The sequence below is a fragment of the Pocillopora verrucosa genome, chromosome 13 (assembly GCF_036669915.1).
Source record: "Pocillopora verrucosa isolate sample1 chromosome 13, ASM3666991v2, whole genome shotgun sequence".
NCBI classification, from domain to species: Eukaryota; Metazoa; Cnidaria; class Anthozoa; order Scleractinia; family Pocilloporidae; genus Pocillopora; species Pocillopora verrucosa.
Window position 1 is genome coordinate 4,088,951 of NC_089324.1, and position 140,443 is coordinate 4,229,393.

At 38.4% G+C, this 140,443-nt stretch overlaps 8 protein-coding genes across 13 annotated transcripts in view; 5 read left to right on the top strand and 3 right to left on the bottom strand.

Annotated features, from left to right (window-relative positions):
- Positions 1-808: 808 nt before the first annotated feature.
- On the top strand, positions 809-5,877 carry LOC131776557 (ATP-sensitive inward rectifier potassium channel 11). Its single transcript, XM_059092765.2, has 3 exons — positions 809-944; positions 1,810-2,283; positions 4,377-5,877. The coding sequence occupies exons 1-3, from the start codon at positions 915-917 to the stop codon at positions 5,196-5,198; spliced, it is 1,326 nt and encodes a 441-aa protein (XP_058948748.2). The 5' UTR covers positions 809-914; the 3' UTR covers positions 5,199-5,877.
- An 896-nt stretch (positions 5,878-6,773) lies between these two features.
- LOC131776919 (probable RNA polymerase II nuclear localization protein SLC7A6OS) lies at positions 6,774-13,630 on the bottom strand. Its single transcript, XM_059093125.2, has 11 exons — positions 13,541-13,630; positions 13,281-13,382; positions 12,296-12,363; positions 12,001-12,096; positions 11,482-11,549; positions 10,839-10,967; positions 9,773-9,885; positions 9,281-9,380; positions 8,075-8,166; positions 7,586-7,684; positions 6,774-7,354 (listed from the first exon to the last, which is right to left on the bottom strand). The coding sequence occupies exons 1-11, from the start codon at positions 13,611-13,613 to the stop codon at positions 7,281-7,283; spliced, it is 1,014 nt and encodes a 337-aa protein (XP_058949108.2). The 5' UTR covers positions 13,614-13,630; the 3' UTR covers positions 6,774-7,280.
- Positions 13,631-16,774: 3,144 nt separating this feature from the next.
- Positions 16,775-23,859, bottom strand: LOC131776771 (zinc finger protein 678-like). Its single transcript, XM_059092986.2, has 8 exons — positions 23,746-23,859; positions 23,334-23,430; positions 22,650-22,844; positions 22,049-22,107; positions 20,805-21,033; positions 19,409-19,689; positions 18,179-18,434; positions 16,775-17,955 (listed from the first exon to the last, which is right to left on the bottom strand). The coding sequence occupies exons 2-8, from the start codon at positions 23,410-23,412 to the stop codon at positions 16,775-16,777; spliced, it is 2,280 nt and encodes a 759-aa protein (XP_058948969.2). The 5' UTR covers positions 23,413-23,430; positions 23,746-23,859.
- Positions 23,860-24,279: 420 nt separating this feature from the next.
- Positions 24,280-36,051, top strand: LOC131776524 (uncharacterized). Its single transcript, XM_066160212.1, has 18 exons — positions 24,280-24,619; positions 25,242-25,420; positions 25,803-25,873; positions 26,526-26,689; positions 27,566-27,684; positions 28,285-28,394; positions 28,633-28,735; positions 29,324-29,410; positions 29,557-29,647; positions 30,033-30,084; positions 30,998-31,107; positions 31,517-31,598; positions 32,060-32,147; positions 32,332-32,432; positions 32,844-32,985; positions 33,126-33,209; positions 34,110-34,219; positions 35,118-36,051. Exons 1-18 carry the CDS (start codon positions 24,292-24,294, stop codon positions 35,158-35,160), a joined length of 2,064 nt encoding a protein of 687 aa, XP_066016309.1. The 5' UTR covers positions 24,280-24,291; the 3' UTR covers positions 35,161-36,051.
- Positions 36,052-36,479: 428 nt separating this feature from the next.
- On the top strand, positions 36,480-44,448 carry LOC131776535 (leishmanolysin-like peptidase). Its single transcript, XM_059092733.2, has 3 exons — positions 36,480-38,613; positions 39,651-39,815; positions 41,644-44,448. Exons 1-3 carry the CDS (start codon positions 37,915-37,917, stop codon positions 42,790-42,792), a joined length of 2,013 nt encoding a protein of 670 aa, XP_058948716.2. The 5' UTR covers positions 36,480-37,914; the 3' UTR covers positions 42,793-44,448.
- A 4,193-nt stretch (positions 44,449-48,641) lies between these two features.
- Positions 48,642-84,762, top strand: LOC131776844 (serine/threonine-protein kinase MRCK alpha). 5 transcript variants are annotated; one of them, XM_059093052.2, is made up of 56 exons: positions 48,642-49,136; positions 49,264-49,355; positions 49,459-49,542; positions 52,505-52,600; positions 53,370-53,518; positions 53,875-53,968; positions 54,726-54,782; positions 55,563-55,706; positions 56,144-56,205; positions 56,315-56,415; positions 56,769-56,851; positions 57,159-57,238; positions 57,406-57,479; positions 57,876-57,962; positions 58,151-58,273; positions 58,958-59,041; positions 59,574-59,647; positions 59,767-59,941; positions 60,449-60,516; positions 60,783-60,854; positions 61,576-61,614; positions 61,921-61,994; positions 62,974-63,058; positions 63,203-63,259; positions 63,378-63,421; positions 64,019-64,124; positions 64,536-64,660; positions 65,158-65,263; positions 65,709-65,863; positions 66,518-66,618; positions 67,056-67,120; positions 67,835-67,906; positions 68,232-68,285; positions 68,807-68,912; positions 69,230-69,301; positions 69,397-69,464; positions 69,856-69,995; positions 71,000-71,081; positions 71,183-71,326; positions 71,846-71,981; positions 72,226-72,306; positions 72,470-72,678; positions 73,170-73,284; positions 73,663-73,773; positions 74,217-74,297; positions 74,828-74,925; positions 75,489-75,579; positions 75,889-75,970; positions 76,349-76,505; positions 76,735-76,768; positions 76,859-77,021; positions 77,128-77,260; positions 77,736-77,855; positions 79,133-79,251; positions 82,287-82,344; positions 83,116-84,762. In XM_059093052.2, exons 1-55 carry the CDS (start codon positions 48,947-48,949, stop codon positions 82,321-82,323), a joined length of 5,451 nt encoding a protein of 1,816 aa, XP_058949035.2. In that variant the 5' UTR covers positions 48,642-48,946; the 3' UTR covers positions 82,324-82,344; positions 83,116-84,762. The 5 variants fall into 5 exon arrangements, with proteins under 5 accessions (XP_058949035.2, XP_058949056.2, XP_058949049.2 ...); XM_059093073.2 differs by lacking the exon at positions 77,736-77,855; XM_059093066.2 differs by lacking the exon at positions 68,232-68,285.
- Positions 84,763-85,813: 1,051 nt separating this feature from the next.
- On the bottom strand, positions 85,814-95,340 carry LOC131776600 (WW domain-containing adapter protein with coiled-coil-like). Of its 2 annotated transcripts, none has more exons than XM_059092825.2 (13): positions 95,150-95,340; positions 94,949-94,982; positions 94,584-94,770; positions 92,984-93,090; positions 92,395-92,498; positions 91,433-91,539; positions 90,723-90,924; positions 90,208-90,248; positions 89,594-90,075; positions 88,163-88,214; positions 87,474-87,850; positions 87,027-87,151; positions 85,814-86,481 (listed from the first exon to the last, which is right to left on the bottom strand). In XM_059092825.2, exons 1-13 carry the CDS (start codon positions 95,182-95,184, stop codon positions 86,406-86,408), a joined length of 1,929 nt encoding a protein of 642 aa, XP_058948808.2. In that variant the 5' UTR covers positions 95,185-95,340; the 3' UTR covers positions 85,814-86,405. The 2 variants fall into 2 exon arrangements, with proteins under 2 accessions (XP_058948808.2, XP_058948802.2); XM_059092819.2 differs by having other exon boundaries at positions 87,474-87,853.
- A 2,839-nt stretch (positions 95,341-98,179) lies between these two features.
- LOC131776429 (dynein axonemal heavy chain 6) overlaps positions 98,180-140,443 on the top strand; it is a 48,844-nt gene continuing 6,580 nt past the window's right edge. Inside the window, exons 1-54 of the mRNA XM_059092599.2 lie at positions 98,180-98,571; positions 99,834-100,148; positions 100,559-101,047; positions 101,720-101,823; positions 102,763-102,825; positions 103,330-103,597; positions 104,361-104,466; positions 104,803-104,976; positions 106,140-106,298; positions 107,004-107,209; positions 107,761-108,045; positions 108,610-108,732; positions 109,168-109,341; positions 109,457-109,675; positions 110,070-110,359; positions 110,940-111,172; positions 111,823-112,013; positions 112,424-112,504; positions 113,215-113,373; positions 113,992-114,113; positions 114,334-114,443; positions 114,996-115,057; positions 115,812-115,916; positions 116,478-116,596; positions 116,909-116,983; positions 117,333-117,420; positions 117,885-118,135; positions 118,890-119,121; positions 119,559-119,612; positions 120,375-120,520; positions 121,003-121,071; positions 121,456-121,642; positions 121,997-122,070; positions 122,324-122,498; positions 123,165-123,434; positions 123,686-123,977; positions 124,665-124,804; positions 124,915-125,037; positions 125,249-125,317; positions 126,083-127,195; positions 127,513-127,730; positions 128,209-128,428; positions 129,091-129,393; positions 130,030-130,353; positions 130,712-131,365; positions 131,841-132,221; positions 133,033-133,245; positions 133,801-133,956; positions 134,628-135,077; positions 135,970-137,011; positions 137,651-137,905; positions 138,223-138,450; positions 139,367-139,577; positions 140,429-140,443. The exon at positions 140,429-140,443 is cut by the window's right edge and continues 88 nt beyond it. Coding sequence (XP_058948582.2) covers positions 98,290-98,571; positions 99,834-100,148; positions 100,559-101,047; positions 101,720-101,823; positions 102,763-102,825; positions 103,330-103,597; positions 104,361-104,466; positions 104,803-104,976; positions 106,140-106,298; positions 107,004-107,209; positions 107,761-108,045; positions 108,610-108,732; positions 109,168-109,341; positions 109,457-109,675; positions 110,070-110,359; positions 110,940-111,172; positions 111,823-112,013; positions 112,424-112,504; positions 113,215-113,373; positions 113,992-114,113; positions 114,334-114,443; positions 114,996-115,057; positions 115,812-115,916; positions 116,478-116,596; positions 116,909-116,983; positions 117,333-117,420; positions 117,885-118,135; positions 118,890-119,121; positions 119,559-119,612; positions 120,375-120,520; positions 121,003-121,071; positions 121,456-121,642; positions 121,997-122,070; positions 122,324-122,498; positions 123,165-123,434; positions 123,686-123,977; positions 124,665-124,804; positions 124,915-125,037; positions 125,249-125,317; positions 126,083-127,195; positions 127,513-127,730; positions 128,209-128,428; positions 129,091-129,393; positions 130,030-130,353; positions 130,712-131,365; positions 131,841-132,221; positions 133,033-133,245; positions 133,801-133,956; positions 134,628-135,077; positions 135,970-137,011; positions 137,651-137,905; positions 138,223-138,450; positions 139,367-139,577; positions 140,429-140,443 — 12,467 coding nt within the window. The 5' untranslated portion in view covers positions 98,180-98,289. The remainder of the gene's footprint in view (positions 98,572-99,833; positions 100,149-100,558; positions 101,048-101,719; positions 101,824-102,762; positions 102,826-103,329; positions 103,598-104,360; positions 104,467-104,802; positions 104,977-106,139; positions 106,299-107,003; positions 107,210-107,760; positions 108,046-108,609; positions 108,733-109,167; positions 109,342-109,456; positions 109,676-110,069; positions 110,360-110,939; positions 111,173-111,822; positions 112,014-112,423; positions 112,505-113,214; positions 113,374-113,991; positions 114,114-114,333; positions 114,444-114,995; positions 115,058-115,811; positions 115,917-116,477; positions 116,597-116,908; positions 116,984-117,332; positions 117,421-117,884; positions 118,136-118,889; positions 119,122-119,558; positions 119,613-120,374; positions 120,521-121,002; positions 121,072-121,455; positions 121,643-121,996; positions 122,071-122,323; positions 122,499-123,164; positions 123,435-123,685; positions 123,978-124,664; positions 124,805-124,914; positions 125,038-125,248; positions 125,318-126,082; positions 127,196-127,512; positions 127,731-128,208; positions 128,429-129,090; positions 129,394-130,029; positions 130,354-130,711; positions 131,366-131,840; positions 132,222-133,032; positions 133,246-133,800; positions 133,957-134,627; positions 135,078-135,969; positions 137,012-137,650; positions 137,906-138,222; positions 138,451-139,366; positions 139,578-140,428) is intronic.

Below are 140,443 nucleotides of genomic sequence, written 5' to 3' on the forward strand. Positions count from 1 at the left end.
CTTTTATCATTGAATATATCTGTGCGGTTGAGTAGTGGAAAGTTAAATTGTACACAGGAGACTCGCAAAGATAAAAATAATCTTTTAATCAAGGACGAAAAAGGCAGTGTCAAAAACGATCACAATGAGCAATATGCAATACGCTCTTTTATTATGAAGGTCAAAGTACATAGCCACTTTATCTTATGGTGCTTGCAGAGAAAAGTGAAATGGAGTCCTGGAACGCAGTCCAGCTTTGCTCTTGGAAGCTCTCGAAGCGTGAAAAAAGATTACTTTCGAATGGTATGTTCCAGAATTTCTACTTTCAATGAAAAGTAAACTTCTTGATAACATGCACGTACCGTCACTTGAAATCCTCTTTAAAAAAACCGATATAGCCCTCTGTAGCTGTGCACTGATTTTCCAAGGTATTCTGCAATACTGCATTTTTGTATAGCAATTAATGAACTAGAGTGTTAATTATTTGGCATGGTAGGTTTTAATATTTCCTTACGAGTGGACTTCAAGTCTCTCCAAGGAATAATCCCAGGATTTCCAAATGGTATTCCGTCTTCCAATCTCAAGATAAATTCTGTGCATGCTCTTCGAGGATCCCTTTTATTTATCAGAACCTGCAATTTGTTTTTAGAAGTGTTTGCTGCAAAGCTGACTCGCGTGGTTATAACTTCACTGAAATCACCAGAAAAAAAAACAAAACGCATGAGCACCATCACCTCACTAATATTGGCCTACAATGTTGGCCCAGTATTTTTTGGAGGCCTGTTGTGGGCTTAAAATCGGCGAATTTTGCAATTAGCCATAAGGACGATGCTTATGGTGACTGAGTAGGTTAAACATTTCGTCTTTAGATCTGTGATGTTCAGTTCTAACTTGTCTCAACATGGAGAGACGACCTCTAGAGAACTTGAATCACAATGAATTCAGCTCTTTTTCTTTTTGAACCGGTAAGACTGAGAACCCTGAACTTAGTTGTCTGATTTGTCGTATTGCTCTATCATTCATTAATGGCCACTGATGAAGGTGCTCATTACAGTTTTTTGTCTGCCAGCTTACTCCATAACTTGTCGCGGAGGTTTTTCAAGGTGTTTAGTATCGGCTGACATTTCTGACTCATTTAGCCTCCTTATAAGAATTGAACAGAGGATTACACAACAGCTTATATGGAGTAAAGAAACCTCATCTAGATGAATACCAAGCTTCTTTTTTCTAATTTATAAAGAAATTTAGAATGGCTATCTGGAAAATTGAAAGTCGGATCCTGAGAGTTAAAGGTTTTAACAAAGAATAAATGTGATTGTTGTCGTGAATCAAACAAACATGTCGTGTAAATAATTCAATTGAATTTTGCTGGAATCTGCATCATGCAGACTGTGCTTTGTGTTATCTTCAAATTAACGTCAGAGAAAACTATCATTTCCCGTGTAAAATTCCTTATTACGCAAAAGGGGTAAAAAATGCAAAAACTCCGAAGGACGGTCCAATTTCATCATAAATTTATGCTAAACCTTTGTAAGAAAGTTGGGAACTTATTTGAACATAACAACCTACTTTCCGTTAAATTAATAATCGACACTGATGATTTGAAAACAAATACAATTAAATTTTTTCATAAAATGTTGTCCTAACTAAAGCAAGTTGTTTGTTAACCAAATTTAACATGTTCCTGCCTCATGACAGACCACTTAGCCTTTACTCGTCAGAAATCCACTATTTTTAAAAATGTACAATATCGGTTAAATATTGGCTAAACCTCAGGGTTTCATGACATTTATATCCAATGTGATGCACATAAACTCTGATCTGTTTCAGCTGTTCGCAGAGCGAGCGCATCACAGCATTGAGCATCCACAAGACAGTTCTACCTTTGAAAATATGTCAGGCAAAACCAAAGATACTCGAATTAACATAACTTCCAATCCTATCTCGTCAGATTTATCTTCATCAGAGAGGAGTAGTTCTCGTTCAAGACCACATCGCCATCGCTTGTTACACAAAAATGGCAAAGTAAATTTGCGGCCCTACAGAGTTCCGCTGAAGAAAGAACGCTTTTTGGCAGATTTCTTCACATCTATAATTGACGCTAAGTGGCGATGGGTCATAGCGATTTATTCAGCTGGTTTCATCTTCAGCTGGTCGTTTTTCGGCACAGCCTGGTTTGCGATTTTCTGGCTCCGTTTGCACTACGATAATGGGACCGTTTGTGTGGACAATGTAGATTCTTGGACATCGGCTTTCTTGTTCTCAGTGGAAACTCAAACTACCATTGGTTATGGTGGACGACAGGTATTATTTTCTTCTTTTGTGCACTTTTTTTCAGTTTCGCTGTCCTCTAAAGGCACATCAAAATTCTGAGGCTGCAACACTTATGTCAATTTCAATGATTAATCAGTACTGCAAAGGTGAGCGAAGGGTAAGCGTCGGAATTGAAAAATACTATCTGTTGCGGTAATAGAAAACGGAAGAAGAAATGACTGACTCATCATTCAAAAAGTTTAGAACACCTTGCCTAGGTTCTTTTAAATCTAAAAAACCCCTAAAATGCTCTTAATTAGACAAATGTTAAATTCATCACGCGACTCTCGAAATTGTTTTTTAGGTCGTAAAACTAAGCAAACAGGTTTTATTACAGGACTCCAACTAATCATAGTCAAAAACTGACTGATAAAAGAGTACAGCAGGTTTGAGATCCTCTTATATAATACGCGACGTGACTCCTGACTAATGATGATCAGCTTTTGTTGACTTCATACAAGCTTGGGAGCTCTATGGAATATTGGATAAGCAATCAAAATGACGTTTCTAATGAGTGGTATAACTTGATACTGGTTGTCGAGAGAAACATTCCGAGACAAAACCACGTCTCTCGTTGATGAAGGACAAGATAATTATTCGGTAAACTCTAAATTAGTGGAAATTAGGACAAATAAAGGAAGACTTGATATTTAAAGAGTTTTTACTTTTTCATGTCGCCTGTGATTGATTAGAATTTTGAAAGCTAAAGACTGTTCAGAGCTAACTTTAAAAAAAAATTACCGGTTTACTTGTTGTGGCTAGGACATAGAAATATTGGAAGAAGTGTGAAAGCTTTTAGATAAGAAATGCGTATATTGTGATTCTATGCACAAATCAATACTGACCGGCTTGAGGTACTTTTAGCAATCAAAAAGGGTGGATGGTATCCTCTGACGAAGACATTTAACTTTATTTGGTGTTAAGAGACAAATCTAACTGATTAACTTTCTAGAGAACAAAAGTCATATCAATTACGAATATACTGAGTAAAATAAAAGAGGCTAGTGTCCCTATATTGAAATACAAAGATGCGTGATGACGTCAATAAGTTCTTATCGTGACGATTCTCAGCAATGTAAAATATTGCTTTGACAAAAAAGCCTCTTTCAACCAATAAATTTGCCTCACTATTGGAGCACAGTTTAATGAAGACTTTGTTTCCTTGCTAAGGAGCATATAAGTTACCTAGTTATTGTGAGAACTTAGGTAATTGCGTTAAATTAGCCTTCTGAGGCTCTTGGTAAGTTACTTGACGCGTTTACTAGTATTGCACACAATCGAGGGCTAATATAAAGCGGCAGGAGAAACTGTTTTTTTTTAAGGGTAAGACGTGCTGCGGTTTTTTTTTTTTGTTGTTGTTACTCTCGCTGTTGTGAGCCGGGAAATTTCGCGAGGTAAATTGATTTCCAGCTTCAAAAGTTAAACGCTCTCAGCCGTCAGACTTTTGCTGAAATTTCACTCTTTAACTAACTTGTATACTTACTGCCTAAGTAGACTCTGTTAAACACAAGCCTAGCTAGCCTATTGACAATTTAGGTGGAGCAGTTTTTCCAGTACTGTAATGAGGTAATTTCGTCTTCTTAGACCGTTCCGTTCACGGACGTCTCTGAAAAGTCAGAGAAGCTTAGTTTTGCGCGTCTAACCTTTTCCTATAAGAAATCGGCAGAGGATGCTGATCACAACACTTTTTGTCGACATGCTGGTCACAACACTCTCCGAACACATCAATGGGGTCGGATCGACTGACACCAAGAAATGGAAATTTGGCTAACTTGAATGCTTCATACGTAGCGAAATACGACGGAACATGTGTGAACTCAATTTTCTATTGCTAACCAACTGACTGGCAATAAATAAAGATTTTTAACTCCAGTCCTATTTCGCCGAATTTTAAACTGTATTGACATAATGATTAGCTGGGAGCAATAAACTAAACACTGGTTTTATTTTTCCATCGAAGTCAAGCTTGTAGTTGTGGCTCTTACTAACCGAGATTAGACAAGCTGACCCTCTTCTATCTTATTTGAATTTTTCAGCGGATGCAAAAAAAAGTGTTCATCATTAATTTTTTTCTTTTACCGCAGATAACCCCACAATGCCCTGAGGCCGTGGTTTGTCTTCTGCTCCAGTCTCTCACCGGCTTTCTTTTGTCTACGTCACTGCTTGGCCTCGTTTTCGCCAAACTTTCCCGACCTCGTCCGAGGGGCCAAACGGTCATTTTCTCGAAGCACGCAGTCGTGGCGCCATACGATGGACTCTTGTCGTTGATGTTTCGGGTCGGCGACGCGCGCAAGAGCCAATTGTTAGATGTGGCAATATCTCTTCACTGCTTTTGCTTTCGGACCACAAAGACTGGGGAGGAAATTTTATTCTCCCAAACAGAACTTCCCATCACAACTGAGCATGGGAGCGAGGTCGGCGAACTCATCAAACCGTTTCTGTTACTTCCCTTGACAGTAGTGCATGTCATTGACGAGCGCAGTCCGCTGTACGAGCTTGGGCCGCAAGAGCTTGCGAATTCCCGTATGGAATTCATTGCTGTCTTAGAGGGCGTTGTGGAATCAACGAGCATGGTTACCCAGGCAAAGACTTCATTCTTAGCAGATGAAATTCGTTGGGGTCGGCGGTTTCTCCCAATCTCTCTGCATCGTGATAACAGAACAGACTTATCGTCTTTTGATGCAACATACAAAGTGAAAACACCTCAAACGTCACCCAGGGAATATGAGAGATCAAACCGAAAGATGAAACATCGAGAATATGAGAATACGGCGACAGAAAAGACAGAGGTGGAAACTGAAAATGGCGACTGTCATGTGAGTGTTGAGCCAATTAACGGTTCATCAACCGTGAGTTCAACCACCTATTGTCAGAAAAACTGTAACTGCGATGTCGCTCAGACATAAGATGTACAGATGCCCGTAAAGCAGGACATTTGCGGAGAACGCTGGTCCAGTCTAAGAAAAGACTTGATCGAAGCCGCATTGGAGGTCTTAAGAGTTAATAGCGTTAACTCTTTTTCAATCACTATTCCGTCAGGAATATCCAAAGGAGGCTCAGCAAAGGAGAGAGAGGCAACCCAGGAGTGAACGAAAAATTGCAGAAGGTCAATTGTCGCTCCTGGAAAAAGATGTTTCCCGCTTCAATGACTGCTTAAAAAATCCCTCTCGTCAAAACGTTGTTAAACGAAGGATATAGAAAAACTGATAAAAATTTAAAAAAAAAGAAAGAATGAAAAGAAAAAAAGGAAAAGCTTGGAAAATCTTATGTGATAGTAGTGATTAACACGGAGAAATTGGCTTACTGTTTAACCCTTTGACTCCCACGTCAAACTTGTAATTCTCCTTACTGTCAACAATACAATTCTTATATTGTTAGTTCAGAGAATTTAGTATTGGATCAACTAATTATCCTCATATTGACATTTTTCTTTATTCTCATCACTTATCTGATTGATATTGTATTGATATTGTACGGAGAAATTCTGTCTTGGTCACCCATGGGAGTTAAAGGATTAGAGAACAAGCAACGTACTCAAGTATTTAATCTGAAATTTTGTAAATAAAATTGCCTTGTATTATTGAAGTGATCTGCTTTCATTTCTAAACCATTCTTATTTAGTGAAAGACATTTTTCACTCTTTATATTGCAATTATATGAACAAATTTTGTTGCTTATTTCTGGAGCGAATGTTTTGTAATACGAGTGAATAATTTTTGTTTCGAGACAATTTAAGCAATCCTCAATTCTGATGTAAACTCTTGTTGTTAGCCGTATATATATTTTAACTGGAATGTTTGAAAAACGATAATAAACATCAATAAAAGATTTCAGTTGACCAGAAAATGGTTTGTATCAATGTTTATCGCGAAGTCCGATTGTCCTAGTGAGAACCGGTCTTAAAACGACTGTTGTTGAGTTTGACAACCTGTGCGGAATTCGTCATCTGAGTCAAGTGAGAAGTGATGGGTCAGTTTTGTGCTGATGGGAAACTTTGGTTGTGATGCAAAATGTATCGCGTGATTTGAGCTCGATCGGGATCGATACGGGTGCAAAGTAAGTTCGTTCTATCTGGTTATTTGGTAATGTTCAATCTACTTTACGAGGATGCTTTCATGAGTGTTACGGAATAAATGACGAAGCCTCTTCGGCTCACCTTGATTTGCGCAATCTCTTTTCTCTTTTTTTCTCGCTCCGAGAGGCATGGGGGAGGGGTAAAGTCGGTAAGAGCCAATTCGATTGCCTCTACGTCGCCAAAAAGTCTTTTTTGCGTTGCTAGAAGTCGTATACAGAGTGCGTCGGTTACGAAAACTTTGTAGTAAGTTTTTGAACCATCATTCCAAAGGCAGTCTCTGATACGGCTACATTTTCGAACAAACACACTATTTACAATGGACAAAGTTAGTAGGAACCTGCACTGTTTGCAACTTTTGTCTGATTGGCAGGACGACTTTAACCCGCGGCACAATTCTAAGAAAAAATTGACTCAAAGCCTCTGACATTTATTTCAAGTTCGGACAATACAACTTGGAAATTCTGTCACAAATGTTAAACCAAAATAACTTCTCTTCAATGGCGAATATATCATTGCATTTACATTTTGTTTGGCGTGCAATTGGTATTGAAACAAAAGCTGGCTCTGAAGCAATTCAACCGGGATGCAACCGAACAACTACTTTTCATTAACTCAGTTCATATTTCCTTGTCGGCCGATCTTTTTTTCCTTAGGCTATCCATTCTACTTACCTATCGTAACTCTACCCCTGATTGAGATGGAAATAACTTTGCTAAGCCCTCTTTGCATAAATCTGTTCCGATATTTTTACCTCTCATCACTTTATCAAAGAACGCTTTCCACAGCATTCATACTAGGATGCAAATAGTTCGCTTCCCTTTGCGCGAGCAGGCAAAAATCCACAGCATGTCGCGCACGGTCTTTCCGTTGGGTGTAACAGCGATGTGAGTTGCTAATGTGAGCTACACCGGGTTTAGTCGTCCTCTTCGTTAGACCGATCTTCGTCCGACCGATCTTCGTCGAAAGCATACCTTCGATATTCTTCATCTACGAGGAAAAAAATGCATTTTTAAAATCTCTTGACATAAGTTATAAGTTTCTTGAGCAGTATTCATAACGTCCTTTCCCATGTTACACAAAAAGCTTCTTGTTTCTCTGCAATCATTACTTACTGTTTTTTGAACAAATTTCAATTACTGGTGGCTTGCAACAATTCCTGCCCCAAAAATTATTTTGTTATCAAGATACTTTACAGGAGATTCTTGTAAATGAACTTACCAGAATTAAATCCGTAATCTTCGTAATATCTTTTGTCCTGGGATGAATCTGACCATTGATCATCTTCGTCAGGATAATCATTTCGCCAGTTTCCTTCGTCTGAAAAATTGATTTAAAGCATCAGTGAAATGGATCCTGGTAGTTTGGTGTGAACACAAGAACTTAATAAGTGTGGCAAAATTAGGGGAACAAGATGGAAGGCGAAAGGGAGGTTGAAGAGGTAATCAAACAAGATGAATTGTTCTTTAAAAACGAAGAAATTTTTTTCCAAAAAAAAATAATTTATTGCTCGTCGAAAAGCAGGGAAGTTATTCCAGGATATGATCTGATCCTTCCTAAGCAACAGAATTGTTACCACCCTTGCATGTAAGAGCATCAACAGTTTCTTTACTTCTTTTCTCTTTTTTTTCCCTTCTCCACAAACTCAGAAAGTCTTCTCGTTTAACGTGAAAAAGAACCCAGGTAAAACTTAAAATACTATCTACCAACCATTAGAATCATCTTCATCATCATATATTTCACCAAAATCTTCATCAAGACTTTCATGAACAAGGTCAGCATCAAAAGGCAAAACTTCAACTCTAAGAAAAAAAGATTTGTTTGAAAATTGTCAGTCAGATACAAAAGGAAAGCCATTCTGTCGTCTGTCTGGAAAATTTTACAAAATTATATACATAATGAGATGATAAACATGTGAATGAAACTCACTAACTAAACTATAAGTGACGAATACTCAGATGAGGAGTTTTTGAAATACTTTCATGTCATACACTCTCCTAAAACGAAAGCTAGCGAGCAGAACTTTTACACGTTGCGAAAATCTGTTGCATTTGGTGGTTCCCTCTTCTTCATCTGTCTGTTGATGAAACCAAAGTGTGTGACCATTCCTCTGAAAGCTACGAACTAGTTCTTGCCTATGGCATTGTTGTTTATGACAAACCAAGTGGTTATAATTTCAATGGATGGGAGCTATATATGTAACCATTCTAATGAAAGCTACTGAGCATGACTTAACCCTTTAACTCTCAGATCAAATTTGTAATTCTCCTTACTGTTAGTAATACAATTCTTATAATGTTAGTTCAGAGAATTTAGTATTGAATCAACTAATTATCCCCAAATTGATATTATTTCTTTATTCTCATCACTTATCTGGTTGATATTGTATTGATATTGTAAGGAGATTCCAATAAACTGTCTTGGTCACTCATGGGAGTGAAAGGGTTAATTTCTTGAAGTAAGCAGTTCAAGTTTTCATGTGTTTGGATGAGAACCTAGTATCCATTCATTTACATCCCAAGGTCAGTATGCATTTTCTCCTTACTGTTCTCTGTAAATTTCCATGGTACTGACAAGGAGAATTTGTTTAACAATCAAGAGCCCCTTCAGATATTGATCATTTCTTTTATTCCTAGGACCCTAATGTTTGATCCACCAGTAATAATGTAAGGAGAATTTTGACACTCTCGGTGGTTAAAGAGTTAAGCCTGAGAAAGAGCTTCCTTGTGCCTGTCCAAAAAAAATTGCAGTCCTGAAGACCTATAATAATATTATAATTTAACAGTCCTTTCCAAAGACTATTGAGTTTTAATGAGAAACTAAAGCATACTCCATCCTTTGTGTATGCAAATCTAGTTGTAGGTATATATGTTATGAAGTATACAGATTTTGGAAAATGATTAACAAAACACTCACATATCACCAAGCTGTCCAAGATTATCATTGGCATAATAAAAATCATACACATATCCATTTGCTTCTGATTTCTTCTGCTCGGTTCTTTCTTTTGAAGAATCTGTGAAATAATGATAAAAAAAATTTGTTTTTAAATATCCCATAGAGTTGCTCAGCTAAATAGCAAAATCATTACAGAGCTGGTAATTTCTATCAACTAAATTGACATAAAAATATCAAGAAACAAGAAAAAAGTTTTTATGATTCAGTTGATAATAAGGGAAGTCAGAACTAAACTTCACCATCACTTAGTGGCGCATGTCACACCCAACAGCTAATAGCTCATTCATCATGAACAAGAATTACACAGTAGTGCCACAGTAGTACATTGTAAATACTTAAGAAAGAAAGAGCAGCAATTGTAGTGTAAATCTTGTCTGAGGCAATCAAAACCATGCAGAGAATGACAAAAAACCAATTCTGCCATCATTAAGCAATGTGTGCATTATATACCATCAGTCACTGCCAACTTTTCTCGAATCATCTTAACTGAGTTGCAAAGTATTGCATTAACATCAGCAGCTTGCTGTGCCTTCCTTGATTTTCTTTCTTCTCGTCTCTTTTCACTGCATTAAGGAGGGTAAAGACAAAAGTATCTATTACATTGGTGAAATATAAACAAGGTGTTTATTGCCATCTCATTAGAAAAGCATTCTTAAACACTACTCCCATGTGGAAAATACAAGGCTCCAAACTCACAAATTAGTAACCTTACAAAATGAAATTGTTGGCAAAGATAAAATTTTGGTCACAAGACTCTTGGTGCAATATTACATGACATATACTAAACTGCCACACACACATCACATGACCTGCATTTATTTTGAAGATTTCTGAAGGCTTCATACTCAGGCAACTTAACACTTTACCTCCCAAGATCTCATTAGTTATTCTCCTTACTGTCTCCTGTACAGTTCTTGTGATGTTCATTTGGAGAATTTTGTTTTGGATCAACTTATAATTCCTTGAATGGTATTTTTCTTTATTCTCATCACCTGTCTGCTTGATATTGTATTGATATTATAAGGAGAAATTCTCTCTTGGTCACTCATGGGAGTTAAAGGAGGATAACTGGATGAGAAACATTTAATGGAAATGTTTTCCTCAATTTGATTTAGGCTTGAAAAGCTGTTTAACAAATGCTATAACTTGCCACAAAAGCCAAACCTTGCATACTCAGGTGGCAACAATGATGACTTGAGCAAGCTAAATTATTTAGCTGCCAAAATTTTTTCTAGTTGCTTTTATAATGGAAAACAAAATGGTTAGAGCACTAAGCACTAAAATATATGTTAACCTGCTGTAGAATTTTTTTCAATCATTCTCTTCATGACTGATGCAATATGGCATGTAAAATCAAGTTCAAAATCAATTGTCCATGATCTATGTTTCATATAATCAGAAAGAAAGGTTAAAAGATAATCCAGGTCTACTATGTCATGAAGAAATTTCTTCCCATAAAACAAAATATTTAACAAATCACATTGAAATGAACTCCAGAGAGAATCTCACCACATACCTCATTGATTCCTGATCTTTAACAAGGTCATATACACTTAGAAGCCTCTGCACCTCAAGATCAACATCATCAGCAGCTCCACCTGATGCAGCATCCACCTTGGTTAGGTCCCCTTTACTTTCTGGTTGGCTGTGTAGAAATACATTTTCTTAATAATAATGTGAACAAGATAACCAGTTCACACACTAGATTTTTTTTTGTATAAAATCATTATCAAAAGTGTAGAACAAACAAAGAAATGCAAGGCATGGATTCTTAAAATATCTTCTACTGTGGTCTTTTAAATACCTGTGAAATCTTACATTATATTCAATAAGAACTTAAGGAATCTTAATCCTTTAATTTCCAGATCAAAATTTTCATTCTCCTTACTGTCAACCATACAATTCTTATGATGTTAGTTCAGAGAATTTAGTATTGGATCAACTAATTATCCCCAAATTGATATTTTTCTCTATTCTTATCACTTATCTGCTTGGTATTGTATTGATATTGTGAGGAGAAACTCCGTTCTGGTCACTCATGGGAGTTAAAGGGTTAACAATGGATCAAGAGGATTATAATCATAATAAATGCAAAACAACATCTTGATTTCTACAACTGAATAGAAATGTGACGTAATACAACAGTAGAGGTACTATACCTGGTAGATCCATGATCATTTTCCCTGTTTGAGGAAATTACTTTAAACCTGGCCTCCTGATTCAGAAGCTGGGGAAACATATCTTGTTGTTATGCTAATTACAGACTGATGTTCATTTAATATTTGTTTCACAATGACACAAATACATGGAAACACAACTTTGATTCAACTGGGAACAAATGCACCACTTTTGTTGAGAAACGATGTGGATGAGAGTAGTGTTAAGCAGTTGAATAACATTCCCATCCTCTGAATAGATTGACTCAGACTAGTTAGACCCACCCCCAATAGGAAATCGACATCCAGTTAACATAACTATATTTTGCTAGCTTTGCAAATTAGACTCTTTAGGGTTGCAACATGAATAAAAAAAAAGCACATCTTGTCATGGTGAAAAAAGTGAGGAATTGATGATAAGGATACTGTTATTATTCAATTGGTGGTCCATAAGAAAGAATCAAGAAAAACTTTACCAATTTATACCAAAAAAGAAACTTATGATAAAAAGAGAAATTCTACCTTCTTCTGTTTCCGCAACCTGTCTTGTAAAGCTTGTTGAGTTTGGATATGGGATTTAGCCAAGTCTTCATGGTTGATAGACTGCTTAATCTTAGTCTTTCATGAAAAATAAATTTCAAAACATTGATTGATTTTCAAATAATTTGTTCTACAAAACTGAATAACACACAAAATTAACTCAGTGAAGTTTTCAAGGTAAACTCTTTCAACAATTTTCAGGAAAGAGATTTTTAAAAGCAACCTAAATTCTGCATGATTCCAACCCCCTGATTTCTTGAGTCAGTATAATACTAACCAGCAAATCATTTCTTTTAGTTTCATCTCCCTGAGGTACACTCCCGACAAACTTGAAAACTCGCTCAACTGAAATAAAAAAATTGTTCATTGTCAGAAACTGGCACATTCTTGTAATCTTAAGGTTAACAGCAATGTATAAAAAATCATATGCTGTATTTGCTGTCTGAGAGGTCCTGTTAATTCCTTGAAAGCATCATTTACTTTGGAAATTTCATGAAAATTTCAGTTCTTCAGTGATGTTCTTCTTTATTTGCTGTCAATATTGATGCTGTGTTGACAATTTTCCTAATGATTAAATGCTTTCCATTAATTTGAATTTTTACATTGTAAACATAACTGATAATTTTGAAAAAAAATCAAATTTAGAGGAAAACTCACACCACATATGAAAATAAAATTAATGCTTGCAAAGACTTGGATTAACCCATGTCCTACTGCAACCAAATTAGGTCACTAGTATAATACTTATTCCTGGTAAAATCTCTGCACAGCCCCAAATCCAGTTCTTGGATAGAGAAAACAATGACAAAAACAATAGATTGCCTTTGGGAAAACAGATTTGTTTTACAATAGTACGGAGCTGTGCGGAAATTTTACCTTATTCCCTCCTAACCTCTGTCTCAGTCTTACAGGTCAGTTTATGAGATAAGATGAGAAGACACAAGAAGAGATAAGATATTTTCTTAAGATAGTACATTTTCCAAAATCTTCTCTAGAGGCAAAATATCTCTTGAATTTAACTTTAATTTTCAGCTCAGAGCTAAGACTCTCTGATACATTTTCCTCAGAAATATTACACATTCACGAATTAAAATCTTAAGCTCGTGTTCCAGTAAAATTTTGGATGGAAGGTGATTTGTTGCCAGTGTACCAGCAATGCACAACGTGGGGTCAATTCATGAGGACTCAAAAAAAAGCTTGGTTTAATGATCGCTTTTTATTTACGAAGAAATTACAGCATATGTAAGTCGAATTCCACATACCGGTATCAGTAGATGTCGACTCATTGTTCTTAAAATACGTAGCATCTTTTTCACAGTCTTCGTTCCTTGCAATATAGGGTTTCTTTAAGACCTGAGCGACAACTGTCAAAAATACCTCGGGTTAGATTTAATAAGGTTGAAGAAATGTGTGCCCACTTTTATAAGGAATACAGCATCCGTTGAAAATTTCATTACCACTTGAGGTGGTCAAAGATTTGACAAGAGAGAGCTTAATTAGAACGTGTAGGAGATGAACTCACGCAGTGCATCCAGAGGATCTTCTGTTCTTTTACGTTTTATTCTCAAGACCACCGAACGATCATCCGCCGCCATCTTGACATCTTGTCTTAGAGTGCATGACGGGAAGGCGAGCATCACGCCTATCTCGTACAACATTACTTATAGTGGAGTTTCGCAGACGCATCAGAGACCATCTCTCTAATCGCGCAAGTATTTCACTTGTCAACAAATCTAACTCAAGTTTTTTGGTGTTAGGTGAAGGCTTACAGAAGGGAAAAAAACCAACCTTAGAAATTGCTGTTTTCACACTTCTTTTAGCTGGGCCCTTTTTAAAAGCTCTTTTGGTTTTCTCGCGTTCGGCCCTACTTGTTCGTGTGGCAAGCTGTTTGGGTGTTTCGGCCTGATCGCCGCATTAGGGTATATATCTCGCATCAATCAGATTGCCGCATAAGGGTATGTATCTCGCATTAATCATATCACAGTATTTGGATATCTTGCACCAATCACAGTGTACGGGTGTTTTTTTCTTGTAAATGATGTCATGGAATCAGGGGGGTGTGCGCAAAAATTACATTAACCTGAAATTCTGGGCTCATTTAATAAGTGTACTGGTTTGTGGCCTTCGCGAGAGCCTCATCGATTAAGGATTAAGGTCGAGATTTATCAGGATATGAAAGGTTCGCATTTAACTTTTTGTATCATTTTAAGTTTAAAACGTGTTTTCTGCTCCTTTACTCACAACACACACTTCAAACAACTTACATTCCATCACGCACCATGAAAACAACGTCCAAAGTCCAATCAGAACGTACCAAATTATAGCCCTACACAACTGTTAGGCAATTTTTCACGTGCTTGAATTGTATTTCACTAATTAAATTCCATTTTTCCACAATATACTTCGCTCCACCACTTGTTATTTCCGTGTAAACAACCTGCATCTTATCACGTCTTCTTACCGCATCGTTCAACCACACTGAAAAAATTCACATGGGACCAAATGCCTCTGATAGTGAAGTTTTCACGCAATTCTCCCGCGTTTTACTTATTCTACAAGTCAAATTTGCTTTTAACTACCTTAGACTCAACCCAATCGCGTGTTAATTCCTTGTAAACCTGCATTTTATCACATAACTCACACTCATAAGGCAAAGCCCATGTAGGCAACTACCAATCAAGGAGCCCTCTTTGAAATATTATCCTTTTCCCTTGTTCAATGTATCTTCACTTATCGAGATCGCAATATATATTTGGTTAGGGTCTATTAGAAATACAACAGAGTTTCAGTTTGCTTTTCGTATTAAAATTTGGTGAAAATACATTTTTGAGGGAACAAACTGTAGACGAATAATTTTTTATTTTCTCTCTGTAAGAAGAGCGGCAGGAAGCGTAGTCCCTTTCGCAACTGTTCTTTGGTCTCGTCATGCAACGTGCTCTATCTCCAACTGGGATATACACAAATGGCGTTGAGTGACGAGACCAAACAACGGCTACGAAGGAGCAACAGCATGCGTGGTACCGATGCATTTTATTTTCGCCCAAAAGTATTTAGACAATAGATCATAAAATACCCGTGTGAGTTCAAATGAATTAGTCTTTTTTTTCCTTCTCCTAAGGTGAAAAAATACGACATTTTAGTTCTTTTGAAAGTCCTGCTCTTTTATACGAAGTGTCCAAACGCTACCCACCCAGTCGAAAAAAAATAACTATTGTCTGCTACGCATGCCTATGTTTTACAATGGGGTGATTCTTTCTTCATTCCAATAAGGTTCAAGATAAAAGGCTCATAACATTAACACCTTCATTAAAGTTTGTTTGTCCGAAACTTGTTAAAGTTAACAAATAACAAATCGTATGTCGACGTATGGGAAAATTATAAAATAAAAATTATGCAGTGTCCCCGTTACATATCTGTTTTTAATTTTTTCTTGAAGAAAATCATCTTTTAAAACCAGAGCTATTTATTCAGTCTGGTCATTTCTTAACATGTATGAATATGAATGGTATGTCTTTGCATACATTGATACGACTTTCAGTTGTGTTAGCACGGTGGTGTATTGCAAAATCAAACAAGTTCAACGCAATGACACATTGCACACACTCTGTCTTTCCACCAAACTGACTAAAGGTCTAATGAATAAAGGGGGTAAGTTTCTAAAGAAACTGCGGTGCTGCGTCGGTGGGAGAGTATAACAGGGCAATCAAGTATCATCAACTTAGTTGATAACGTAACTTCGTCACCGTAAAGAGTTTTAAAGCTGACGTTTCGAGCGTTAGCCCTTCGTCATCGCTCTAACGAAGGGCAAACGCTCGAAACGCCAGCTTTAACACTCTTTACCGTGGCTAGTTTACGTTATCGACTCATTAGACAATAATTAATTACCCTGACTAAAGGTCTGGTTCGGCTGAGTACACTGATACAGCTATCACTCAAATAAGTACCGAGGTTCCTAGTCGGATTGCAAGATCGGTAAAACAACCTACATTTGGTCTTCTGGGTTTGGTTTTCACCTGTTTGAGTGCGGAGGTGACTGCTGAGATCACCAGACTGGCGAAACAAATTGCCACATTGTGTTCACTGATATGGAATTTTACCTGTGTAAGTACGGAGGTGGGAAATGAGGTGACAAGAGTTTTAAAACGACTTGCCACTTTGTGTACAATGATATGGATTTTCATCTGTATGAATACGGAGGTGCTTGGTCGGGTGGCCAGAGTTGTCAAACGACTTGCCACGTTTTGTCTACTAATGTGGCTTTTCACCTGTGTAAGAACGGAGGTGCATGATCAGGTTACCAGGCAAGTTAAACGACCTGCCACATTGTATAATGTGATATGGCTTTTCACATCTATGAGAGCAGAAGTGCATGGTCAGACTACCAGGCTGGTGAAGCGACTTGCCATATTGTATACACTGATATGGTTTTTCGACTACGTGAGTATGGAGGTGCATGGTCAGGTTACCAGGCTAGTTAAACGACTTTTTGCACATTGTGTGTAAACTGATATGGCTTTTCACCCGTGTGAGTACGGAGGTGCATGGTCAGGCTACCAGGGCGGTTAAACGACTTTCCAAATTGTGTACACTGATATGGCTTTTCACCCGTGTGAGTACGGAGGTGCATGGTAAGGCTACCAGAGTGGTTAAACGACTTTCCACATTGTGTACACTGATATGGCTTTTCACCCGTGTGAGTACGGAGGTACATGGTCAGGCTACCAGGGTGGTTAAACGACTTTCCACATTCTGTACACTAATATGGCTTTTCACCCGTGTGAGTACGGAGGTGCATGTCCAGGTTACCAGGCTGGGTAAACGACTTTCCACATTGTGTACACTGATATGGCTTTTCACCCGTGTGAGTACGGAGGTGCCTGGTCAGGCTACCAGGGCGGTTAAACGACTTTCCACATTGTGTACACTGATATGGCTTTTCACCCGTGTGAGTACGGAGGTGCATGGTCAGGCTACCAGAGTGGTTAAACGACTTTCCACATTGTGTACACTGATATGGCTTTTCACCCGTGTGAGTACGGAGGTGCATGGTCAGGCTACCAGGGTGGTTAAACGACTTTCCACATTGTGTACACTGATATGGCTTTTCACCCGTGTGAGTACGGAGGTGCATGGTAAGGCTACCAGAGTGGTTAAACGACTTTCCACATTGTGTACACTGATATGGCTTTTCACCCGTGTGAGTACGGAGGTGCATGGTCAGGTTACCAGGCTGGGTAAACGACTTTCCACATTGTGTACACTGATATGGCTTTTCACCCGTGTGAGTACGGAGGTGCATGGTCAGGCTACCAGGGCGGTTAAACGACTTTCCACATTGTGTACACTGATATGGCTTTTCACCCGTGTGAGTACGGAGGTGCATGGTCAGGTTACCAGGCTGGGTAAACGACTTTTCACATCGTGTACACTGATATGGCTTTTCACCCGTGTGAGTACGGAGATGCATGGTCAGGTGACCAGGCTGGGTAAACGACTTTCCACATTGTGTACACTGATATGGCTTTTCACCCGTGTGAGTACGGAGGTGCCTGGTCAGGTTACCAGGCTGGGTAAACGACTTTCCACATTGTGTACACTGATATGGCTTTTCACCCGTGTGAGTACGGAGGTGCCTGGTCAGGCTACCAGGCTGGGTAAACGATTTTCCACTTTGTGTACACTTGTGTGAACTTTTACCTTCGTCGGTCCAAAGGTACTTGTTTTTAGGAAATGACGTATTAGACGAATTTTGCTGCTCATTAGCGTGAAAACTTATATGGCTGTTAAAATGATCCAATGACGTAAATTTCTTCTTACAAATAGAACATTGCCAGATTTTTATCTCTGTTCTTGTTGAACAATAATATTTCTTGTGTCTGAGAAGAAAGTTTATGGAGGTAAACATCTTTCCACAACCATCACATGGGTCGATTACACCTAGAAAAAAATATCAAAATAAATCTAGGTATATAATTTGTGTGCATGCCGCCCAGCCTGGCCATCGTAGCTTTTCCTTTCTTTCCATTTTGTTATCGAGGCTAAAGTTTTCCGATGTGCATGTGCGAAAACGTAAATTTTGGAACTCCCTATAAATTTACTCTTGGAATCGCACTGGTAGTAATTATTTTTTTCTAATCAAATACTCATTTTTTTAACATACTTTTTTTACTGCCTCGATCCGGATCATCAACAAGCGATATCCCCAGATCTCTGGCGTAGCTCTCTCCATACCACACTAACAGTTCTTCACCTGGATTGATTGATTTGTAAGTACGGTAGTAAATCTCGCCTCTAAACTGAAAAGCCACCATATTCTGCTCATCCTCGCAGCGAGAGCAATTTACAAACCGCATCCAGTTGCTTTGACTTTCTTCGTGTCCATCCACGAAATGACTAAACTTACCACTTTTCACAATCTGCAAAAATACAATAGAATCCGTTTCCTTACTCACGGATATTTGTCCACGGACGTTATCTGTTCCGATATGCGAACAGTTTTCCGAGAGCGAAGCTCCAGGAAAACCGTGGGCTTCGAGGGACAGATTATGTCCAAGGACAACTATACGAGCTCATTTTAGTGCCAAATGGAGGCTATTATGTTTACTATGCTTCAAATATTTTGAAATTCGCGGGAAAAATGTTAACGAACAGCTTACCGTCTACGGCATGGGATGTTCACTTTTTAGTGTTCTCTGGTACGATTTTGTGCGCTAAAAATCACCTTTCTTCTTCTTCTTCAACAACCACACAACGCTGTCTTATCTGGAAGTCTATTTTAAACGCAGAATTTTCTGCAATGGACTAAAATATTGAAAATTGGAAAAACAACACTTGGGGTATATCCTCGAACATCCCTCAGTGTTAGCTGGAATATTCGGCCATGTGATGCGTTAAGACCAATCGCACACGAGAAAAACTCATTGATGGATTGTAAGTCAGTTTAGTGTATACTAACACAATGGATAGCGTTGAGGGCTTACTCTCATAGCTATTCAGACTCCGAATATCCCCTGCTTATCACCTTTGAGTAACTTGCGCAGAATTTGCACCCAAAACGTTCTAATCGTCCCAGGAATAAATGAGCTAAATCATCTTTCCGTGTTGTAATATCACTCTGTTTTAGTCTGCACTGAAACAACTATTTATTTCAGTGACAGTAGCTATTGGTGGATATTTACCCAGCGGCGAAGCGGCGAGATGAATATCCACCACTAGCTACCTCAACTTTGGTGAATATTTGTCAAATATTTCCGTCTATCCATTCTTGGCTTTTGGTTTAGAGTGCTTTATAACTCTGCATGTTTTCCGCTTTTGAACAGATATCTAACATCTAATCATCAATCGAAAGATGAAAAAATTTGCCAAACTATTCAGAAGAATATCACTTTACCTCCCACATGTAACACGTGTTCGTCTCATCAGTAATGTTCTCCCATCCTATCTTCTTCCCTTTGTATGGACCGAATCGTACTCCTTTCGAAATATCAGTAGTACTGAAAACACCTAAACCGGCTTCAGGAATTGACGAACTCTTTATTTTAAGAACAGCTGGTAGTGAGGAGACTGCAGGCGATAAATTTGAATTTTCTGTTGTACTCCTGTCAGCTATGATTTGCAAAGGCCCATGTACTGGACAATCACCATAACGAAGGTCTTGACATTCTTCGCAAACTAAATAGAGTGAAAAATCGAGTTAACAGATAGGAAAGTTCTTTTTGAGAATAAATATCGAATATGTTACGAAAAGGAGACCCAAATCTTACAGGGGTCAACATCACACGCTCACAATGTGCATCACCTTTAACTTTTAACTTCCGTTAACCAAACATCATTTTGCTCAAATCCTTTGTCTTCTCAGAAAGACACAAAGACTAATTTGTCTCAATGGCGACGGAGAGGGAAAAATCTTTTCGGAAACATATATTTAAGTTTAATTCAAAGCCGGTCGTGTTAGATGCATTTTGTACCTAAGCCCTCGGTTAATCGAAAGTTGAATAATGCTATTCAATGGATAAATCGCTATGCGGTGGACAACGCTATACGTTTAATAATCACCTATCCGCCGGATAGCGATTATCTGTTGGATAGCGTTATCCGGCCTCTTTACAACTGGGCCAAGGTGATTACTCAGTATTGCATTGTGAATCATGTACTGCGCATAAAAATTATGTAATCATGCAAATAAGCACGCGCGCATTCCGAGAACACGGTATTGTTTTTCAATCGATTGACGAGGTAAAGAGGAACGTTGGTCTTCATCTCTTGAACGAGCGCGGTGACCTATATTTTTCATTTCATGTATAACTTTAGATTTCGAATCATCCCCTTTGAATTGGAGAAATAAAAAAAATTTTAAAAAAAGCGACGAAAAGAAATAGCTGAAGGCGTGCGCGAAGTCCGTTACTCGATGATGCAAATCATAACCTTGAACTGGAGTACCGACTCGATTAACGTTTTGAGTCGATGTCGTTCAAATAAAGTGATTTTTGCACAATTACACATCAAATTTTTTCGTGTGCCCGGGACTTTCTACCTATTAAGTTTTTTCCAAATGTCATTTTAAAACCCCTTGCTTTTAGCTACCGCAAAGGTAGGCATTAATAGGGTACGTTTTGGTCATCATATCTTTTAAACAAGGACGGTGACCTATCTTTTTTGAAACAGACCATGGTAGGGGACATTTAAGGAAAGATAAGAAAAATTGTTCGATAACGTTTTTTTTCTGAGGAATCACTTCAAGTTATAAACCATCAGCAAAACTGACCAAATACTGTAGTTCAACTTACAGATGTAATGGTCATCGTCTGGAACTTCAGCCTCGCAGTACGAGTGCCTCATCCCTCGTGTTGCATACTGTATTCGCTTCTTAGGAGGCTGGGCTCTTTTGATTTTCTTTGGCATTTCCTTAACTTTCTTTAAAGAAATCACTGTTCTTTCGTCAGGGATTGAATCTACCTCTTCCCCTAACCTAGCTAATTCCTCAAATTCATTGGGGCAACTCTGTTCGTCTTCCACCTGTAGTTATGTTGAAAGAAACAAACAATCAATCAAACAAGTAGACAAAACTAGAGAACGGTACTTGAGTTGTGCGTAAATTTACTCTCTGTTGAACAGGATTTTGCCCGCGACATATACCATATCTTTTGTTGTATAACGTAATCGAATTCATGTGACTTTATATAGGGATCTCGCTATTCGCAAGTATTTCTTGTATTCGTCGTTTGGAATTGAGCCTAAATTTCTCGGAGAAGTGTAAAATTTCAAATCGTACAGTAGAATTAAGTCTTGAAAGTTCTAGGAATATTTTCGTTAACATTCTCTGCACTTTTTCGGAATGATGACCTATCTAATGTGCAAAATGTGGCGTCGCGAGGTTCACGATTTCAAAGGCATCGTGCATTACGCCCGATGTCATTCTCTCTGAAATATTGTCAGTTGATTAATTATAAACAGCCTAGGCTTAACGTTTTTACGAGTTATAGTTGACACAGTCTCTTCATGGTCTACAGAAAAGTTGTCAAAAATTAGTTCCTTTTAATCCCAAATTGGGGGGATAAGCAAGCTCTAAAATCAAGAGAAAAAAATAGAATGATAACTAAAAAAATAAGCACAAAAACACGATGCGTAGTTCACAAATAGTTGTCTCTCGGGTTATGGCCAAAAAATCATTATCTTCACGCCGAATGCCTTTTGTGCACCTCCTTTTTGTGCAAATAGATCACCAAGAGATTGAAGAAAGAGGAGCAAGATTATTTTTTAAAATCATGCATAGTGGCCACGTTGATAAACAAGAATAAAAATGACGGCGTCCTCGGTCGAATTTTTTGCACATTGAAGACAATTTCTAAAAATTTATTTTAATCTTTTAGATCTCAAATGCGGCCAGTGCGGTGATGTGCTGGACTTTATCTACTCTGATGGATGTAAAAACCACACGGTTTTTAGAGCAAATGTGTCCTCTTAAGTAAGCGACGGAAGTGCCTTTTTTTGAGCAAATCTTTAACAGTCTAAGCAACAACTCTATCATTACCACTTTTATTTCCATCTGTCCTTGTTGAACAGGCACTGTTTGAGGTTTTGGTCGAAAATCTGCAGTGATTAAAAAAGTATAAGTCCTTACGAAATAATTCAGTTGAAGTAAAAGAATGTGCTGATAAATGAAGTGAATTATAGTAACCTGTACTTATTATGTTGCTACAGTTGCCAGGGTTCTCATTAAGAAATGAAGAAGTGGAAATTACTGTTAAAAATGAGTGAAAATTCTCCACGTGTGAACAAAATTGCCAGGCCACTAAAATTTAGCTGCAAAATTCTGCGGGGTGGCTGTAGAATTCTCCGATCACTGATACAGATGTATGAAATCCCAGGGTTGCTTAGACCGGTGACACACCTGGCGAGTTAAGATTCGCCTAAGGTGGCGAATTTTATCGCCAGCAAAAATCGTCAATATCTGACATGTCAGATATCGGCGATCGGCAGAAATTGGCAGAAATCGCCAGAAATCACTATTGCTGCAACAGACACACCTAGCGATTTTCGCCGACACAAGCAACAGCCAGTCGTCAAAAACGCTACATTTTACAGTTATAATCAACCGGTTAATTTACATATTTACATAGGAAAAAATTTACCTGGGATAAACCTTTTTATCATTTTATTTCTTCGTCTGACTTCTTCTGACCCTGGAACCCAATCTTCATCACTGTCATCACTACTCTCATTTGAACTATCCCCATCTTGGCCGAAATATAGTGTTTTACTCTTTTTTACCGGCGTTCTACGAGGACGACCTTGGAGCCCAGCTGGAACTACAGGAACAGGAAGTCCTGAGAACGAAGAGCGACTCGTAAATATGCAAAATGAATAGTTATATTCTTAGGTTGAGAGGTAGTTAAATCAGTAAAAAAGCTGCATCAAGGCAGAAATTTACATCTTCAAAATTGAGGAAAGGGGTGACTTTCTAAGGGGAAGTAGATACTGATGTTTAAGGCTGATTAACTGCTCAATCAAATCAATTTTCCAAGAGAGTATGATATTCAGGGAGAGATATTTTGTTCAAGAGAGTAGTATAGTCACTCGAGGTATTCTGTTCGTAAAGGTTTTGACAGGAAGTTCCAAATTGCATAAATTGGGCCAAATGTTTTTTTCAAGCAAGCAATCATAGCAGTTGCCAAAATCATGATAATTCATAAATGCTCCATTTACATCAAAGATGATGCACGTTTCAAACTGAACAGTTTATCGGTGTAAACGGGGCTTAAGAAACATCAACACTAATGTCTTTGGCAAGGAAATACTAGTTATAAAATACTCACCTAGACTTTTCATGTACTCGTGGTTCTTTTTTATGTTGTGAAATCGCTGAATTTCATACTCAGACAATTGATTCGTCATGGCCAGCTTTTTTTTCTCCTATGGTTCAATAAAACAAGTATACAAGGCGAAAGTGAGCTTAGCATCTAAAATACACGAAAGTACTTAAGCTTACCTGCTCACTATAGAAACGAAGAGTTCGGTTCACTCTGAATAATCAACTTTTGAAGTTGTCCTCCAACTTTTTATAAATTCCTTGGCTGCAACAAAGAATCTTCTACGCATGAAAATTGATGGTCGAGGTTTGACCTAAGTTTTGTCAGAGATACAACAGGTTCGTTTCACAAATCCTCACAGCTCTTTAAAGCAAAATCTTAGCTCATGCACGCCTGATATCTAGGGCAACCAACTTACCTCTTTTGATTTGAGGAAGTCTGTCTGTCTTCCAAGTTTTTCCTGATAGTATGTTGAGTCCTTGATACCATGAACGCGAGCAACTGGAAATTTAAACTGTATTATCGACGGGAAAAATCGTCGAGATGTAAACTCCAAAAAAGTCTCTGAACTCAGCTGAAATCTTTTTTCCTCTCGCTGAACGTCATCTTCGACCAAGCATCTGATTGGCTAATGACTGGAAGAGAGAAAGAAGAGGCGGGAAGAGAAAACGCGGGCCGCCGCATGCCGGCGCGGCTACACGGCAGTCACCTCTCTTTCATTTCATATCCTCCTTAAGTCCAGGTATGCTGTTATATATATAATGAAGAAAAGCACCTTGAATTCAGGATCATATAGACTTACTTGGGGAGGAATTTGTTTTCGCAAGCCCACCTGCACACTTGCATTTGCTTGCAGTTGCTCGCACTGACCATGCACCTTTCCATACGATCCTTACCCTCTCCTCCCAGCAGTCAAAAGTGACACATCCGTCCCACAATCCTTTGTTGGATACTTCAAACAAAGATGGCGGACAAATCTGTCAGTGATATCTTAGATCTTCTTTGTAGCCATGTGAAGTTAGAAAGAGATAGAGGGCTACAAGCTTTGGAAGGGAAACTGAAAGATACTTCAAACTTTACTTCAGATATTCAACAAGTAGAGGATTTGCAAAACTCTTTGATCAAACTTGTGACATCGACGGATGGAGCCTGGGAGACACGACATGGTGGTTTGACAGGAAGCAAGACATTTATTTTGAACAATCTCGGCTCGGATGATTTTTGTGAGACCCTCAGAAAAAAAGCATTAAAATTAATGCATGATGACGAAGCGAGGGTCAGGATTGCTTCAGGTGAAATCAGAATTAAAGCTAATTTTACAGAGGTTAGGAGCACGATCGTCGCAAACCAAACAAAGAACATTGGGATTACCCCTTCCCAAATTTACCAAATTGTCCTTTTAGAAGTTCTTTGGCGCGATCAAATCTCTTCGGAATCTTTAAAGTGTCCATTGTGGCTACAACCGATCTGTGAAAATGCATGCGTAGGCTATTGATGTAGAGAATATTTTGCCACGTATTATCCCCCCTTTAAAAGGATATGTGACAAAGCCACGATATTGATCAGCTCCCAACGTAAAATTAAATTAATAAGTAACCTCAACTTTAAAAGTTTTCTGAGTCACAAAAGACACTTTTCATCGTTGCAGACACTTAAGCAATAGATTACATAGAGACCTTTTAAAGAATTTGGTTTATTTTTTTTTACGTAACGTATAACTCAGATAGTCAAAGTACGTACATTGAAATGATATCAAAGGAAAGTTACCTGCTTGTCTCTGTTGTTCATTTATGAAATAAGTTTTGATAACGTTTTTATCTGTTTCCACTCTCTAAAATACACTTTATTGTGTTCATTTTCACAGTGCTGTGCACTGATTTCAAAACTTCATCCCCTTTTTTTTTATAATTACAGGAGAGGTACTTGGTGCCCTTTGTTCAATGAAAGGTACAGGAGTTTTTGTGGCCTGCTGTGATGAAATCTTGAAGAATGTGGGTGAAAATTTGGAGAGAAGATTGCCTGACCCTGAAGAAGTAGCTGAAGGACTTATGCATAAATTAACTGGTAGTGAAAAGGACACAGGTGAAGAAAAGGTGAATAACTAAATACTTTTAACCCTTTACACTCTAACATTAGCATGCATATTCTCCATACTGCTCTCCATACATTTCCAAAGAAGCTGACAAGGAGAATTTGTATAACAATCAAGAGCTGCTTTAGTTGGTGATCATCTCCTTTATTCTTATGACTTTCATGTTTGACTCAGGGGTGATTTGGTAAGGAGAAATTAGATGCTAGTCACTCTTAGGGGCCAAAGGGTTAAAATAGCGATGTGTATTTGAAAATAGAAAAGAAACTTCCAACTTTTTTTGTTCAACAACTAAGAGCAATAACATTTAGTCTTTATGTTAATCAAATCACTAGTAGTATTCTTGTCTCAGCTCTTTTTTCATACAATATTATTTGGATTTTCAGCACAAAAAAACAGATGCTGCACAGATATTTCATGATACTGCTGGATGGAAACATTTGGAGACAAGCATGAGGTTTGTCACATGCTATCAACTCCAGTTTTATTAACAAAAATATAGTAACTGCCTATAGTGCTTTGTGTGTGTTTGTGATATTTAGACAGGCTGGCCCAGTTCAGCTCAGAGCTGGTTTAAATGGGAGCTTGTGTAAGCAATGACAAGGTCAGACCACAACACCGGGGACTATGTTCCCTACTCTTTACGAGAAGTATGTGGGTTTTTAACCCTTTAACTACCAAGATCTTGATGTCAATTCTCTCCTCAAGCTGTTACACATTTCCTTGTAAATTAGTTAAATGAATTTGGTGTTAGATCAAGATAACAACTTCTACTTGATAAGTTTGAGTATTCTCATAAGCTGTTTGCTGGATGATGTGAGGATTTTATAACAAGAAGTTTCATGTTAATCACTTCTCAGAGTTAAAGGGTTAACATCCTCTGCTGACCAGTACAGAGGAGAGACAGGAGACAGGGCCTACAGCTTATCTTCTTATTAAGGCTAAGGCAGCACATTCTTCTCAGTCATTTTAAGATCCTTGGTCTTGCATGTTAGTCTGGTCTGGAAATTGAGCCCTTGACCTCCCTTATGCCAGTCCTGTGCTACATAATGTAAGCTAACCAAGTGCGGTAAACAGAAGAAAGGTGGCTGAGATACTTTATGTTTTAGGTGTCTTCAATCAGTGATAGAAGGATGTGGAAGAGCCTTTAATGAATACATCACTCAGGACCTTCTAGATCTGATATTTCAAGCATTAAACCATACAAACAGATTTGTGAGAGAGACAGGTTATCAACTCTGTGCATCACTTGTTAGCCTGGGAAGAAAGCAAGGTAGGAATCCTTTTGGATTAATTCTCAATCGGTTTTTCTTTATCTTTCTAGTAACATACCTATAGTTTTCATGCAAGCTCATTTCTCCTGTTGTAAAACAGTTGGGGAGGGGGGAGTCCTGATCCTGTTTAAAGTGCAGATGATGAGTGAATTTTTCTAACATTTGCACATAAAACAGGATCATTGCAAACTAAACAAAGAACATTTGGATTACCCCTACCCAAATTTACCAAATTGTCCTTTCCGAAGTTCTTTGGTACAACCAGATCTCTTTGGAATCTTAAAAGTGTCCATTGTGGCTGCAAGTGATCTTTGAAAATGCATGTGTAGGCTATTGATTTAGAGAATGTTTTGTCATGTATGACCCCCCCCCCTTCTCAATCATCTTTTCTTTATCTTTCTAATAAAGCAACTATAGTTTTTATGTAAAAAAATTGACTCATCATGTGCACTTTAAACAGTACTTCACATGTCAAATTTATAGGGGAAAACATCAAGTCTCTCCTTACCTTGCCTTTCTGTAAAATACTGTATTAATTTGAGGTTAATCAGGTATCACATTTAACCCTTTAACTCCCATGAGTGACCAAAACAGAATTTCTCCTTACAATATGAATACAATATTGACTAGATAAGTGATGAGGATAGAGAAAAATATCAATTTGGTGATAATTAGTTGATCCAATACAAAATTCTCTGAACTAACATTATAAGAATTGTCTGGTTGACAGTAAGAAGAATTACAAATTTGATCTGGGGTTTATTGGGTGAGACCTGTCAAATTTATTTTCTCTCCCTATTCATAAGTATATGATGCAGCAGTGTTCTTCGTTTAGTTCTTGAGTTATACAATTCAAAATGTGCACTTTTTTGCAGATGAGTCGTCTGAAGGTACAGAGTCTGTCAAAATAGATGTTAAAGAAAATGCAATACTCAAACATGGAGATCAGTTTTCAGATTACCTGAAAAAAGGATTGTCTGACAACTGGAGCCAAGTATGTTGACAGATTACTTGTGCAACACATAGATTTTAATTTTAATAATATCCCTTTTCAAGATAGCAATGTAGTTCAGATTTTTACTTACATTGGTTGAAATTTCAATCACTAGTTGAAGTGTTCTCTTTTTCATCCTTTGTCCCAGATTATAATAATCTGGAAGAAAATTTTCAAAGAAAATTTTAAGGGGAAGATTATTTTGTTTTTCATGGAAAGATAACAGAAAAAAAACAGTAAGAACCATAATTCATTAGATGCCAAAAGCTCCTCAGTCCCATAATTAGAATGGTGTTATTTATCCAACATTTCTCAGGAATTCTCCTTACTGTCTGCCATACAATTCTCATGATGTTAGTTCAGAGAGTTTGGTATTGGGTCAACTTATCCCCTAATTGATATTTTTTATATTCTTATCACTTGTCCGCTTGATGCTGTGATGTTAATGTGACTTGTTGTCAATGTTGTATGACATCAAACAACCACTTAATACATTGTTTGGTTTTCACTTTACTTTGCTGCATAATTTCTTGAGACTGTTGTGTTTAGATACTGGTCATACTTTATACTTCATAACATCTGTTTTCATTTGAAATGTAGGTTAGGTTAGCAGCCTCTGTAGCCACGAGGCAGTTCTTTCAGACTCTGCCCAGTAATGAATCAAGAGAAAAGTTCTTCCCCAAGGTGTTACCAGCCATGTGTCTGAACAGGTTAGACCATACAGTATAATTTCTGGAATAATTCCTGATTTGAATCAATTGATTCTTCATCGAGCAAATTATTGTTTCTGAAGAAATACAATGCTGATGAAGTTGAATGCAATATGAAATGAAAAGTTAACTTTTACCTTAACACATCTTAACATTTCAATTTTAAATCTATTGACATCAGGATTGTAAATAAATAGTCCCAATTATGTAGCTGAATTGAAATCACTTTTTTTAAAAGGTATTATGTGGCAGAAGGTGTTAGAATATACTCCCAGCAAAGCTGGAAAATGATAGTTGGAACAGAAGGAAAGCATATGGTGGAAAAATACATCACAGAGACAGTGAGTAAAAAGGATTTTATTTTGAATTAAGAAATATTTATGTAGGGAAGTTGTAAAAAGGTTAATGTGTTAATTATTTTCATCTTTTGACCCCATTAGAGTGACTAGCATCTAATTTCTTCTTACAGTTTCACCCCTGAATCATATATTAAGATCATGAGAATAAAGGAAATGATCTCAAGTGAAGAAGCTCTTGATCATTCAATAAATTCTCCTTCTCAGCACCTTAGTAAATGTATAGATAACAGTATGGAGAATATGCATACTGATGTTGGGGTGTAAATGGTTAAGAAAAAGGCAACATTTTTATGTTTAAAGACATCAGACTGAGTGTTGTTGATAGCAACAGTTGAAATTAGTGCAAAGTACGAAGATGAGTTTAAAATGTTAATATTATCTTAATACATCAAAGATCAGACAGGTGTAAGAACTGGGAAATTTATTATGTTTGAGACATTGTTTTGACATAATTAAATTCTTACAAATGGCCAAAGGGTCACCAGTTAGGAGAAAAACATTTCAGATCTGAGAGTGAAAGTGTTAAATAACTGCTGATATGATGCTTGATATATTATTATCGTCACTTAGGTTGAATTTTATATAAGTCAAACCAAGGCAGACAACCATGCTGTCAGAGAGGCAGCTTGTGCCTGCATAGCTGAACTTGGGACTAAGGTTGGTTTACAAACCCTTCAAACAATAACATGTAAATTCTGTAATTATTCTGGTTGTATGCTGGACTTTCAGTTATTGATCTTAATAGATAACTGAAGATAATTTCCTAAAAAAAAAGTTTCCTTTGTCCATTTGATTTCTTCTAGGTTAGCCAAGACAGTTTAAGGTCACATGTGTCAGAACTTCTTCAGGCTTTGGTGTTTTGTTTCAAAGATGACAGTTGGCCTGTAAGGGATGGTAAGTTTTGTGCTTTGTTGTGTTGATGCAGGCCAGGAGTGAGGCAATGGTATTGATTTGAGAGGAAGTTTTTGAGTGTAATTTTGATGGCTGTGAGTGATCTTCGAATTTTGAATTTTGAATTTTTGAAATCCATATGATAGGACATGACTAATTTATCTTTATAATTGTGACTAAGTATACAAGGGTGTGAAAGCTGTTGTTTCTAGGGATTATAATTACCTCTTTTAAATCTGTTTTTTTCAAGTCATTCAATTGAAGTTTTTTAATTTTGATTTTAACAAACTATGCACTCAGCATGTTTTTGTCTTAAATTTACCATTTGACACTTTGTAACTGATCACAGTTTAAATAACAGTTCATAATGACATTGCTTCTTCTTCAGCTGCTTGTGTGGCCTGTGGAAATTTTGTGCTGTGTTTTCCTCAGGAGTGCAGGTTGGTGGGATGATTTGTTATTTTGAAATCCTGTTTCTGCTCACAAGAGACTGCAGCTCTGCCCCCTGTTAAGCTGTCAATTCTCTCTTTCCTAACTGGTTAAATTTTACTGTAATTCATATGAAAGAATTTGATGTTATTTTATGGTAAGATTACACCCTCCAGCTGATAAGTTTGTTTGTTCTTGAGTCTTATTAATAATGGTAGTATGACTGGGTGGAGTCCAGGAGTGATTTGCAAAATCAGATAACCACAAAGTGAGAGTCCAATTTGTCAGTGGCGAGCATGATTACAAACAGAATTGGACAACAAGAAGTCCTGTTACCAATTAATCAAAACTGCAACAACATTTGAGGAAGAAACTAGACATTTGTTATAAGTTTTTATAAGAAAACAACTGTTAACTTGACAAAATGCATGACAACAGCTAGCACACACATGATGCTTTCTGTCCATGTACACAGGCATGACGTGTCAACTGTCCTATTACATTGTCCAATCATAAGCATAGACTGTCCTATTGGTGCTCAAATTGGGCTGGTGATAACCAATCATGTTTTAGAATTTTATTATAGTTTCGATTAACTGGAAAATTGTAGAAACTCTCAAAACCAAAATAGGTAAGGTTGTTGTGGCACACATGCACTTGCCATAGAGTGACCAGCATCTAATTTCTCCTTTCAATATCACCCATGAATCAAACATTAAGGTCATGAGAATAAAGGAAATGATAATTAACTGAGGAAGCTCTTGATTGTTAAATAAATTCTCCTTGCCAGCACATTAGGAAATGTATAGAGAACAGTATGGAGAATATGCATACTGATGTTAGGGTGTAAATTAAGGGTTAAGAATTAAAATGCCTCACCTGAAACAACTTTTTCCTTTTTTTCTTTTTTTTTTTCTTCTTAAGTTCCAGCATGGATGAACTGTATCCTTTATTTTTTGAGAATCTGTCAGACAGCATCCCTTCAGTAAGGCAAGGTGCAGCAGTGTCACTTAGCAATGTTGTTAAAGCTTACGGTAGGTACCTTCACTTGTCATTAGTTCTCACAAATGATTTTCTCTGGGTTATGTAAAGTACTTTTTAAGAAATGGTATGGGATGTTAATTTTTTATAGGGACTGTTGAGGGGAAAGGTGATTGACAGTTTTGTAATGTTACTCTTTATCAATTCAATTTGTGACTATTTTAATTTGCCATGGCAAAATAAATATGTAACAAAATTTTCAGCAAATGTTGCTAAGAACTTGAATGGGTGACATTTTTATTTGTTTGGTGTCTATATCCTAAAAATAGAGTGACATAAACATGTGTTTGGATGTATTTAAAGGTTTGAAAATGAACTCTGTGAAACATAATTATATTGCAGAACAAGTACAGTAATTGTTTTGTAGACTATCAAATATAAAATTAGTTGCTTTATTTGCAGGGGAAACTGCATTGAATATTGTTATTAAGAGAGTGACAGAAGGTCTACAAGGAATTGAGAAACAGGAAGCCACCACAGAAAAGTAAAAATTCATTTCCATCTTACATTTGATCAATTATGGTGCACATTTTCTTCAATTGAAAGTAAAACACTTAGTAGCTAGTTTAGTTCCCTAGACATTTTTTATAACTTTTTGTTATTACTTGCTGTTTTCTTAATTGTCTTTTTCATGGATATTCCTTTTTCTGACATCTCTCTTCCTTAGGAAAGTCTCCAATTGTAGCTGTCATTACCAAAAAATATGAGTGACCAAGACAGAATTTCCCCTTACAATATCAATGCAATATCAACCAGATAAGTGATGAGAATTAAGAAAAATATCAATTTGAGGATAATTAGTTGATCCAATTCCAAATTCTCTGAACCAACATTATAAGAATTGTATGGTTTACAGTAAGGAGAATTATAAATTTGATCTGGGAGTTAAAGGGTTAAGTAACCTGACACTAAGTAATGATATCAATGTTTCACTCTTTTTTTAAGGTATACAGGAGTAGAGAAGGGCCCAGCCACATTTGGAGTTATAAAAAGACTGAGAGACAATGATATGGAACTACATACAAACAGACAGGTATTTGCAAAAAAAAATTTATTGTTAATGCAGTGTTGAATTTTGTGTGAGATTAAAACATGTATCAGACTGTGCAATTTGGACAGAGCACTATTGTTTTTGCTGTCACTCACTATGATACTAAATTGTGAACTTGTTGTATTGAGATATCATAAAGTGTATAGAAGTATTTTTTGGTGTTTAGATGTATTCCTGTGGGTCTCTTGCTCCTAAAATGAGAAGAGGAGGTGGATGTGCAGATCATCTTTTCAGAAGACCTGCTGAGCCATGGGAAAGGGCTGATGGGTGAGTTTAAATTTATTAATATGACTTTTAGTGCAAGAAGGTTAAATGATTTATCAGATCATGGATATTAAAAGATTAATTTTTTTTTCAGTCTTAATTCTAGATGGGTTTGTTTAAAGAGCCATAAATGACACCAACTTTGAGTTAAAACAAAGGGGATTTTGGTTATTTTCCCAATTGGATCTAAATCTGGAACTCTTGATTTGGATGCAAGCTTACTGTTCACTGTAGCAATGTTCTTTATCACAATGATTAAAACAACAATTGTGAAGGTGTCTTCAGAGGTTAAGTTGACAAACACCAACCTTTTACTTATCCTAAATTGGATTTGCACAAATTAAAATGACTTTGGAGCTTATTAGTATTAAATGGCAAGTTGATAATTGAGAACTCTTTTCCTCCCTCTCCTAGTTGCGTGGATCTTGTTGCTGAGCTTTCAACTAATCCCAAGGCTCATAAAGAAGTGATCACCTTAATGCCACTTGTAGCAGAGGCAGCCCACTATAAACATTATACTCAGCATCTACATCTACTGGAAACTGTGTGCACACAGGTAAACCAACTTGGAAACATTATAATGTAATTCTCAGGCATAATAAGTTATAAACAAAATTATCCATTTTTTTAAAATTTTTGTTTAATAATTAAATTATACAATTATTGTATTTAAATTTTGACTATATTTTTTTCCAGCTACCATTTATAGCCAAAGGAATAGGAAAGAATCAATTCAAAAGACATTTTGAGCTTTTCATTGACTCAATCTTTTACAGTCTGGTAAGAACTGCTATTAGTTTTGTTCTCGAGTAGTTCCTACATAGTGGCCCTTTGATTGGTGCTCTTAAATCTGGATCATGACATCTTGTAAAAGTTAGCTGTATTTCCTGTATTTGCATCTTACTGAAAAAGTATGGCATTTAAAGATTCTTTGTACATGTGAAACTTAGGATTACCCTGTAAGCTAAACTCCCAAGGTCTCATGAATCATTTATGACCTTTGTTACATTTTGTTCTTAATCAAAACTAAATTCTCAAACTGATTGGTTATCACTAGTGTGATTTGGACAGTGTTGTAGGACAGTGTTGTAGGACAGTGTTGTAGGACAGTGTTGTAGGACAGTGTTGTAGGACAGTGTTGTAGGACAGTGTTGTAGGACAGTGTTGTAGGACAGTGTTGTAGGACAGTGTTGTAGGACAGTGTTGTAGGACAGTGTTGTAGGACAGTGTTGTAGGACAGTGTTGTAGGACAGTGTTGTAGGACAGTGTTGTAGGACAGTGTTGTAGGACAGTGTTGTAGGACAGTGTAGTAAGACAGTGTAATAGGACAGTTAAAGGGTCATTTAACACATCATGTCTGTGTAAGAATTTTGCTGAGGTAACTGTTTTAGTCTTTTTTATGAAAACATGTAACAAATGCTTGGTTTCTTTCTCAAATTTTGCTATAGTCTTATTAATTGGTAACAGGACTTTGTGTTGTCCCATTTGGTCTGTAATCAGACTCGTTATTAACAAATCGGACTCCTGCTTCGAGGTTGTCCGATTTTGTCGATCACTCATATGATTACAGACTGAATTGGACAAAACAGACCACTCTGTCCTATTACCATTATTAGCCTTTTTGGAATACTTGTCATAATAATTATCCTCACATCTGGTTTTATATGCATTCTCTGGCAGAAAAGTGACAATGCACTAACATCCACAGCAGCTTCTGAATGCCTTTCTCAGTTAAGCTCATTGCTGGGTCCTTCAATACTTAGAGGACGGATAGAAATGCACAACCCCAGGTAAAAGAGCTTGCGTTGTCACCTTGACCCTTTAACTCCCAGAAGTGATCAACATGTAACTTCTTCCTATATTATCCATACACTATCCAGCAAACAGGTAATGAGAATACTCATACTCATCAGGTACAAGATATTATCTCAATCGAACACCTAATTCTCGTAACCAATTTACATGGAAATGTGTATCAGCTAGAGGGGAGAATTTATAATCAGATCAGGGAGTGAAAGTAAATTCCTCCATATTGTTCTTCATACATTTTCTATGGTTCTGATAAAGAGAGCTGGTTTAACAGTCAAAATATTTTTTGGATGAAAACAATTTATTGTATTTTCCCTTGCCAATGATTTATTCAGGGTTGATACTGTATGGTGCAATTAAATTCCAGTCACCAAGATCAAAGGTTAAAAAACGAGGGAGGCATAAGCAAAACATGATAAAAACTTAGACCTCGATGTTCAAAGTGAAAGTTGGGGGATGCAAACTGTTGTCTGTTTTGGTGCTGTTGCCAGGAATCCATCATATGACAGTGACCTTGCAAGAAGTAAATAAATAAGAAAGACTATTGATTTAAGAGAATAAGTAGTAGCCTGAATAACATGTGCATGGTGAGAATGCAAGCAATGCGAATGAGTGAGCAAATATTGCATGCGTGACTTTTTGCTTGCTTGTGCTGGTTTACATCACTTGCTGGCATACGAATGTTATGCCTGTGATGCAGGCTAGAGAGTTAGACATAGATAGTGGTGTGTTGTAACAATTATAAAAACATACTCAAGTGACAGTATTGCTAGAATATTAATTCAGTACCATGCGATTTGTTGACTACCACTTGCTTTACTCAGTGTAATATTCCTGGCCATTTCACTGATTATCTGTCTTCCTTCCATTTTCCCCCAGTTATCTTGATCTTTTGCCGCCAACTCCACCAGGACATGTGTGATTTACAAGGCTGGATCCAGCACACAACAATTCTTTTTGTTTCCTGCTCCTTGCAATGCTTTTGCTGTGAATAAAGGAAGGGAAAAAGACAATAATTATTACCTCTGAATCATCAGATTATTATTCTTTTCCATCACATTAATATGGGAAAGAGAAAATGGTTCTCCATATTTCAGTAGGCTTGGTTGATTGACTTAGATAGTTACATCAATACCAAAGAGTCTATAAAAGAATCTGATGTTGTTGCCTTAACTCTTAAATTCTTATCATCAGCATGCATATTCTCCACACATTTCTGAAGGTGCTGACATGGAGAATTTGTTTAACAGATTTGTTCTTTATTTGGTGATCATTTTGTTTATTCTCCTTTTTGTGTGTGATTGAGGGGTGATATTGTAAGGAGAAATTAGATGCTGGTCACGCTTAGGGGTCAAAGGGTTATAGATTGTTCAAATATCGGACTAATTATTTTATGTACCAGGTTTAACAGTGATAATATCAGGCTGATGTATTGCATGCAAGATTAAAATAATTCCATACAATAATATATTTTTATTCTCTGTTCAAGAGGGTCATTTCTTTCCCCTGCCAAGGACTGCATCTTTTTCTTCTTTCCTCCCTAAAATGACCAGTTTTCAAGAGAAGTGATTTTAGATAACTCCATGTTTGATTTCAGTGCTTGACATCCGGTTCTCGTTTTCAACAACAAACTGATAGGGTTGTTATGACCTCTTTGTTTGATTCAGGGGTGATACTGTGGTGAGAAATAAAATACTTGTCGTTCTTTGGATCAAGGTTACTTCCCACCTACAGAAGCAGAAAAAAAAATTTTTTTTTCTTTTTTTTTTAAATGAATTAAAGGCAGACATTTTGCGAACGTTTCCAAAGAAAGAATTAAAATCTCGAAAATTATCCGAGTTATTCGGAAAAACGTATTTCAAATAAAAGTTTGAAATAAATCAGGAAGGTGTCATAATCTTGTAAATGGTGAATCTCCTGGGGGAATTTTGAGTGGGTAACGTACTAGAATTTTTTTCTTCTCATATTTCCGGCAAAATTATCGTTTCCAGTTCCCTTTTACTGTTGAAAATTCAACATGGCGGCGGAATCGTTGTTGTTCTTTTGTGTACTCCATATATAGCCGGGTTTTTTTCGTTATCACATGGTCTGATCCATGAATATGACGAGATGATACGACATATTCCACTAGATTCTGCCAATCGCAGATCGTGGATGTATATTAATATTTGCAGGCGGAAATACATGGAAATTATCCTCAGCTATCCCTAAAGTGAGCTAGCGGGCGAAGAACATGCCAACAGATTCAAGCTAGTTACACTGTAAATAATTATCTGAAAGGTTTTTAAGGTATTTTTCATTTTTCTTCCTTTCTGTAGTCATTCGCTTGCGTAGTGTATTTTTTTCTACGCTTTTTGCGTTTATTATTCTTGGATAGCCTTTTTGCTGCAGTGGGTTTGGCGACTGATTTTTCAGAGATGACACTGTTGTACTTTTCAACATGTTTATTATCACTCTGAAAGCGTGTACATATAAGATCTTTCAGCTCTGAAAGCTGATTTTCTATTTTGTCTATCCTGTCGACATCAGTATTTACAGTGTTCCCACTACTTAAAACAAATGCTCGGGCTTATACTGAAAGAAAATTCGTTCCAGTTCAACGGAGTAAACTATCTCCAATGTTTTGGAACTGCCATGGGAACACGAATGGCGGTTGCTTTCGCCAATCTCTTTATGGCAGAAATTGAAACAAAACTGCTTCACCAAAGCAGTATCAAGCCGAGAGTATGGAAGCGTTACATTGACGACGTTTTCTCCCTGTGGGATGTTCGTAAACAAGACATTGATCTATTCATAGAACAAGCTAACACGTTCCATCCAACTATAAAGTTCACGGCTGAAATCTCAGAGATTGAAATCATTTTCTTAGACACGGCTGTCTACAAAGGTGAAAGATTCCAAAACGAAGCTATCCTCGACGTCAAAACTCACTACAAACCGACCGAGACCTTTCAATATACACACTATTCATCTTGCCACCCGCCAGGTGTTAAGAAAGGCTTTATTAAAGGAGAAGCTATCAGACTTCTAAGAACAAACTCCTCGGAAAGAAATTTCCAGGAGGCCATGTGTAACTTCAAAAACACGACTTGAAGCACGTGGTTACCCAAAAAGCCTAATTGAAAAAACGTTATCTGAGGTCTCGTTTGCCGCAAGGCAGTCGACACTTAAAAAACAAACCAAAAAAACTAAAGGCAAAATATTGCCTTTTGTGACAGCATACCACCCAGGGGTTAAAAATTTAAAACAAATACTGATGCAAGAATGGAACCTCATCCAAAATCAGCCACTGCTGAAAACAATTTACAAAACGCCTCCGATTATATCATACAAAAGAGATAAATCGCTCAAAGACATACTCGTCAGAGCGAAGCTTTAATTAAAGGCTTTTGCGTCGCAAACGTAAAACCACACAGGGTAGTCTGTGTAGGCCTGTCTATGACCTTTTGAACCCTTAACGTACTAGAATTTTATTCTTCTCATATTTTTTCTGTGGGGAACCCATTTTTAACTAGCTTTAATCTGTTGGCATGTTCTTCGCCCGCTAGCTCACTTTAGGGATAGCTGAGGATAATTTCCATGTATTTCCGCCTGCAAATATTAATATACATCCACGATCTGCGATTGGCCGGCAAAATTATCGTTTCCAGTTCCCTTGTACTGTTGAAAATTCAACATGGCGGCGGAAACGTTGTTGTTCTTTTGTGTACTCCAGTTATATTTAGCCGGGTTTTTTTCGTTATCACATGGTCTGATCCATGAATATGACGAGATGATACGACATATTCCACTAGAACCATCGCATATCTTAAAAAGACGCTCTGTGGACCAGCCACTGCGAATTTCGCTGGACTTTCTCAACATCAGCAATTTAGAAAATCCCAGCATGGTGAAGGATATTTTACAACAAGCGCAAAGCTATTTTAGTAGAACGTTGAAAGTTCGAAAGACAACGACGAATATTCGTCTTCAAAGGAGTTGTCCTAACCAGCTTTTTTTCTCTAAAAACGCCGATGGAAGTGGACCAGGGAGGGTCAGATTTTGTCAAGAATCATGCAATTCTTCTCGAATATTATGCGGACCAATTGAAATTCCAGAACACGATTTGGATCAGTGTAGGGTTTGTGACAAGAATGGCCAGAACTGTCGCAACGACACGAGACCTGAATTCACTGCTGGAGAAGGACACAAGGACGCAGATTTTATTCTTTATGTTACAGCAGTTACTCATGGGAACTGTGTAAAAAGCTCAACGACTTTAGCGTATGGTTCGGCTTGCCAACAAGAAAGTGGACTGGATAGACCTGTAGCAGGATTTATCAACATATGCCCCAAAAGGGTGACTGCAAGTGAACTGAGAAGCAGCTACAGTGAGGTGAGAGAGAGCTCGTCAAAGGTTGCGATTTTGAATTGTCCCTTTCTAGAATGGCGTCTTATAAAATTTAAAACACCAAATTTTGAATTTCATAGTTTTTAGGGTGTTTATGCCATCACCAAGATAAATACCCTTTAAAGCAATTTACAATTGGGTGTCTACTGTAATTTGTCTCTACTTTAACTTTGCTCTGTGATTGGTCTAGAAAACTTGCTACACCCTCTCAACAATCAAATGGAATCCTAAAGATGTAAATTTTTAAAAAAATTTGACTCGTCTTTGACATTTCCTTATATTTCCAGCAGTTTGTTTGTTTCCATTTTAAGTTCTCATTGGCCAGTGATAATGTAAACCTTTTTTTCTGATTGGATTACTCTTTTTTTTTTAACGATATTAAATTTGGTTGCAGTTTGTACCATAGTCTACTCTCTGGCCATCATGCTCCAGAATTATTTTAACTAAATGTAGTCGTGCCAAATGTAGCCATGAGTTACTGTAAAAACTTGCGTTTAAGCCACACTTGTGTATAAGCTGCACCCCCAACTCTCAAGCATGATTTTCGAAAAAAAAAAAAAAACTCCAGAAAAGCACTCTTGTTAAAAAAAGTTGGTTGTTTGTTTGCAGATGTTCACGATAAACTTAATGAAATCTAATGTTGTGTATTTTCAGTGACATTAATACATTAATAAGTTACTCAACTCTGAAAAAACCCTTTTTAAAGCTTTTTTAAATCGATTTCCTTATTTGCTGCGACTGACAACAGTTGTCTTTATTGCTAAAGCCCACAGCTCAAATAAAATTGGAATTTGAATGAAATTAAAGTGCAGAAGAACGATGCAAAACGTTTGCTTGGTAACCATGTGGGAAGTCTGGACAGTAGAGACAAATAATGGTCTTGTTTATAGGCCCCACCCACAATTTTTGGCTCAAAACTTAAGCAAAAAGGTGCGGCTTATACACAAGTGTTACAGTTTATTTTCCAGCTGCAGTCTTTAGTTTTTGATCCCCTGATAATAAAAGAAAACTTTATTCTTTAGGTTTTGGCAACTGTCAAACATGAAATATTCCATGCTCTTGGATTTGCACCATCATTGTATGCATTTTTCCGCAATCAAAGTGGTGAGCCGCTGACTGCTCGTCGCTCTAATGGACTTCCAAAAGAGTATGATGATGTCCTAAAACACTACAAGTGGAGTGAACAGGTCAGGCTTTTGGCACATTACATTGAAGAGTTTCTACTTTTCTAGACTTAGGGATCATGTTTATCTACTTAACTTACAATGTAGTATATGGTTTGAACCCAGGGGTAATGTGATCATGTAGCTTGTAATGGATTGTGGTCAGTAGTGGTGACTGATGTTTTGACAACCTGAGCTGAAGTGATCATTAGAATAAAGTTAAGAGATGTTAGTTAAGCGCGATGAGTGTGGTTTGGGTAAACTGATTGTGCAGTTAAGTTGTGATGTTACTGGCTATAAGACTCAAGTGGCATGAGTTGGTTGTGTTTAGTCAGTTTCAATCCATGGGTAATGTTTGGTGGTTTGTTGTAAATTTCATTACAATAAAGTCATCACTATGTTGCTGGCAACTGTTGACTCCTATTGAGGGGAGTCTGTTGACTATTGTTTAAATTGGTGATATGTAACACACCCCAATCAAATCCAGCTGACAGGATTCAGCTGCACAATCAAAGTTTTACAATGGTTATTTTGGGTTGAGTGAGTGAGACAGATAGGGCTGGAACTTGGAAATAATTTCGCCATTACTGACCCCTCCCCACCCACTGCTACAGCTGTTTGTCTTATCTACAGCCTTAGTAATTGTGTTATTGTCTAACCTATGCATTATGTGCATAAAGTTTTTATTTCTTTCCTTAATCCAATATTGGACTTAAATTTCTCATTCTATTTATTTAAGTCAGTATTATTGTCTCCCTAAATCCTTGCAGTGCATCTTACTCACAAGTCAAAAGATGATCAGCAACAAAATCAAGTGGACGCTGTGCAAACTCTTTTTCAGTATTTGTACATCGCTGACTTGTTTTTTCACTGATTTTTAGCTCCACAATGGATATTAACATTGTAACTGTTAACACAAATAAAATCCATACTGATTTTTAAATCATGAAACCAACAATAAAAACATTCAGTCATATTTTAAACTGCACTTAACCACAAAAAAAATTTAAATAGTATAAGAGAGATGGTAAGTTTTGTGCTCAGTAAAAAAAATAGAGAAAGATGTTTTTCTTCATGTCACAAGTATGGGACAAAGAAAAAAATCTGAGTCTTCATGAGGAATCAAACCTCAGACCTTCAGATTCTGTGCTCTGATGCTCAAACACTGAGCCACAAACACTCTATGCTGAGTGTGACCTATGACAAAGTTCATATGACATGTGTCCTGCATACTGCTGGAATCATCAATGTTGATAGCATCATGTCTGTTTTCTCTACCAAAAGACATTTTTTCTTAAAATTACTCTAACTCTGACAACTCAGGTTGGAGATGGGTGCTATAAGCAGTCTCCCCAAACCTAGGGCTGATCATGTGACTGAGCGATCAAGACTGAATTTCTCCTTACAATATTGACACAACGTCAAGTAGAGGAGTGATGGGAATAAAGAAAAATATAATTAGGGGATTATTAGTTGATCCAATAAAAAATTCCTCAAGCTAACATCATAAGAACTGTATGGCAGACAGTAAGGAGAATTACTAATGAGATCTTGATCTTGCACTATGTCAATAGTCTTGGAAGGTGGTTGTCATAAATGTAGATGTTACATGGTAATGTTTTCCCAGAGTGAAGGGATTAAACATCTAATTTTGAATTTCATAGTTTTAAGGGAATTTTTGCCATCACCAAGATAAATACCCTTTAGAGGAATTTTCAGTCGAGTGTTAAATGTAATTTGATTTTACTTTTATTACGGTAACTTAGCTCTGTGATTATTCCAGAAAACTTGCCTCACCCCCTCAACAATGAAATGGGACATTAAAATCAATTTAGGTTGAATTTCCTTCCAGACTGTCAGGATGGTAACGAGAAACGACTGGTTAACAAGGTCTGGTGCAATGCAACACAATGTTTATATGATGGTCACACCGAGGGTGAAAGAAGAAGCACAGAGGCATTTTAATTGCTCAACTTTAGAAGGAGCTGAGCTTGAAAACCAAGGAGGTGAAGGTACAGCATTAGCCCATTGGGAAAAGCGCTTGTTTGAAAACGAAGCAATGACGGGTGTTTTTACACAGAATACCGTGTTTAGTCGAGTGACTCTGGCGTTAATGGAAGATACCGGCTGGTACCTTGTCAACTATGAAATGGCCGATCCTTTACGCTGGGGAAGGAACTTGGGTTGTTTGTTTGCTAAAAACAGCTGCGCTGCTTGGATGAAAGCTCAGAAAACTGCTGGAAAGTCCATAGCTCCATTCTGTTCTAAAATCAAGAAACAGGGTGACTCACGGACTGGATGCTCCCTCGACAGAACATCTGTTGCCTCATGTAACTTAGTAAAATATGAACAAAATCTTCCTACTGAATTTCAGAATTTTTTGCCCGGTTTTATTCCGGGAATTTCCGAATCAGAAGACAGATATGGTGGGGCGGTAGTTTTAGCTGATTATTGTCCATTTTACCAAAGTTTTACATGGACACAGAAAGGAGAAGAGGTCAGAACATCTTCTTGTATATCACAACACAACGCTTTACCGTATGACCTGAATTATGCACTGGAATTCTACGGCAATAAATCACGGTGCTTTGAACAACGAACAAAGTGGATGAAAGAGAAATGTAGTACACGGTACACGGCTGTGAATCATGGAAGCGGATGCTATAAATTTCATTGTGAATCTGATGCACTGAGGGTCGAAATCACTGGTGGCTTTAAATATCCATGTTTCCATGAGGGCCAGGTTTTGGATATTTCTGTGCAAGTCGACAGTTGGAGCTTTCAAGGAACCCTTGTTTGTCCATCATGCGAAGAAGTTTGTTCTGACAGTGGATTTATTTGCCCGGCAGAAATAAAGCCTGCTCCAAAGAATTCACAACCAGTATCCAAAACATCACCAGTGACTTGTTCTGAATGTTCCATAGTAATACGACAGGTCTTACATACCCAGTTGCTTTTAATGATTGTGTACACAGTTTTTAGGTATGTTCTTGAAGCTTAGTTTTTTTTCTTGGATTTTTTTGGATTTGCTCCATTTTAGAGAAAAACATTTCCACTATGACGGCTTTCATTTTTCAAATTTTGAGTTGTAACTGTTGTTAACCGTGAAACCGTTGGCTTTATACCACTGATTCAATTGACTTTCCGTCATCAACGATTCATTCCTCTAATCCTGTAATGTGATTGGCCACTTTTATTTACTACACAAACTAATCGCACTGGCCAGTCAGATAAAAGGACGATGTAGTGAGGAGCCAATCAGAACCCACGATAAAAATAAGCAAACCGCCAGAAGCGCGGGAAAACACCAGCGACCAAGTTACGATTGGTTGTAGTTGTACATTCGCAGGAACTATTCTAGAGGGTTGCGTCACTTTTAAACTCCAACCAACCACAGAGCAAACTAGAAAAAACACCTTTGCAAGTTCCACTGAGTGACACTACAATAGTCGCACCGTAAGAGTCTGAAAGAGATAGGGCAAAAACAGTTTTCCGATAGTGGTACAGGCCACAACGACGTACGCGCGTAGAAATTAATTACATGTACCATTCACTTATGCCAGTAGCTTTTTTTGTACTGTTAAAGTGTATCTCAGCTTAATATAGTATAGGAGTAATTTATTCCTCAAAAAGGAAACTAGTAACATATCATTTACTACCCTTTAATTTTAGAATTATCAGATTATTTTGAATATCACGTTCTGAGTTACTTTTGCAAGCAAGAATTTTTATAAGCGTAATTTATTCTTCGGAATAATTATTTTAAATTGGCAAATACTGGATGAATTGTATTGCAATGTATATAGCAAATTATTTAAAATTTTATTATTTTACTTGAATCCACGAGCACCTTTGTTTTATTTGCGCATGAGCCTGCAAGCTCGAAAAGTGCTCTGCATGAAAAAATAACCGTCCAAATGAATACTGTTAAATAAAAATTCGATCAACAAAGCCAATTATACTCTTGCTGTTGAGATAGGAAGGTTTGGATGGCTGTGATGAGTCACTAAGGACCTTAAGCACACCACGACGGCGACGGAAACGAGGACGTGGAAAAACAAAAGATCTAATTGGTAGAACAATAGCTCAGCACGTGCATTCTAAAACTTTATACATTTCTTAGCCGTCCTCTGCAAAACAACAACGTGAAATCACCACAATTTGCGTCGCCTGCGAACCGAAACCGCGACGGCAAATTATTTTAATTTCCATTTAGAACTCAGCGCTTCTATTAAACGTTTTGCTGAAGTTGAGGTGTGGCTCCATATGGGACGGTAAACAAATGCAGCTATTTTTGAAATTCTAATTAAAGGTAGAAATTCATTTTTCAATCGAAGTCTTCCTTGGCGTTGCCGTCCTGACTGCTTAAGGTCCCTAATGAGTAACTGAAAGGAGAATTCGTTGTGTTATCTCAACATTTCATAGCAATAGAGACGATAATGATAATGAAAATGATGTTTGATGATGGAAATGAGTATAATGGTATTAATAATAATAATAATAATGATATTAATGACGATAATAATAATGATAATGATGCTAATATTTCCAAGTAATAGTAATTTCAATCAATAACGATAATAGTAAACAATGATGTTGCACTAATGCTCAAAGTACAAGCGCTTTGCAATCACAAAATAAAAACTACTAAACTATACCAAGTTTCGTAAAGATTTTTTCAAAAAAACGATCTTTGTTTCACAACATATACAAGCGTTTGCTTTTCCCTGACATCAAAGCGATTTATTCCTGAGACCAGTGACACAAAAACCTCCGGAAACAGAAATTGATAGGGCAGGTTGACACGAATAAAAAGAAACGAAGAAAACTTTTCCGAGTAGGGGAGATCGTTTCCTTGTTGCGCAGAAGGGCCCTAAACAGACGGACGTTTGGATTGAAGTACAGCAGCACAGCCGAGAGGAGAACGGGTTGGACTCTCAACCCAGAGGTCCCGGGTTCGAGTCTCGACACCGTCGGCTGGATTAGTTGCTCGTTATTACAGCTCAACCCCTGGAACGTGTTTGTAAATGGCGAACTGGTTTGCCTCTTATTTGTTGGTGTTCTACATCATGTTACATTTGATCTGTATTACTAATATACAATTCTTAGCGTGTTTATAATCATCGGACAACTGTGAAAACCAGTGGGTCACCAGAAATTCTGACACCCTCGGAAGTCATTTTTAATTTATCTTTTCTCAACATGTTTTTAGTTGAAGGGAAAAGTTCATGGGGTACATGGGTATAAAAAAAAATCAAAATTGATTAAACATGTGTTATTATCCTTATCTCATCTAAGACTTCAATTAATGCAGTTTTATCCTTTAAGCCAATTGTGAATGATTCGCTTATCTGCCCGAGTAACCTCTCATCGACTCTTATCAGTTGCCTGCGCAGACGATTGTCAGTAACAGTCGTGGAACTCTTGCCTTTCAACCTTTAAAGCTTTAAGATTGACAAGCACCTAATTTCTCCAGACACTATTACAGCGGAATCACTCGTTACAGTCTTGAGAATAAAGGAAATTATCGCTTCAAGTAGTTTAGACGCTCGGTATTGTTTATCAAATTCGCCATGTCAATACAATAGGAAAGATCCCATCGTGTTTTCACAAAAGCTGCAATCTGACTGGCTCTGCAACTCGCTGTTTATTCCGTGATAGATAGTGAGTATTAGTGAAGAGCCTAAGAGTGTGCGCTGTAAACAAGATATTTTAAAAAAAAACTTGAGTCTATGTTTTTTGTTTTTTTTTCATGTCGAACGACTAATAGATTTATACTAAAACTATTAGATCATTCACTCACGATCTCTTTCGTGATGGTCGCGTTCACCAACCCTCACGCGATAGAAATCCGGTGATCAAGCTAGCCGTTGGTTAGAATTCAATGAAATGTCCTTGGTGAGTCAGTATGCATTAACATTACGTGTCTTTTCTTGGTAATGCTGTGACACCTGAATGAAAATCGCAAAAACTTGAGAAATTCCCATCACAATTTACAGTCATTTGGAATTGGCACCGCAAAAAAAATTTTCCCCAAGGAACAAGCAAAATTGCGAATTTGCGAAAGTAAAAAAGAAAAAAAAGGAAAAAAATCCCCAAAATGTTCATGCTACATTGTTACTCGATTAGAACAGAGTAAGCTGATTAATATGAAGTGCCCGGTAAAACAGAATTTCAACGGGTGCAGCCATTGAACGCACAACTGTTTGGCCTTATTTACCGCCTTTTGGGGGGAGGGGTGGTAGCGGAGAGGGAGATCACTCGTCGCCAACAGAATGTAAAAGGGAGACTAAAACTGACTGCCGATGAAGGAGGGGGGTTGGGGTGGGGGAATCATAATAATATTACAGAGCCTTATAGGGGATCGGGTAAATTGTATCGTGACGCAACCAAATCCATTCGACTCCTTTCCGGTCCCCACCCCCCAGGCGATAAATAATGAGCAGCCTTTAGGGTCCCTCCTTGCGATTGATGTAAGTCATGTCATGGCGGGAAATGAAGAGTAGTTAAACACACTTTTCTTGTGGTACTTTAGTCAAATCGCTTGAATTGCCGTCTAATCATTTTTTTTGTGGGAAAATTTTATTCTGAAATTTTTAAACTCAAATTTTATTATGTTGGGTGAATATTTTTGACTACCGGCACACTTCACCATTTGAACTTTCAGCAAAAAGAGTCAACTTATACTCTTGTGGAAATTCAATTAACCAACTCAATGTACAACAAATCTCAATTTGATAGGACTCCATGTGTCCCGTGTCAGATGAAATGGTAACTTCTCGTCCGGATCAAATAGCTTTGCATGACCAAAGCACTTGGGCGATAAAGGCATTTAAAGATTATATTAACACGGATAATTTACGGTCTAATTGAGACGCACGATATTTTGTAATTGAGCTTTTATTTACGTTATGACGTATTTTAGATTCCAAAACATTGAATAGTTTATAGCGTAAGTTTGCTCTGAGTAAGGTAAAGTAAACTTGCCGTTTCGCTTCAGATTAAGGTGGGGATTAAGGACGAGACTGCGAGATGCAGCAGGTTGTTAGAACTGGGATAACATAAGAGGTTCTCGCCTAAGTAGTGTCTAAGAAGGATTTAGACAACCAGGTTCTAGAAAAGGTGAATAACCATCCATAGTCGCATTCAGGAAATACCTAAAATTGGTCAGGGTTTTGGTTATCTAACAATTATTCTTAACTGAATTAAATTACGAATTCGTACATAGTTTAAACAATTAAGCAGTCTCAAGTATTTGATTATCTAGCCGTTGATATTTTTTTCAACCTGAGGCTTTAAGAAAAAATGTTAATTTTGCTTTGATCTTTATGTTTTTAATGAGAGGAAACGTATAGACGAGAGACGTCCATGTCTTGGCTGCACAGAATGAGTTTTAAATAATGTTCTAGAATATATGTGGTTGTAATATATTAGAGGTAAATCACGAAACTTCAATTAAATGAAGATTTAGCTTCTGGTCTTAAATTTCTTAGGAAATTTTAAATCAGTCAACTTGACAGTTCTTTTGCTTTGATTGAGGTCTAGGAAAGTCTTTGTTTTGTTAGGATCTTCATCAGTTTTTCGACGCATCAATTGATCATTTATAATCACACAGGGTTATTTAGAGGTCTCAAGTGAGGTCGAAGCCCGAAATAACTAGCATTTTGTAGCATAAGGCATTTAATTCATAGAAAAATTTGCTTGTTAAAACTGTAGAAGTAGTTGGATCTACAGTGACTGACCTTATAAATTTGAATCAGTCCAGCTAGCAGTTTGACGTAATTAGATTCAGTTCTATTCAAGCAAGGTAATGATTTGCATTTGTTCATTTACTTACTAACTCAATTATATATTTGTATGTTTGTATGTCAGCTATCACTCTTCAGTGGATTTTAAACAAGGTTAGATGATATGGAAACAAGTGAAAACAAAGAAAAAAAAAGACAGTATATTAAAAAAGAATTGCGAACATGCGAATGAGACTGAATCTTAACAGAATGTTAATGGCCTTAGAATCTATCTAGGCTGACGCATACTGATAATAGGTTTTACCCATGACATTCCCGGTCTTGAAAAGTTGACACTTGTGACAACACGACAATGAGCATTTAATTAGATTGAAACGGCGCCTTACTGATTGGGAGTGATAAAAACAGCCTTTTCGCGAACTTCTCTTAACAAATCCTTCAACGATGGTTTACATTTCTCTGGCGCGCGAGGAAAAATGCGTTCAGAATTTGACGAAGATTTCGATAACTCTTGAGCGGCCAATAAACAACAAGCAAATTACTCCTACGAGGAAGAATTGCTCGAGATGTCAGCTTTCCAAATTAGCCACGGTCATGTATCGTGTATCTGCCTTGATCAACTTATCATGGTTGTTAATAAACAAAGTCCCGCGACTAAGCACAACAATTTTTCCATAGGCTAATAAATTTGCTCGTTTTCTTTTGATACCAGTACAGTCGCTTTATGTGTTGTGGAAGCCTCTTCTGATCTAAAAATAATTGATATTTGTGATAGGAAGCTGCTTGAGTGGGAGTGGGTATATATCTCGTAACCGGAAGAGTCAAGATGTTGGAAATAGTCTCACGATGAACTAATTAGCCTCTAGTGATCTCATAATTTCGTTTATTTCTCCTCCTATTTTATTCTGATCATAATACTATATTAATATTTTCGATGAATTTAGATGCTTCTCAATAGTTCCTCTTATAGTTCGTTTTTTTTTTTTTTTTTGGGCAACACTTATTACCCATAACTCCCCTGTGCCTTCTTAAGCCATTACGTCAGCGGTATGTTAGGCTTGGCTTTCCCACAATGCCATTGGCGGTGATCTACCATATTTCCGATTTTCTTCGAAAGCATATGAGGCATTGTTTTTGCGTAGAATCATCGATCGAAGATTGGTCAAAGCTGCGGACTTTAGCCGGTCTATGAGATCTCTTAAAAGCCAGTATTTCCAAACGAAGACTAGCCTTCAGGAAATTGGACCGACGGTGTAACACTTAAAGGATTTTGGGTCGTCACGACTGTGAGACCACCATGTCCATAGAACACAGAAGCGGTGTATAATCGAGTGAGAATATGCGGTAGTCTGTACGCCCAACTACATCACTTGCTAATTGCTGGAAGCGAGGACAATAGAACTAATCATGGCAGCAGCGAGCGAAGCACCAGCCGAAGAAAGACTAAAACAATTAGAGAATGTATTCTCTTACGGTGGAAAAGAGAAAGGGTCTTTTAGCACTGAGACCTTACTAGACATTTTACTGTTGTTGTACGACGAGTGTTGTAATTCTACCCTTCGTAGAGACAAAAATATCAGTGAATTTATTGAGAATGGTAAGTGGAGAATCAGCATTGAAACGTAAAGCTGAGCTTGTGATTTATGACAGCCGAGTTATTCTAACTGCGATAGTTGCCTGCGAGCTTGGTGGTTGATGTATGTGTTGTTATGTGTTCATTGCAGTGAAGCCGATAGCGACGAAGATTAAAACTCTTCGTTTGCGCCGAGAAGATTTCGATCCCCTTACCTTGATTGGTAAAGGAGCATTTGGAGAAGTAAGAATCCTTAATTTTTGTGGGAAATAAAGTTTTTCGCCCAAGCTTATATTATTCTCTTCAGCACAAGACGTGAACTTTCCTATCGAACTTTCCTTTATAGGTGACTGTGGTTCGCATGAAATCCAATGACAGAATATACGCTATGAAGACTTTAAACAAATGGGAAATGTTGAAAAGAGCCGAGGTGAGTAGCTCATTCATCTATTCAGTGAAGTATTGTTTAGTCTTTTGGGTTAATTTTGACCCGACGATTGGCTCCGCTTCGGTCTTGTGGAAATTAAATGAGTTGAAACTGCATGTCTGAGAAGTGTACATTCCTATTTTGACACTCTAGCGATCCACATTCGTTTGCTAAGCGACTTTACAATTGATCAAATGTTGATTTTTGACAAAATTCAGCATTCGTATCTGTTTGTGAAACACGGTAATTCTTAATCCTTTATCGAACGAATAGAAGTGCAGGAGTCTCTAATTGGAGCACTCTGTGGTATTCGCACAGTTTCGGTTTGCATTCGTAATGCACCGGTGCGAATTTAAATAACCACGTTATGCCAAAATTATTTACTTTCACAAGGATTCCCTATGGTCAGAATACATATCAGTGTTTGCTTTGTAAGATTTTCTGTGGCGAGGAGAGTCGATATTTCCTACTCACAGCTGCCTTTATTTGATTTCATGCTTAGTTTCGATGCTCCATTAGTTTTGAGTAGGAAATTCTTGTGCTCTGAATCGTGAAGCACAGCTTTTGTGTATATTCATGTAAATGTATGACTATGTTTAGATAAAAAAGAGAGTTAGTTTCATATAGATCAAGGCTCAAGAGTTTCTTTTTGTTATTCCGTCAGTGTCAGAGGTTATATTGCGAAAAAAAATACAGTGTTATATTCACCTCTGCAGACAGATGTGCTCGTTTTTCTTTTGTTTCATTGATTGTAATTCTTGTGTCGTAACTTCTGGAAAAACGGATAGACAGCTGAAAATATGCTATCAATGGTTGCTGCAAAGTGCATCACCTTTATCATTTCCACGAACAATAAGAACAACCTCACCATCAGATGTACAGGTTGAACATGGAATTTATAGCATGAATTTTAGCCTTTAAAGAAGGGGTGTTTTGTTTGGGAAGATGACAGATCAAGTTAGAGCAAGTTTGTATTCTGTTGGCTCTATAAATAATTGAACTCATTCTTCAATACAAGTGTAAAGTTAGTTTAGAAGTACTTAACACAAAATGTCATCCACAGCATGTCAGAAATAGCAACCATGAAATGTTTTGTTGTATGTGATCAGTTCTTTAGTACATGCATGTTTAATTCTAAATTGCGGAATAATGTGAACTTTTTCCCTTGACTAACCAGCACACTTCAAATTGTGAAAATAGGTGCAACACTAGAAATTTGTATAGCTTTTCTTTTACTCTTCTTGTTGAGTGGAGATAAAGAAGTATGCTTCTCATGTTGTGATTCCCAGGGTTAAGACAATGAAATATCCCGGTGCATGGCATCTCCTTCTTGTACATTTTATAAACAATGCAAAATATCAAAAGCAATGTGACAGCTCTCATTTTAATTTCCTGTCTTTTTGTTTTGACTCTGTAGAGTGTTGAGAATATTCTAACCAGTTTTTGCGACACGTTCAAATTACTATGTTGGTCTTATCTATAAAATGTCACATTCCAGCATTCTCTTGTTTTGTCTGATATCTCAAAGTTTGGTTTCCACTGCATTGTCAGAGTCTCATTGTAAATAACATGTAGTACATGATATGATGTTTATTCAGCCTCATTTAAAGATTGTCAAATTCACTGCAAGAACCAAATACAAACTGAAGTAAAATGGTGCCGTAAAAAAAATATATATATATACTTGCCTTTTCAGCAAATTTCTTGCATTTTTTCAGAACCATTAAAACATCCTCCCATATCTTTTGTTTGTAGTTGAAATAAGAAAGTGTATTTAAACCTACAGTATATTTACTTAGTACAGCAAGTATGTTTTTAATTTGTCTCCTTAATTTAATTAACAAGAAACCAAGTAATTGTTGTACAAGCCACATTCTAGATAAGCATCCTGTTTTGCATTTTGCTTCCAATTTTTGGCTGCCAAGAAGTACATTTTGTTTGGTAATTCTTTAAGAAACATTATCTTCTTCTTAAAAGTTTATCAAACCTATTTTTAAAGTGAGCTAAATTTTATCCATTACACACTTTTTTAAATTCAATTTGTAATAATTCTTTAAGCTTATGACATTAATGCACAATATGCCTTTGAAATTCATTTACAGCTTACTTTGCACTTTACCTTCAACTGTATTATAATAACCTGTCAATTAGCAAAGTAATTAATAACTGTCTTGAAAATGTGAAAATCCTGATAGCAAACATCTTGAATATATTTTGTTTGTAAGTGTTTCAGGCATTATCAAGGTTTTAAACTCGTGATCTTCAAAGGATTAAATCGTGCCCAGTGCTAAGTCAAATTAAGTAGTGTTTATTCTGATCCATTCTCAATAATGGAAGAACATGACAAGGGATTGTTAGGCAAAGGAACAAAACCGGAAAGCATGGTTGGCACATGACCCAAGTTTGACAAGAATGACTTAATTAACCGGAAGTATGGTTAAATATTGTTCCACTCTAGTGATTTTTTTCTACTCTTCAGTGAAAAGTTCCTGTAACCCTTTCACAATGTAAAACAAGTTAATCTCATCAAGGGTATTACCAAAACCTTTTTTTCACTGAAATTTTTGAGAGTAGATGTAAAAGATTCTTAGATATAGTTCTCACCAATGTGGAAATTGCATATTTTTATGCCAACAAAATCTGATACAGTTGAACCAGTATCAAGTGGTTGGTCATTGAAGTCGGAAAATCCCCCCCCCCCCCCCCAAATTATTGTTGCAGTAACCGTTACATCTATTAAACAGTCGTTATCAACCTTGATTGAATCCTAATGGCCTGTTTGTACAGTCTTTACCAGTATTGAATGGTCAGTTAAAGTGTAATCACTCAAATTAAAACAATTAATAATATAAGTGGATTATTTGCCTCTTACTTCCAAACTCAGTTGAGTTATACAATAATTCTTTTTGTCCTTATGTGTTAGTGGAGTTGTATTTAATACTTTTATTCGGTTGTTCTATTGCAGACTGCATGCTTTAAAGAGGAAAGAGATGTCCTTGTGTATGGAGACAAGAAATGGATAACTACTCTGCATTATGCATTTCAAGATGCTGATTATTTGGTAGGATCGCAATCTTTGTTGCAGTTTGTTGTGCACCTTACCACATTCAAATACTAGCTTTAGGTTAAGACAAATATTGTCTAAAAATTGTCTTGTAGTATTGATTATAAGTCATTGCATTCAGCATTTTGAGTTGTGACTGTTTTGATGGCTTTGGCAATCGCAAAAATGTTGCAACTTAATTTGCAGCAAAAGTTAGTATCCCAAAGATATTGAAAATGATTTTTTAGGTATTCCTGCACTCTGTATGGTGATTACAGCTCCAAGCTTTTCAAAATCAATGTTTGGCAACCTTAAATTACAAATTGATCATTGGATAATTAGTTTATCACATTTTAAATCAGCAACTTTCATTGCAAATTCAGGTGCCAAAATCTTTTCTTAATTGTTACAGCTTGGAGTGAAAGTGGTTACTGTCGCACCCATTTTGGCTTCAATATCAGCCTGATAGGTTAATAAAAAATATTTTTGTTATTGTCACTGTTATGGCTTAACCCTTTAACTCCCACGATCTTATTAGTAATTCCCCTTATTGTCTGCTATACAATTCATATAATGTTAGTTTGGAGAATTTGGAATTGGATCAACCAATAATCCCCTAATTGATATTTTTCTTTATACTCATTACTCGTCTGCTTGATATTGTGGTGATAGTGTAAGGAGAAATTCTGTCTTGGTCATGAGTGGGACTTGAAGGGTTAACAACTTATGGTTCAATGAAGAAGGGGAGGAGTAATTGGTGCCAATGTTTATTTTGTTTCTTCAATAGTATTTTGTCATGGACTACTACAGTGGAGGTGATCTTCTAACTCTCCTCAGTAAATATGAAGATCATTTGCCAGAAGAAATGGCCAAGTTTTACCTGGCTGAAGTGGTGTTGGCTGTGAATTCAATACACAAAATGGACTATGTGCACAGGTAGGAAATGCTATCTATCTTAGAGCACATTGATTTCCAGTGGGAAGGTGAATCTGTGTTAGGCTGGTTTTCATGTGTCGTTAAGATCCCAGACAATCATGGAGTGCATTTCTGAAGTTTGGAATGTAATGGGAAATTAGAAATGTTCCCAATTTTCCATATTTGTTGCTGACCATCCCAGGAAGTTGGCATTTTTTATGAAAAATCTGGGATGGTCAGGAAACAGTGAAATTGTTAATTGTCTGTGATTTTCTGGACATATGAAAACCAGGCTTTGCTGGTGTAGCAGCTTAATTAGTTGCATTCAAGTTTTCCTTTACAATTCTTTATAATGCTTTGTAACTCTTGTTTTTCAGGGATCTCAAGCCTGATAATCTTCTTCTTGATGTTAGTGGACATATCAGATTGGCTGACTTTGGTTCCTGTTCAAAGCTTGGAAAGAAGGGCACTGTAAGTGTTTCCTTGTTTTGTTCTAATGTTAAATTTGGAGATAGAATGCAGAGTAAGCAGAATTGGCCTTTGTTAGGACCATGATGATTGCATTGCAGTTCACTCTGAAAAAAAATTACAGGATGAATACATAGCCCTGTTAGAGGCAAGACTGCCCGGTATGAGTGAACGATTGAGGCTTGTGGCCAGCATTCCTTTAATTCTTACCTTTCATCTCCTGGAATGGTCATCTGATAAATACTTCTTACAACTTAGCTCTTTCACTCTTAAGATCTGATTGTTAATTCTCCCCTCTAGCTGCTACATATTTCCTTGTAAATTAGTTGTAAGAATTTGATGCTAGATCAAGATAATAACTTCTACCTGATAAGTTTGAGTATTCTCATTACCTGTTTGCTGGATTATGCATGGCTGTAATAGGGAGAAGTTTTATGTTAGTCACATATGGGACTAGTAGGGTTAACAAGTGAAATGAACTGGGAGGAGAATTTAGAATAACAAAATCAGTGTAACAGGTAATTGGCCACTGTAAAGAGTTTTAACTCTGACATTTCCAGTGTTAGCCCTTCAGAGCAATTGATTGAAATGAAATATTGTTTTGATTCAACAACAAGTTCTCATGAAGGTTTTATAAATATTGCTATTAGTTAGGAGGATTGGGAATAAGATTTTGAAAATGAGAGGGTTAACAATGCTTGGATTGCTTTGAACCTTATACCATACAAACTTCACATTTCCCTTTTTTTTTTTTTCTTAGGTGAGATCAGCTGTTGCTGTGGGTACCCCTGACTATATCTCTCCCGAAATCCTACAGGTATGGTTATGTGTCAGTTTTATACTAGATTTGGTAATTTGGACACAACGGAATCACACAGGAAAACCAATGTATGCATTAATGATAAATACCCTTGTCAAGGACAGCCTCAGGGCTCCCACAACCTCATGACTGCTGTTACACGTTTCAGAATGCAAACAAATGCTAACAATTTGAAACACCTACAAAATGTTACCGACCAGATTTTCTCCTAGTCATCATCTATGTTAAATTCCATTTACAGCATAACCCTGTAGCATCTGAGGGTGACTATTTTCTATTTTCTTCTTACAGTATCACCCCTAAATTAAACATTTAGGTCACAACAATGATGGAAATGATCACCAACTAAAGCAGGGTTCAACACCTGGCTATCTGCATTACTAACCACTGGGCTAGTGATTTCTAAAATTTACTAGCCTGAAACACAACTTGGAAGCCCGGATTACTTTTCCTCAAGGTCTACTTCAACCCCAAACACGCAAATCTTCCCCTTATTACTAACCCAACCAAATTTTTACTAGCCTCGGGCTACCAGGCTAGCTGAGATGTTGAACTGTGCAAAGGAGCTCTTGTTCGTGAAACAAATTCATCTCATCAGCACCATAAAAAAATGTATAGAGAACAGTATGGTGAATATGTATACTGATGTTATGGTGTACAGGGTTAACTTTATTTAAAGGTTGTTCCCTAGGCACATACAAGGATTTATGATTATTGTCAAAACTATTTCCACTTCACCCTTAAAACCTTTTTTTCCTTTTTTTATATCTTGCGCAGGCCATGGAAGATGGGAGAGGAGAATATGGAGTTGAGTGTGACTGGTGGTCCTTGGGTGTGTGTATGTATGAAATGCTTTTTGGTGAAACTCCATTTTACGCAGAATCTTTGGTGGAAACCTACAGCAAAATTATGAGCCACACTGTAAGTTTCTAAAATTTAGCAAACTGTTGCCTTTTGCACCAAATTTAAGAACTAGTTTGTGTAAATTTAGTAATATGACTGATCAAGTTGAATGTTATTTGATGTGCATCCCTCAACAAAATTGGAATTAAGGACACTTATAGCTAGTTAAAACTTATCAATCAGAGGAATGAATTCAGATATGGGTAGGTGCCTTTTTCAAGGGTTTTTTCACTGGTAAAAAAATCCATTGAAATTGGAGACAAAAGTGAAACCTTTGTCAATTTGGCTTGATAGCTGTAACTGATAGTGGATGCTTAACCATTCTCAACATATGTAAACCCAAAACCAAAAGTTTTGACTGAGGTAAGGATTCCTTAACTGTAGTCAAGCTATTTGGAGTAAAATTTGGTGCTAAAGAATTTGGATGCTGAATGTGTGTTGTCTCTTCTCTTCAGGGCAAATTCAATTTTCCTTCTGATGTGGAAGTGTCAAATAATGCCAGAGATTTAATGCAGAGGTTTGTCTGAAAATTTTCAATCATTGAGGTTAAAAGTGATGTCTATGGCTAACACCAGGAATGGATTTGCATTAAATTTAAACTCACCTGTGTTCTGTTTATCTGACAGACTGTGTTGTAAAATGGAACAAAGATTAGGTCAAAATGGAATTGATGATTTTCGAAATCACCCTTTCTTTGAGGGAATTGACTGGGACAACATTGGCGACAGTAAGTTTATGCTAACCTGGTAGTGCTTTACCAGTAGTAAGTGGGAGGGGAGGGGAGGGGAGGGGAGGGGGGACATGCTCATTTCCTGGACTTCAAGAAAATAGTTTCACTGAAATGATGGGTGGGGGGAGGGGGGTTATTTGAAAGGAAGTTATTAGATTGAGAGATTCATTAGAAACTTGAAATCTATATCATGGGCTTATTAAAGCATTTTTTGTCATTGTTGTTGCAAGTTTATATGCTATTGCACTGCAAACTGGGAGACATGTTATCAGACCTCTAAGACTATCATTTGTCTTTGACTATCAAAAATCAAAGTACTTATCATTTTTGTTTCTTTTGGTATTTCACAGCTGTACCGCCTTACATCCCTGATGTTAGCAGTCCATCAGATACTTCAAACTTTGATGTAGACATTGATGAATCAAGAGCAAATGTATGTGCTGTGATTGCTTTTCTGATTATGTTTTGCAAAGTGTAGATAACAGAAATTTGACAAGTGGTCTAGATGCTACCATGCTATTTGTTTTTTTAAAAGTCAGGCATCCAATTCCTTTTTTATATGATTTTTTTTATAAACTGTTTCAAAGATGACTTGGTTCATATATTTTTACGCTAACAAGAGCACTCCAAATTTAACCTTTATTTTATAAAAAATTTACAAATGCCAAGACTTACCACACAACTTTGTATAATTGTTTTTTCCTTAGCTTCAAATGAAATAGTTTCAATTTAATCTTCAGGATGCTATGAGGCCATCATCTGTTTCCCCTTTTACTGGACATCATTTGCCGTTCATTGGATTTTCATTTACAGAGAATAGGTATGTGAACTTGTGGAGTATCTTGGATTCTGGGTCATGGCCTTAAGACATTTGGGGTTCAAAGAGAGAATGTTTTCTTTTTCCTTTGAGTGTAAGTAAGTCCAGTTGGATAGTGAGTTAATGTACAGTGTAAAACTAACATCATTACTGCTTTTTTTCTGCACTAGTCGACTCTCTGATAAAGCTCATTCTGTGATAAAGGAAGCTGGGCATGTCACTCTAGAACCAGTCACGAATAATGGTAATTTGTATGAAATGCTTTGCATCTTTGATTTCTTTTTATGAGTGGCATAGCTCAAACAACATCCAAAACTAGTAACCTCTGAAGTACCTCGCTCTTATCAGCAATACTTCCATTTAATTATTATGACTTATAAATTGGTGTATGTCGAGATAAAACCAGCAACCTGAAACTTTTGTTTATTCTTGTCACCTTTTTTCTGATTGATTAATAATATTTTACTGATATTTTTTAAATTTTGTCAATAGATATTGTTGATATTTTGACAAAAAGTTTCATATTTATTACCTCTTGAAGCTAAATCAAGATGGTGGTTAGTTTTCAACTCTAACACTTTGCCCTTCTTAAATTTAATTATACCATTGAATCTCAATATGATTTATATTTTTAAACAAGTTCCTAGCTCACTATCTGTCGAAGCTTATGAAAGAAGAATACAGAGGCTTGAGAGGGAGAAATCGGAACTGGCCAGAAAGCTTCAAGGTGAGCCCCTCTTTTGGCAATTTCCTTTTATTCATAAACACTTTTGGATGGAGAGGCACTGTAGAGTGTGATCTCCCAGTTGGGAATCAAAGCTACACCTCTCAGTGTGGAGTTCAGTAAAAATTAGGCCATCTTTTTTTTCTGGTTACCTGCACTACTATCTTAATTTCATATAAATTGTTTTATAGAATCCACTAAAGCATTGCAAGATCAAGCACTGTCTGTTGATGGTTCTAAAAGTGACCAAATAGACACCATGGAAATGAAGAGACTTAAAGACGAAATGACATCAATGAAGAAGAAAGCCATGGGTAAGAGGATGCTCGTTGAATCTTAACCCTTTAACTCCCATGAGTGACCAAAACACAACTTCTCCTCACAACATCAACGCAATATCAAGCAGACAAGTGATGAGAATAAAGAAACATATTGGTTAGGGGATTATAAGTTGATCCAATACCAAATTCTGCAAACTAACATGACAAGAACTGTATGACAGACAGTGAGTAGAATTACTATTGAGATCTTGGGAGTTAAAGGGTTAAACCATACTTTTTTTTTTGCAAAAACTTAGTGTAGACCTTTCTATTTGCTCTTTGGGAGTCATTTGATTTCTCATGTTCTCTTAGAGGATTTTTTTGAGAATGAGGCTCATCAGTAACATTTAGATGATTGAGGTGCCACCCACTATTTTTCTTCTGCTTTTCTCCCTGGATTTAATCAAGAAAGTATTCAATCTACATTTCTTTGATGAAAATGAAAACTTAGACAGGCTTTATAATTTGCAAGCCTATCCCAAATGAATAAAAATTTATTTTACAGTTTTTTAATTGAGATGGAAAGGTAAAGGACCTTATTGGAGAAGTGGGGGGGGGGGGGGGGGGTGCTTTTTAGAAATTTGAATTTTAGATCAAGGCTAGTTAAGTGGGGGCCTCTTTGAGTGTTAATAGTCCTTATTTAAGAGAATTGATTGTTGCTTTGTTTGCAATCAACAGAGTATGAGGCCCAATCTTCTGAGTTAGAAAAAGAATTGCAAGATGTGTTGACGTCTCGAAAAGATTTGGAGTCAACTAATGAAGGCAAGCTTTCCCCACTGATCAGACTAGTAACTCTCTGTTCTATCTGTGATGAATTTCCTTGTAAATTTGTTTGGAGAATTTGGTGAAACAGCAAGATAATGTTTATGATCTAGTTAGTTTGTCTGCTTCAAGCCCCAAGGGTGATGCCTTTTATGTGATGACCATGTTTTCGGGCAAGATATCAAGAAACAGTACCACCATTTCTGTTTGCCAAAGATATTAAATTATTGGAAAACTGAAAAACAAAGTAAAGTTGAGGGGTGCAGTCGCTCTCATCTGTTACAGGGTGGAGATTTAACTTGAGTCTTGAGAAATTACCCCTTAAATTCCCAAGATTTGATTTTTAACTCTCCCATCTAACTGTTAAACATTTCCTTGTAAATTAGTCTCAATAATTTGTTGTTAAATCAAAAGTAACAACTTCTACCTTATGAGTTTGAGAATTATGGTCACCTTCATGGACAATCTTAGAGCGAGTAAGTGTTAAACATTAAAGAGTTACAGTTGTCTGATGTTGTTTTTCTTTTGCTAGAAATGAGTGCCAAGATGCGGTCCTTGGATAGAGAAAACAGAGGCTTAAAAATGGAGAAGGAAGACATTGAAAGAGTAAGTTAAGTTACTTTTCTCCCTTAATGTCTGTCAATGTAAACTGAAATTGATACTTGAGGAGAAAGTTTTGATAGAACCTAAATAGATTTCTCACTTTCTACTGCTTGAAACCTTAGGTCCTTCAGGAGGCTAATGAAAAAATAGCCTCACAGCAGAAGGAATTGAAAGAAGCACACAACCAAAGAAAACTTGCCATGGCAGAGTTTAGTGAATTGAATGACAAGCTGGCAGACATAAGATCACAGAAGACTAAGGTGTCGAGAATGCTGCGTGAAAAAGAGGAAGAACTGGGTAGGAACTGTTTGATTTTCTTTAGCTTTCAACTTAAAAGGTAGCACATAAATCTCTTCCCTAGTGTTGAAGGGGTTGGTGCTGTAAATTATAGACCAAGTTTTTCTTTCTTACTAAAGCTCAAACCTGTACTGCAAATGCCTTTTCATTGAAGGCAAAATGTATTTAGTAACTTGCAGCATAGTATGGGGAGACAAAGTGATCAAGATAGTTAATCTCCACTGAGTGTATTAGGAGCTAACAAACAATTTCTAGTCATCTGCAGCAACTCTAAATGACTGATGCTTTTCACTTAGTTTAAAGAAATGAAAAGATTAAAGAAAATAGTCTCAATATGCCTCAAAAGTTAAGAACAACTGCAAGTGATGAGAAGTGTTGGCTTTGAAAGCACCATTAAATTTAAGGGGGCCAGAGTGCAGGGTTTAGCCCTGTAAATCAAGTGAAGGATTTCAATCTGTGGTATTATTCTTTTCTTGTCACTGAACTGTTTATTGTTTGTTTTAATAGAGTCCACCTTACAAAAGCTTGATGGTCTCAGGCAGGAAGTTCGCAATGCTGATAGAAAAAAGAGAGAAGTGAGATTTTTTTCTCCTTTTTTTCAACTTCTAAGACCGGTGTACTGATTTCTACAATTTTTTCATGGCAGCCATTTCCCATGTTTGAGAAATATTGCAATAAAATCCAAAATGTTTATGTTGATCTTGAAATCAGCATTTGATTTTTCTTATTGACCGCATGCCTCTTAGGTAGTCAGTCTTTGTATGTGTCTATTCAATGAAATATTGTAAGTGGAGGAAAAGAAGTAATATTTAAATGTTACATCTGTTTTTGTTGTTATTAGCTTGCTGCGCAAGTGGAGGAAATGTCCTCAGAAGCTAACAAGGAAAGGAAACTAAGAGCAAGGAGTGATCAGGTGAAGTAATATTCATTGACCAAGACAGAATTTCTCCTTACAATATCAATACAATATCAACCAGGTAAGTGATGAGAATAAAGACAAATATCAATTTGGAGATAATTTGTTGATCCAATATTAAATTCTCTTAACTAACATTATAAGAATTGAATGGTTGACAGTAAGGAGAATTACAAATTTGATCTGGGAGTTAAAGGGTTAATGTAAAATTCTGAGCCAATGCAAGTCGATGTTAGTATATGAAGATCTCAATACCCTTTGTTAGCCTTTTCACGCCTAAGATCTCATTGGTAATTCTCCTTACTTTCTGCTGTACAATTCATATGTTGTAAGTTTGGAGAATTTGATATTAGATCGACTATGAATACCCTAATAGAGATTTTTCTTTATTCTCATCACTCCTCTGCTTAATATTGTATCAAAATTGTTGGGAGAAATATTGTCTCAGTCACTCATGGGAGTTAACCTTTTACATCCTGCATATTCTCCATACTGTTCTCTATAAATTTCCAAGGTTCTAACAGGGAGAATTTGTGAAACCATCAAGAGCTTTGTTAGTTTTTGATCAGTTTCCTTTGTTCTTGTGACTTAAACCTTTTATTCAAGGGTGATTATTATTTTAAGAAGCAATTAGAACCTTGTCACCCTCAGGGATTAAAGGGTTATAGGGTTAAGTGGACTTGCTCATTGAGTTACAACTTGGGTGTCTTTCTTTCAGAATGCCAAGCAACTTGAGGAGGAAATAGAATACCTTAAGGTACAGTGTAAAGTCAAGTATTCCTTTATTTGAAATGGAACAGTTTTGCGTGTATTCAAAAGTCAGCAAAGCAGAGTGTAAATGTACTCATGTATCTGTCTGTCTTGAGATGTAATCCAGTGGCTCTTTCTCTCAATTGTTAATTACAGAGAGAGAAGTCAAATTGCCAAATGCTACACTTTTTGTAGGCAGAAACAAGAATTGTTATCATAAAATTATTGACTTGCTGGTGGTTTACTATCAAAATTTGCTCTATTGATCAAGGATATGTTGATGAAAATTAAGTTACCTTTATTGATATCTCAGGCCAAACAGAGAAGTCTAGGAAGACCATTTGCCACAGACACAACAGCTGAGGAGCAGCAGCAAGAAATCACAAGGTAATTCAGGCTATGGAATAGGAGTGAATATTTATAAATGATAAATGCACTTCACCTTGCTTGTCCCAAAAGAGAACTTTAGCAGAGACAATTTTGAAATGCAGACAGCAACTGGAAGAAGAATGAAAATAGTTCTGGCACACTTTGATGCCAATGTATTGACAATGAGGTCATCATTTTAGGATTTTAAACCAAACTTTGCTAACCAAAAAGGTTTAGTGAGGAACAGAAGTGAGAGCTTTTAATGTCCGGCTACTGTCTGCATCTCAAAAACGTTTGTGATTGAGTATGGTATTGTCTGGTAGCTTTGGGGCACCAATGTACTTCATTCTTTCCAATCCTCTGATAGTCTAAGGGTAGCGCTTAACCTAAACCCATTATTTCCCAATGTCAAAATATACATTAATTGCACTGTCTGCCAGTCATTTCATTTCTTTTACTTTAGTTCTGTGAATCTGTTTTTGAATCAAATATCATCTTTTGGTTGATATACTTCTGTCTTCCCATTATCTGTTTGCTTGAAAATGTATTGTTATTGTGAAGAAAAATTCCTTTTTGGTCTTCGGTGGGGATGGAAAAGTTAAGATAGACTTTTGTTTAATGTTACTCTTTTTTAAATCTTCACACTGCTTCTGTTTTTCTCTTAACCCTTTCACTCCCACAAGTGACCAAGACAGAATTTCTCCTTACAATATCAATACAATATCAAGCAGGCAGGTGATGAGAATAGAGAAGATTATCAATCATGGGATTATTAGTTGATCCAATACCAAATTCTCTTAACTAACATCATAAGAATTGTATGGCAGATAGTAAGGAGAATTACTAATCTGATCTTGGGAGTGAAGGGATCATGATCTTGAAATGTCCCCATATAATAATGTGCATGATAATACGTTATTGTAATAATTGGTGTGCACCTTTTGTCTTTGAATGATCATAGATTCAAGCTTAGTGAAGTTTATTGTTATTATTTCAGACTCAAAGCAGAGATAGAGAAGATTAAACTTGAATATGAGGAATCGACATCCCATGAACAACAGAAATATACTAGTGAAATTAAGGTGAGTTTTTGCTATCTTCAATCTCTGACTTTTATGAAAAGTTGTTCAAAGCTTGCATATATTTAGATAGTAGTTGCACTATTTCATGATCACTTCATTTTTTTAATGTTGATAGTCATCATCTGCCTTTTTAATTTTTAATAGGAGTTAAATGAGAAACTTCTTGAAGCAGATTCAGCAAGAGAAAGCTTGAAAAATGAGGTAATTTTTATGCCATCTTAAATTTGTGTTACCAGCTCAATCTGCACCTCTGTTCTTTGCTTGTCACACTAGCTACTTGCAGACTTGTTAATTTTGTTGGTCTTTGATATACTTCCAGATCTCTGCACTGACTGCCAAAGTAAATGAAGCACGCATGGACAGGTAAATGATGTTACTTTATGTGCTCAACCATCACGTTTTGATTGTTAGTTAAGGGGCAGGTACAGTGAAACGTTTAGTTGTCCTGTGGAATCTGTCAATGATAGTGTCATGGGGGTGGGGGTGGGGATACTTGGTCAAGTTTTGGAATCTCAGTATCCCTACTCCATTATAGGCAATTGTATGGCCAATTATAGACCCCCCTCACGTTTAAGCAAATGTGATTGTCATAATCCCAATGCAGACAACTTTGTAATTGCTAATCTTCCCAGTTTTAAATCCCTGCTGACCAGAATTTCTTACCCCCAAAATCCTGCAAATTTGTGACCCATTCTTTAAACTTTATTGAAAATGCTATCCCATTGAGGACAATCTAGGGCAATTGAAGGCAATGAAAATGTCACCCCATCTAGCGGCACAACTCCATAGGCTTCTTACTAGGAAGTCCCCCTCCTGCAGGGTATGTCTTTGCTTGCGCTAAGTAAAAAATACAAGAAAGCATATTCTTACATATGTTCATATAGAGTAAGATTATTTTGTCTACTTTGATACATGTATTATTAACGAATGTATTGCTAACTATCTGCTTTGTCATTCTAGTGTCAAAGAACATCAAGAAGCCATGGAAGAATTGAGGAGAAAGAGTGAGAGAACCATGGGTATCCTAGAAGAGGAGAACAAGAAATTACAAACTGACGTTGAAAAGGTTTGCAGTGATTGATTTATCTCTAAAGTGAAAAAAAAAAACTGCCTTTATTTCTCTCATCCATCTTTTAAGTATTTTAATATTTTGGTGGTGTGAAGATGAAATCCACCTGCATAAGTAATTATTTGTTTATTTTATTTTATTTATTTTATTTAATTAATTTTTTTTTTTTTTTGGGGGGGGGGAGTTTATTTAGAGGCTCACCCAGCTAGAAGAATATATTTTTAGTAACATATTTTACTCTTCCAGTTGAATCAGTACTTGTTGAGTTTTGGAAATCCAATCCAAAACCTGTTGGTCCCTAATTAACAGATGGGTTCAAGTTTTTTAAGCTGCAACCAATTTTTGTATCACATTTTATTCAAACCAAGTGGTACACTTGATTCTTATTTACTGCTTTGAATGTTGCAGATGACAGAAACTTTGAAACGTACTACCTCTGCTCATCGTAAACTTGAGGAAGAAATGAGGGACAGCAACGAGAAGAAAGACGCTGTGGCTCATTGGGAAGCTCAGATAGCTGAGATTATTCAGTGGTATGTTTTAGCCCAGCTTTATTTTAACTTCACTCGATTGATTAACGTGTATCTTCTCCCCATGATATCCATACATTATCCAGCAAACAGGTAACGAGAATACTCAAACTGATCAGGTAGAAGTTGTTATCTTGATCTAACATCAAATTCTCGTAACTTATTTACAAGGAAATGTGTAGCAATTAGAAGGGAGAATTGATAATCAGATCGTGGGACTCAAAGACTACAAATGGATGGAATAATTCAAATCCTTTCTCGTATGGCTGTTTTTGATGAAAAGAATAACGTTTGCTGGATTAAAAAAAATTAACAATAACGATGATGTTAGCTCGAACTTTTTGGAATGAAGTGAAACTCAGTTTTCTCATTAAGCTGTGTGCCTAATGCAGGGTTATGTAACAAAAGTATTTAACATAGTCCATAAGTACAGCTTTAACTGTATTAAAATGGCGTTTCCTTTGAATTTTTTTTCTCTTTTTTTTCATTTTTCAATGAAGGGTAAGTGACGAGAAGGAGGCGAGAGGTTATCTTCAGGCCTTAGCTAGCAAAATGACAGAAGAACTGGATGGCCTGAAATCTTCAGGGTATGCTACAATACCAAGGGTATGTATTGGTTTATCAGTCATTAAATAGTCTCTAGCAATACAATTTAAATCAATGGTTTCAGTAAAACTTTTCCATCAGTGGCAGCTTCGGGCGTAAAAGGGGACTGTACCCAAAAAGGGGCAGTAAGGTGAAATCCAAACACGAGTGCCTGCTCGCAGGCTCAACAGACAGCGTTCAGCGTCTCATAGGCGGCGGTGGACCCCTGATGAAATACTTTTATTGAAACCCTTGTTGAAATAGGCAAACAAATACAAAAGACACAGCTGATCCTGTGGCCTGCTTTTGAAACAAGCTTTATGGTTGGCAATTTATCTTTTAATATTTTCTTTTGCCCAGATGACAAATCAATTCTTTTTGTTACTGGCTCTAGTTAAGAAATATTGTGTGGTATGTTGTGCATAGAAATAAATTTCATTCCATTTTATTCTTGCAAATGTTGCAGGGTGAAAAGAACCAGTGGCAAATGAGAAGGTCACAGAAAGTCGACAAACAAGAGATATTGACCCTGCAGTCAAACCTTCAAGCTGAGATTCAGGCGAAGCAGCAGTTGATGGAGGAACTGAACAAAATGAAAGCTGCTAATGTAGCAAATGAGAGGTGAGCTGAAATGATGCTTTAAAAATATGATAGCCAACTAGGCAAAAGCTAATACAAAATCAGTTTATGCTGCTAGATTTATCGTTTCTGCGAGGTATGACGATATGCTTGTTGGTTGTTTTATACCCGCAGAGGTTTTGTAATCAGTCGATTTGTACCCAGCTACAGCCGCATTCGTACTCAGACAATTTACTCGTTTCGTACCCATACTCGCTAGTATAAACAGTACATTGCTCTATTTAAAATATCGCACTTACCTTGCGCTTGGCAGTAGTTTAGTTGTTATTTTTAAGAAGGTCACAAGGATACACAGCAAAACATTGCTTATACCTTACTCGCCTGACTCTCTTTTAACTTGTAAGTAACAATCGACATCTCTTCGCGCACTCGCACACGAGTTGTTTCGTGACATCTCCTGGATTTTGATCCTCATTGAATGTTGGGATGTCTACGACCGACCCAAACTGGTTGCAAATCGTCAGAGCTTGTGTTCGACTGAACTGAGTACAAAACGTCTGTCGGTACTGTAAACACTTAAATTTGTTTCAAATAAGTTCACCAGGTAATTGTCGGGTGACTATTTTCCTGGGAAATGTAATTCTTAATTATTGCTAATTTATTGAGTTGAGTTTTGATTATTATGAATGGTTATAGGAAATTGGGTGAATCTGAAGCACAGTGCAATACTCTTCGTGATGAAGTCAAGCAACTCAAAGCAGAAATCGAACAACTGAAAGTTGGTGGCAAATCTGGAAGTAAGATTTAATTTACTTTTTTTTAACAGAAATAATGTGGAATTTACCCAGATTTTCATAATAAAGAGATTAAGCGAGATGTTTTGGGCAAATGCTCTATGTATCCGTCTGCTTTCAGCAGTTTTTACGCTGAAGCTGAAATATTCTTATTAACTATGGAGAAGGGATTTTCCAACAGTATTAATTTAAGGATATTATGAAGGAAAAATTAGATCAAAGTTCTTTTTGACTTAAGAAAATCCTGCAATTTGCGTAAATACAGTTTTGTTGCCGTGAGCATTGGCATTTTTTTCGTGTTCTTATTTCTAAATGTTTGTTGCCAAGGTATGAGTTAAACCCTTTACTTCAAAATGTTTTGCGCGAGGGCGGTATAGTCCTGCGTGTGATTACCGGAAAAATTAATTTTTCTCTTTGTTTCGTTGTTGTTTTTTTTACAGATGGATTCCCTTTCTTGTACATGAGAGAAACTTCGCGAGACTCAAGACTGGAAGGATTGTCAGAGGTATTCATTTGTTTTCATTTACTTGATTTGTAAAGAACGCAAGGAGTCGTTTAGTTTTGAGGATAAGAGCGCTCCTTATTTGAGTGTCTTAAAACCAAAACTAAAGAAATTACAACTACCAATCAGAAGAAAGGAAGATACCTGTAAGAGCCAATGAAAACTCCAAGTGAAAACGAGCAAACCGCCTGAAGCGCGGGAAAACGCGGGTGCACAAGCGATTGGAGCTAGAATTGTATCTGATTGGCGCGAGTTTTTTTGGACCACTAAGCAAAGTCGAGTAAAGCCAACGTAATCTTATTAACAGGTAAACCAAACAAATTCACAAAGAAAGTGAAATAAGAAACGACCGAAACACTCAGTTTTGAAAGTTAAGCAATATTAACGATTTTTCCAGTTGTTGTTTTTCTGTTCTTGCTTGTTTCAATAGGAAAGCTGACGTTTCGAGCGTTAGCCGTTCGTCAGAGTGAATGGCGAAGTGGTAACGCTCGAAACGTCAGCTTTAAAACTCTTTACGGTGGCCAATTTACGTTATAAACTCGGTTGATGGTACCAAATTACCCTGTTATACTCTCCCACCGACACAGGACCACAGTTTCTTAAGAAACTTACCTCATCGCAACAATAAACAAGAGGAAAGCTTAGTTTTGAAAGTTCAGCAATATTAATGATGTTTTTTTCTTGTTGCTGTTTTTCTGTTCTCGCTCGTTTGAATAGGAGATAGATGGCCAACTGAGCGAGAATCAGAGGTCTCGTTCGAGTAGCACTCCCTCGACTGCTCCTCCTGATGTAAGTGTCTTCCTTCTGTTTCCAGTATCTGAATATCAATTCTCCGCACTATCTGTCATACATTTCTTTTGACTTCCATTTTGAGAATTTGGGGTCGGGTTATGCATTTTTCTGCAGCTCATATCTCGCTTCTAATCACCTTCTGCTTGAAAATGTTTCGGTTTTGTAAAGCAAGTTCTCCTTTAGCCGCTCGTGGGAGTGGATTTGTCAAGTGAAATGACAGCATTTAATAACGACTTCTAACGATAACGGATCTGTTTCCGTTGCACAACACGCACATAATTCATTAAATGCTGATATTTGATTTACTTTTATTTTCCATTAGTCCATTTCAATAAGATCATCCATATCATCTGTGTCATCCATCGCACCACCTCAGGTGAACTGTCTTGTTATGGTGTCATCATCTATTACTTTACCTTGACTGTTAAAACGTCTTTTGATTGAGTGTCGTAAACTAAAACTAAAGGAAATCGGCCAATCAGAAGAAAGGAAAAGAACTAAAGAGAACTCAAAGTTTAAGCAACCAAACTGCCTAAAGCGCGGGAAAACGCAGGCGACCAAGTCGTAATTGATGTTACATTTGCATCTGATTGGTTGAGAAAGTGACGCGAGTTTTCTGGACCAATTACCAATGGAAACCATTGGAATAACGGAAACATTTCGACACTCAGTTGAAAATTGTTTAAAACGATAAGGCAAAGCATTCATTATCTCGTGGCACAATTCATTTTTTGCTTTGTTTAGAACTTACCTTATTGAAGCTTAGTATTTCTTGCTAATAAGTTTTCAATTTTGCGTAACTATACCTCTCACTTTCTAGTGCACACACGCTTTGTTACCTCTTGTTTCACCTTCTCAGTGTTTTCTATACTTATGCAGCTCTGTTTTTCTCACCAGCCTCGAGTGCACAAGTTCTCTGTAAGAACCTTCACTACACCTACCAAGTGCAGCCAGTGTACATCATTAATGATCGGTTTGGTCAGGCAAGGTTCCATATGTGAAGGTGAGGTTTTGTGATTTGAACTTGTTTGTGCAGATTTCCGAAAAAAGGCTACCCTCTACTTCATTCCAAATATGGTGATTGTAAAAAGTAAAAATGGGAGACCCGACCAAACAATTTTTATGTTGTTACTTTAAGTTACCATAGCCCTGCTCAGATTATTGCAAGGTCTTGTTAATGATAAGATTTTTATTTTTTTGAGTTAGAGTATACCTTTGTCAAACTCAGTACTTGGAAATGTTTTCACTCTCTCGCAGTGTTATTTCCAAAATAGTATTTTTTTTAACCCTTCGTCATTATTTTTTGTTGTTGTTGTTTAGTGTGTCAATACGCTTGCCATGTGTCCTGCACTGATCAAGCTCCTCCTGTTTGTCCAATTCCTCCGAGTCAAAGTAAGTGTTTCCAACAACTGGCTTATTTTAATCGATGTAGAAATATTTTGTGTATTAGTAATTTTGCTTGACATTGTTCTTTCTTCTTTGTGTAGTGAATAGAAGGCCGCTAGGAATTGACCCTGAAAAAGGAATTGGAACTGCTTATGAAGGAATTGTGAAGGTAACCCAAGTCAGAAATTATTCTCTTTTCAGTAACATGTCCAATTTGCTTTTTGCTTCATCAGTAGTGTGTGGGGCACATTGGTACATAGCCAATCAGAGAATAATATTTTCCATCACGTGGTACAAATAAACCAATCACATGGCCGGATTGTCCTCGTAGATGGCGTTTTGATATTGCGCAATCTTTTTGTCACGGCCTAAGTGTCACGCAGTCTCGTGCAAGGAGTCACATTGTCACCCTGAGCAGGAAGACTTAAGGGTCAAAGGACGGAAATGACGTCTTCAGACAGAAATTTGTATTGACAGGAAGTGATACACTTTTATGCTGTATTATCAGTTTTACTAGATGGTCGCTGGTTTCCTCTACTTAGCTGTTTTATTGTCTTTAGATTCCTAAGCCAGGCGGAATCAAAAAAGGTTGGTTTCGACAATTCGCTGTCATCTGTGACTTCAAATTGTTCCTTTTTGATGTAACTGGTGACAAACCCCCGCAGATTTCTCAATCAGCGACACAAGTTATTGACATGAGGTGAGCGCTGCACAAACGTTACCTAGTTACCTTGATCAATCTTATAACCCCCAGAGTGACCAGCATCGTATTTCTCCCCACAACATAAACCCTGAATCAAACATTTAGGTCATGAGAATAAAGACAATGGTCACTACTAACAACGCTTTTCATTGTTTAACAAATTCTCGTCACTACGACGGGAAATGTAAAGAGATACGTGTGGAGAGAATTTGCATGCTGATGTTAGGATGTGAAAGATTAACCATTTTGGTGACGTCGCTTTTTTACTCAACTACACTTTATGACAGGGCGTGAAATTGCGCCTAATACAGGCGCCAATGCGACTAAATTTTTCACTTTGGCGACCAAATCCTGAAAGTAAGTCGCCAAATTGGCGACTAGAACGTTTCATCATAACCTTACCAAGAGATATAGTGCATTAAAAAGATTTGCAAAGGTAAATCCGCGGCAAACTTCCTCGTTAAGTTTGTTTCCAAAACGTAGCACATGCATCTCGATCGATAACTAGACGCCATCTTGGATTTAGATGAGCCTGAACGTTGTATATCATCCATCCTAGTGTCCACTTTGTAGCACGTTAAAGATCTTTTCCCTAACTTAATTTTGGAGGGTCTATCTAGAACGCTGACAGCGTAAAGAAAGATTTTGTTTGTCTTTGAAAATGGCGACCAACTTTTTTTGAATTGGCTACCACTTTGAAGAATTTAGGAGCCAAGTGGCTATCAGAAAAAAAAGTTAATTTCACGCCCTGTTATGTCAATCTCAAATTAACTTCTTTTGATAAGAAAATTGAATTTTAAGTTACCACCCGGAAATGTAATTGTTCAGCAGCTCGTTTTTCGACAGTATGGCATTTTTGTTTCATTCACGTATAAAATGTCTGAACAGTTATTTTTAAAGTCAAGTTTCATTATAAATGAACTTAATGGAATTTATTGTGCTTGATGTAAGTTTATTGTAAAAGACTCGATCTTCACGAAATTACTCTTCGTTCTTTGCAGAGATGAAGAGTTCTCAGTCAGCGGGGTGCTCGCTTCAGATGTTATTCACGCAAGTAAAAAAGACATAATGTGTATTTTTAGGGTATGTAAATATATATATATTTTTTCCATCCAATACTTGGGTAGTGAAACATAGCCATCGGCATCATGCAGTGGTGTCACTAACAAGCTGGTCTCTTTTAGATCACGGCTTCTCAGATGAACCCTCCAGGAGAATCTCTAACACAGCTGATATTAACAGAAAGTGAAAATGACAGGGTCAAATGGGTGAATGCTCTGCAACAGTTACACAAAGCCCTCAAAGAAAATAAGGAGACCTCCAAGACGGTAAACACGTTTTTAAAGACATATACAGGGGTATTCTCTGTTATAGTGAGAGTGTAGTTTTTACATTTTTTCAGACTGCTTGCTTCTTCATATTATGTTTCCTTTAGGTTTTATAATGTGGGTCACTGTGTTTGATACATGTGTCTAAATTTGTTTTTTTTAAACGGAGTACTAGTATTTTTGGTAGACGACGCAACAGTAGCGGATGAGTAAAAACATGGGAGGTTAGGGTCGTGTCTCGTCGGGTCGGGTCGGGTCGGGTCGGATCGGATCTTGTCGGGTTGCTAGTTTTTTGCCTTCGTCTTAATTCTGACTTAATATTCTTGTGCTGTACATACTTTTTAAAGAAGGCAATCTCGTTGTTGGTTACTGTGTTATCTTCCTCTTAAGATAAGAGGAAGAATTAAGATGTGCTTTTTTTTTCCAATTTGTGCTGGAAATTTGAGTTGTATTTCTCCTAAATGATAAGAGACACTTGTATATTATAGTTGACACTTTGTGATCTTGTTCTACATACAGCAAGTTTACCAGGCCAAAGAAGTCACCGAGTCCAATCCACAAATCAAACAAGCACTCTGTGCAACAATAATAGACACTGACCGAGTGTGTTTGGGTACAGAAGATGGTCTCTTCTGCATTGAATTGATGAAAGAAAGTAAGTACCTGTTCCAGGCGTTCGGAACGCGACCCGACCCAGACCTCTCTCTTTCTTTTTTACCGTACCCAGACCTCCTTTCTCTATCGGGCTCCTTTCTACTATCTGAAAGGCTGGAGCAGCTATTTCCGAGTTAACTGAAGGAATAAGATGCACCAACTTGGGGCAGTCTCAAAGACCTAAGTTTATTCCTCAATTTTCATGTTTCTTGTGCTTATTTGTCATTTTGTCGTTTTAATTTCAGGTTCGTCCCGCATTGGTGACAATAAGAAGGTGTCTCAGATAGAGATGTTACCAGATGAGCAACTTCTCGTTTTAATATCAGGTAAATTATGATCCAAAAATAGAAAAATCGTACAAAAAGGAATGGATTTTCACTTCTGCGAAATGAGGGTTAAGTTTTTCGTCAAAGAATGTAAAGTGTCCTTTGGAGTAAAGTGTGTCATCAGGGAATGTACTAAAACATTGTGTTATCATTTGTGTTTTAGGAAGGAATCGTCAAATACGACTCTATCCATTGTCTGCAGTAGATGGACATGACACAGAACCAATTAAAATTCCAGAGGCGAAAAATTGTCTAATGTTTGCCACGGGAAGTATTCATGATAACACAGCGACTTGCCTCTGCGCGGCAGTCAAGAGGCATATTTATGTCTACGAACTGAATCGGACAAAGTACAGACATCTGAAGATCAAGGTAAATTTACTGATGCACACTGTTGTACCTTTTGGTGCAAGTAATGTTTGTACCTGGACGGACTTGTGAAACATGAAAAACTCTGACAATTGTAAGCTCCTATATGCTTACATTTAAACTTGCATTTAAATGTAAGCTCCTACGTGCCACATTTCGATTGAGTTTTGTGGAACCATATCAAACGTTATCTCAACAACCAATGAGAAAAGGAAAAATAACAGAAGGATCCAATGAGGACTCAAGTAAACACAAGCAAACTGACTGAAGCGCGGGAAAACGCGAGTGACAAACTGGCAAGTGGTGTTAGTTATGAATCCACGCGTTCCACGCGTTTTCTGGACCAATCACTGAGTGAAGTAAACCAATTCCACATCGGATTACTTTCGATATTCAATTGAAAATTGCTCTGTAACATGTCAGCACAAGTCCTAAGTGATGATAGTAACATGAAATACGTCATGTTAACTTTCAAGGTGTTTTCTTTTTCTTAGGAAACACCGGTGAACTTTAACATCCAATGGTTAGGAGTGTCATTTGGAAAGTTACTTGTTGGATACGTCTCCGGGTTTGCTGTTTATAGTATTACAGGAGAGGGAAGACCTCAGAGTAAGTTTTCTCTTTTGTTTTTGTTTTTTTTTTTTAGAAACAAATGACTGACTTAATCCAAACAAAAAGGTACACGAAATACAACTATTCTTGAATAGAACATCCTAACCTTTTTTTTTTAATGGCGATGCTAAGTACTGATGTACTTAGCATCGCCATCATCACCGTCCTCTTCTGTAAAATTGTTACCAAATTTACTGCTCGGGAGACCGGGAGGTTTTCTTTCTCTGGAAGATTTCCGGTATACCAGAGATTTCATATATGCAATCTTAAATGTGTGGACCACTCTCTAATTTTGCTAAATTCTCAATTTTTTCTCCAGCCGTGTCTTATGGACATCGTCTTAATCATGATTTGCGTTTTTTTTGTTTCCCTTAGAACTTGTTAACTCAGATGACCCGACATTAAATTTCATCACCAATAACCCACTGGATGCCTTGCTTGCTGTGGAGATCGAAACAAACAAAGAATTTCTGTTGTGTTTTAATTGTAAGTATATTAGGGCATGAGCGAGTTTGTTTGACGGATTAGAAAAGAAAAATCATACATATAATGTTTATCTCTTTTCTGAGAGCTACTGCAGATATGGTGGCTTTGTTTTATTCATTTTCGCGGAGATTAGATATGTGTCTTTGAGGAAATGAGCTAGTCTTAAGGACAAGTCACCACATTAGAGCCCAGGGCCTTTTCCTCTACCTTGCGCCTTCACTCTGAACCAGGCGATTGACCGCGCGAGTGGACTGACAAGTTTTAGATCACAGTTGAACAAATTGTGCGGAATCAAAAAAATGATGTTTTATGTTTCTTTTCACACCGACTATGATTATTTAGATTTGGGTGTAAAATGTAGGTCTTAAATTGAGAAAATACTAGTTTCGCCTAATATAAAATGAAAAAATATTATTTTATTGATTAAAGCTATTTTTTTCCAGTACTAGGAATCTTCGTTGAGGCCAGTGGTTATAGATCAAGACGTTATGAGCTGATGTGGCCATCACCGCCCACAAATGTCGGTAAGTTAAAAAAAGAAAAAAAGAAAAAAAATCAAGTTATCTGTGTCGAACAGAAAATCAGTAACTTGTACCAGATTCTGTAAGAAAATGCTGTTGATGCAAATTATGAAACCATGGACCATGGACCATGGAACAGTTCTAAGGTTTCAGTTAAATCTCGTCTTGTTCGCCTTTCACAAATTTCTCGGAAGGTTTCCGAAAGCGATAAAAACCAGAGAAGTAAAATGTGAAAAGGGTTTGTAGACATTCCCAATGAACCTGTTTGTCAACGATGGTGTATTTTTTCTTTTAAGCTCAGGTGATGTAATAAGTGTCTCTATTGTATCAATAACCCCCGCTACTTAGTGGAGGGAAATAAGGTTAATTTATTTTATCGCTGGCAGCACCCGTGGGCAGTATGAAGCGAATCCTATGTTCTGATTGGCTGCCCGAGCGAGCAAAACGGGCCTTTCTTGCCCACCGTTATTCCGCGCAAGAAAAATAGCGTCATTGAAAAATAAAGTGTTTTACTTTTTTTTCTTCTACTTTAGCGTATTCGTATCCGTACGTGATCTCCTTCAGTGAGAGAGCGATAGATATCTTTGACTCAAGTAGTGCAGAATGGCTTCAGACCATCCCCCTCAAAAAGGTAGAAATTTTTTGATTGTTATGGTTCTTAGTAATTCGATTTTCATTTTAAAGAGATAGAAAAAAAGTTGCATGGATTTTAAGCAGAGAAATTTAGACTTTAAAGAGAAGATTCTCCCTTGCGATAAATCGTATGCATTTTCCTGTTCAAACGACACGTAACTGATTTATTTACTGTAAACAGTGTTGCCGTGTCTTATTATAAATGGAATATTTAGAGCAATTTTTTATTGTGTCGAAATACTGGATTGTATTGGTTTTGCCTTACTTCGTTCTGTGATTGGTCCAGAAAACTCTTGCCACTTTCTCAACCAATCAAATGCAAAACTGAAACCAATCACGAATTGGTCGTCCGCGGTTTTCCCGCGCTTCATGCAGTTTGGTTGTTTTTACTTTGAGTTCATCATTGGTTCTCAAAGGTATTTTTCTTTTCTTCTGATTGGTCGTTGATTACTTTGGTTTTGGTTTTTGCGGCGCTTAATCGATAAGAGCTCTATTGGTATTGATCCTTGGTTGGGAATTCTTCTTCGCTGACTATTGGCACTCTACGTCTCTCTCTTACAGTGTCATGCTTTGATCAATGATGGCTCACTGGCTCTGTGCACCGCTTCAGAGCAATGCAATTTAGTTTACCTCAAGAACACTCTGTTTGAAGGTTTGTATATTCTCTTGGTTAAATTGAACATTAACCCTTTGAACCCAAAGAGTGACCTGCGTTTAATTTCTCCGTACAATCTTACTGGTGAATCGTTCTTTAAGATCATGAGAAAAAAAGGTAGTGATCACCAACCTAAGAAACTTTGATTGTTACGAATTCTCCTTGTCAGTACCATAAGAAATATATTGATAAAAGTAGGGAGAATATATAGACTGATGTTAGGGTGTAAAAGTGTTATGAGAGTAGTTGCAATTTTTTTCCATTTTGAAATTGAATCGTTGTTGTGTTGTTGTGTTTTTTGTACAGAAGAGGAACTGATCATTCCAGACCCCAATAAAGGAAAGAAAGCCCTTGCGGCTATTTTAAGACTCAAAAGCAGCAAGAGAAGGTTGGTGTGAGGCTTCCGACCAAATGTTTTTCGGAAAAAAAAAAGAATTCCTCAAGAGATATTCGTCTTTTCTCAATTTTACCGGAATTATTGGAAAATGACTCTCCCATTTGGTTAGTCTGCCGGGCGCCATACGTCATGAGGAACTACGTGGTTAACCCGCTGAGGTAGTTTCCGCAAATCGAAGAATCCATTTTCTCCTAAGTAAAAGTTGACCCTTTTAATAAGGAACTTGCTTATCCCCTTACGCTATGCTAGAGGGAAAAAAGGCGCGGTTCGTTTTGGAAGAAAATCCTCATCGGGTTTACTACCCGAATGGAAAGCTCCTCGGTCACTTTCTATTGGAACTAATTCCCTTTTCTTCCTGTCTGTCTGCAGTAGTTCATATCGATTTGGATTTAAAGTCAAAGAGGGTGGCTTAGCAGATATGGATGCAGATATCAAATCAAAGCTCATCTCAGGACCAACCAACTTCAACCATATCTCACACATGGGTCCTGGTGATGGATTTCAAATCATTAAAGAGTTACCAAGGGTTAGTCGCCATTGCTTTCACAAACAACCAAACTAAGAATATAAATCACTTGTAAATCTTTCTAATGAGGGTTAGTCAAATGGACATACCTTCGAGCAAAAACCAGGAACACTATTCTGATAAAAACTAGTTCATCTGCTACTAAGCTGAAGAAACAAATACACTTCTGACTTTTCATGACTCTAAATGAGTTATGATAGCTTTTAACATCAAGATTTTTTCGTTTTAGGGCCAACGCGGGACTGACGAGGAAGCTCCTCAAGGTATTTTCTCCCCCTTCCTGTTTAAGGTTATTTTTTTTATTACCGTCAACTTACCACGTGATTTTATTTATATCTAATTTTTTTATACAGTGGCTCCGCGTAACACTTCAATAGGTCCCAGGTCCAAGCGCGCTGTCACTGCAAATCCCAGTCTCATGACGCGGCCCAACGTAGCAGCGAAGGGTCTGAAACCGGCTGGACCTGCGCAAGGAATGGTAAACGGCAGAGCGGCATCCATGAATGTTGTAAACAGGTACTTTGTCTACATTGATTTGCATTTAGAAATGAAAGGGAAAAAATACAAACACTGCAAGTTTAAATTTTAATTTTTTTTCTTACTTTTTTACTTTCCTGTTTAGTTCTGCGGAAGCCTCTCCGCCAGTCCCTAGACCGCGATCATCGTCCACCCGGTCAGCGGAAGATGTTTCTAATGATGGCCGCGTAGCAAATGGTTCAAACCGGCTCTCTGCTGATCTCGACAATTACGCACAGGTAAAGAAAAAGGGGAGAAAAAAATGGGAGTTCATTTGTGCTCTTCTATTGAGTTTCTCGTGTTCGCGTAAAATTCATAGCCTGCCGAACAGGCGTCATCGTTTTGCCTACTCAGTCGACCGGAGGCAAGTGTGAAGCGAGATGCGCGACTTGTTATGCGTGCTTGCCTCCGCTCGCTCCGCTCTTGCTTTTGTACTTGGCATATGTTAAATTTTTCCAGTATGTTACGAGAAGATTTTATGAAAGTAATACTACAGCGGAGCTTTTGCCCCTTAAAATAATAGCTGGTGGAACACGCTTACTTTTATTTTTTCTCTTTTTTTTTTTTTCGCGCCAATCCCGCCCTCCGTTTTACTGATCTTTCTTAAGAGACCAAAAAAAAGAAAAAGGAAGAAAAAAGAGAGAGAAAGAAGGCGTGTTTTTGAAAGCAGTAGGGTTAATATCACTTGTGATGTGAGCCTGTTTTCTTGTCTAGTACTTCAATACCTTGAGACCAAAAAGTGTTGCAGATGAGCAGAGGCATCTGGCTTTAGCTTTGGAGTTGAGTAAAAGGCATGCGGAACTGATTCATGACGGTGACAGCACAAATTCACGGGTCGGCATTTGTAGCCATAGTAAATCTTTTTGTTAGATTTTTCTGATGGACGAAGCTGAGGCAGCAACCCAGGTCACTGATCGGATGATTTGACTGAAGTTGTTCGGGGGAATTTTTTGTTTTTGGAAGAAGCTGGAGAGTTTTGCAAAATTAGCTAGAAGATGAAAAAGGATATCGCTGGTTTGCTTCGGTTTTCGTGGAGTTTGGCTCGTTTGCGACTGCTTGTTAGTTCAACAAATGATCACTAATCTTATTTAAATATATTTGATAGCTGATTAATAACTTTGACGAAGACATCTGATTACTGACTGGCTGAGTACTTGACAGTCGTCCATGTCCTCTCAATCAACACTGTAAAACTTTCCTTTTTACCAACGCACACACCTTTGATGAGAAGCAGTTTTCCCCTTTATTTTTCCCTTTTTTTCTTCCTAACAGTTCGCCATAATCAGTGGTTAACTCTAAATGTGAATGGTTGTCTTTTGTACTTTGCGTTACAAAAAAAGTGTGGGAGGTTTTGTGTTCATAACAATTTAACCCTAACCGCCATAGCGTCTTGTTAACTTAACCAAATGTCCTATTTTACGCTTATGTCGAAATCTTAACTTATTTTATTTAACAGTAAATGCAAACTATTTTGAAGTCAAGGTAAACGGTTCGCTGTGCTAACCAAAATAATCGCACGTTGTGTTAGTAACTTGGTTTTTTGTCTCAGCTTTGCACATAAATAAGTGATTTTTAGCACAATTATCTTTGTATCTATGTCCAAGTTCTTTTAAGGCAGTTATTGTGGAACGGTTTTTAACGAGTGGCCCTTAAAGATCATGTTGTAGTTGTTAACAATTTCACTTCCATGAGTAACCGAGACAGAATTTCTTCTACAAAATCAAGGATACGGGTGAGGAGAATATAGGAAAACATTAACAAGGGGATTATCATTTGCTCCAACACGAAATTCTCAGAACAAAATTTGTGAGAAATATGAGGCAGGTAGTAAGGAGAATTTCCATTGAGATATTGGGAACAAATGGGTTAAGTAGTGAAGTGTAACCCTAAATTCAGGGTCATATTGCCCTATAGCGTACTTCGCTATCAGATTTGACCAACTCTCAATTTAGCCCTCTCGATTTGTGACCTCCAGCTAATCCTTCCTCCGTTGCTTACTTCAGCCCCTTGCTGCTGCCTCGCGGCTTCTCCGCTGCCTACGAATCCTAACACCTTTTGATGATTGGTCAATGTAAGCTCGTCATATACGTGTTATTTGTTTCGTTTTGTAGGATTTATTAAATCTTCCCGAGGACGAATCACCTAGACATTCCACAGGGTCTGGTTCAAGTTCCGGTCTGAGTGTGTCGCCTTTAGGAAGTCAAGAGGAAGGTGTAACTTCCCCTGATTGGTAAGCTAAACATGTTCTATCATACTTAGACACTTACTTGAGAAATTACTATTTATTTTCTTGTGACATTTTGCGCGGGAAACTGGCGCGTGGCTAGCCAAAGTTGATCAACTTGCGCATGGCTGACGGGAGACCGCTGTGGTTACTGTGGTGAGCTTTACCATTTTTTATCCAGGAGGAGTCGCGACTCCTCTTAGCTTTATGTAATACACCGAATGAAAATATGGCATACTACTTGTTCGGCGTCGGTTTGGTTGTACGAAAGCGAGGTTGGTCAGACCTCGGGTTTTGTTGCCTCGTGTCAGTTATAGAAGCAATTTATTGCAATTCATTCATCAACTGTTATGTAATGAAACTCAAGGACTGCAAACGACAGAAGGGTTTGTTACCCTAAATTAGAAGCTGTTAATCGTAAATATTTGTTAAGCCTCTAATTGCTCCTCTTGCACGCCTTTTTAAAATCGTGATTCACATACGCTCTTTCTAATTCTTGCGTTTAGCGTTCACCACTTTCCATTTTTTGAATGACAAAGTCAAACGAAAACAATCTCGAGTTTCTGCTGTGCAATCCTGTTAACCAGCTGCTCTTCAAGTTTTGAAGCTGAAATTTAAAAAGTAGATGCTCGTGCTGTTTGTATCCAGTCAAAGAAATTTTACACCGATGAATTTGTCCTGCTGGAGAAACGCTCAGTTTTTGTACTTATTTTCAACGCTGAGCCAATTTCGTTCGACTTGGCCTCGTCGGCAGTTTGAAGCATTCGATGTCAACTCAAAGAAAATAACATTTCTTTCACGGAGAACACGATGGAGGTGTACCCGAAGAATATTTTGTTTTTGTTAGTATCAAATTTATGTCTTTGCACCGCACGAAGATAAATATGCTTTAAGGTTATACAACTGTTTGATTCTGAAATCTGTGTCGTCAGTAATCAATTTGTCAGCATTTTTATGGTTAATTTAAAAGATAAAAAACAAGTTGTTATTTTATCTTAGGAATGAATTTTTATCCATGTAAACCATAATATCATTATGTTTATTAAAATATTTAAAGCACCTTTAACATAAATTGATTTAAACGTGTTTACGAGGTCATCAGTGGTTTTAGCTCTGTCAATGGTAACCCTCTTCAAATAAAGCCAATATTTATGAGTGCAGTCCGTTTCTTAGAAGATGTTTTTACCTAACTAAAGTGTTATCCTTGGACTTAAATAAAAGAAAGACATCATTATTTTACGAAAATTCTACTTGGTTATTTTTGATATGAGATACTAGGTTGCTTAATGTTATTGCACGTAACTTTGGACCAAGATAATAGAAATTCAGATCACAAAATTGAAATGAAGATTACAAGGGTTAAATAGAGTTTTTTTGATTTTCCCCACAGAAAGAAGAAAGATTCGTCACATGTCGATGGCTTCAGTCGCTGAATAAAAGAATAAATAAACTAATTAATTTAACTCCATAAATAATTTTCTACTCTGCCCAAAGGCCAAAGTAAGAATATTTGTTAAGATTTAAAATGCATTGTTGTAAAGTAGGAAAGCCTAAAAGTTAACCAGCTACTTTACTTTGGTAAAGAAATGGTTTGAAGCCATTTTGTGCGCTGTGACACAGCACCTAGTGCAAGAGAGGAGTTGTGTATAGGCCGTTGTGTATAAGTGTTGTACTGTTAATGTGAGGCAAGCATGGCAGAAATCTCTAGTTTTGGAAAGATATTGAACAGAGCAAATAAAAGGCTGTAATGTTTTGAAGTAGAAACCAATTGAAAGTGCTCGATGTTTCATATCTGTAATAAGAGGTGGTGTAATATTTCATATTTCATATTTCATTATTTTGTTCAGAGACACTTCTAGGTTTTTTGATGTCGTACGTTTTTTTTACCGTCATCAGGCGCTAAAGAGTCTTGAAATGTATATTTTCGTTCCGTATGTCGGGTTATATTGAATTTTCATACCAATTAATTGTCCAGCGAAATGATCTGATGCTGAGACATGGATGTTGTGAGAAGGAAGTTAATTTTACTTGTGAAAAATAGTGAACAAGTAAAGAATAAACGGTTTATAATTCTTCTGGTGTTCAGTATTTGTGTTATTTCACCGCTGGGTTGTCGTTCGAGTCCTCCATTAATTCTACGCATATTTAAGAGAAAAAGAAATTTCGTTCGCAACATTTTTAGATCAGAGCTCTATAATTCTGGTAGTGTATTTCTGTCGCTGAAGGCGAACAAATGAGGCACTCCTTCAGAAAGTTAATAACCGATAATTTTTAAAATTTATTTTAAGTGCCGTTTCATGTTTAAATCTCACTAAGATCAAAAATGGCTACGAGTAATTTATTACGTCGCTGTATATTAAATTATGAATACAAATATGGATATATCTATCAATACAAATATGGATATATCTATCAATACAAATTTTCATGAACAATGAAGGCAAGCGCAGTAAACCGCTTGAAAAGTTATCACAGGAAGAGGTAGGAGCTTTGAGGTGCAATTTTGATGGAAAAGTGTGCCAGGAAGCTGAGTAACTTGAGAGCCACTTAGATACGCAAGACATTTTTTTCAAATTTTAAAATGGTAACCTCGATTTCAGATTCCAACCCCTCTTGCACGGTGGGGAAAATTCAATGACGAACCTTCAAATTGTCGCATAATGTGTTACTAAGAGTAGGTGGATGACGTCATACGCAAAGCGTGCAAATATAACATTCTTCATTTGTGATCTGAGCTTCTTGAGCGTAAGGTTACTTAGTGTAACGATTTAACTTCTAATATTTTCCTAACATGAGAAATTGTCTTTAATGTTATCCATTGGGTTATGTTAATATACTTTGCTAACATTTCGCTACTAAATATTGAGGCAAGAACTGAATTCTTCCGTGTTTTTGTCCTGTAATCTGGGAGACTGTGGGCGTTATGCAGTCGATTTAGTTCATTCCTCACAATTATCTCACAATTTGGCAACAATGAAGTGAATTTTTCACTCAGTGTATCTTTCACAGTAATAGATGTAGTAAAATTAACGCCCTTGTAGTGTTCAATTGAATTTTTCAGATACTACAAGATTCTGATGGAAGTGATAAACAATTCAGGTACTTTTAGCCTTTGTTTGTCTGTTTTGCAACTCGCAGCTAAAGTGTGTTTAGTAAGCTCAGGATTTTAGATACAAAGCCCAGGTGGAAAAGTGTATTGAAAAGAAATTTGGGATGGGAAAGATGTTGGATTTATTTGTTCCATCCACTGAGAAACCGAACTTGTAATTTGGTCGTCCAGGTGAGGGTAGATGAATAAAGGGGGTAAGTTTCTAAAGAAACTGCGGTGCTGCGTCGAAGAAAGAGTATAACAGGGTAATTTAGTATTGTCAACTGAGTTAATAACGTAATTTGGCCTTCGTAAAGAATTTCAAATCTGACGTTTCGAGCGTTATCCCTTCGTCGGAGTGAGGGTCGTCCTGACTAGCGTTTCCATAGCAGTTCTTCGCAGGGCTACCCTCACCCGGACTATACACGATCAAATTTTGCACCTGGATTCAAACCACTCGATGTAGCACTGAGAACCTGTTCCCAAGACAGTTAGCTGAAGGGCGTGGCGGGCATATTCCACATCCATTTATCGTTTACTCTTTACACCCGAACATTGGTAGGCATATTCTCCTACTGTTCTCTATACATTTCCTAATGTACTGACAAGGAGAGTTTGTTGAACAATCAAGAGCTTATTTAGTTGGTGATCATTCCTTGTATTCTCGTGACCATCATGTTTGATTCAGGGCTGATATTGTAAGGAGAATTTACGTGCTAGTCATTCCTAAGTATTATAGTGTTAAAAGGACATTACTAAGTATGACGTTTGTTTCTCCGCAGTTTTTGATCTTTTCAAGATTGTCAAGTCAGGTGTTGATCCTGTGCACGTTGGCTTGGAAAATTTTATATCATCAGAAATAAGTTTAATTGTTAAATAACTTTGTGTCACACACGTGTGTTTAACTGCTTGGTCTGGAACCAAAGCAGCACATGTTATTAACGTGATTATCACATTTATTGATCAACCGGCAGGGCTGGTTTAGAAAACTTGATTGCAAGCTAATCTTTATATGGAAACGTAGTCTCCTTTGCAACCGTCGTTTGTTCCCGTCGTGCAGCACGCTTTCTACCACGGCCTTGCTGCTCGTGACGCTTGTAAGGAGCTTTTCCAGTGTGTTGCGTGACAAGACTAAACGTTGGCTGTGAAGGTGAACAATGTAGATGCTATCAAATCTCTGAAAGTGCTGGCAATTTATTAGCTTACGAATTTGAAATGCTTTTTACAAGGCAGGAAGCAGAGGTGCTGAATATTGTCGACAGTTATATGTAATGTGATGTACATCTTTTACGATATATTTTTCCTTTTTTCGGTGATCAATCACTAATTTTGATGTTATGTCAGTGATAAAGAAATTGATTTTTTTGGGTAGGCAAAAGTCAATTTGACTTGTAACAATTTTGTAGGAAAGTCAAGTTATCTTACAGAAAATTATTATTGACCACAAAGAACAATTTAGGAAATGAAACATTGTAAGGCTGAGTTTTAGTAATTTGGTAGTTTTTAGTTTCATGTGGCCTGTCAGCCAACACTTGTATATGATAATTTGTGGAAGTGAACATGGTTACAATCTGATATATTATATTAAGGGGGAGTGACATGAAGACGAAGTTGCATTTTATTGAGAATGAAACCAATGTGGAATTGCTTGAGATTTTTTCACAAAGAAATAGGAGCGTTTGTACGATTGCTGTTAAACAACAGAGTTTAAATTTCTGTATTTTTTTTTGTACATCCAATCTCCTCGAGGCTGTTTTTTAATTCTTGAACGGGGCTGCAATAGGTGCGGCCTTGGTTTGGTTCAAAATGACTTACAGTGTAACTACAGTTAACGGGATCATTTAAACATAAAATAAGCAGCGAGCTTCGCCTAAATTCTTTGTTCTCTTTGCTTGCTTCATTCGTTAGCACTGATAGCCAATGATGAATTTCCTTTAGTACACAAATTTTCAAGTCAGTGTCGAAAGTAACCGAGATTGCTTTGGTTTTGCCTTCTATCTGTGATTGGGCCAGAAACCTCGCGCCACTCTATCAACCAATCATTTGTAAAATTGAAACCAATCACGACTTGGTCGCCCGCGTTTTCCCGCGCGTTAGGGAGTTTGGTTGTTTTCACTTTGAGTTCTCATTGGCTCTTCAAGGTATTCTCATTTTTTCTGATTATTTTGGTTGTGGTTTTACGCCACACAGTCGAAAAACGCTCTTTACGATTATTCAAGTTTTTCTAAATGATCCCGGTGACAGTGGTGGCTCTGCAAGTTGGGTTTTTTTTACGTTTGTACCAATTGTGAATACGAACTGCTTTTTGTAAGTTTTCTATCTATTGTTATTATTCAAATTTAAGATTTTACCTGTTATGTATACATATTTTTAGAATCATAAGTTTTGGCAGCATTTAATAAAAGATCTGGCTTTGCTAGGGTTGAAAATGGGTCGGTCTTCTGTTTCAGTGGAATTGCTTTTTTTCTTTCTTCGTAGAAAGAAGTAAACAGTGAATCAGAACTTGCTTTGTCGTATGCCGATTCAATACTTGTCATGGCAACATTTTTCGATTTTTGATGTCAAATTAACCGCGATTGACAGCTATCCCTAAATCAGTTGAAAGACTTCATCTTGTAAGGGTCAGAGGACTAGTTTCCGTTGGAAACATGTTAAACAAGTCCACAACAGTTATCACTACCGTAACCTGTGTCCATGATCCCACCTTTAGCGATTGGAACTGCAACCCCCTTACAACATGGAATTCAACAACAGTAGAAAGAATTTCACAAAAAAAAAATTGTAAGAAAAGAGATAGAAACCCAAGAGATTCCGTCGGTCTTATATGCAAGTTCAGTTCTTAATGCTCCTTTTTTAGCCCAAACTGGGATATTCTGATCATAGCACAAAAACGAAACGAAGCACCTTAGAGGAACGAAGGAAGATGATACATCATTCACAGCCGGTCAAACAACGTTCCTCAAACTGTGAGGTGTACTGGATTCAAATCGATATCATCGCTGACTCAGGACAGGCTCGCGGTGAAAAAAAAATCCTCTTACATTCTAATTTTCTTTTAAAACTTGGACTACTATAACGAATGATAAGCAAGAATAAATTAGGAAGCCACAGGCAACTGAAGTGCTCTTGTACTCTTAGGTGTCCGCCGAAGCGCAGACCGTTACCCAACCGGTTTATCCGATTACCAATGTTTCACTCGCACCACATGTTCGCCCCGTCAAATACCGCATAGTTTTTCTTCTCTTAGTGTTTTACTTGCGATAACGCACGCTTCTTCTCAGATTAAATCATAATAAAGCACGATCAAAATGCTCGAGATATGAAAGAACCACGAAGACAAGAACCAACGCCCATCGTCAGCTGCCCTTAACTCTCTTAGTTCAGTCCTCCAGACCTGGGTGTTTCAGCGCGCTAGCGACCCCTCAGATCCATACACCAGCATACATGGACTCGACCAATTTTTCACCATACTCACGTCCGCACATCACACCATAAAAAAACTTTATTATTTGGCTTATTTGATGGCATGTTTCGTACAAATACTCAAAATGACATTTAGAAAGAAAACATTTCTTTACTTCATTATCAGTTACGTGTCATATTTTACAATGGCTTGTGCCTTTAATTACGGTTTTGTCGCTCTTAAGTTCACTATGGATGGAAGGGACAGGAAAAAAAATAGAAAAGAAGTTAACGACCAGGGACCTGTGGAGTGCGAATTTCAACCTAACCAATACCCTTGGCTTTGCCAAGCAATATATCTACCAAATACTCCACAACATCACAGAGAGATACCTCATTATCAACAGAAACTTATACTTCTATAAGCAGACTACCAATGTATCTCTCACTACTCTGTCAGTCACCTATGACTGGCTTTAGTTGCGACTGTTCACGTCTTAAGGTTTCCCAAGCAACAGCGCTGTACATCGCTCCCATGGTATCATTGTTAGCTATCACTTTGGTCTTTGAATATTGAAGCTGTACATCGTTGCCGTCATTACTTCTCGTTTGCTTTTTCTATCACAACTTCATCATGTTCAGTTGTCACTGAACTCGACAAGTTGTTTCACTAAGACAAGAATTTGGCCTCTGATTCTGCCAGTAATGCTTCTAAAGTTCTCGTCATTCCTTTTAATGAAGAAATTCTGCACAGGAAATAGAAATATAAAACAATTACCGGAGACCAAATACTTTTTCAGGAGTATTTGTTGTTTAAATTAAAACAAATTTAAGCTGAAGAACAAAAAAAAGGCATAAATGAAAAAGTACTATTGTAAGTTGGCATTACCTCAAATAAAAGGAAAAGAAAATAAAGGCACTGTGATGCATGCAATATGGAAAGTGGACGGTTATAATACATCAGAGAAAACCAAACTAAGAATGGCAGATTCCTGCCATTCAAGGGCTTGAGACATGCCATGGACAAAAACCTCCTGGATTTGTTGCAATATAATTGCTATATCACATTGATTAAGACCGTAGAAGAACTCTGTTAACCCTTAAGGGTGACTGACATATAATTTCTCCTCACAGTATTGCCTCTGATTCGAACTTCAAGGTCACTGGAATAAAGGAAATGATCACCAACTAAAGAAGCTTAAGAAATTTTTAGAGAGCAGTATGGAGAGTATGTGTGCTGATGCTAAGATGTTCAGGATAAATGCTTGTACAAGTTCTTCATATGCCTCACCTCCTACTTGCTGTGTCTAATCTCATTTCCATAAAACCTACTTCAGACTGTAGCTGCATTTGTTCGATTTTGGCTTTGTCACTATCATTAGAAAATGAACCTGTTTCTTCCCATAGTTTCTGCAACTGAAAGAAATTATTATTGAAACAATCAAGAGCCATAACCACAGCACCAATTTCACCCATTGGATCATCTAGTACCAATCATATCTTGTATATACATGTTACAAAGTTAGAACAACATAACAATGTTACAACCTCAACCTCAACATCCAATCAAATTTGTACCCAATTTTTCAAATGAAAGCACAGAACAAGTCAATGCTTAGCCAAGAGCTTGCTGTTTTTGCTTTCAATTCCAGCTGTATCCAATTATTATTATTATTATTATTATTATTATTATTTTTATTTTTATTAAATTTTATCCTGTTACACCTTAAGTCCTTACTTGTCTATCCATCGCCTCTGTGGGCCAGGCTGACAAATGAGAGATGAGATTTTTATCCACATATTTTGCTACTGTCTGTAAGTTGACAGTAGGAGCAGCAGGTTGTACCACAGGTACTGGACTTGATGCATTAGAGGAGTGAGACAGAGGACTAGATGACACTATACTGGAGCTAGATGCAAGCTGTTGGTGAGAGGAGTGATGCGAATGCGAGATGCTTGACTCATTTACTACTGCCACAGGTGGATGTTGAGTGAACACCACAGGAGAACCAGGTGAGCTGTGTACATGCGACCTGTCCTCCTTTCTATGTATAGCCACTGAGACTGGTGAGACTGCAAGTTGTGGAAGAGGTGCTGCAGGTGTCACTGTTGAGGCTGCTGTTTTTCAAGGTGAAAAGACATAGTTAAGAATAAAAACTGAAGTACAAGATAAAAAAATACTTGTAAAAATGAGCTATTGGATAGTAGTACCATAAAATGAAAGGAGAAAAGACATGACAGTCAGCCATGTGTACAAAAAAAATCTGACTGAATTTGAATTTCACTCGTGTTATAGGCTTCACTGATTAGAAACTTTGAATTGCCAACAAACTGTATAACAAAGATACTCCTATTTGAACAAGTACCACAGTTCAGATGTCACTACTTGTTTTAAAACCTTGAATTGATGGAAACTAAGCTACTTGCCCACTGGATATGACGGCTGCATATTCCCCACTCCTGCTGCAGCTGCTTGTGCCTATAGCAAAGAAAAAACAAATTACCATAAAAAAGCCTAAATTAAGATTGATCCAAGGACATTGCCCTTGCATTACATCAAGTATCTTTAATGATCACCCAGGTGAAAAAATTTAAACAATAAATTTTTTAAGATATGGTAGCTTTGTTGATGCTCTAAACGGTTTCCAACAATTAACAGCATGTATCCAATTATAAAAGATATCAGGATGGTTGATCTCAACATCAGGGAGATGTTTTAACATCTGTATGAAACTACTGTAAAGCAATTGTTAAGGGTGTTAGTCAGACTCATCTGTTGCCATGGCAACAGTTAAGTGGCACTAAAAAGCTCTCTAAAAAACTCAGTTTCTGAAAGATATCTCAAGAACCAAGTTTGTGACCAAGTTTTTTTTTTAAATTTCTAAAACCACACAACATTCTCTATTCTTATGCCCAATTTGAGAAAAAAAACTATCTACAAGAACCCGAGTTATTTAGGAAGATGCTGGTCAAGGTGTAAAAAAATATTCACTGAATAATTTATTTTTTAAAAATTTTCTTTACAAATGCATAATAATAAATATAATTTGTACCCAAAATATCAAGGTGGGTCACTGAACTAACTTTTTTTAAATACTGGGTCATCATGACTGACCTGTAAACTAGCCTTATATCGCTAAGTGTTAGCCATGTTAATAATTAATGCATGTAGGCATGTAGGCATGTAGGCATGTATGCATGTATGCATGTATGCATGTATGCATGTATGCATGTATGCATGTATGCATGTATGTATGTATGTATGTATGTATGTATGTATGTATGTATGTATGAACTTAGCAAGCTCTATTTCTGGCTTTCTTTTATATCTGGTCACCTGTTTTGAGCAATACTACTGACACAACTGCTCAACCACTCAGTAAAATTGTGCATGGGATACATTTATTTTGATCCATTCTCCCCCGGCATAGAAACCCTTTCATGCCTCCTTAGAATCCCAAGTCAGGAGGTCCTTGTTTGAGTGCTGGCTAGGTCACTGTGTCTTGCTCTCAGGCAAGAAACTTTAAGACTTTACTCTCACAGTGGCCATCTCCACGAGGGAGTTAAGGTGCTGTTGAATTGTTAGGGGTGATATGCAATAGACTAGCATTTTAAGTTTCTCCTTCAAAACCAGAAAATAACATTATGCTACTTACATCCTAAACACTGACTACTGTTAGCAAGTGACAGGGTTTGTTAAATACAATAATTTTTTCAATAGTGCTTAGACTATTGCAGGGTTGTCCAAGAGATGACTAACAACACAACTCATTATGCACAATATACTTGCATGATTTGAAAATCTTATCGATAATCAGGCAAAATTCCACCGTTTCAACTAAAAAAATGTTTACAAACCTCAGACATCTTTCGTTGTTGGAGCACTAGTGTGGCTTGCTGTAATGGGTGAAGGGCTGTCTGCGGAGAAATCTGTTGGTTGAACATCACTGGTTGCTGGGGTGAAGGGACATGTGTTGCTTGAAGAGATAATGCTGCCTTAGTTATTTGGAGCTGAGGAGGGTTACTGTTGCTATTCACATACTGCTGTCTATAGTCATTCTGAATATGAGGATGCCCTACAGGATACTGGTACTGCTGTGGCACTACTCTTGGGGCACCTGTAACTGCAGGTGCTTGGGGGAATACATTTGGTGCTAAGGAAATCGCTGAATGTCGGGAAGAAAATTGAGGAGAAGGTACTCCATGCTGCTGAGCGACTTGAGGTGAAACAGCTGTGACTATATTTGGTGAAGGAGTGTGTGAGGATGGCTCGTACATGTTGGAACGTGAAGATGGAGTGGTTGGAGGTGAAACATCTTGTAAGCTTCCAGAGGGTGAAACTGCAATTTAAAAGGAGAAATAAAAATAATAAAAAAATCTGACAATTTTGAGTGTGTTCTTCAATTTCTTTTTTCCTTTGTCTTTTTTTTTCCCAATTAATTCTACCTTAAATTAGGCTACAAAAACCTTACCCGCAGATTCTCCTCCCATACTAGCCACAGTAGGAGAAGGTCTAATAAAAAGAGGAAAAAATTAGCAACCATGCAAACCTAAAAAGAAATATCGATAGAAGGTGTTCACCAATAGACAGGCCTATGAAGGAGTGGATTGTAAGCAAGAAGCAAATAATCGGATTAAGACTTCCTTTATGAGAAATGAAGGTTTAAAATTGGCCATAGGGGACTATGAACAGGGTTGAGAAAGGAGTACCTTTGTTACCAGGATTTCACTACACTCCAAAAGCTTTATGGCCAATTTAATTATTAATACAAGCTCTTATCAACTATAGGTGATTGCATGGAAAGCAATTTCTTTACCTTATCTAGTGCAAGTGCAATAAAGATCAAATTTGCATGAAAAGGGCAAACAGAGGCCCAAAACATTTGGGCAAAAACAACAACAACAACAACAACAAAAAGAAAGATCAAAAACAGATCAGGACAACAATAAAACCTATGGTATAGTTGATAAAGTTATCTCCACTCACCTATAGACAACTGTTGGAAGAGCAGTGGTGTGTACACAAGAAGTTTTGACAACCGGAGATCCTCTGTCAGTTGTTCCCGACAATCTCTGCTGGATTTCTTTTTTCTGCTCAGCAGACATATTCCTACTCTCTGTATGGTTTCCATCTCGCTTATCACTAGAGCTATGATGATCTCGATGAATATTCTTTGAAGGGGAAATGTCTGAAAGAATTTTCAGATATAAATACATCAACCAACTCCAGCCTTTCCCAAGTGTTACATTTTCTGAAGTAGTAGTATGCAATCTCATTTCTAAAAAACAGTTTTTTGGTCGACTGAAGTCATTTAGACTACAGTTAACTAAAATTTAGTGCCGATCAGTATGTGTGACCATGTCAAAAGTTGTCTTTGTTGGAGATTTCTTTGCAAGAGAGGCCTAAATTTTTGGGGGTCTCTGAATTCTACAGAGGGGTATTTTTGAAATCTAAAGGTATTTAATCATACAATACCTAATAAACCTTTCAATCACAAGATTCAAGCAGTAATTGCCCCCTCTTGTTGCAATTTATAGTGAAGACAACTTAGTGTTGCATTGAAATAGTATTTTTTATCAGATGATTTTATCAATATTTACCACTTTTTTTGCTAGAGAGTGTATTGATATTGAAGGGACAAGTTACTCGTGAATCACTTATAAGAGTTTGATGTAATTTAACTGAAGATAACTCACATTTGCTGGGTTTGGAGGAAGCCAGATGCTCTCGGTTTTCCCGTCCATCTCTGGCTGCCATAAAATCTCTTTTTTCTCTGTCCTTTCTGTCTTTCTCTCTTCTTTCTCTGCAGGAACAAAAAATGATATTTCACTCAGAAAATTCCTAAAATACATGGAGGATGTGTAGTTTACACTACTATGTAATTCTTACATTTCTTTACCTTTCCACTCCCAACATCTCATCCCTTACTGTCTACCATAGAATTCAAATGGTGTCAGTTTGAAGAATTTGATATTGGATTGACTACTAATCCCCTAAATGATCTTTTCCCTTACTTTCATTACTTCTGTTTGATATTGTAAGGATAAATTCTGTCTTGGTTTCTCATGGGAGTTGGAGGGTTGATGAAAGTTTAAAATAGTGGCTTTTGTTAGGCAAAGAGCATGCATTCATGGGGGTGCTTTGTTACCAAAGGTTTGACCAAAACTGGCAGAGGTTTACACCTGTTTGATACAACAATGACATCTGCCATTTTTTGCTGATGAGCCCTGAGTGCAGGTCTGTGAAAGTTCCCCATAACAACTAGTGTGGCAAAAACTTAGCTGAAGTACAATTATTATAACACTATTAAGAAAGGTATTTTTGAAATGCACCCAAATTCTGTGACCTCTACAATACAGTGTTTATACAGATAGGATTACAGCAGTCTCAGTGGTAATTGGGACCTTAAGCAAAATGATAACAGGACAGAGAATGTGGCTCAGCAAAATATTTAATGAACAAATTAATAACATGATTCCAGCAATTCACAAAATTCTTATTAGAAATATGATTAACTTCTCAATAGATTTTTTCTTGGCATTACAGTCCTGACTGTTTAGGGTCCCTAAAAACCAGATGGCTTTGTCCTTTTATTCGAAATAAAAAAAATGAATTGCAAAATTAAATAAACACAAGATTTTATCATAGTTTCTACTACCGCTCAATCCATTCTTTTGGCTTTTCCCATTGGGACTTTTCTGTTTTACAGTTGTAATAGTAAACCTTTCCTGAAGAACTGGTGTGCTGAGACCAAACAGAAGTCTGCAAAAGAAAAGAAAAATGTACACTCAAGAAGAAAATCAACATTCTTATCTTTAGATTTCATGACATCATATTCAGGTTACTTTGTATTATATAGGGTAAGTTTTTAAAACATAAGAAACAAGGATTAACAACAAAAATGTTTCAACTCTCAGTGACACACACAGTAAATTGAAACAGAAAGTCTTATTCAAATAGGGATTGAAAGATATTTTTAAAATTTCCCCTGAATTGACAATTATGGAAAACACCATATCACCTGCCAAAGAAAATTCTACTACGAAGTTCTGGTAGCAATTTTGATTTCATCCAAAAATAACTAAAATTTTTAAAAGGCTTGGAAAACTGTGTATCAGAGGTACAGAAACAAAAACCTTTATCAATCTTCCATTATTGACAGCTCGTAAAAAGTTGGTGATGCATTTCTTTTCACAGATTTGCACTTTCTGCTGTAGAGCACTGAAAATTTTTAGAAAATATTGTACCTCATCGCTATTGACATGGTTGGGCTTGCTGTGGCGCTCATTGCCATGTGAGTTACTGTTAGGAAGGGTATGATGACTGTGTGCATCAGTTGGAGACTTGCTAGAACCTGTTGAACAAGAAACTGCAGTTTTAAAGAACTGACAGATGAACATTTTTATTTGTGCTATCTTGTTCAAGCTTGTCATCTGTTCTACAGGATTATTAGCTGATGTAATACCAAAGTCTCTGCGCAAACACTAGAATTGTAAGGAAAATAGTAGGGAGAATTACTAAGGAGATCTTGGAAGTGAAAGGGTTAAAGGAGTATTAAATTTAAAATACATTAGAATGCAACAAATCAAGCATGTCAAGGGTTCAAATAGAACCAGTTGCTAGCAATTTCAGTGTTTACTATGCTGGGCTTCTCCAGCTAACTCAGTTGTCACCTCAAAAAGACCAAAACCTATCTCCAATAAAAATACTATATGACTTCCTCTTTTTGCACTGTGCCCATTAAGATAATAGTGTCACTTCCATAAGAAACTAACAAGAAGTTATCATTTCAACCAAACCACTCTCTTGGTCTTATCATCATCACTTGTCTCTGCCATAAGATTTGATGTTGCATGTTTTATACATTCATTTCTTCTATGATGGTTGCCTGCTCTTTTAAAATAGGGATATGACTAGATTTTTCTCTCCACATCAAGCAAGGAGTTATTCAGTGACAGAGAACTATGCCTGTTCTAATAAAAAAGCAAAAAGCTTTTCATTTCACTGCATGTTTTGTAGCAATACAACCTGTTTTAGCTGCTGAATTCCAATTTCAAACTAATTTTTAAAAGATAATCAAGGTTTGCTTAACTGTGTGGATAAATGCATTATCATTTGCATCAAAAAGACCAATGTAGGTTTATGGTAAGTCTTGTGCATTTGCCACTTTTGAGCTTAAAGTTCTTTTTACTTTGACAGCAACTGACACCACAGTTGGTAGCATTTATATGTAAATGTGTCAAGCTTCAATCTAATGATGTTCGAACTGCCACCACTTCTGTACAAAATGCACTGATAAAATTTAACTCTGCTCTTCCATTATCCTCTGTTAACAGCTCTCACGAAATCCTTTTATAACATTTTAAACAAGAACGGGTCGACATTTCACTGGAGTGAAATCCACCTCCTGCAGAAATCTGACTTCACCTTTTTAGAGCTTAAATAAAGACACCATTAACTTTATTGAAAGAGATGGCCATTTCTCTTAGCATCCTTTAAAAAATCACCTTTAAACCCCTTTTCACCCATAAAATAATAGGTTGAATTTGTGTGAAATACTACAAGGCCTGGACATTGGGGTTAGCAGGTTTTTATAACACCTGCAGTGGATTTTCACTTTGTTGTCTAATGACTGAGCTGATAACACATGTGAGGTTGGGCTTGTTTACAAAGTTTTTCGTTATTGATTTCTCCACAAGACTTCTCTTTTCCTTTAGGACACCTTCTTAAACAGTCCACAATCCCATCTTGGAGAGTGCTTTCTTACCCTTCAACGGTGCCACATTTCATTGATTCAATAAGCTATATTCTAGCAGCTGACACGAGCATAAAGCCCGTAATACCAACCTCTCTTGTTTCCTTCTCGCGATCGACTGTACGGCTTTGAGCGATGGGAACGGGGGGAAAAGTTTGAATGGCGGGAGTACGGTGAACTTCCTCGACTATTCGTCGAACTAATCGGCGATCTCTCCCTCTCTCGACCACTCTCCGAATTGCAGTTGGGATGGATTTTCGACGAGAACTTGGAACTTGCCTATAATAACAACATATTACTGAGAAGAGGAATTCCTAAACGTACCTGACAGCACACCTCGCCAAATAAGCTTTACCCTTTTAGTGGAGAAGTTATTTTATTGAGAAACAATTCTCAACCTCCACGAATAAAGTTTGGATTGAAGTTCATATGCTCCCATATTTAACTCTATACAAACCTGGCATGGATGATACTGACTCCGGTCATTATACCTAAAAGAGAAAAAAATGCTATTGTTATTTGCTAGATGAGTTGCAAGCGATCATCTCGAGATTCCTGGTCCGTGTGATCGACTTTATAGCGGCTACCAGCTAGTTTATTAATAGAAAACATGGCGGCCTCGCACGATCCTGAAGTTGTCAATTAAACCTCTACTAACCCGTCCACTAGCCTCGGATATTTCCTATTACTCATCAAAACTGCCAGTGTGACTTTTGGGGGAGGGTATGCTCCCTGTAAAAGTTCGATTTTTAGGAAAATATCGCAACGACAAGCCAAAAAGAAAACTAATCATATCGCCACACTAAATTCACGTCGCCATTACCGAGACTCGCAAGCCTGCTGAGGTCATGTGATCCCTGATCGACGTTTATTGTTCTATTAGCCAATCACAAGGCCCATTACATGCAGACTTCGCTTTTTCCATGCCAGGCCGCTAAGCTTAATGAACTGCACTGCCTGTCTCTTTGTGCGATTCGAAGCATGTTCTATTTTTTACACCAACTTTTTGAAGCGGAAAATCTATTTCAAGGATGGAACGCCCTCCTGAAAAGAGATAAAATCCTATTTACGCAGTTGGAACCGATCAATCATGCTTAAAAACATTCCTCGAAGGCGGAAAGTAGATCATTTTGATCATCGTAGGACTGCCGGCGAACAGCTTGGCAATTTTTTCAGTTTCATTTTGTCAGATCCAAATTGAAATTGGCTTCACAACAGATGTATTTATTGTGTGTTCATTTTTTTAAGGCTTAAAGGCTATTTATTGTGTTCTCAGACCTTTTTTCAGAACAAGCGGGAAATTATCTGTGTTTGACGCTAATGTCATGATCATTAATATTTTACGGGTTTAATTTAAAGCGACGTCAATAACCTTTGTTAATCGCATTAATTTATGCAGCAGTCGAACGTTGTCTCTTCTTGTTTTTCTCGCAGGTTTTTGTCTCATTATGCTCACAAAAGGTTTTAAATTCTGCACCTTGAGGAATTGCATCTGTTTTAATTTTTGTACGTGGCATGTCGATTCCTCATAAGGTTTCACTTGAGTTCATACAAGAACGACATGTAACAATTATATTCTAAAATTAGTCACAGGAACGAGTGGAGTCCAATGCGGTCCCTAAACATACAAGTGATCGGATCATGATTACAGACAGAATTGGACGATGCAGAGTTCTGTTGCTAGGTAATTTAAACCATGAGAAATTTGAGTTACAAAATACCTATCACTAAATGGAAATATTTAAAGAGAAAATCGTATTCGGTAATTAATAGATCACTGATGACGTTAAATTTTTAGTGGCATATTAGGAATAGCTGAGAGGTCTTACCACACTTTCACGCCTTCTGTGAATTAATAAGGAGTTTAAGAAACAATGACTGTGGTGTTGTAGATAGCGTCAGTAAAAAAATGAACTTGTGTTTTACCTACGAATCTCGCAACACTCTAAAGTCATTTAGTTTGTTTCTCACTGTCTAAAATTTCTCAGAACTGAATATGGAACACAGTGTTAAATTAGAAATAGAAATTTAAAAGTTAAACCACTGTTGTTCACACCTTGTTGTTTTGCAGAGGACGCAAAGAAACTTACCAAGATTTATAATGCATGTACACAGCCATTGTTCTGCTCATTAAACCTTTTGTTTAGTGATGATCCTGTTGCTGTTGCCATTGTGGTTATTCTTAAACTCCCTATTACCATACAGACCCTCAGCAAACTGGATTTTATTTGCTCTATATTAGTATCAAAGAAGCAAAAATATTGTCAATGGTGACTTTATCCATGCATCTCTCCTTCAGTAGACCCAAAGTAAGACTTGATCAGAATGCATTTGTAATTTAGCTTAGTATATTTAATAACATGATTAGGAGTACAATTTGGTTTCGATAAGCACAAGTAAATTTTTTCAAAGACATCAAGTGCAATTTGTAGTCTTTGAAAAATTAACAAATGCTTATTAGACTAGATTGCTAGAGAAATCGCGTTATTACTTGTTAATAGTGTACAAGAACAAATGCACAAAGTCAAGACAGATGAAATCTTGAAAGCATTTGCACGCTATTATTAAGTAGCACTTGTGTTACAATTTTGCACTTGCGTTACAATTTTGCACTTGTGTTACATGAAAAGTCACTTGGTGTGAGCCAATCAGAAGTGCCCAATTTTTCATGTACATTATTTCTATATGAAAAGAAAAAACAGTCATTTTTTTGCATATGAAGTCAACCTTCAATGATGGATGCTGCAGGATGATTCAGGCATGAATCAAGGGTTGCAATAACTTTTTACAATAGCAACTTCTTGTGGTTTAATTACAGCTGTCCCTGGTGAGGGGCTGTGAGGCAAAAGGCGAGCATGACAGCCTGCCCACAGGCTAAACAAAATGTGGCAGACAGTTAATAACTGGCTTTCATTGATTGGAATGCTGAATCATGGTTTTTTCCTTTTTTTCATTAGTTAAGTATGATATAATAAAATGTACCTTTCTTTTTAACCTTCAAAGGATATAGCAGAAGAATAGAATAAAACTTTATGTTAAAAAAACAATTCCAGAAAGTTTTAATTTGCATATTTCATTGGATTGGTTGAAGAGCAGATTATGATTAAGAGTTGACTTTTTGTTGTTTTCTTTGCGAGTCAAGGGATTCCAAATGTGTCCGTTAACTGACTCGTTCACTTAACCCTAAGCTCCCATAAGAGACCAAGGGAGAATCTCTCATAACATTATCAAGCAGACGTGATGAGAATATATAAAAAAAATTCAATTAAGTGGAACTAATATCAACTTCTCTTATCTAACATGATATAAATTTTATGACAGACAGTAAGGAGAGTTACTAATGAAATCTTGGGAGTGGAAGGGTTTTGGCGGTTCGTTTAAATTCTCGTAGTTCCATGGAGGGAAACTATCTTTTCCAATCTTCGTGAGTTCCTATGCTCAACTTGACCATAACAGAAATCCATTGGCTCATTCCAAAAACATAAAATAAAATGTCTGATGTGATCGATCTTGCCTCGATTTTTCTTAAAAATAGAAGGAGTTATTCCGAACCTCAGCAGGTATTTATTACGTTTTCCTAAAAGCTGACCAATGACATGAGTTGTAATAAAAAGGAGCGGGATATCTGAATAAGCCAATGACTGACTTTGTTAGAACGGCATTTTACTATGGCCTTTTGCAGTCTGAAAAGTTTTTTGGCAATGGTAAACACAAACGTTGGTGGTAGTTTTGAAAAGTATGGATGTATGAAGAAAAAGTTCCCAAACTGTGAAAGGAGGATGCTCATAACTTAGAAAAATGGAGAACGAATCGGACGAGTCAAATCCACTTGTACCCCACAATTCTGCTGTTGATTGCCGCTTGCACACATCTCCGACAGGAATCGCAGGTTTCTCACAAAGAGAACGTCGAGATGACCTTGCATTTCGACAAAAACAACCCGTTAAAAGAACCATTAATGACGGAAGAGCTGCCATAGATTCCTTGAAGTCTCGCCTTTACGACCGACCGGAAAACTCCGAAGTTTTTCGAGCAATGTACCGACCTGTTCCGCCATCTTCAGTTCAGACATCAACTCAGGTAAAGTAAGCTCATAATGAATGCAGAGAAATAGTTACCGGGTGGTTTACTCGGGGAGGAGTTGTTCTAAAAGATATTTTTTCCTAATGAGAACGTTTCTGGGTTTCTGAAGACAATAGCAATTATACTTGTCACTGAATCCTAGCAAATGATAATATAAAACTTACAGTGTACGTAGGTGTCATGGAAACACGGACGCTTTGAAATCGCGCCCCATGGTATTTCATGGTATTTGTTGCCAAAAACAATAGCTGCAATTCTAACAAACCTTTGTTTCTATTTTTAAAGAGGTCTGTTTATACGTCCCATCTGAAATGTAAAGATTTGTCGCGGAGAAAGCTGAGTGTATGATGACATTTTCACTACGGCCATTCCCCACTAGTAACGCAAGTACTAGCGAAAGCTGTGTGCATATGAGCTCGTTAAAATGGCCTTGAAATGAGCCTGAGAATTTAAGCTAGAGTAGACCATCAATGATAAATAGTTTTATTGTTTTAATTGTGTTAGATTTTAAGATTGTGCCAAGCCTCTTAGGTTGGGGATTATTTATTTTCCCTCATTATCATAATGACTGATGTAGTAGTGTCCATGATAGGAGAGATCAGATTTTGGTCACTACTAGGCGAGGTAGGTGGCAAAGCACAGATATTAATGTTGAAAGAACAAAGAAACAAATTTCACGGCTGACATTTCTCAAAAGTGGTGCATGTTCTTCTTGTTTCTTATCATTCAATTTTAGCCAGTTCAAATATTATCCAAATGACATTCAACAAACCAGTGCAAAAAATCTGCCTGACTATGTCAGGAGAGCTCTATCTCTTAACATTTTTAGTCAATGCTGGATGAGGTCAATTTGACTACCGGAGTTGAGTGTAATTGTAACTTTTGTACGTAATTCTATATAGATACATTTCCTCTTAGGATTAATAATTTTTGTAAATTTTTATTTTTATATCTTCATACATTTTTATTTTTATTTTATTTCCTTTTATTTTATTTATTTGTTTATTCTCCATCTTGATATGTACTGGATTTAGAGTAATTTGGCACGTTCACATAGAAACAAGTCTTGTACTCATCTGTGTAATATGGATAAATAAAATACCTACCTACCTGGCTACCTTATGTTTCTCTTGTAATATTTTGGGTAAGTTTTCAACAAAAAGTAGTTGGCTAAAAAAATGTGAAATAAAAGAAGAAATTTGTCAGCAGCCAGTTTGTGTGGAGAGGACTAATTTTTTGTGCTTTTGAATATTTTACAGGGCTCACCTCATCCACCTCCAAAGGGTGGCTCAAGGTCAGTGATGGGTAACTATAGAACCACAATGTTCAGAAGAGATTTCAACAGATTACAAGCTCAGAGAAATCAGGGTTTTCCTAAAGCACCTGTTCCAGTCACACAAGGAGCAGTGGAATTTGAGCAAGGAAACCCCCAAAAGCCAGAGACAAAGTTAGACCCACAGAATTTGACAACTGCAAATGGTGCTGCCTTTTCAAGTCTAGAGGAAGATGGTGCAGATAACTTACATCTGGATCAGAGAAGTGAACTTTCTAACAGTGAAAGACCAGTTGATCAGGTATTTTTCCTCTTTGGATTCAGAAGCTGGAATTCTATCCAGTGGGTCAGAAGTGTTCTTAAAACTGTTTGATTTTTTGTGTATAGTTTTGCAAGTTACAGATGTTTGTGGCTACCCGCAGTAGACAATTCTAGGGGTATTATCAGAAATTTTACTCAGTCCATTTTTGTGTGGTGAAAATGCTTGACTGGTGGCTTGAAGTAGAAAAAGCTGGTTGTACCAATAGAGAATTTACTTGTGCCCATTTTTGGCTGGATTAAAGTGCTTGTGGCTATTTATAATCATTATGGACAATTGCAGGTATAACAATAGAGAATTTACCTGTGTCCATTTTTATAAGCTGAAAATGTTTGTGGACAATTCTGGAAGACAGAACTGATAAAGAATTTATTACTTGTTAACCTTTCCAGGTATCATCAGTCGGATCCTTTGGTAAGGGTGATGATGAGTCAGACTCTGTGGCCTCAAGTAAAACTGCAAGTAGCAGGCCTTTCTCTCACAAATCTCGGGCTTCATCTGGAAAATTGCACCCTCCTCCATCTAGAAGTTTAAAACCAGACTTCAATAGAAATGAGGCAAAGCCTCATTCACAGGGAATACTAGGTGATGAAGAATTCATCAACTGCCACGTATCAGATGTGATTGTGAAGCTGCGCCAAAGATTAAATATGAGCACAGATCTTGATGCAATTGCCAATGGGGAAGATCCAGATGAGGATGAAAACAATATCAATCGATTATACATCCAAGAAGATGATGGAAAATTTGTATATTGTGTTCCAAAGAACAGAACTTTGAGAGCTGCACGATATAATCCTTATGACTTGGTTTGTGTGACATCACAGGAAGCCCAGTCAAACCCACAGTATTTTACTGTGACTGCTTCAGCTGTTACACTGGTGGGTGAACATTAAAAGCTCATGACCTTATAAATCAGACTGCTTCCTCGGCCAGAGTTTATCCCCTGTTCCCCAATAGATAAGAACTAAAAATTCAACAAAACATTGAGTAATTGAGGGCACTAGTTTTGAATTTGGTACAAAAGTCATGTATATCATGGTTTGTACATCTTAAAAAAATTGGATCTGATCTTGTGAAATTCATCATGAGTAACCCATGTGAGTCTTCTCCATTATTAAAATTATTTTCCTCATCACATTCTACTTGAATTCTTAGGCCTTTGGTTGTTGTTGTTGCTTTTTTTTGCCACAACATATTATTCTGACATGTGTGATTTTATTCTACGTGAGACCAGTTTTTGTAGTGCACAAATCATACTTGCTAAAAATGTATTGATTTAACAAACTGATCTATAATATTACTATCTACTGTTGGGAGTCCTCTTGCACACACAATTCCAAACATCTTCAAGAATTTACCAGCTTTTTTCATATGGACATTCGTTTCTTAGCAGTATGCAGAAAGTTTTTTACAGTGGACCTAAATAAATGCCGATCCTACTGTGAGTCTCACAGTGGTAGAGCATCTAAAGTACCAATCTGAATAATGTTGTCTTTCACATTTTCATAATGCATTATGGTCATTACATGTTATTCATTATTTGCTTTTAGATCAGAGAAGGGTTTGATTCTGAACTTACTCCATTAAAGAGGTGGCTTTATGAGAAGAAAATATTTAGTATAATTTTTGGTTTTCCAACCTTCACCAAGTTTAGGCAAGTATTGTGGCTCTTCTGCAGAACTTTTCATAAAATAAATGTAAAAAAAATGTATTTATGATCATTTATGATTTAATACTCACAAGCAAAATAAAACAAAAAAGGAAAGGGAAAGATGACTGTTTCTTTACCACTGAGGAGTATGTTCTATCCTTCTGAGAGACTGTGTTCTGGAAGTTACTTTTGTGAGCTTAGCTGTACATGTGTAAGATTTCACTCTAGAGTATGGTAATACTTACAGTCTATTTGTTACTAAGGGCTGGGTTGTTCAAAGCTGGGTTAAGATAACCCATGGTTAGTGTGAACTCTGATTTCAGATCTGAAAGCCTTAAAAGAAAATTTAGTATAATTCTTTTTGTCAACAATCTGGTGATTGGATGCTCCATATAGAGAAAATGATCCCAAAAAGGCTATTGATCAAACAAAGGAGTAAAGAAACCCATATTAAAATTTAACCCTGGGTTAGCACTAATCAGCCTTTGAACAACTGGGCCAAAGTCTTTACTTGAATCAAGTGGTATTATCCAGAGTTTCCTTGAAATGATTATTAGGAATATTAATTACTACTCCCCCCTGGGTGGGATGTCAGTTCATTTCAAGGTTACCCTCCAGCATTTTATTAGGTTTCTTTAATATTCCTGGTGGAAGAGAGGCACTGTGAAGTTAAAGTGTTTTTCCTGAGAACACAACACAATGACTGGGCTAGGTCTTGAACCTGGCTCTCTACTAGTTAGCGCACTTAGCATTAGGCCACTGTGTCTCTGATGGATTTGTTGCTAACCTCTCTTTTAATTTCCCTCAAAAATAAACATTTCACTCATAATCATAAGGTGCTTCATTCAAATATGAATTTTAATTTTTTAAACCACTAGATCGTATCATTATTCTTATCATGTGCTTCACAATAAAAACTAAAGGTGTTTCATCATTTTGCAGATTGTGGAAAGGTTATACATGTTGGAGGAACAATGTCAGATTTCAGAAAAATTGCAGCAGTAGGTTAGTTTATATTTTGCCTCTTTATCCCAGCCAATTTCCTGCTTACCACAAACTTTCATTACTGCTATTGCTATGGAGTCATGAATTTTCAGTGACATCATTATTCTCTAGAACTAAAAGCTCTTTAACCCTATAACCCCTGAGAGTGACTCGCATCTAATTTCTCCTTGCACAAGAAAATGTGATTGAGAACAGAATAGAGAATAATTATGCATACTGATGTTAGGGCATAAAGGATTAAACTGTCTAAGGATGTTTATTTGCTGTAAACTGTTTCAAACTCTAAGAGTGAGTAGCATCTAATATCTCCCTACAACATCACCCCTGAAATCAAACATTCAGGTAATGAGAACAAAGGAAATAGTTACCAATTAGAGAAGCTCTGCATTATAAAACAAATTCTTCTCATCAGTACTTTTGGAAATGTATAGAGAACAGTATGGAGAATATGCATACTGATGTTTGGGTGTAAAGGTTAAAGTAAATGACATCTTTTGTTTTCAGATCTGAGGTTGTCAGTTCACTTTTTTCGGCAACAAAAGCCTCACAACAAGCTATACTCCTTGTAAGAGCTCTCTGTGAGAAAGCCTGCAGCAGTATAACAGGAGTGGGAGAAGGAGAGGATGGAATTTGTCTCCTACACATTGATCCTCAGACGACCTTTACTCTGAAGGAATTTGTGGATGTGCAGACAAGACAAGCGCAAGACGCCACGGAAAAGCTAACTGCCTTGAGGGTAAAAGTACTGGAGATTGTCAAAGAGGCCTGCGAGGTAGGAAAATTACAGGAATGTGAGAAACACCATAACATTAGTTCTGAAAAGCTTCAGGGTACCTTGCAGCTGAGTTAATGTTCAAAGGGGTAGTACCTGGATGGTGGGCCAAGGCTGGATACAGAGTGAATAAATGTGGACTGGATCACTGTGTTGTGTTTCTGAGGAAGAGGATGAGGAATAGGCTTTACTCTCCCAATGCTTCTCTCCATCCTGGAGTTAAAATGGGTGCCAGTGAACTGTCATGGAAACATTATGAGATGGAGGGGGACAACCTTTGGTGGACTGGCATCCTATCCAGGGGGGTGTAGCAGTACTCCCAGACCTTCCTTTCACAAATCTTGGGCTTCCTCTGGAAAATCGCATCCTCTTCCACCTGGGAATCTAAAACCAGACTTCAGTATGACTAGTCCATAGGGAATACTAAGTGACGAGGAATGCTGCAGAAACCATTTATGTTTGCCGACCCAAGTAAGCTCTGGGAGTGTGGGCTACCTGACTGATATGGAGACTTGACAAACCATTCATGGCAGTGTTAGAGCAAAGACTTTGTTAGAGCATTAACCCTTTACACCCTAACATCAGCATGCATCTTCTCCACACTAGTCTCTATACATTTCCCAAGATGCTGGTGAGGAAAATTTGTTTAACAATCAAGAGCTTCTTTAGTTGGTGATCATTAGATTTTAGAAACTACAGAACCCAGTGACAGGCACTCAATGACTTTTTTAAAAGCACAATTTTATTATTGCTTTATTCGCAGAAAATTACAGAAGAAGAAGGACTAACAGAATGGGTTCACCCAGAAAGAAAAAGGGAACAAAAGAAGAAAAAAAAGGAAGACAACCCTGAAGGCAAGAAAAAGAAAGGTAATGAGAAAGAAAAAGTCAGAGCTTTAGGAACTGTTTTTTCTTTATCTCTGTCATTAACCCTTTAGCTCCCAAAATCTGATTGTTAATTCTCCCTTCTTACTGCTACACTTTTCCTTGTAAATTAGTTACAGGAATTTGGTGTCAGATCAAGATAAAAATTTCTACCGATAAGTTTGAATATTCTCATTACCTGTTTGCTGGATAATGTAAGGATATTAAGGGAGGAGGTTCATGTTGATTGCATCTGGAAGTTTAGAAATTGTGACACTGAACAAGTTTTGGGATCCTCAAAAGCATTGGTAACTTTACCTTTGTTGCTCTTTTGTATTTCAGGCAAGGTTAGGTATGGACCTTCTTTCACTCAGATGTCTCAATGGAGAGGAGTCCTTCATCGTTTGACTTGTTTCATCAGAATGATTGACTTTCTGGTGATGGAGCTCTTAAGGAGGCTTGTACTAACTGCATTGAGGACATTCTTAGCACAAGTTAAAGCTGCATCTATGCTGGGTAGGTACTTACATGTAAATAGGTTCAGTAGGGTGAAAGTAGTCTTGAAAAGGACCGTTGTCACTTGTGGTGAATGACATTTTGAAAAACCTTATGAGGAGTTAATATCATCAAAGTCAAGTGACGTGTATCTGAAAGTCAGAGTCAAGTGACATGTATCTGACGATGACTTCTGCAAAGGTTCTTAAATCTGCAGTGACTGTAATTAATATCAACAACAGTCCTTGACATGAATGCCCTGACAGCAGACTATGTGATAATTGGTCTGTCTCCAAAGAAAACATCCTCAATCTGGCTTTGCCACCAAGATGAGGAGCAGAATATTAATACAGTAGACTAAGTGATTGTATAGATCTTTATCAGTTTTCACAGTCAAATAAAGCCAGTGATTTTCCAATTGTGTGGCTTTTCCCTATCAGGCATGTAACATGGAGAGGAGTTTTATGTTAAGAGCCACCATTAGAACCCACTTGCACAAATTTTAATTGTAATATATAATGATAAGATTACAACTCATACAGCAGTTATAGCAACCCTCTAGGTGCTTTTCATTCTGAAAGAGAGATCAAATATTCGAATGAACAAAAAGTGCTTTAAAGTCCCAACTGGTAGGAGGCAGACCAGTTGGTGGCTGAGAGCAAATCCAGTGTATAGCAAGGTAGAGGAGTTGAATCCAGGACACCAGATTTCAAGTCCAGTGCCCTAACCACTTGGCCACACCATAATGGAGGGGGAAGTTTCAATTAAGCAAGTCGTTTCAGACGTGTCATCTCTGAAGTGATTTTAGTGACCCGCCGCATCCCCATGCCATGCTGCAGTTATGATTTTGCACTAGCACCTAGAAGGCCTATGTTATTCTATGTGGCTTTGTGTAGTTCCAAACTTTGTCTTGAAACAGTTCATTATTAAATGTCATGTTTTGATAATAGCTACAATCCTGTAAATGGAAATTTCAAACTTTGCAAAATTTACTGCTGCAATGTATTTCGCAGTTGACAGTGGACCTTCAAGGACACTCACACTTTTCTGTGCAAGTTTCAAAGTAGACAAAAATTGATGTAGGAAGATGCATGCAGGTAGAAGTTTTAAGAGCTTTACTCTGACTTTTTTGCCATGGACCATAGTCAATAGCAGTTGTGTGCATTGTTTTCAATACCACATAGGATCTATTGTGCACCTGAGTCTTATGGAACCCACCTTTGAAAATGAGGAGAAGAAAAACAGTGTGAAACTTGGCGCAGATGATGAGGGAGATAAAAAAGCTGTTCCACTTCTGCTTGTGGAGCTGGTTTTGAATGTCCCTCCCACTGAGGAAGGAGGAGGTATGCTTGCAATAACGTAAAAACCATGATCGTAATATTTTAAACTTTTACATCAGTATGCATATTCTCCATACTGATCTCTATACATTTCCTAAGGTGCTGACAAGGAGAATTTATTGAATGATCAAGAGGTTCTTTAATTGGTGATCATTTCCTTTATTCTCATGACCTTAATGTTTGATTTAGGGGTGATATTGTGAGGAGAAATTAGATGCTAGTCAATCATAGGGGTCAAAGGGTCAGTATCCATGTTCTCCATGCCCTTCTCTATACATTTCCTATGGTTCTGATGAGGAGAATTTGTTTGAAAATCAGGAGCTTCTTGAATGTGATCATTTATCTTATTCTCTTGACCTTTACATTTGATTCAAGGGTGTTATTGTAAGGAGAAAATAGATGCAAGTCACTTTAAGGGGTCAAAGGGATAAGGGTCTAGAAAATTGAACACCGAACATAGTACTGTAGCTTGTACCAGGCTCTCCGAGAGTCAAGACGAGCGAAATGGTGGGCGTGCAAAAAACGGCGCTCGCGAAATAAGCGGAGAAACGCGACCGGTGCATCCGTTTGCCTGTCATTTTTGCCCGCTCTCTTTTTCCTTGTCTCCATTACTGAGAGCCACGCACTAGTTGCAGACACAACTCCATGGTGTTGTACACAATATAGAGACTGAATCACCGATGCAAATGCGTATACTTTGGTTTTCAGTTGACAGAAAGACCGTCACATTTGATGTTCAATCTGCCCAAAGATCACGGACAGAAGGGAAATCCACACCTTACACTGGTGATGGAACATCATTTGCTGATGACACCATGACTGTCACATCCGGAAAAGATCCTTCAATTATGTCAACTGGCACTCAAACCTCTATGACGTCAAAGTCTTTTGTTTCTCTCAGACCAACAGAACAGGTAAATAAAGCCACAAACGTGACATGAGTTTGTTCCGGAAACCCAGGGGAAATTAATGTTTGTACAAGTTAGCGCGAAGTTCGGTGAAGTTAACGAAGATTCGATCAACGGAGGTAGACTTTTAAGAATGCTGACAATCGCCTTTAACTATTAGGACGAGTTCAGCTTTGACCAAGAGATTTCTTCGGCCTTCGAAACCCAAGGTTTCAGCGAATTGCTTCAAAATTCATTAGGCTTTATCGCACTTTTTATGAGCAAAACAGTTAGCACAGCTATTGTTCAGCCCTTCCCTGATTTAAACTAACGGGTCGGTATGTCTTTTTATTTTTTTAAGATCTCTCCTCATTGGCAATTAATTGGCAGTTAATTTCCTTGAGTCCCCCATTTATACTCTGTTAGCGACAACTGTTCCCCCCTAAAAACCATGTGATCCCCCTAAAAAAAATCCTCCACACCTTCCCCCCCTCCCAATAATGACCTGGTTCCCAGGACTCCCAGGTGTTAAATTTCACGCAACATTACGAATTACTCTCGTATAAAATTCTTCTCAGGAATTTGAGATTGCTCTCCTCGACATTATATGTGGCTTTGAACAAACTGCAGCTTCATTCAAAAGTTTGGTCCATGATCCACAATTGTCGGTCTATGTCAATCCACCAGCAAGTGACGTAGTGTATGCTTTGTCACGTGATGTGTATGAAGAGGAGAAGGCGAAGAAGATTCCGTGGCCAGATTCAGAGCTGTTGTTTGGCCAAGATCCTGATTATCAGAATGACGTTGGCCAAATATTTCATCAGATCAAGGATGAAGTGGATAACGTACTCAGTTTTTCAAAGGTGATACTCCATGGGAATGCGGATAGGGAGAGCTGCGAGCGTAATTTTTAACTTGCTAATCGCGGATTGAATGCAGCGTTCAAATGTTGGGGATGCGCACGGGGGTCAATTTTGGTCAGCCGTGCGCGCAATTTCCCGCGCGAAATTTCAAAGGAAAACCGAAGAAATCACCACTGTCACGTAAAAAATTGCATGAAAGTTGAATGTTCAAAGGAAGCAAAAGTTGAGAAAAGGACGACTTGAGACTTTTCGAACTCAAAGCTTATTTTTGAATTACGCTCATCTCATTGATTTGCCATTTTGGTTTAGTTTGGGATGCGCTTTAATGTGCTAGTAGTACTCATTAAGAAGGAAAGATTATATGATAACACCGCTTAACAGTTAAACGCTGGCTCAACCTAAGAAATTCCTATATCATTGAAAATAGATGAGTTTTAAAAACTGTTCCTGTACGGTAAAATCCAGCCTCGCGCATAATGTTCTCCAGGTCAGTGTGTTAACGCAAAACATGAACGCAAAAATGACCTAATCTTGTCAATTTTTTTTGTATTTGTTGCTTATCAGAAATATAAGAGATTTTGTGTCATGGTGGACAAGTCGCGGAGGGTGGATGTCGATGGCTCTCTCAAAGAAAGAGAGTGGAACACTGAAGAGTTCTATGCTGTTCTCAATCAGCACACGGAAGAGGTTAGACAGTTCGTCTAAAATAATTTCGAGAATAAAGTAGATTGTTCTAGGCAGGCAGTTTATGAAGAATATTAGAAAAATTAAGAAAAACAAAACGAGGGAAGGACAGCGTCGTTCCGCCTCAGACCCTTGCGAATTTGTTGCTCGCCTCCAGACTCTGGTCGTTCGAAGGTTGGATAAAACTATACACTGGATAGATCGCTACCCGGTGGATCTTGCAGTAAGTTTTGTTCTCATGATTCTGAACGTTTGATTCAGCAGTGTTACTGTAGGATAAATAAGATGTTAGTCGCTCCTAGGGGCGAGACTAAACAACATATGCGAGGGACAACAAAGCCGTGGACGTGTTTCAGTCTGTCGTTGCAATTCTAACAAGATTTCTGGAATGTAACGGATTTTGAACGTGTGCTATCGATTTTGTTTTTATTATTTCAGGTTCTTGAGATGTCCAAGATGGTGTTGCACAAAAGAGTTGGACTGTTTCATGTGGAAGTAACTGGCTTTCAAAGTGACTGTCTTCCTTACCCTCAGAAGGTTCTTGAAGCAGTGGCTTGCCACCTTCCTGTCATTGCGGCCAAACGAAATGATGTCCTGCTGAATGTTATCAAGGTGCGGTGTTTTTTTTCTCTGCAGTCTTATTTAAGGAACGCACTGTAAAAGTAACCTTTATACAACTCAGACGAGAAACAATTGCAGACTACAGCTCTCTTTTCTTTTTCCTTAGCACGCTTCAAGGAAGCTCGATAAAATGCCAGAGACTGTAGAAGCCTTTGTGGAACACCTTATCTTCTTGTCGCGAATGGCCAATGAGATCTCCTCTTTAGAGCATGAATATCACATCGTAACACGCATGTACAGCATCGCACGGAACTTTGAGATGACGATATCAGCGGAAGAGCTTGCTCTGTATCAGATGCTCATGCCGAGTTTTCAACATTTGAAGGTAATGACCAGTTTGATTACAAATCTACATCAATTGTAATTTCGCGGAGCGGGGATGGCGCATCGGTGGAAGTATTCGCCTCTTACGGCTGTGGCCTACGTTCGATTCGCGGACTTAGCGTCACATTTGGGTTGAGTTTTTAGCTGGTTCTCGTCCTCGCTCCAAAAGGTTTTTCTCCGGTCCTCCAGTTTTCCTCTCTCCACGAAAAACCAACTTTCCAAATTTCAATTCGACCTGGAAACAGCAGGCAAGAAAAGCCACCTAGTGGAATGTCCACTGCTAAATTTCCTCTATTATTTTGATAGCCAAATAGAGGTAAGTGTCTTAATTTATAGAGACACTTCCTTATTTTCTCTTCATTCAATTTCTGATTCTTTAAATATCGTTCTTGTAGTCAACCATCATGTACTGTGAGGCAAAAAAGGATGAAAACATCCAGAGATACAGTAGAGCTCTTGATGAACTGATCAACACCGTTCGACGTGAACTGGTTGTCATTAAAAACAAGGTCTGTTCTCCTGTCTTACTGGATGCTGATAATATTCCTCAAGTCGCCACAGAAAAGTTGAAACTTTTGAAAGAAGACCTGACTAACTTGTCAACCAAGGCTCGTAACTATGCCACATATCAGGAACGTTTTGGAAGTTCTATGTCGTCTTCTCTACAGAAGAAGGCTCTGACCGAGTAAGTTTTGTTCTTTCTACATTTTGACCGGTGTAAAAGATGTACTTTATCATGGAAATACACTGTGAAGGGAAGGACCATTTAACATCCGCTTGCGCGCGGTAGTACGCACTTACAACAGCGGTGTTAAGAAAAGCATCGCTTGAAAAATGATCGTAAATTTACCGTGTGATTTTCACGAGTGGCTCGACGTGTGTTTATTGTCCTAAATGGCGTCACATTACCTCTTAACCTTTTACACCCTAACATTTCCCAAGGTGCTGACAAGGAGAATTTGTTTAACAATCAAGAGCTTCGTCGGCTGGTGATCATTTCCTCTATTCTTCTGACCTTAATGTTTGATTGAGTGGTGATACTTTAAGGAGAAATTAGATGCTGGTCAGTCTTAAGGGTCAATGGATTAAACAGAAAATGTTAAAGTGCCGTAGACAAAAGTTTGTTAACGGGTTTTCGTTCTGAGACTACAAGTGACGACTCACTAAAAGAAAGACAAAGCGAAATTATGACCCTTTGTGTTAACGCACCCTGCCTTCATTGCCACCAGGGGTGATAGCTTTTTTTCTTTTCGTGTCTTTTTCAGGGGAGCCATGACCACCATGACAGGCCACTCAAGTCCCCAGGCCACTTCTCTGCAGTCTGAGGTGATAGAAGTTGAGAAGGACTTGACTCTAAGGTGCCTTTTATGGGAGTCCTTGCAGGAGTGGCAGGGATTGGTCGACCAGTGGGAGGCCACACCATTTGAGACCCTGAAGATCGACGAAGTACAGCATGACGTCACAAGGTTTATACAGACTGTGTTCTTACTGGAAAAAGGTAGAACGACTAGAGCTCTCTTTGGGCTTCATTTTTGGTTGTTTTTCTAAGGTTTGAAAGAATTCTCAAAAGATATATTATTTGTGGAAAGGCCTGGCTAGAAAATTGAAATGTGTTATCGGCTGAACGCTTTCTAGTGAGTGTTTTGGAGCCATAATCACAGTATCCAATCAGAGTAGAGAGAAATTCCAAAGGGCATAATTAAATCGCATGGTTGAAACTCGCAACCGGCGTTAAGCGCGGGAAAACGCTTCCCACCCGGTCGTGATTGGCTGTAGTTCTGCATTTGATTGGTTCAGAAGGCTCTCTGGACCAATCATAGATCGAAGTTACGGGGATCAATGCAATCCAGGATTACTTTCGACACCATGTAAAACAGCTCTGAAGTATTAACCCTTAACACCCTAACATCGGTATGCATATTCTCCACACCGTTCTCTATATGTTTCCAAAGGTGCTCATTAGGAGAATTTGTTCAACAATCAAGAGCTTCTTTAGTTGGTGATCATTTCCTTTATTCTCATGACCTTAATGTTTGATTAAGGGCTGATTTCGTAAGGAGAAATTTGATGCTAATCACTCTCAGGGATTAAAGGGTTAAGTGCCATAGAACTCCTTTGAAGTTCTTTTAAATGTACTTCCAATCACAGGTCTTCCACCAAACAAAGTTGTACCGAGATTGAAACAAAAGGTGGTGAGCTTTAAACAAGGCATGCCAGTAATTACAAGTCTCAGAAATCCTGCGCTGAGAACCAGACACTGGGAAGCTATCCAAAATGTTATTGGAACACGTATCGTTCGTGACAAATATTTCACTTTAGGACACCTACTACAACTCAAGGTAACTGTTTGTCATACACCTAGAGTATCATAAGTTATTCTCAACACTAACAGTTAATGGGCTCACCGAGTTACTCTTAAAGTACACCGTAAAAACAGTGAAAATTTAATGGATTTTAGAACGCCTGTTGTTTGACTGTATAAAAACTAAAATAAAAGTTATCTCAACGACCAATCAGAAGGAAAAAAATACCTTTAAAAGACAAACTACCTAAAGCTTGGGCAAACGCGGGAAACCAAGTTGTGATTGGTAGTAGTTTTGCATCTGATTGGTTGAGAAAGTGGCGCATGTTTTTTAGACCAATCACAGAGCGGAGTAAATGAAAACCAATGCAATTTCGGATTACTTTCGCCACGCGATTGAAATTTGCTCTCTTGATCAATAAAAACGTGGTTAGTTATTACTTTCAGGTGTTTCAACACAAGGAGAAGATTTCGGACATATCTTCGCAGGCAAGTAACGAAGCAACGCTGGAACAAATGCTGCAAAAGGTAAACAGCACTGTTGACATGTAATAATAATTAATAATTTATTAATAATTAAAAGTAGGACTAAGTGGAGTCCAATTCGGTCTGTAATCATACAAGTGATTAACAAAATCGGACGAACTCGAAGCGGGAGTCCGATTTGTTTATCATGAGTATGATTACAAACAGAATCGGACGACACGAAGTCCTGTAAACGATTCATCATAACCATTACAATTTCCGAAAAAAAAAATCTAGAACAAATATCTCCCGTGTAGACAATGTCTAAATTTTAAAATTTCGGCATTTTGGAAATTTCCCAGTTTCTTCCAGGATAAATGGTTGTTGCTATGGTTATCGTGATCAATTCTGTGATTGGTGGATTTAGCTGAGTGGACTTGGCATGATTGCTTTAAATGTCCGACTACAGGTGTCCGATTACAGCCAAATGTCCGATTACACTGTCCGATATAAAGCAGTTAGTGCACCAATTACATTTGAGGAAATTGTAATGGTTATGATTATCGGTAATCATGGATGCCATATTTTTTGGTTTTCAGTTAAGGCAGGATTAGTTACTGTCATTCGGACAGAAACTCACCAGGAAATGAGTACGATTCAAAATGGCAAGCTAGGATACGAACAAATTTCAGTGTATGAAAGCTTATGAATGGGAGGTGTTATCTTCTTTAGCGGTTGTTTGATTACAGTGTTCGTAACTGCCTCTCTTCCAGGTGATGGACTATTGGAACCACACAGACTTCCAGCTGTCTGCCCACATAAGCCGTGACATTGCTATTATCACAGGTGCTGATGATATTATAACAGCTGTAGAAGAGAGCCAGGTCACGCTTTCTAACATCAGAGGGTCACGTTTTGTCACGCCAATCAAGGTATTGTAAGGTTGATAAATTGTTAACCAGTTACGCTGAATAATCATTTCAACCCTAACAGTGAGTAGCATCAAAATTTCTCCCTATAATATCACCCCTGAATCACACGTTAAGGTCATGAAAATAAAGGAAATGATCTCCATTGAAAGAAGCTCTTGATTGGTGTACAAATTCTCCTTTTCAGCACCTTAGGAAATGTATAAAGAGCAGTATGGAGAATATGCATACTGATATTAGGGTGTAAAGGAATAAGGAACGATTCATTTAGTACGACTGTCAAAAGGCCGACGAGAAGTCTATAGAGCGCTTATTCAACCAGTCATGCAGCTCCTAACCCTTTACACCCTAGCATCAGTATGTATATTCTTCATACTATGCTCCACTCATTTTCTAAGGCGCAGGCAAGGAGAATTTGTTTAACAATCAATGGCTTATTTAGTTAGTGATCATTTCCTTTTTTCTCGTGAACTAATGTTTCGTTCAGGGGTGACATTGTAAAGAGAAATTAGGTGTTGGTCACTCCAAGGGTTCAGGAATTTCTTATGGCTCCAGAAGGAACCTGAATATTGTTGGTAAAGGATGAATGTGTTACTTGTGTCTTTTTTAAAATATTCGTAGGCTTTGGTTGAAGAATGGGACAGAAAATTGAAACTGTTTGCCAGCACATTGGATGAATGGCTTCTCTGTCAGCGGAACTGGCTCTATCTAGAGACAATCTTTTCAGCGGCTGACATTCAAAGGTGGGAGAATTGTCTTCTAGACCGCTTTTCGATTTTTGCGAAAGCGGAAGAATGCATTTCGACATATCGTAACTTTCAACTACAATGTGATCAAAGAGGTGAAGGGGAAGGACATTTTTGAAAAAAAAATAGATTAATGTTTTGGTTTGAAAGACAAAAACATTTTTGAAGTAAAACCAATTTGGTAAGTCATAGTCCAAATGCTTTTTTATTTTGACAGGCAACTGCCAAATGAAGCCCGCCTGTTTGCCCAAGTAGACAAATCATGGAAAGACATTATGAGAAGAACTATTGATAAACCGAATGCTTTGAGGGCTTCAACAGCTGCAGGTAACAATCATTGTTAAAAAAAGACAAGAAGACACTTTTGATCCCATGTCAGATTGGCCAGGGGGCTTTTTTTCAGGACTGGTCATGCCTAAACGATGGACGGATCATTACACCAGGAAGGAGCGTTGCATGACGATTCAAATAATACCATGTATGAGAAGTGTCACGACACTTAAGCCATTGTGCATGTGATGATGATATTCTGTTAATATTTTGTGAATGAGAAATTTTAGGAAATTTACTGGCCTCTTGGTAGTCGGGTTGCATCATGGACCATGACCATGAAATTTTGCTTTTTTGAGAGAGGTTGGCAGGATATGGAATAGAATTGAATCGAAGTACATGTACGGTTGCGGGCAGGAGAGCGGGATCGAAGATCAGAAGCAGGAATCCTCATACTCAAATTTCACAAGAACACATGACCCATTCCACCCTAATAAAAACGACAAAATAACAAATTATAACTTCCCACTCAATATAAAAGCTATCATGTGACTAATCATGTGATAGTCTTAACTTACGTTTGTACATTTGCATTTTGGCCACTGTTAGGTGTGTTGGAGGTATTGCAAGCAAGTAACTCTCACTTAGAGAAAATTCACAGATGTTTAGAGGTGAGTTTCCATAGTAGACTTAATAAAAACATTATAACTCTTAAATAATCCATCGGTGAGAATACCGGTGATATTCTTACAGATAGTTATGTCGCCCAGGCTTCACTCGGTATCGTTTCGGAACGGTGCTCTTGAACCTTTTCGCCCTCAGGAATGGCCAACAATTCACATTAGATAGTAATCAGAAGCTCGAAAAGACTCGAGTAGGGATTTTTTTATTTGACACCAAATTATCAGGTTTATAATCCTAAGACATGTATGGCAAACCGAGTGGAGAGAATTTAGATTTAGTCCTTGGAGGTTGAAGTGTTGTAAAAGACGACTTCTCTTTTGTTATTTGTACGAATTGGGAGCTTAGTCGTCTCCCTTAAGAGCTCTTGAGGGCTTTTGTTTTTTAATTTTTAGGTTTTATAGGGCTATTTGTGTCTCGTAAATCAAAACCATAGTAATCTTAATAGCCCTTCAGATAGTAGAAAGAGTTAATGACAACTCAAAAGAAAAATCGTTTGAGCAGGTGGCGCGAGTTTTCTATACTTATGATCAAGCACTGCAAAGCTACGGGCGTCTTTCGGCAGTCAAGCAAAATATCCTTATAAACTCCTTCATCAGACTACCCCTGCCCAATTTTTGAACTTAGACAGGCTATTGTCTAGAATATCGTGACTCAATCGGGACTTTCGTGTGCTTTAAAGATGTTTCGCTGTATTTGTGTTTATTATTTGTACGTAATGTTTCTGGTTTTTTTATTGTTAAGGACTACCTTGAAACAAAGAGGCTGGTGTTTGCGAGGTTTTACTTCCTTAGCAATGAAGACTTGCTCGACATTTTGGCCAATTGCAAGAACCCCAATGCTGTTCAGGTATGTAAACCATCATATACATAAACAAATCCTTTGTTTTCCCCAGGAACCGAACAAGTGTTTTCAGTAAAAATCAGAGTAGGTGATAAAAATTTAGGAATGAGCTTTGGGGGGTGGGGGGTCAGGGAGTTCTCCAAGTGATAATTTTAAAAGTTTTGACCCTCTTAACCCTTTACACCCTAACATCAGTATGCATATTCTCCATGCTACTCCCTAGACATTTCTCAGGGTTCTTACAAGGAGAATTTGTTGAACAATCAAGAGCTTCCCAGTTTAGTTGGTGATCATCTCCTTTATTCTCATGACCTTAATGTTTGATTCAGGAGTGATTTTGTAAGGAGAAATTAGATGTTAGTCACTCTTAGGGGTCAAAGGATTAAACATATTCTTCGTATCCTTTAAATTGAAGTATGTCGACGTGCCGTAAAATCTTGGGTAATGTCTCAATCAAATTGTAGATGGAAAACGTAAGATATATACAAGAATTTTGATGGCTGCCAGATGCTGTTAAAAAAACCTACCTAATTTTGTTCTCTTTTTGCCTTTTTCTTTCTACAACAGCCTCACCTGAGGAAGTGTTTTGGGAGCATTTATCAGCTGGGCATTGTTCGTCAAGTACACTCGCCAGCGCAGATCCAGAACATGACTTCAGAGGAAGGGGAAAGTGTATTACTGCCTAAGTAAGAAAACAAACCCTCTCAGTTTACATTGAGCTTGTTCTAAGGCGTTGCACTGATCAGGCAAACCTTGTTCTAGGGAAAAACCTTGAGAACGAGTTTTTAATATTGACTTTTTTGTTTATTTAATTTCTTGGGGAATTAACAATTTGGATTGGCCTTAATCTGTTAGATCCACTGTTCTTGGCTTGCGTTCAAACACATCGAACTCAATCTTCTGTAATCACAAGTTAATGACTTCACTAAAATGGTGTGTCCGGTTGTTCTTGTCTGCCTAGCGTCTTTTGACCTCAGCCTTCTCTTTTCCTCCAATAGAACTTTAAGAGCGAGAGGAAACGTGGAGTCATGGCTGTACAATGTCGAGCTTTCTATGTATGAGACTGTCAAAATGTAAGTATCCTTTTTAGTAGCGTGATGCTCAGGCAGTCTCCTATTTATGTTTGTGTTCCAGAGGTTCAAGGTCAGTTCTTAAATCGATGAATGAAGGGAGTAAGTTTCTAAAGAAACTGTGGTGCTGCGTCGGTGGGAGAGTATAACAGGGTAATTTGCTATTATCAGCTGATTTGGCCACCATGAAGAGTTTCAAAGCTGCTGTTTCGAGTGTCAGCCCTTCGTCATTCGCTCTGATGTGGCCAATTTACGTTATCAGCTCAGGTGATAATAGCAAATAGCCACATTTCTCAGATCGTTTTTTTTTAAAGTGAATTACTTCAAAGTTTGTTTTCTGTTTACACGACAGGCACTTAAAAAAGTGTTTAGTGGATTATGGTACAAGAGAGTATTCTGCGTGGGTTTTGGCTCATCCGGGACAAGCAATACTGACTGTTGTAAGTGATAAACTTAAAACACAAAGGAATATTATTATTTTCCAAGTTTTCCTCCTTTTAGTTGCTTCGGCTTGAAATTCAGGGGCGTTAAAGTTCAACACAATATTAAAAATACTAAATGTTCTTTCGCCTTATTGCAAGTTTGTCTCTCACCACCCTTGCGAGTTTGCCACCTGTAATAAAACAACTCCACCCCGCCTTTACCAGTCCCCCCCAAGTCTTTCAACGCGTTTCGCACCAGTAGAACGTGTTATATCAACATTGATCAACATGCACTCTCGTCCTGACAAGTTTTATCGGTAATCTTTCTGAATTTTCAATGTTTCCCTCCCGAATTTTCTTTCACAATTGGCGGGTTGATGGATAAACTTTTCAACGCATGAATTAAATAAATATTTGCGCATTTTTAATCTCTTTAAGAATCAAATTAAATCGGTAAATGTCAAATTCTGTTCTTATTCTAGTCTCAAATTGTCTTTAATCGTGACGTACTGACGTGTTTCCGTACAACAAGACCCAAAGAAACTCTCCAGAACAAGAGAGAAAAACTAGTCTCGGTCCTCCACAGTCTATCACAGATGGTAACGTCATCACTAGTTCCTCATAAGCACCAAACACTCGAGGCCCTGTTAACAATTGAAGTGCATGCCCGTGATGTCCTGGACTCCATGATTGCTAATCAGGTCTATCAGATGGAGGATTTTCAGTGGACCAGGTAGCGGCACAAATATTTGTTACAATCCGTCAAAAAGTAGTTGACACAGAACTCGCTATCTTTTCCGTGGTAGATAAGGAGTAAAGTAAATAGCACTTGCCCTTTTCTGTCATAAATGAAATTTCAATTGAGTGACGACAGTAATCCGGGAATTCTTTGTTTTCCGCTTTCGCTCTGTGATTGGTCCAGAAAACTCACCCACTCTCTCAACCAATCAGATGCAAAAGTAAAACCAATCGTGGCTTGGTCGCCCGCATTTTCCCGCACTTTAGGTAGTTTGGTCGGTTTTTCTTTAAGTTCTCATTTGTTTTTCAGGGTATTTTCCTTTCCTCTGACTGGCTTTTGTGATTACTGTGGTTTTGGTTTTTACGAAACGCAATCGAAAGGCGCTCTATTCAATTAAAACATGATTCAGTCGAGTGGTTAAATTTTGAACGACGAGTAGACGTACTCCCAAACAAACTAGATCATTCACGCTCGATTTCTATGCGTGAATTGTCGCCCCCAGGATTCTATCCACATACACAATGGTGTGGGAAAAAAGAAGGCTGGTACCTAATCAAAGTTTCTTATCATGCCATAAAGACCGAAATTGTATGCGGAAAGGTTTTCAACGGCAAATTCTCTCTTAATGCTCTCCATCTGGCAATGACTCTTAAAATACCTTGGTCCTTAGAGCTCTAATACCACTCCCCTATTTGCCCACTGAAGTAGAAGTAACTCCCTAACAGGCAGGAATGCTCTTATTTTGTAGGCAACTGCGTTACGAGTGGAATGACGAGCGGCAAGCCTGTATGGTCCGTCACAGTAATGCAGTATTTGAATATGGGTATGAATATCTCGGCTGTTCTCGGCGGCTGGTCATTACCCCACTGACTGACAGATGTTATCTGACACTGACTGGAGCACTCAATCTTCATCTTAATGGTGCTCCTGCCGGACCGGCGGGAACTGGTAAAACAGAGACTGTTAAGGATCTTGCCAAGGTATTTACTAAAAAGTACTTACTTTTCATAAAGAATACTGATGTATTGTCTCGTAACGAGCGCGGGGCAAGTAATATATATATAGAAAATGTTTCGTCTCATTCCCGTCATAGGACGGAAAAAAACACCTTTCTACAATCATTATCAGCTCAAAATTTCCATGCTTTTCGACATTGCTAATCCTTTCAGAATTAAGGACGCGTGTCTTGTATGGAGCAAATAATGGGTGAACTTTCGTAGAGTTCTCTAAAGCCCAATGGGAGAGAATTGGGGCACGAACTCCAAAGGTCGTGTTAGGTTTGATTCCTCATGGGGACTTAGGTTTTTATACTTTGTCCCATTCTGTCCCCTTTGCTCTTGTGCGTAATGGCGAATGATTTCTCCTGAAAAACTGTCTTTCAAGTGAACTGACACACTCATGTTATGTTTGGTTTCAGGCCATGGGAAAGCAGTGTCTTGTGTTCAACTGTTCTGAAGGACTTGACTATAAGGTAACCAGATGTTCGGTTTTACACTGAGGATTCTCTCTCAGTGATTACTTGTTCAAATGACGTACTCTGCATTTGCTGTTGTTTGTCTTGAAAAGAATTGCAACTAGCCGTAAAGATTGTTTCAATAAATGTCATCCTAATTCGACGGGGGAAGAGGTATTTGTTATGTTGCTCTCTTAAGACGCGCGTAGATTTGACTCAGAAGATTTCCGGGTAGAAAGGAATAGTTGTACTCCAAAGTCCTTTTTTTACTGTAAAATAATCAGCACTCTTAGTTGTTACACCGTTGAAATTTTCTTTATCATAATATCTATCTTGATATTCCGCGTCAATAAGTGATGGCACTCTGTCTAACTCCCTGATAGGACTGAAACGCTGTTTCTCAAAGTACACTGGTTCAAGGGAGCTTATGCACAAACGTTTTTGAGACGCGGACGGCAGAAGGAAGTTAAAAGTTCTCATTCCTGCTGCTCATTACACCTTTTTGGCCAGCACAGTTTGGTTTAAAATGCTACAACGGCAACCCTACAGTCTTTACATTAGCGTTAACGCAGGAGTAGTTTTCTTCTTCTTCCTGTTGCCGTCTGCGTCTCTAAAACTTCTCTGCGTAAATTCTCTAATATTATAAACTTGAAAATGGCGAGGCTAATGTTACACATTTTTGGAAACAATACGAATTGGCATTGACATATTTTATGTTGATTTTTTCTTAAGGATTTCACCTCATGACTCTGTTTTTTTGTTTGTTTGTTTGTGTACTAGATGATGGGCAAGTTTTTCTCCGGTTTAGCTCAATCTGGATCGTGGTTCTGTTTTGATGAATTCAATCGTATTGATGTAGAAGTGTTATCAGTCATCGCTCAACAGCTTCACACTATTAAAACAGCTAAAGATAATAACGTAACCAGGTGAGGCAGGTCAAATTATTGGAACACAGTGGTCAAACTTCTGCGCATTACGACCGTTGGAGAGGCTAGCTGATTTGCCTTCAGGATGTCAAAACCAAATTTTCCTATAAACAACCACTAAAGTAAAAATGTTTATGTGAATCTCAAAACAAAATGGTAAACCATGAAAGAAGGTTAGCTTTGTGTACCATAAGTCTAAAGTTTTCCTTTTCTCTACATTTTCTTTTCCAGATGTCAACGTTTTTTATTCGCATATTTGGCCTGACAGCAGTTGTTTCTCGTGTTTTCCTTTGTAATTTTGCGCGGGAAATTGGCAGGCCAAAATTGATCCTTTTGCGCATTCCCGACGTAAGGACTTTCTGTTTCACCAGTAATTTGTTTTAGTTCGTCGTGAAACGCATCTTTTTATCCAAAATTTAAACGGTGAGGCCTGTCACCTTTTCTCTTTTCTAATCTGATATGTGAACGCGTTTGTTTTATAGGTTTCTGTTTGAGGGACGGGATATAAAGCTGAATACAAATTGTGGAATGTTTATTACAATGAACCCAGGGTAAGCTATGGAGCACAATTCGATTGAGCGTCGTAAAACATCAACCAAAATAACCACATCAGCCAATCAAGAGAAAGAAGAACACCGTAAAGAGCTCAAAGTAAAAACAAGCAAAATACCTGAAGCGCGGGAAAACGCAGACGACCAAGTCGTGATTGGTTTAAGTTTTGCATCTGATTGGTTGAGAAAGTGGTGCAAGTTTTCTAGACCAATTACAGAGAGAATTGAAGCAAAACCATGGCAATCTCGGATTACCGACCCTCAATTGAAAATTGCTCATTCAAGAAGGGTTTTGCTTTATGATTTGAAGCTGATCGTAAAGGATCTCGGAAATTGAATTAATTTTGGAACCTGAAATAATTCGAATTGTTTCTTTGTTTTCAGATATGCGGGTAGAGTCGAGCTGCCGGACAATTTGAAATCTTTATTCCGTCCAGTTGCCATGATGGTACCCGACTATGCGTTAATCGCCGAAATAATCCTGTTTTCTGAAGGATTCACTGCCGCTGCGCTGTTGTCGGGGAAAGTTGTGAATCTTTATCAACTGGCAAGCAAGCAGCTTTCACAACAGGTAACAAAGCTCTAAGGCAATTAACGTTACTCTAGATAGTGGACAAATGTAACTTTTATGCCGGTATCTCATTTTGCTCTATGTACTAATCGAAAGAAGGTAATAGCTTTCATGGGAGTAATTTCAAACTAGGGCTCGAACTAAATAATTAACGCTCGAAATATTAGTTTTAGAAACTCTTTACGGTGGCCAATTTCCATTCTCAACTCAGCTAATTAAACCAAACCATCTTGTAATACACCAAATACCTCTTGCATCGTAATGAATAGTACTGCGTGGAAGCTTTCCTTTGATTGTTTACTCGCCTTTGTTTCTTGAGATAATTCAATGTTAAAGTTATTTCTCATCACGCAGGATCATTATGACTTCGGATTACGAGCGATAAAATCAGTTCTACTTATGGCTGGACAGCGCAGAAGGGCTGCAAGGTAATTATAGCATCCTTAACAACGCATTTCGATCATGTGTCGTTGAATTAACACTAAAAGAACCTCATCAGCCAATCAGAACAAAATGTAATATTCCAAGGAGCCAATGACAACTTAAAGTAAAAACAAGCAGATTGCGCGGGAAAACGCGGATGACCAGACAGGCTCAACTCCAATGTGGTAAATCCCAAACTGCGGGAGAGAAACAAGTTGAGACTCTGGCCTTTCATAATACCTCCTAATTCTCTTTCAGTCTTAACATGGCGTCTGAGACGTTGGAAGAAGAAGAATCACACCTGATTATTAACGCAGTGAAGGACGCCAATATTCCCAAGTTTGTCGCAGAGGATGTTCCACTGTTTAAGAACATCTTGGCAGACTTGTTTCCTGGTTTAGATCCACCGGTTCCCGACAACAAGTTACTGAAGGTGATTATAGAATACAGAGTATACGCCGTAAAGTTCCGTAGTTAACCCTTACACCCTAATATCAGTATGTATATTCTCCATACTGTTCTCTATACATTTCTTAAGGTGCTGACAAGGTGAATTTGTGAATTTAGTTTGTGATCATTTGCTTAATTCTCGTAACCTTAATATGCGATTCAGTAGTGAAATTGTAATGAGAAACTAGATGCTGATAATTGAAGGGGTCAAATGTTGTCATCGTCTGTATCCATCCTTATCCTCCTCTGATTTATTTATACTTCTCTCTGGTTATCTAACTTAGCAAAGTATATTTTATTGATTTGTTTCCCTACAAAGTCGATTCTGTTCGTCGCAAATCAGAGGTCGTTTACCGGTGGTCGACGCCGCTTACAAGACCTCTTTCGCCTGCGCCCGGGCGCTCGTGTTTGGATTCCGCTACACGGCCGTTTTCGGGCAAAAAAGTTATTGTGAACCTTGTGGAAAATTTGTCTTATCGTAACTAATACTCATTTGTGGGGGGGGGGGCACAATCTGGAGTAAGCACCGAAGGGAGGGTATCATTATTTTAAAGTTTTATACAAGTTTTCTTACGCGTACGTTTCTCCTCTTCATTTATACGTGATCTGTGTTATGGTTTGACAACATCTTTTGGATTTCTTATTCTAGAAAGCTGCTAAGGCCGCCTTGGGCGAGTTGTCTATTCAGTATTGGCCCTCACAGATCGACAAGGTGATTCAGTTGAACAGTACATTACAAGTGCGGCATGGTGTGATGTTGGTTGGACCAGCTGGTGGCGGAAAAACCACCACGCGTCAGATCCTGAAGCGTGCGCTGGTCGTGTTGCCAAGCATTCAAGCGCGGGAACAGTTGGAAATGAAAGGGACTGGGGACTACCCTGAGGAGACTGGATCGTCGAAGACAGCCCAATCTCACGCGGTACGAGCTTTTGCATGCGTTTTGTTTTCATCATGGGTCACTTTTATCGTTCATACCCAGCAGTGACCGTAAAAGATTTTTTTCCGCACAATGTTGAAATGCTTTTAAGAGGAGAGTGAATGAGATGCAGATCCAGATGAGCCGTTTGGTTCGATGACTCACGTAACTTTTTTCTTTACTTTAATGATTTCAGGAAATCCATGCTTTTTAAATTAATTCATGCTGTTGTTTTGTCTCTTTTTTCATCTCAGCGCGCTGCCAAAGCGAGGCGTGGCTCAGTCTATGTATCCACACTGAACCCCAAGTGCGTGACAGTAGGTGAGCTGTATGGCGAGGTGAATTCCACAACTATGGAATGGAAAGATGGCCTCTTGTCTCACATTTACCGTAAATATGCTAAGAATAGTAGAGGAGTATTACAAGGAACCAGAGGAAAGCAGTCGAGCACACCTCCCGCTAACGCATTCAGATTATCAAGGAACTCATCGGCCAAGTCTGCTGTCACTAGTGTGTCGGCTATCAGTGGTGAGGAGAACAGTGAAGGTGAGAGTTTGCTTTACCACGGCCAATCAGAAGGAAGGAAAATACCTCAAAGAGCCAATGAGAACTCAATTGCCTGAAGCGCGCTGAAGTGCATGAGTGACCAAGTGCCTCTGATTGGTTGAAAAAATGGCGGGAATTTTCTGGGCCAATCAGGGAGCGAAGTAAAGCAATACCAAAGCAGTCTCAGATTATTTTTGACACTCAATTGAAAATTGCTCTGTAAAAATCACATCTGAATTTTGTTTTTGTTACGTTTAGCCCATAATTCAGATTCATCTACTTTACATTCTTAAATAGCGACCCCTCTGGTCGTAAGTAAAATCAGTGGGAAAACTAGTGACCCACAGAAGAACCCGGATCAAGCACCATTTTGTAATCGTCGCATGTTGATGATCCATTTACCGGAGGAGCTCTTGAGTTTGGTTGAGAAAACTCGCACCAGTTCCTTAGCCAATCAGACGTAAAAAGGGACTCGGTTACCCGGATTTTACCGTGCTTCCAAGGAATGCACGTGTTTACTTCGAGATCTCATTGGCTCATGATATTTTGCCTTGTTCTCATTGGCTGTAATGTTCACTTTGCTTTTGGTTTGAAAAACGCTCGAAACTATTAAGACAACATTACACCAGGTTAGGGAAATTTTTCGAATACTTTTTTTGAAAAGCACTCAAATTGTTTCTTCGCCAGTTGAAACAGCGACCGCGACAGAAGACGCTAGTAACATTAACAGAGAGGAGACGCCCATTTTTTGGCACTGGATTGTGATGGACGGACCTGTGGATACACTCTGGATTGAAAACCTTAACACCGTATTGGATGATACAAAGGTGATAAGTGAAACCTCGTTCCCAGTGTCTCTGTTTTCCCCTTAAGAACAAGAACCTTACAAACATTGCGTGACATTAAACTGAATTGAGCATTTCCTATTGCGTGACAGGTGTTGTGTCTTGCCAATGGAGAGAGGATAGAAATGGGTCACGGGATGAGGATTTTATTTGAGGTTGACAATCTGGCCATGGCGTCTCCTGCTACAGTCAGTCGTTGCGGAATGGTATACATGGTAAAAAATATGCTTCTTTCTTCTTACGATTAACATAGCTTCCGAACAACTTGCAACTCTGATTCACAGCTACTTCGAAGATAATCAGATATGGCCTGCCGTCAATACTGAACTCGTGACTGGCGATAAATGATTTAATATTAGCCTCGAAAAAATTTAAAATTAACATCTTTCTCCATGTGCTCATTCCAAACTTCTGAACTGCTTCTAGGAACCTAAGGATTTAGGTTGGAGACCGTACGTTAAAACATGGATTCAGAGGCTTAAAGAGCAAACAAAGGTAAACTAACTAAAGCACCAAAAAAAAAACTGTGTAGTCAATATTTAATTAAAATTAACATTTAATTTCATGTCACTGAGAGAGAAAGTTATTCTTTGGTGATATTTTGTTACTTTCGTTGTTCTCAGTGTGTGAGATACAGCGGTTGGTGCGCGGGACTCCGGATCGAGAGATTTGGGTTCTAGCCCCGGCCAGCAGTAGTTGTAGTCGTGTGCTTTACTTTCACAATGCCCCTCTCCGCCTCAGAGTTTACACCGAATACGAATAGGGCGGACTACTCGGTCGGCCTGGGTTGAGTCGCACGTAAGCGAGGTTAGTAAGACTAATGACTCAACCCAGGCCGACCGAGTAGTCCGCTCTAATTGCATTGTCTGTAATTAAGGATTGGAGAATTGTGAGAGAGAGTACAGGAGGGGGGGCTGGCAGTTGAATGGTTCCCGTTTAACCCTTAACACTCATAGTCTTCATAATAATCTCAAGGAGAGTTTTTCAAACAATCAACAGTTCTTAAGTTTGCGATCATTTCCTTTATTCTCATGACCTTAATGCGGGATTCATGGGTGACATTGTAAGGAGAAGTAAAGTGCTGATCAAATTAGGAGCCAAAGGGTTACGCTCTTGGATAGATTTTAATTATACAAAGAGAGTGTCTTTGTTTCTATGTGGATTTCAGCGAGAATATTTCTTCATTGATAATTATTTATCATAGGATTTTTCTCTCTAAAGTTTTGTTTAGTTTAACGCGTTTTTCTTTGTTTTGACCAGCTCCCCAGAGAGGTATTCAATCATCTTCTCCAGCTATTTGAACACAGTGTAGACACAGGACTTCGCTTCCTTTCCAACTACAACCAGCTACAATACATCATAGCACCGGATCTTAGCATTGTTTCCACTCTCTGCAGTATTATCAGCGGTTTTTTAGAAATCATGTACAGCCAGGGTGGTTTCCCTGCTAGCGAAGCTCCGAGTGCTGCCGAAGATGGAGCAGAATTGTCGGAAACAACTTCGGCTAAAGCCGTCACGTTTGCCGATGACTCCGAACAGGAAATCGTTCCTATTCGGAAAGTGTCTTTCATACAACGCAATCCTTCCCAGCTTTTAAGCTTTCTCGGAAAGGTGTATGTTTTCGCATATACTTGGGCATTTGGGGGAAATCTTCGTTTTGAAACAGTTGTCGAAGATGAAGAAAGTGGAGATACCTTTGCAAAAGACAGTCCACAAATTTGGGAATTGTTTGATACAATGACTCGTGATTTGTTTGATATCGACTCCCCGATCGGTGTTCGATTACCCCCTGGAAACGACAGCATGGCTAATTACTTCATTGACATGGAGAGCGGACAGTTTTCACTGTGGAGCAGTCTCGTTCCTTCGACTCGCGCATTGATAGCCAAGGCAGTGTCTAATCAATTTGCCATCTCAGATACTCTCAACACTCTAGACGATCCCCCTCCCATGAAAAATCAGCTTGAGATCGATCGTTCCCTCGTTCCAACCGTTGACACAGTCCGGTACGCGTTTCTCCTCTCGTTGATGGCGTTAAAAGGACAACCGGTTTTGCTAACCGGAGAAACCGGTGTCGGGAAAAGTGCATTGATCCAGGACACGTTGGTCCGGTTGTCCCAACCGGGTGGGAGTGGAACGAGCACGGGAACAATCTTAGGAGCAGTGTTTCGAACAGGAGGGATGAACTTGGTGGATAGCATTATGGATATGACAGCCTCTGAAGGGGTGAAGAGTGTAGGGCGTGGTTCTGAGGTGGTGTTCGACTCCACGCCTTTTTCGGCTTATACAAGCTCTTCAAAGGCGCAGAAGTTTATTGAATCGAAGTTGGTGAAGAGAGGAAGGGACGTACTGGGACCGAGACCAGGAAAAAAGGTCTGTCTGTTAGAAATTTCAACTGTCTTTCTTTTTCACTCTTAAGTGTGCAGCAGATAAAGGGAAGTGGGAAATGTAAGGTAACGTTCGAACAACCAAAGAAATTTACCTTTGTCTTGGAGCGCGCTGATAGTTCGTTTGATTGAAATTAAGGCTTGATTATTCTCTTGGTTGTACCGTCACCTGTTGAAGGCAGTGTTCAGAGAGCCACAGATATACCCTCCGCAACACAAGTTCAGTTATGCCTCTTCCCTACTATTCGCCATTCTCGTAGCAAAAGTAAGTTATTTGATAAATGGTTTTGCCTATTACGATAGGTTCTTCTCTTTGTTGACGACATCAATCTACCTCAACCCGATGCGTTCCAGTCCCAGCCCCCTCTGGAGTTGCTCCGTCAGTTCCTTGACTCTCAAGGTTTCTATGACTCTACAAAGCTTCAGTGGAAGGAGGTTCATGACGTTACACTATTAGCGGCTTGTGCTCCCCCAGGGGGAGGAAGAAGTGCTATTAATGGTCGGTTGCTGAGGCATTTCAGGTAGGGTGGGTAATCAGAGAATTGCGTAAGGCGGTTTCGATCAGATTTCGATCGAGTTTCGTTAAACCAAACCCAAAGTAGTTACAACAGCCACTCAGAACAAAGAAGAAGTAGTTAATGAGAACTGGAGTGAAAAAATGCGAAGTCAAAAAACTTAAGCAATCCCGGATTACTTTCAACACTCCATTTAGATTGGCTCTTATCAGGAGATTATGGATTTAGTGATCAGTCAGTCCATGCTATTTTCTTTTAATTTTACTTCCACGTCCAATGGGAAATTTTTACAATTAATCTGACAACCAATCGTATTTTAAATAAAATGTGCCTTGCTATCAGCCCCCAGGGGTGCTTTTCTTGTCTTCCCTCCCGCTCTCTTGATTTTTCTTTCGAATTCGTGATTTCTTGCCCCCCTTCTCCCATTCCGCAAGACCTTGTACTTGTTATATCATGGATTGGAGGACATCCCTTTATTTCCTAGTGTGCTTTATCTTCCTCATCCTGACTCCAAGTGGCTGCATCATATCTACGTCACACAGCTTGGACGCTTTTTGGAAAAAGCCGACTTTGTACCTGATGTGCGGGACGCTTGTGAGGTTATGGTGACTGTTGCTATGGGGTTGTACTTTGATCTTAGTGCCAACCTCCTCCCCACCCCAGCTAAGTCACATTATACCTTCAATCTGCGCGACTTAAATAAAGTAAGTGAATGAAGCACATATCGTTATTCAATTGAATGTTATTTTTTTAAAAGAAAATCATGACGGAATATCAAAGGTTTCAGGTGAATACGCTCTGTGATTGGTTCAGAAAACTCGTTTCGTTCTCTTGGTCTCTCAGAAAATCACACGCAAAACTAGAATCAATTGTGAATTATCCAGCGATCAGGCTCTCATAGGCAGTACGACAGGAATGAAGCGGTCAAACGACGGCATGCGCGAAAGGATCGATTTTGGCCGGCCGCGCATCAATTTGACCGCCTAGTTGCCTGTGCTAGGCTTTCGGTTCGTGGAAGATAGCTCAAAGCAGGTTCTCGAAAAAAAGGTTCCCCGGCAGCCATTTACCTGACAACTGCAACCGCCTCTTGTAGCTCGCCCGCCCGCCCTTTCCTTTCTTGTCGCAGCGTTTATGAGAGCCACCGTCATCTTTCTCCGCCTAAAGTCTTTAAGGTATTTCCCGTAAGCTCTAATAAGATCCTTAAATCACTTCATTGAATTCTCCGACTGGTCTTTGTGGACACTTAAGTTTTGCTTTAACTACCCTTTATATTATGTAACGGTCTTGTACGTGACTGAAAAGCTCTTGACTTTGCGCTGACTTAATTTAGTTTTTTTGCCTTGAACTCTCGTTGGATTATTAACAGGTTATAGAAAGCTTGTTACAAGCCCACCCATCCGTCATCACGTCACGTGACCATTGCGCTCAGCTGCTCGGCCACGAAGCCTCACGAGTGTTGCACGATCGGCTCACGAACGATGCTGACCGACGGTACTTCCACAGAGTGTTGTCCGAACAGCTCCACAATGGGTTCAAGACACGCTGGAGTGCCGAGGAACTGGAAAAAAAGCCGTTGATCTTTGGGGATTTTCTGGAAGGAAGTGAACCACACAGCCCTCGAGTGTATCGCTCTGTGCGCCAATATGATCGATTGCCTCAGATCTTAGAGGTGGGTTTCGCTTTGAACCCTTGAACTTCTAGAAGTGATAAATATAATTCTCCCCTATAATATTCATACATTATCCAGGAAACAGGTAATGAGGATATCTCGGTGAAGCAGCTAGAGGGGAGAATTAACAACCAGATCTTGGAAGTTAAACGAAAAGAAGCAAACAGAACTGCAAACAGTCCTGATGAGTGAGGGATGTGTTTTTTGTTACAGGCGAGAGTTTTTTTGAGGAAAACTTGAGTATTAGTGTTTTCCCAAGGCATTCTACATACAGATTGAGACAATCGAGAAAAAAAGATCGTTCATATTCAGATAAGCTTGAGCTCCTTTCTCTAACAGACTGATGATTTCCACTCGTGGCCTTAACCCTTTAACTGTCAGAAGTGATTTAAATGTAACTTCTCCGTACAATTCCAATCAGTTATCTTGTAAAAAGGTTATGAGAGCAGAAAATCTTATCAACTGGAGGGCGTTATTTTGGAATGAGACCATATTTTCATGTGTTGTTTTATGAGGAAAAGCATAGCAGCTTGAAGGGAGAATTGTTAAGTGGATCTTGGGAGCTGAAGGGTTGATTGAAAACTGCTATCACCTCATTGAACAGTATTTGACTGATGGAGTGTTCTTGTTTACCAGGAATACTACGACAAAGCCAACCTATCAGGGGGAAGTGTGGAGCATCGTTTTGTTTTCTTCGACATGGCAGTGCAGCACGTGACACGGGCGGCACGTGTTTTCCGTCAGCCTGGGAAACACATGCAGATGGTCGGGGTTGGGGGTACCGGCAAAGCCACGGTTGCTAAGCTAGCAGCGTTTATTGAAGACTGCTCGTTCTTGAGACCTCATGTCTCACGAGTATACCACTTATCGGAGTTCAGAGACGATGTGAAAAAAGCTTGTGTCGTCGCTGGAGTAAAGGGAAAGAACACTGTGCTTTTTCTGTCAGACAATTTGGTTAAGGTCAGTCGATTATTCTTTCTTTGAAAACAGCTACATTTCTTTTGCTCCATTTTGAGACCTTTTGCCAAATTCAAGAGACCACCATTGTGTTTTTCAGTTGAGGGGAGGGGGGGGGGGGGTACAAACTCTTTGGAGAACAAATTACCAAATTTACCACACCCCACACAACCCGATACCACAATATTCACGTCGACACCAGGGGTGTTTTGTTCTCTGCTTAGAGGGTATGGGTTTTTGGAATCAGAGTAAAAGTAGCATCAATTTAATGGAGGTGATGTGGTTTACTAGAGCCTTACTGTTAAGTTCTGATTCCACTCGTATGGAATGAGATTTACTCTGTGGTGTGACTTCCTTGTAGGACGAGCTCCTTGAAGATGTGACGAGTATTCTAGCTGGAGCTGATATAGCCAGCCTTTTCGACCATGAAGACCTTGAGCGTATCTCTTTGGATCTAAAAAGAGATGCGATACTTCAAGGCGTTTCAGATACGAAAGAAGCCATCTTTCGGTTCTTCCTTGAACGCGTCAAGCAGAAGCTACACTTGGTCCTCTCCACCACTCCCGCGGGGTCCAGTTTTCGGCGGCGTTGCCGCCTGTACCCGCCCCTCATAAACTGTTGTACAATTGACTGGTTTGACAAATGGCCTTTGGATGCGCTTCAGTCAGTGGCCGTGTCTTTTCTGGAGCTTTCAGAACTGAGGAAAGATCCAGAGTCGAATGAGGCTCTACTGGAAAGTGTTTCTAAAGTCTTTGTTGAAGTTTTCAACAGCGTTGAACAGGAGACGCAGAAGTTTTATGAAGAGTTGCGCCGACGATATTACACGACTCCGACAAGTTACATGGAGTTTGTTCGCTTGTACCTGAGTAAATTAAACGACAAGCGAGCTGAATTGAGTTTTAACCGCGATAGATTGTGTACTGGTTTGCAAAAGCTGTCAGAGTCTAATGAACTGGTGGGCACAATGCAAACTGAGTTGTTACAATTAGGGCCTAAACTTGAGAACAAAGCTAAGGTATGTAATCTTCCGAGGTTTTCAATTTTGTTTGTTTGTTTGTTTGTTTGTTTTTGTTTCGATGCGTGCGCTAAAGTGCGTGGGTAGTATATTGCTTCGTCCTTTCCTTTCTGTTTGTCTTTACGTCTGCATGTTTTCTTGTGTCTGTCTGTTTCAGTGTGTCTGTGTGTGTCCGTCATTTGTTTTATCTCTGTTTTGTTCTTTTTATCTCTTTCAATCGTTAACGAGTTTGCCATTCCATTCTCACCTTTCTGTCTTTCATTCTACCTTTCTTCTCTCCTTTTCTCTTTTTAGACGGATGCGTCTTCTGAGTATATCATCTCTTTCTACCATCTCACTTTATTTACCCACACGAAGCTTTGACTTTGTTGATCCTAGCAATATGAGAACTCGTGTCACATTTAGTGAACCAAGTAAGTTCTTTACGAGACAGAAAAACATATTTCTTTATTTCGTTTCTTGGTGTCATTAACAGGACGCAGAAAAGCTTCTTGAACAGCTCGCCTGCGACCAGGAAGCAGTGGATCAAGTACACAGTGTGGTACAAAAAGAGGAAGAAATCATGAATGAGGAAGCCCTTAGAGTGCAGGCGATAGCGGAGGAAGCTCAGAGGGACCTAGAAGGAGCCTTACCACAACTGGAGGCAGCTATTGTGGCTCTGGACTCTCTGGATAAATCTGACATTTCCGAGATCCGAGTGTACACCAAGCCTCCTACGATGGTGATGACGGTGCTGTCGGCAGTTTGTGTCCTGCTGCAGCAGAAACCAGACTGGAATTCGGCTAAACTGCTGCTTGGTGATCAGGGATTCTTGAAGAAACTCGTTGGCTATGACAAGAACAGTGTCCCCGAGAAGGTGAGCTCTTCATGTAACTGGTGGATAGTGTTCTGTGTAATTTTCGACTTGTTATTTGAGACAGGAAGGGTGTGTCTAAGAATTTCGTTGTCGTTTGCATTGTTTGGCTTGTTAGTTTGGGACATGCGCAGTACCCTTGAAAAGTTGAGTGCTTAATATAACTGGTGGGCAGTGGTTTATTACTCAATGCAAAGCGTGTGATCGCAACACGCGTTCACGTTTACAGTGCTTTTAAGAACGTTGTTGCATTATGACTATTAAATCAGAAAACACCTTCAGGACATCTAGCCTTGTATGTCTATGGATACATAAGGTCGAGAGTGACCTTTTTTGTGATATAGACGAGAAACTAGTGAACATGACGAAGAATAGCAGTATATGTATCATAGTGACGTCACCCTTACCCTCACTGTCGTGCCTGACAGCTAAGAACTTAACTTATAGATGAACTTTAAACGGTTCTTGGTGGGGACGCCGTGGTTTCACGGTTAGTGGTCTGGACTCCAGGTCGAGCGGTCCTGGTTCGAGACTTGGCCTGATCATTGCGCTGTGTGCTGTGTGCCTGGCCTGGTCATTGTTCTCCCCATCCAGGAGTTAAAATGGGTATCGGTGAATTATCAGGGAAGTCTAATGAAATGCTGGGGGGTAACCTTGGGATCGACTAGCATCCCATCTAGGGGGAGTGATGATACTTCGCCTCATGCTGTGGAAACCGGGATAAGCTCCGGTTGGACTGTTCTCTTGGCTCGATTACAGCCCTTTTCATGTGTCCTTGCCGTTTTTTAGTCGACAAATTGTTTCCTTACACCAGGTCTTCACGCGCCTCAAACGATACACTCAGCATCCGGAGTTTAACCCAGAGGCTGTTGGTAAGATATCGGTGGCTTGTAAGTCCATGTGTCAGTGGGTGCTGGCGCTGGAGAATTACGCTGAGGTGTACAAGATCGTGGAACCCAAACAGAGAAGATGCGAAGAAGCACAAGCTGCTCTGCTTATCGCTAAAGAAAATTTGCAACAGAAGCAGGTATGACAAACGTGCATTCCTGGATTCCTCCGCTTTCTTTTGGTTTATGGCGAATGCGCCCCATTGCATGTTTGCCCCTCACCACCTTTGCGAGTTAATGGGAAATGAATACGTTCTGTGATAGGAAAATGGGTCGAAAGATTTACGGGCGAACCCGTCATACGTTAGGGGTCGAACTTGCAGTGGGGCGAATTCATTAGCTTCCCCTCTTTCTCGCAGTGCAAAAGCGATTCAAACGGTTTTTTTCGAATAATTTAGGTTTACAACAGAAGAAATGCTCTCTTTGTATGTTAGTCAATAAATCTGGGCCACAAAGCATAAGAGAAATAGTGACTTGCGGTTTGGTCCAAGTGAGTTTTTTTAGAGGCCCTCTCCCTCCCCACTTTGAGATAAGCCCTACCCCACCCGTCAGAAAACCCGGGTAACTAATGAGCCCCCTTCCCGGGGGCTTTTCAAGGCTCTTACGGAACAAGGTATAGAGAAGTTAAAGATGTATCGAATGTTTCTTTAGTAATCTATACGTGTGGTTAAAAAGCTGGTATTTCTGGCTTTTAGCTAAGTCTGCTGAAAATCCAGGAACAGCTTCAGCTTCTTAAGCAACAATATGATAGCAGTGTGGCACAGCTGGAGGAACTCAAACAGAAGAAGGAGCTTACTATTGTGAGGCTGAAGAGGGCTTCAATTCTTACTGCAGCCTTGGCTGAAGAGCAGGTACGACGAGAAAAAAACTTAGGGACTCTCCTGTAGTCTAGGATGCCAGTCTTTCGAAGTGGCATCTCGAAGGCAGTGTTTTGTTACTTCTGTATTTCCTCCTTGTTGAACTAATTAACACCTCAGTGAAATATTGACGTGAGTGTCCAAAGCAAAACGGCATTGCCTTGATTGGCTCAACGTCGCTCGGCGATTGGTCCAGAAACACGCAACACTTTCTCAAACAGTCAGATTCAAAGCTTAGCTCCAATCGTGACTTGGTCGATCGCATTTTCCCGCGCGTCGGATAATCTTGTTTTTTCTCTAAGTTCTCATTGGCTCCTTCTTTCAATTTGCTTTGTTTTGATTGGCTGTTTTGATTACTTCGGGTTTGCTTTTACGTTACTCGGTCGAAATGCGTGTTAACATTTAACTGGCTCTCCCCAGTCTTGTTGTACTGAAATAAGGGAGGTATTGTGAGAGCTAAGCGTCTTGCCAGCTTGCATAAGAACGCAACAAAGTAACCTGGCCATGGTTCAGTTAAACCCGCTTTTTCTATCTCGGGTTTTGCGCGCTAACCCCCAGACCAACGCGTCTTCCACTTAACATGACTTCATAGCCGCGGAACTCAAAATCTTGCGGTCTCAAATCGAGATGTATTTGTATGCTCATCTCATGAGACCTTTTCATAGGTTCGCTGGAGCAACTCGGTGAGCTCTCAGGAGGAACACGCCCACGGTCTTATTGGCGATACACTGGTGTCCTCTGCAGCGGTGGCTTACCTAGGTGCCTTCACGTCATCCTACAGGCACCGGCTTCTCTCGCACTGGCTGCAGCTCTGCAAAGCGGAGAACATTCCAGTGTCGGAAAATTTTGAACTAACAGAGTTTTTGTCTGAGCCGGTCGAAGTTCAGACTTGGTTGAATGATGGGCTACCTCACGATAAACACTCCATTGAGAATGCTGTACTCATGAAGCATTGTCGCCGCTGGCCACTCTTGATCGACCCGCAGGAGCAAGCATCTAAGTGGATCACGCGGACTGAAAAAGATAACGGGTTCAAGATTGTCAAGGCCTCGGATCCAGGCTATCTCCGGACATTAGAGAGTGCCATACCGTTAGGACAACCGGTTCTGGTTGAGGTAAGTAATAAGAGTTATTTTCAAGTGAGTATCGATGGTTCGCTTTGATCTCAGTTTACCTCGCTCCATGATGAGCTTGAAAACATTGCTGCCACTCACTAAACCAATCAGATATCAAACCGAAATCCAGCTCTATAACGGACGGACGAGTGCTCGGTATTGTCTTGGTCAAAATCATAGCTGCCATCTTTGATTTTTACAATAGCGGAGGGCTAGGAAGAGAAAGAAATTAGTACCAAGGGGGTGAGGGACGGTCGAAAAGAAGGAGAGGGGAGGGATGGAGCAATAAATAATACGCGCTTTTCGCCTTTCCCGGCCCCTTCCCCCACCGTTGACTCTGACTCCAATTCAAACATGGCCAGTTGAATAAATGATCGCTAGCTTTCTGACGTTGACAACGTTAACTCGCCCCAGGTTAGCTCTGACCAGGTCGCAACATTGGTTGTTGGCGGTAACATAACACCAGCTAATTTTGTTATTTTTTCTGTTTTCCTCAATCGGATTTGAAACATTTTTGAGTATTTACATCTTCAATAGACAGTATACCGACGTAAGGCCACCTCATTCCTAGAAACAAAGAGGAAACAGTCTTAAAACTGTCTTTAGGAAATGGTATTTGCAAGTTGTTTGGATTATCGACTTTAATGGGAAGGGGGGAAGGTTTCAAAGAAATTGTGGTGCTGCGTCGGTGGGAGATATAACAGGGTAATTTGGTGTTATCAACTGAGTTGTTAATGCTAATACGTCAGCCTTGTAACTCTTTACGGTGGCCAATTTACGTTATCAACCCAGTTGATAATACTAAATTACCCTTTTATGAGAAGGTTTTGAATCAAAAGCAACAGGCATGCGGTCGGTGTTTCCGTTACAGACACTTTTTTCGATTTTGCAGGATTTGGGTGAACACTTGGACCCGTCGCTTAACCCAATCCTGAGCAAAAATACTATTACACGAGGTAATCAGGAAATGATGATAATCGGTGACTCCGAGATCGAATACAACAGCAACTTCCGGTTATACATGACTACACCCCTGGCAAACCCGCACTTTCTACCGGAAGTGTGCATTAAAGTCACGGTGATAAACTTCACTGTCACGCTAGATGGATTGCAGGACCAGTTGCTGTCACGCGTGGTCCAAAGGGAAAGACCAAAGCTAGAGGAGAGTAGCAAAGAGTTACTTCATGGCTTGGTAACGGATCGCTACAAGTTAAGAGAATTGGAAGATCGATCACTGTCTCTGCTTCACCAGTCACGTGGTAACATCCTGGACGACGAAGATCTTATCTCCACTCTGGATGACAGCAAGAAAGTGGCGAATGTCATTCACACGCGTGTCGTCCAATCAGAAGAGACCAAGGAAAAGATAAACCTCAGCCGAGAGAAATACCTTCCAGTGGCCACGCGGGGTGCGGTGTTGTATTTTGTTCTCACAGATTTAGCTTACGTGGATGTTATGTACCAGTTTTCTCTGCCCTGGTTTACAGATCTCTTTGACGGCTGCATTGAGTCCGCTCAGGAGCCAGCACAGACTGCGAGAAGTGAGTCACCACCCATAAGGCCTGGTAGCGCAGGTACGCTTCGACCCATACGAAAGGATAAACTTGCTGTATCAAGTGCGAGTCGACCCGGGTTTAAACGTCGAATAACTGTCCACAGGCCGAAAGATGAAACTTCGTTGCCGCAATATCTCCAAGCCTTGGTAGAGCTTCTAACAGAGAGTGTCTATCGGGTGGTTTCGTACGCACTATTTGCGTGTCACAAACTCACGTTTTCTTTTATGTTATGCGCGGGAATCATGCGTCATAGTATGGCTACATCACGGGACAAAACCATCGACGAGGAAGAGTGGAATTGGTTTTTGCGTGGATCAGCGGTCGCTGCCATAACAGACAGACTCGAGAGTGAAGAGGAGTTGAATATCTCTTGGAAGGGTGAGTACCTGTTTTAACCCACTAATCCTCACGATCTAAATACTCCTAACTGTTTGCCATACATAACTTGTAATGTTAGCTCTGAGAACTTAGCATTCATATTGTCAGGAGAATTTTATTTTGGATCTCTCTTGGGAATGGGAGACTTAACTTCTCTTTCAAAATCGATATCGATATCGACTTGGAAGTGGAAGACGAACAGTGATTTCAAAACTCGGAAAGAATAATGGCCAACGTATTACAATGGAAATTATCTGTTAGGGTCTTGATCCTCTGACAGTCTGCGTAGAAGAGATTCAAGTTTAGGTTTTTATGAATAAGAAACCTTGTAACCTGCGATAACGCTCTTTTTCTGCGTTACCGCTTGCGCTGATGGAGCTCAGCAAGGGAGTCCGCTAGTAAACGTGATCATTCTATTTGTTATTTTTCAATGTAGGGTCATGCTCCTCGAAACTGAATTTTCTGGGTGATGAAATTTTGCTGGTGCCTGAAAAAAAAATTAACGTCATATCCATCCTTGTCACGACCTGACCGAGTGTCTGTCGAAGAAGTGTCCCAACCTTTAATGGCGTTATTTTTTAAACATAATAATCGGACTTTTCTGAAGTAAATGTATTGAAAATTTCATGATTTTCACAGGAAGTCAGACGACAGTCGCGGGAAGCCTGGGTCAATACATGTCGAAAATGAATAAATCTCCAGCCAAGTGGATAACTGAGTCTACCTGGAAGGAATGTCTTCAGCTGTCAGCCTCCATTCCGGCCTTTGCTGGCCTCTGTAGTAATATTGCAGTGAATGGTGCCTTCTGGAGCAAGTTCGCCGCCAGCGAGAATCCATTCAAGTTCATTGAAAATGAGCAAAAGCTCGAGAATACGAAGGCTACCTTAACAGAAGGTATGTGGAGTTACGTCACATATGTATATTTTCAGTGTCGGTGTCACGCAATTTTGTGTTGCGAATTACAGATAGTATGGAGTTGTGACTAAATTTTCACGTCCTTTTGAGATGGTTTTCTTTGTTACGCAGTTTTTTTAAGCCCACGTATACAGCGGAGTAACACTATAAAGAGAAATAAAGAGATACCGGTCACTCTTTGGGGTTAAGGGGTTAACCTTCTATAGATTATCACCATTTATAGGCAGACACTTTTTCTAACTGCTGAGCGGGGTCTCCCACGTTGGGCTGAAAATTTGGTTTAACTTGTTTTACAGATACGGATCGCCACTCTCCTCAGCTCGGCTGGAACGTATCCAGTCTCTCCAGGTTTCAGCGCCTTATCATCGTCAAGGTACTGCGGCCCGAGTGTCTTGTCGATTCAGTCAGACTATTTGTGGAACAACAGATGGGGCCTAAGTTTGTCACGAGCTTTGGGTTTGATCTACAGGAAGTGTTTGAAGAGTCCAGTAGTAGGAAACCACTCATCTTTATCTTGTCTCCAGGTTAGTGCCGCTGCGCTGTTGAAAAAGTACCACAGCATGAGGGCAGAGGAGCATGGATGGCGCAGTGGTGAGAGCGCTCGCCTCCCACCGCTGTCGCTCGGGTTCGATTCCCGGAAACTAGTGTCGCATGTGGGTTGAGTTTGTTGTTGATTCTCGTCCTTGCTCCGAGAGTTCTACTCCGGGTCCTCCGGTTTTTTTCTTCCTCCACAAAAACCAACATTCTAAGTTCCAATTTAACCTGGAATGGTGGAAAAGAAGAGCCCCCGAGTGTAATGCTCAGTGCTAAATCCTATTTACGTTATGACGTGAGTTAGTCTGTTCTCGAGGCAGGTGGCCTATCCACCCAGAACCCATCCCGGCTCTCGCGGCATGAAGCGACCAAGAGTACTGCTACTAATCCTTGATGGGATGCTTTTCCATCGCAGGTGTCTCTCTCTCTCTTCTCTCTTCTCTCTTCTCTCTTCTCTCTTCTCTCTTCTCTCTTCTCTCTTCTCTCTTCTCTCTTCTCTCTTCTCTCTTCTCTCTTCTCTCTTCTCTCTTCTCTCTTCTCTCTTCTCTCTTCTCTCTTCTCTCCCCCCTCCCCTCCCCCCCCTTCCCGCTCATAAAAAAAAACAGAATTTATGCATCCTTTGTTCATGGTGTATGGCACGTTTAGAGATATTCTGCCATCGAGCATCGAGATTATTATAATGATTACATCGGAAAACCGATATGAGCATGGAGTTTCGAATTTTTTTATCGACACCAGAATTGTTCTTTTCCGTCTATCATTGAAAGTTGTTATCGTGAGGCAATATGCGATCTTTTTCCTAAATTTCTGATACTTTGTTGTCTTAAAACAGAGACACAGTTCTCTATATTGCCCCGTTCTTGTGACTACTTATCAAACCGTCTTGTTATTATCTTTTTTTCAAAGGTTCAGATCCAACATCGCAGCTCATGCGGTTTGCGCGGGAGACTCGAGGGACTTCATTACATCTAGACATAATCTCATTAGGAAGGGGTCAGGGCCCCAGAGCTGAAGAGGCAATCACGAAAGCCTACCAGCAGAAAGGAAAGTGGGTTTTCTTACAGAATTGCCACCATGCAGCCTCATTTATGCCGCGACTTCAGATGATTGTGAGAAGGTGAGGGAAGTGAGGAGAGGGAAGAAGAAATTAAATCGTGTCATTTTGCTATATGTTGGCGAGGGTAGGGCAGAGTGTAGGTTGTTATTGCGTCAGTTTGTTAGTCGTGCGACTTAAAGTGATCATGGGAAGGTGAGTGAGGGGGGTCTGGTAACGAGAGGAGTAAAGAGAGTTACACTGCCTCCTCGTGACCTCACTGTTTTTTTAAAAATTACCAAACCTTTTCTTGTGATCTTTTAAAACTTCTACCACTTTTGCAAACTTGGTTTCCCTGATGACACCTTGAAAGTATTATTCAGTGCGTGTTAAGTGAGCTCAGGAGAGTTGAATTCTAATCCATGATTTTTTTAAAAAATCAAACCGTCTAAAGGGAATTTAGTTATGGCAATAGGATTGGGGTCCAATGTGCTCTGTTACTGTTGACTTTTTGCCGAAATGAAACGAACCCTGGTAATTTAAACTGGCGCGCAAATAACGCTTGCTGTCCAACAACGCTTACTGTCTTATCACATAGTCCCCGTTAAATGTCCAACGCGTACTGTCCAATTATACAGACCCGCGCGTTATCTGTTCCACCTGTACAGTCCCAGTACACATGCCTCGCGCCTTAACTGTCCTACGTGTACAGTCCTAGTACACAAGCCCCGCGCGTTAACTGTCCCACGTGTACAGTCCTAGTACACAAGCCCCGCGCATTATCTAACCCACACAAGCCCGGCACGTTAACTATTTAGTGACGAACATGACGCTTACACTATCCCGTTGATGCTCAAATCGGGCTATTGGTAGCCAATCACGTTCGAGAGTTTTGTTTTACTGTTGATTAAAACTTACACTATCCTTATCCTTAGGATATCACATCCTGA

Excerpts from the sequence above, each read along its gene's own strand:
- LOC131776524 (XM_066160212.1), top strand. The coding sequence starts at position 24,292 with ATGGCGGACAAATCTGTCAGTGATATCTTAGATCTTCTTTGTAGCCAT. Across the intron at positions 31,599-32,059 it reads CAGGAAGCCACCACAGAAAA|GTATACAGGAGTAGAGAAGG; the intron begins GTAAAAATTCAT and ends TCTTTTTTTAAG. Across the intron at positions 32,433-32,843 it reads CCATGGGAAAGGGCTGATGG|TTGCGTGGATCTTGTTGCTG; the intron begins GTGAGTTTAAAT and ends TCCCTCTCCTAG.
- LOC131776771 (XM_059092986.2), bottom strand. The coding sequence starts at position 23,412 with ATGACGAATCAATTGTCTGAGTATGAAATTCAGCGATTTCACAACATA. Across the intron at positions 22,845-23,333 it reads CGAGTACATGAAAAGTCTAG|GACTTCCTGTTCCTGTAGTT; the intron begins GTGAGTATTTTA and ends CTTCGTTCTCAG. Across the intron at positions 21,034-22,048 it reads GACAGATGGAAATAAAAGTG|GTGGAAGACGAACAGAGTTG; the intron begins GTAATGATAGAG and ends ACATAACTACAG.
- LOC131776535 (XM_059092733.2), top strand. The coding sequence starts at position 37,915 with ATGGCGGCGGAAACGTTGTTGTTCTTTTGTGTACTCCAGTTATATTTA. Across the intron at positions 38,614-39,650 it reads TGAGAAGCAGCTACAGTGAG|GTTTTGGCAACTGTCAAACA; the intron begins GTGAGAGAGAGC and ends TTTATTCTTTAG. Across the intron at positions 39,816-41,643 it reads ACTACAAGTGGAGTGAACAG|ACTGTCAGGATGGTAACGAG; the intron begins GTCAGGCTTTTG and ends ATTTCCTTCCAG.
- LOC131776919 (XM_059093125.2), bottom strand. The coding sequence starts at position 13,613 with ATGGCGGCGGATGATCGTTCGGTGGTCTTGAGAATAAAACGTAAAAGA. Across the intron at positions 9,886-10,838 it reads AAAGATCAGGAATCAATGAG|TGAAAAGAGACGAGAAGAAA; the intron begins GTATGTGGTGAG and ends TCCTTAATGCAG. Across the intron at positions 7,685-8,074 it reads TGATGAAGATGATTCTAATG|ACGAAGGAAACTGGCGAAAT; the intron begins GTTGGTAGATAG and ends TCAATTTTTCAG.
- LOC131776557 (XM_059092765.2), top strand. The coding sequence starts at position 915 with ATGAATTCAGCTCTTTTTCTTTTTGAACCG. Across the intron at positions 945-1,809 it reads CTCTTTTTCTTTTTGAACCG|CTGTTCGCAGAGCGAGCGCA; the intron begins GTAAGACTGAGA and ends GATCTGTTTCAG. Across the intron at positions 2,284-4,376 it reads TTGGTTATGGTGGACGACAG|ATAACCCCACAATGCCCTGA; the intron begins GTATTATTTTCT and ends CTTTTACCGCAG.
- LOC131776844 (XM_059093052.2), top strand. The coding sequence starts at position 48,947 with ATGGCAGCAGCGAGCGAAGCACCAGCCGAAGAAAGACTAAAACAATTA. Across the intron at positions 52,601-53,369 it reads TTCAAGATGCTGATTATTTG|TATTTTGTCATGGACTACTA; the intron begins GTAGGATCGCAA and ends TTTCTTCAATAG. Across the intron at positions 75,971-76,348 it reads CTCAAAAGCAGCAAGAGAAG|TAGTTCATATCGATTTGGAT; the intron begins GTTGGTGTGAGG and ends GTCTGTCTGCAG.
- LOC131776600 (XM_059092819.2), bottom strand. The coding sequence starts at position 95,184 with ATGAGTAATAGGAAATATCCGAGGCTAGTGGACGG. Across the intron at positions 94,771-94,948 it reads GTCAGTATCATCCATGCCAG|GCAAGTTCCAAGTTCTCGTC; the intron begins GTTTGTATAGAG and ends TTGTTATTATAG. Across the intron at positions 87,854-88,162 it reads GCAGCCGTCATATCCAGTGG|CAGCCTCAACAGTGACACCT; the intron begins GCAAGTAGCTTA and ends CTTGAAAAACAG.